The sequence below is a fragment of the Amphibalanus amphitrite genome, unplaced genomic scaffold (genome assembly GCF_019059575.1).
Source record: "Amphibalanus amphitrite isolate SeventyFive unplaced genomic scaffold, NRLGWU_Aamphi_draft 000026F_arrow, whole genome shotgun sequence".
Lineage (NCBI taxonomy): Eukaryota > Metazoa > Arthropoda > Thecostraca > Balanomorpha > Balanidae > Amphibalanus > Amphibalanus amphitrite.
The window spans coordinates 294,648-438,826 of record NW_024881522.1 but is presented as its reverse complement, the minus strand read 5'-3'; the positions used below and the strand labels follow the sequence as shown (position 1 = coordinate 438,826).

The 144,179-nt window shown below is 51.2% G+C and overlaps 2 protein-coding genes and 1 long non-coding RNA gene across 3 annotated transcripts; 1 reads left to right on the top strand and 2 right to left on the bottom strand.

Annotated features, from left to right (window-relative positions):
• Positions 1–25,382: 25,382 nt before the first annotated feature.
• On the bottom strand, positions 25,383–32,648 carry LOC122394656. The gene is made up of 2 exons (XM_043391672.1): positions 30,412–32,648; positions 25,383–25,503 (listed from the first exon to the last, which is right to left on the bottom strand). The coding sequence occupies exons 1-2, from the start codon at positions 32,646–32,648 to the stop codon at positions 25,383–25,385; spliced, it is 2,358 nt and encodes a 785-aa protein (XP_043247607.1).
• A 15,399-nt stretch (positions 32,649–48,047) lies between these two features.
• On the bottom strand, positions 48,048–134,318 carry LOC122363382. Its single transcript, XR_006253356.1, has 3 exons — positions 134,233–134,318; positions 73,765–73,919; positions 48,048–48,556 (listed from the first exon to the last, which is right to left on the bottom strand). It is a non-coding gene; the product is annotated as an uncharacterized LOC122363382 (long non-coding RNA).
• LOC122363377 (cyclin-dependent kinase inhibitor 1C-like) lies at positions 53,084–58,583 on the top strand. Its single transcript, XM_043332582.1, has 2 exons — positions 53,084–55,027; positions 56,737–58,583. Exons 1-2 carry the CDS (start codon positions 54,604–54,606, stop codon positions 56,850–56,852), a joined length of 540 nt encoding a protein of 179 aa, XP_043188517.1. The 5' UTR covers positions 53,084–54,603; the 3' UTR covers positions 56,853–58,583.
• Positions 134,319–144,179: the final 9,861 nt, after the last annotated feature.

The window sequence follows — 144,179 nt, the reverse complement described above, 5'->3', positions numbered from 1 at the left end:
GGACAATGGAACGGCGTTGGTTCAAACGGTGCGCCACTCCCCGTTCGAACGCAGCTGCTCGCTCCCAGCAGCAGGAGGAGCATTGTCTTACATGAATGGCGTCCTTGTGACGCTATTACGTTCTTCTAATCCTTCCGTTTCGGTCTCGCAGCTAGATATAACAAAAAGAAAGACTCGTCGATGTATTACCGCCAGGTTTGATTGTATGTTTTTGATCCATTATTTTGGATGAATAAGAGCATTGTGACTAAGTTGCATATACATCTCATATTAACATAAGAAATGCACGTCCGTCCCATACCTTCCCAACCCCGTTTTGTCCCAGTGCCGTCCTGTCCCAGTCCCGTCCTGTCCCAGTCCCGACCTGTCCCAGTCCCGTCCCGTCCTGTCCCAGTCCTGTCCCAGTCCCGACCTGTCCCAGTCCCGTACTGTCCCAGTCCCGTCCTGTCCCAGTCCCGTCCTGTCCCAGTCCCGTCCCAGTCCCGTCCCAGTCCCGTTCTGTCCCAGTCCCGTCTTGTCTCAGTCCCGTCCTGTCCCAGTCCCGTCTTGTCTCAGTCCCGTCCTGTCCCAGTCCCGTCCTGTCCCAGTCCCGTCCTGTCCCAGTCCCGTCCTGTCCCAGTCCCGTCCTGTCCCAGTCCCGTCCTGTCCCAGTCCGTCCTGTCCCAGTCCGTCCTGTCCTGTCCCGTCCTGTCCCATTCACCCCCCCCCTCCGTTCTGTCCGTCCTGTACATATGTCCTGTCCGTCATGTCCGCCCTATTCATGTCCCAGTCCTGTCTGATCTCTGGCGACATATCCCGCGGTGCCGTTCTGATTAAAGAGTGCTCTGCCACCCTTCATCCATCCCAAACCCTCCAGGTGAACCGGTCACACGGAGGCCAGACCTGCCGGCCGCCACCGGGCCGCTGGACCTCGGCGAATGGTCAGCACGTGCCGGTCGTCAGATTCAGAGGCTCTGACAGCACACAGAATGGCCGATACAGCGAGATAAGAGCCCGGGAGCTGGTCCGGTAAGATAGTGCCGGTGTGTGTGCTCTCCTGGGTGGTGTGGCGATGGAACGTAATGGGCGAATAATGGGACTGAGAATTATTAGGGACAAATTGATTGAGCATGATAAAGGATTGAGTGGCGGTTTTAGAGGAAAATGTCTCACAAGAGGCAACCTATGTTATGACAAAAAAAAAACTAAAGGCTGCCCAAGTGTTACTAGATTTACAATTTCTGATATCCAACACAGAATGCAGTTTGTAGTTCGTAGTCGCGGTTGCAAGCTTCTCTCATGTGGAGACAACAGTTTATGTTTACTTTTAGCATCCGATCAGCAGTCCCATAACCCAGCCGAGTTAAGGCGAGTGATGCCCTACATCCACCGTTGTCCTATATCCTCCGTCCAAACAACCACATCACGCTGTCCCACAGTCATCCACAGCTGCTGTCCCACACCCACCCACGGCACGCTGTCCCACGCCCACAGCCCGTTCACTGACCCATCTCGTCCCGTCCCGGCCCGCACGCTCCGACTGACGGCGACGCTCTTCACGCTTGAATAAGAAAACGGCGTCCGGGTGCCTCCAGCGCCTGCGGTACCACCGCGCGCGCGCTATCCCTTCTGGAATCATAAAACCCCATCTTGTATCGGCGCGATCGTTCCTGTAATGGTTTCCACTTTAATATGGCGATGCGCCGGCGGGCAGACGCCGCCGCGGCTGTCCCCGTTTGACTCGAACGCCAGTGACAGCAGCCTGGGGCGGTGACAAATTCATCATTTATCACGGCGGCGCGGGGTCGGGTCGGGTCGGCCGGCCGCTACCCCTATCAGCCTGTCTGCCCGCGGCGGGGCACGCGGCCGCCACTCAGCTATACCGGCCCAGCCCAGCGTCCCGCCCCGGGCTGTACGCTGGGCGTACCGGACTGACTACCGGAGAACGGACTGGGGCGATGTAAATGCCCGATGTTTCGGACTTACCCGTGACATACCTACCGGGGGGGGGGGGGGCATTCCACGATAGATCGACCAAAGCCGTACACCCTCATCTTTTATTTTTTGCTTAAAATTGGTCTAATGGGTTGTTATGGGCGGGGAAGCCAGCTGTGCCAAGGATTTTTTTTCTTGGAACAACGGTTTCCGAGATATAGCCTCAGGCAATTCCTGGAGGTCACGCTGCAACCCTATGTTTGGCGGCTTATAACTCAGAAACTATTGGTTTTCTATGGTAAGAACTTTATATGGTTCAACTCACAATCAACCAGCAAACGTTTTGGCTATCGCGGATTTTCGATTTTTGAAAATTTTAATCACGTGACATCTTGATCTTTTTTTTCGAAGAGTGACCTTGATATTTTCCCAACTGAAAGTCGCAATTTTGTCTGATGACGATTAAAGCCTTATCAATTGTCATTCATATGCGACAATAAAAAAAGTGGCTTTCGGCCTGCATTGACCTGAGATCAGGTCATTTTTTACCTGTCCGTCAATGGCAGAAATATCGGCTACCACCGAAACGCATCTGACCGGTTCAAATACTTTTGAATCATGTTGAGTTAGGTTATTATTGATGGCACTGGTGCAGCTTTGTATCAGTGACCCGCTGAAAGGTCATCCGAGGTCACGCGTTGAACACACAATAATTTTCCGTTTTTGGCTGTACCTTTTGATCTAATAAAGAAAGAGACGTAGTATAGGCACCAATCCGTTTGCTTTCGCCTAGCGCCAGTTCGTTTTGAATTTCGATACCGATGACCTGAGGTCAGGTCAATTTCTTGACCACCCCATTATAAGTCAATTGGGGAAAATCAGCTCCATTATTTTTACACTAAAACGCGTCGGAATTGCCTAATATACCATGAGTGACTTCATATGCGACTAACTTTGACTACCTTGAGACCTTTTTTGCTCTTGGTCAACTGTGACGTTGCTCTTGGGTTATGTGACGTCATTAAAGGTCACCAAATGTTTTTTGCTAATAACTCCTTACAGGTTTGAGATACAGCCGCGCGGATAGGCTCATTGTGTTCAGCTCGTCAAGGCTCATCGAATGATATATATGATGACCTTAAGGTCACGTGACCTAAGGTCAACTTTTGACCTTGACCTTTCGAGGTCAACATACACATGTTTCGATGCGGATCGACGAGAGGATCACGATGGTGCTATTAGTTTGTTCCTAGCTGGGATACTTCGAAAGTTATTCGAGAAAAACTTCATATATATGTAGTGCCGCCATTTAGACTTTCTTTTTACCCCTGTGACGTCATCTTTGACCTGACCTGAAAATCACCTGAGTAAAAATTGTAGACCTTATCCATGTGTACCCTGGGCCGTTTACCGCTTGTCGCTATCTTGCTTTGTTCTCGAGATCTCGCTGTCGCTCCCGCTCGTAATAATGGGTAGGTCATAAAAATGACCTGACCTGAGGTCAACGCAGGCCGAAAGCCACTTTTTTATTATCGCATATGAATGACAATTGATAAGGCTTTGATCGTCATCAGACAAAGTTGCGACTTTCAGTTGGGAAAATATCTAGGTCACTCTTCGAAAAAAGGTCAAGATGTCACGTGATCAAAATTTTCAAAAATCGAAAATCCGAGATAGCCAAAACGTTTGTTGGTTGGTTGCAAGTTGAACCATACCAAGTTTTTACCATAGAAACCCAATAGTTTCTGAGTTATAAGCCGCCAAACATTGGGTTGCAGCGTGACCTCCAGGAATTGCCCGAGGCTATATCTCGGAAACCGTTGTTCGAAGAAAAAAATCCTTGCCACAGCTGGGTTCCCCGCCCATCACAACCCATTAGACCAATTTTAAGCAAAAAAATAAAATATGCGGGTGTAAATTTTAAGTTTTTTTTGGTCGATCTATCGTGGAATGCCCCCGGGGTGAAAAACATTACCCTAAAGTAACAGGGGTGCAGCGCCTGATAATAGAGCAGAGACGTGGCGGGGCATGGGGATTTATTGGTCTGACCTGAACATGTTCAATTTCATGATACGGTGGGGTGCAGCTCCGATGGGACGAGACGAACAACCGTTTGTTGGCGTTTGTCGTAGGCAAACACTTTTTTGTCCGTCAAAGGCTATTTTCTGTGAACGGTGCTGTCGACTAGGTACCATAGGGTACAAACAACAACATATAACCGAACGGTATAAATAACCCATTTATTCCACATCATTAGCCACTAGTTATGCAAATATTTATAATAAAAATTTCGCATGGATATCAGTTACTAGTTTTTTTGCGTACTTTTTTCCTCGCGTCACCGTTTAGAAAAAAGTACATGCATATACAAAAGGTTTTGTCAGCATTTCAGCTTTTCACTCGTCTGTTATTTGTAAACCTCTTACAAATAATCAACAACAATAACTGCAACTTCTTGAAAACATCAAAATAATCCGAATCGAGGCCCCCACTATAAACGCTAAATGATTAGCTGATTTTCTATAAGGAGTTGCCACAGATGTCCACTCAAAAATATCGCCAAAAATAATGTCAACACCAGCACGTGCCTTGCCTTGGTAAGCCCACCATAAATTACAGTTACCACTACCTTAACAATAAAGCTTATCCTTTTAACTACAAGTGACATCAAGCCATAACATGCAACGAGTATGCAATAACTGCACTGAGAAAGCTCCAGCACACCACCCGTGCCTTGTTTCTGGAGTATTCGACTCGTAGCGGTGCGTGGCACTGTAAAACTCGGAAACTCGTGTCCCTAAATCCATAACGGTGGTTTATATGGGCGCCAAAGCCGTCTGTCTCCGCCTCACAAAGCGGGCACGGGCGAAACGAGCTGTACGACGATTGTTCTCCGATTACGGTGGAGTTTTTTTTTCGTGGTGACGACGTAGGGTGGTGGTTTCATTAGAGGCCGACATACCCGGCACGTGGCACGTGGTCATGATACGGGCGGACGTCGGACGGAGCGGCCCGCAGCGCGCGCGGAGAGCTAGGGGTCGGAATTCTGCTCAGCAGTTTTGATCGTTATTGTAACGTGATTAACCCGCGCACCGACGGGGGGGCGGATATCCGCCCCCCCCCCCGAGGCTTTTCGCGAATACGCGCCGCGAAATTTGGTATGACTATTCCCTCATCAATTTTACACATGGTGTGCAAGTTTGAACCTCCTACCTTTTAAGGTCAGGTCACCAGGTCACTTTGAATGACCCAACCTCAAGTCACTTTTTTGCAACTTTGTCACCGTGCCAGAGCTACTGTAGATGTCGGAGGCCTTTGAAAGTCGCAGGATATTATTAGGTCATTAGTAGCTACAATTTGTATATCTCGGAATTTTGATATCGGTGACCTAAGGTCAGGTCAATTTCGCGACCTCCCCATTATAAGTCAATGGGGGAAAAATCAACTCCCTGTTTTTACCACTAAAACGGGTCGGAATGGCCCCATATACCATACATGACTTCATATACGATCAACCTTCACTACCTTGAGGTCTGTTTTGCTGTTGGGCAGCTGTGAGGTCATGTGACGTCATCAAAGGTCACCAAAGGATTTTGGCCAATAACTCCGTACAGGAACAAGATACAGCCGCGCGGATGGTCTCATTGTGTTCAGCTCGTCAAGACGCATCGAATGATATACATGATGACCTCGAGGTCACGTGACCTGAGGTCAACCTTTGACCTTGACCTTTCGAGGTCAACATATATCATTCGATGTGGATTGACGAGAGGATCACGATGATGCCCTTAGTTTGTTCCTATCTTGACTAATTCGAAAGTTATTCGAGAAAAACTCTCTCCATATCTAGCGCCGCCATTTTGACTTTTTCGACCCCTGTGACGTCATCTTTGATCTGACCTGAAAATGACCTTAGTAAAAATTGTAGATCTTGACCGTGCGTATCCGATGCCGTTTACCGCTTGTCGCTATCTTGCTTCGTTTTCGAGATCTCAGGGGGGGCGGTCATCCGCCCCCCCCGTCGGTGCGAAGTTGGCGCAGACCCCCGTCGGTGCGCGGGTTAAACTTACATGAGTTAGGAATATTTTAAATCTGACTACATAAAAACAACTTGATAAGACAGCTTGAGCCTAGCTATGACATTTTCTTTGAAATTCAAAGCTTGACGGTATCTCTTTATTACGTTATCAAATAATAACGTAACCACAGGTTAAGCCTAAATACACTGACAATCAGCATTTCATGGATGAATGAGCTGTCATCATTTTTTTTTTTACCATCATTTACCAGCATCATTTCCTCAACTACATTTGCATTCACACGCCAATGCGTCATTTCCGTTTGCAGCCCGCAAATTCAAATATCACGCCGTTGCTGTCATTCCCATCCCCGCTGACATTTTGCATGTGGGTCGGTGGGGCCCTGAAGGTCAAATCACAGCGCTTCCCGTTCAAATTCGACGCGGGCCAACCGTCAGTCTGTTACGTCAGTCGCTGTCGTGATTCTGCCTTCCCTCTCCCACTAGCTGAGTGAACACAGGCACACTGGGCTATCCGTCAACGTGTCTCGACCGGCCTGCAGTCGTGGTTCTCCAGTCCTCTTCTCACCACTGTTGCCTGTCTATTTGATCTGAACCGTCGCCGCATCGCAGCCGATGCGACCAACCGTCTCCGTCTCCGCCACTGACGGCTGTTTGACATTGGATGTTCCACACTCTGACAGAACCCTTTCGTCGCGTCCTATCGGTTCCACCGCCACTTCCATACCGCCCGGCAGCGCGGCGAAGGGTTAAGTCGGGACGAAAGCGGCGCCAATGATGACTACACACATTTGGAGAGCGCCGACCTACCTCAAGGTCCAAAATACCATCAGGTCTTGGGCGATTTTCGCCTAATGAGTGAGCGCGGCCGCTTTCTGTTGGGTTTCCTTATGATTAAGTGGACGTATAAGGGATAATACATAATCTGCCTGGCTGTCGCAGGTTTTTGACGGATCACTAGAGGACGAAATGGTTGCGTGCCGGTTTTTTCTACACCCTTTCACGGGGTCATTATGATTTTTTGTTGGCGCGCTGGTCGGTCGCGGCGAGGCCACAGCATGTGCCGAACGAGCCGCTGTGGTGACCCCTCCCCCACCCCAACCCCACCCCACCTGCCAGAACGTGACGTCACTGTTACACAGGTGTGCGAAGAGACGGACTGCAGTCGTTATCTAACCGGTATTTACCAGATCGCAGTTCGCCCCTCAGAACTAAGTTTCTGGAGTTTTAGAGGCAACAGCTGACTGTTGGCGTCATTGCGTTTCAAGATTGCACTAATTTCAAAATAATCGCGGGAATATCATAAATGGAATCTGGCCTCACGTCTTCACAAAGCGGAACTCTATAAAATTGTTGTTGAAAAAAAATATTCATATAAAGAGACCTTGAGATTCAAAATTGTGGTGTTTAGTTTAACGTCTGTTTTACATACTTTCCACAACAAACGTTGGCCGTAAATCGCTCAGCTGGCGACCTCATGGCTTGAAATAGAACACCAAAAACCCGGTGAGGTCCAACCGATTTCGTGACTGATATTAGATGTACTGATAAGATAATGCAGCTTTTTGCTTAATTTGAATCATGACAGTTACTAACGGGACGATAAAAGCCGTCAAACAAGGAGTTGTTTGTTCATTTACTTCTAAGGCGCGTTGCAACACAAAAGTTAAGTTTTTTAACATAGGCTGGATAACGAAATTACACCACCGACCAATAATGATTACATTTTCTATTCGAACTTCACTGGACGCTGCTTCACATCACTCATATAGAAGGCCTAATGCGATATTGTAATATTTCGGATAATTCAGTCGGAAAGGAAACCATATTTATCTATAAAACAGCCCAAACAACGTAATTATCAGAGATGTGACAACCAAAACTAGGTGACTTCAAACGAAGTGCGAAAGGATTACCAAAAAGACGTTACAATCTCGGAACATTAAACAAAACAATGACGATAACATGTGGTAACCGTTACGTTTAGAAAACCGCAACATTGCTTTTAAAACTAACAGAATGAATATATCCATGTGTTTGCTTCTCCACTGGCTTCAAGAAAGGAAGGACACATACATACAGTTGCTGGTAGTTTTGGGTATTTTTTTAGATAGCAAGACTTGATACGAATATGTTCATTGTTATGAACTGAGTCTGAAACTTGAAACTTCCTCTTGTCTGCTTCATATCGTATCCTTCTCTGAGAGATCCAGACTGTGTCGAAACCTAGGACTGCGTGGTCCCGTGGGCCCGGGCCCGGATAACCTCATATATCATCGCGGCGGCCGGACCGGGAGAGATGTTTTATCATTAGCGGTCGGCCTTCGGGGCCGTCCACCGGCGGATTAGGCCGGTCGCCCCACATGAAGAATGGGAGAATGATGAGCGAAAGGGGTAATCTTTACCCGGCTCGTCAGAGCGTGGAATTTCGGCCGCGCCGGCGACGCTCGATATCATTTGTTCGATTCGAAGTGGAGGATGAGTGGCCGCATTCTTAGTTTTTTTTTTCTTCAAAGGGTTGCGCTTCCAGTGTGAAGAAAAATGGCAGCTGGAGTGTGGCTAGAATCGAGCCAATTAGGGTGGCCCGCCACGGCATGGTACTCTTTCAGCCGTGATATCGAGCCGACTTTCACGTAAAATCATAGAAATTCCAGTGTGTCCGGTGATATCGTCACATTTTACATTAAATTCGAGCAGCGTTCTTCTTTTCTTCTTATTTTGTGTTCTGAAGAAGGTAGCGATTTCTGCTGGCATTGGTGGTGTAGCTTACACGAGAATTTCATTCAACGGGCATTGACAACACTCAGTGACAGCCGACGACTTCGTTTGAAAAATCCAGCATCCGCCTAAAGCCACTTCCAACGGCTTTTTGTTCGCTGTGTCGGGTGGAGCCAGCTGAGCTCATCATAATCAGTCACTCGGGATTCCGGATCCATCAGTTATTCATACGTTCCGCGTCTCCCTCCGCCGAAACCCGTTGGGATCTCACCTCTTTTTCCACTTCCTCATTATGCTTTATTTATAAGTCGCCATGTTTAGCGATGTAATTACGGCTCCGTTATCCCGTTCGGTCGGGCGCGCGAGAGCTCTGGTCGGTCGGAGACGGGCCGCGCGGCGCGCCGCCGACCCCGACCTCGGCGGCGCCCTATTACGGGCCGGCAGACGCCGTAAAATTACCGGCGATTCATCATCGGCCGTGCCCCGGGTGCCCCAGGTCGCGTCACCGCCGGTCTCTGGGAAGGGTTGAGAGCTGGGATCGAGGTCAGACGGAGAGAGAAATGCCGGAGAAACGGCCGAGAGGCGACAAAAGCCGACCCGCGAGCAGATCCGCCCCAGAGGCCAGCAGTCACGACCGGCGGCGGCAGCGGCGGCGGCGGCCGGGGCCCGGGCGGTCGGCGCTCCCGGCCAAAAGGTGGCTTTGATCCAGTCTGTCAGATCCAAACTGTCACATCCCAGTGGGAATGAAATCATATAACAGTGCATGACTAATTCCAGTAGTCGCTGTCCTGTCAGATCCTGAGGTATCCACTGTCAACTGGCGGATCTTAGCGAGAACGCTTCATAACCCACTGGAAGTTGTGCTATCATATATGTGTTGTCTATTCCACCTCGAACGTTGACTCCCAGGTTTAACAGAAGTCAGATGCCAGTTATAGCACTGTCTAATCTCGGTCTAATCTCTGTCAGATCGCTGTCACCAGGGCTGTCACCAGAAGTCAAATCTAATCCAGAACGCTGGCAGATTGCTGTTGAAGCTGTAAAGAAACAGACACTGTTAGATTCTACAAAAAATCAGACTCAGCTAAAATATAGAATTTTCAGTCACAACGTTATCGTTATTCAGCCAAAGCATTGTCAAAACCTATGGAGAGGCGTCAGATTTGTCAGAGAAATGTAAGATGAGAGTGAAAAAAATGACGGGCTCAGCCATAGTGGATTGATTGTATAGCGTCAAGCAAGGAGTGATGAGAACGAACAAAAGTATATAAACCAAAGCAGAAAGAAAATCGTATTTCAAAAATCAAACATGACCATATCACAAAATATTACGGACTCCTTTCCAGAGATACGTCCCGTCCCGTATATGCAATTCAGCAGGTGGAACATTGGCCGCACAGTAGTGAGAATGTTATAGGTAGGCCAATGTTTTTTTTTTTTTTTTTTTTTGTATATGCAGTAGCACAAAGACGGTGTCACCCTCAGTGTGGACGGGAGCTCGCTGCTCAGACCCGTATTTCACGACTAACGATTTCTCGGCTAACTGCAGGCTTATAAACAAGCATCGCAAACCAGCATATTGATGAACGAGGCTTCATCTTACAAAAACTCTCAAGAGTAAAGGAAAATGTTAAACACAATTCGTCAGTGACCCAGGAGGTCAATTCGGTTCCGTTAGGTCTAACAGGCCCGATATCGGTAGTCGGCAGACGCGGCCAGGCAGCGCGCAGACCCCGGCCCAGACGGAGGGAGGGGGGGGGGGCGGGAGGGGTCCTCCAGCGGCCGCCGCAGGGCGGGGCTTGTCATCTGCAGGGCGGCCATTGGCCAATGACCGATGAGTGGTTCGCGTCACGCCACCCGAGACCCGCACACACAGCCACACACACATACACACACGGCCGCACATACCGTCGGCGGCAGGCGACTTCCGACGGAAGCCCGCCAGGCGCCGGCCGACCGCCGGGCGCCCCTTCGCCGCCGGAAAACCACCCCCTCCCCCCCCCCCTTCTGACGGACGCGCAATGTTTGCAGCAGTGCATGTTTGGATGTTTTTTTTTTCTTCTAACATTTGCCAACGGTTTGGATGATGGTATACGGGTTGGGAGGTGGGTCGACGGATACAGACTACAGACGCCATGCCATCGCATGAACTGAGAAAGGTCGTCTGGAGGTCGTTTTATGGTGACTGGAAGGAAGCCAATGAAACAATTGCGATGGAAGCATCACAGCATCGCATTAAGGGGTGCCAGGATTGGAATAGCATCGATAACATCGAGAGCATAGGTAGCGATAGCATCCACAATCGGTAAAGACGGCAAAGTTTAGCAGCGTCGGTTGTGTCGGTTGTTCGGAATCGCTTAGATATTTGTGTTAGATGCACACTGCACAACTAACCCTTCATTCTAATAGAAATGTTGCCAACAAAATTAACCCGCGCCCCGTAGGGGGGGGGGGCGAAATGGCCCCCCTGTCCTTTTCCGTCGATATCTCCTAAACGGCTGGAGATATCGGCACCAAACTTTCAGGACCCCTCCGGGCATCAATTTGACACATTGTGACCAAAAAATTGTCCAGAGGCTATGATAAGTTGGCCACAAATGACTTTAGAATGACGTCATGTTCTGCCATTTTCGACCGAAAAAAAGACCTTCGCGAGAAGAGCTGTCAGGCCTACAGCTTTGAAGATACAGAAAAATGATTCGAACATAAAAGATGTAGAATTAACTGGGCTACAAAACTGCTATCCCGGATTTTTGAAATTTTTGAGTTTTGACCCCCAAAAATCAAAAATACATTTTTTATATATTAGCTAAGAAATCCTTTTTTTTTTTAGTTTCGAAAAAAACGGAATATATGTGATAGTACCTACCGTCTTCTATCTACATAATAAATTTCAGATCGATATCTCGTTTTTTGGCCAAGTTATAGCGAAAAAAAAAAACTGTTCAAAAATGATGACGTTAAATTTTCAAACTCAATTTTTGGCAATTCTAGACCACGTAGGGCAAAACAAAGACCACCATTGGACTCCCCGTGACGAGTTGCATCGGATGGATACCCATTTTATGCAAAGATATCAACTTTGAAATTTGACCTAATTTGACCTGACCTTGACCTGACCTTCACCAAAACGTGACCTAAGCTGGCCCCAAAGGCTGCCTGACCCACATAATCGCATTTGTCATGTAAATTGGACCATAAAACATGTATCACACGACACTTTCATATTGTGACCCCCAGTGACCTGACCTCTGTGACCTGACCTGGTGTCAGCGACCTCAGATAGCGAAATATGTGCTTGACGAACAATGTACGGTCGATGGTTTTCAATAACTTACCAATTTACTCGATTTCACAACACATTTCTTGAAATGCCTGTGAACGCTGAAAATCTGACCTTTGACCTGACCTGTGACGTCATCGGTTTGACCTAGGTCAATGAAATTTGGTCACAAGGTAGTTCCCCGGTGGGGCTATTGAACGCCGTTTGAATTTTGAAAATCGGCCGGTAAATTTCCGAGATCTTAGGGGGGCCGAAACGCCCCCCCCCCCTACGGGTGGTAGGGTCCGCCGATAGCCCTACGGGCGCGGGTTAAGCATTTTCCATCTTTCATCAATGCCTTTCGTGCATTTCGTCTAATTCAGGCACGCATTATGAATATTGTAAAGACAGTTTATTGCATAATGCATAGCATGCGAAATTCGCCCTTAATAAGAAAATACCATTGGGCCTAGAGCCTTTTAGCTAGCTCTCCTATAGCCCAATACCGGTTCACCACAGGCGATCCTTCGCACCTAGCATTACGTGCTGCCCTCCCCCACCCCCTAAACACACCACCCCAGTGCACTGACCCCTGCGTCCCCCCCCCCCCAGCGCAGCTTTCCCTCGCTGGAGCCGACCCATTTGTCGCACATATTTGCCAAGGACTTGAGTCCGGCGGCGGGGCGGATTTCGCGGATTTCCGCGGCCGCTGTGTGCCAACACAGCTGCCTTACTGAAATGTGTGGGGTCAAAACGAACCGAAACAATGTTGTGTGCCGGTCGCCTTGACTTACTGTGGAGTCGACACGAACCAAACCACCCGCCGCACTGTGCAGCCAAAACGGGTGCAAGTCTAGGGTCACGGTGAGGGCTAACCGGGGTGAAATCCAGGGGACCGCGCGTGGCGGTGATGGATGAAAATTCACAATGCTATTGTAAGCAGATAGAAAACCGATGCTCCTTTTTAGACGCAAACGTAGTCAACGTAGATCAGTTAAATTTTCTTGTCCGTCTGTCCGTCCGTCCGTCCGTCCGTCTGTCCATCTGTCCGTCCGTCCATCTATCAGTCAGTTTGTCTGTCTGTCTTGTCTGTCCGTCTGTCCGTCTGTCCGTCTGTCCGTCTGTCCGTCTGTCCGTCCGTCCGTCTGTCCGTCTGTCCGTCCGTCCGTCCGTCCGTCCGTCCATCTGTCAGTCTGTTTATCTGTCTGTCTTGTCTGTCCGTCTGTCCGTCTGTCCGTCTGTTCGTCTGTCCGTCTGTACGTCTGTCCGTCTGTCCGTCTGTCCGTCCGTCCGTCCGTCCGTCCATCTGTCAGACTGTTTATCAGTCTGTCTTGTCTGTCCGTCTGTCCGTCTGTCCGTCTGTCCGTCTGTCCGTCTGTCCGTCCGTCTATCTGTCAGTCTGTTTATCAGTCTGTCTTGTCTGTCCGTCCGTCCGTCCTTCCATCTGTCAGTCCGTTTGTCCGTCTGTCTTGTCTGTCCGTCTGTCCGTCTGTCCGTCTATCCGTCTGTCCGTCTTTCCGTCTGTTCGTCTGTCCGCCCAGTCGTCAGCCCTTCCCTGAGGCACGCGTCGGACCGTTCTCCGATCAGGAAAATAAATAGAATCGACAGGCCGGCGAGAGGTCCACAGTCAGGCCACCTTTTAATATAGCTGCCGCCACTCCGTCTCTATTCTGGGGCGTTATTTTATCGAACGCAGACGGGTCGGCACCCAGGTGAAAACGCGAGACAGTGCCTCGGGACAGAACGCCGTTTCGAAAAACCGCGCCTGCCTTTCCACGCCCCATCATTACAATACGATAATAACTATAACAATGGCAAAATCAAACGGTTGGCCCCAGATAAACGGTTATTTGATGAATATAAATGGGCGGCACCGGGCGAAGGCTTAAGACGCCCGTTCGGTTTGGCGATTTATCTTGGCGAGCCATCTGGGGTCGATTATTAGTGCCCGAGGGTGTGATCCATCACATGGCTGTGCGGTGCCGGCGGGGCGGTGGCCGGCGTCCGAGGACCACGCACCACCCACGGCACAGCCCTCAGCGGCGATTCAAATCGCGCTGAATGTATTAGCGGCACGGCACGCATTCAGAGATGGGCCGACAGATGACCGCGCTGAGGACGGGAGAGAGGGTTGGAGGACGGAGGGAGAGGGAGGGTGATGAGAGCAAAATTGAAATGTGGCAACTGGCAACCAAGCTCAAAGGTGACGATGAACAGCCTAATGATTTGATTAGTTTGGGTCGAAAAGGGTTTCAAACCCTATTAACAAATTTTTGAATATTTTATCATGCATTCGCGTATGCAAGTACAAGTAATTAGCCTCAAAACTCAGAAGCCAATGAAGGCTGTATGTATAGCCAGGGACGTGACCATAACACACCCAGGAGACAGACACATTTCGATTCTATCTCACCCCTCCGAAAGAGGTGTCTTTGCTGGCAGGAGCATGGTAATCGGACGAGAAAAAAAAACTCCGAGGTCAGGCCAGACCGATGGAGAAAAAAAAGGCGTGAAGGTGATATGATAATGGAAGTTTTGGGTTGAACGTACTATATCTCCATATTCAGCGGATTCGGTCCCTGTTGAGCATCAGACTTCCGAATAATAATCGGTGGTCGAGCATCCTTGAATAACTAATGAACTATTTTATTTTAGTTTACCATTCTTCTAACATTTTAAAGAGGGGCGATGAACGAAGTTCAGTGGTTATTTCATAAAAAAGATTCAAACATGATGAACAACGTTTCGTATGACCAAGCTTGATCTTGTCAAAAGATTTAATGACTATTAGGTAGCCTAGATGTAATTTATAGACCGCTGTAATTTGTGTCACATCTCACGTTTTGTCCGCTTCATCAGATAAACTTAACGCCACATTAGTGGTGAGACCTTTTCATATTTCAAAGCGTACAGAATACTGAAAAGCAATTTATGAAAAGGGTTCGCCCACGGATGGGCGCAAAATGATCTTAGAGTCCACACGCCCTAAATCCCCAATAAACAAACAAAAGGTTCGCCAACGGACCAAGGGGTTGCATTAATGAAGTGCCCAGTTATATGCGTGAGAGTGCATTGCGTAATGCGTATTACGCATCATACCAGACATTTGTTACAATATTATCGATTAACCAATGTGTTCGTCGCTTTATGAGTTGATATTTGGTGCTTCACTTCAATCAGTGCATCCAAATCAATGGGCGTGCTTTGCTTCGATGAAACTCAGAATTGGTCCACGTGATCTTTTATCACGCTCAACGGCAAGAGTTAAACGGCAACCTGCCTTCACAAACGTTCAACCCAATACATTGTGTCGCTCAGTTCCCATACTGAAAGGCTACTCTAAACCCTCGTCCACCCACTCAGCCCGTCCCTGTCTGGTCCATTCGCTGTGCACCTGCCGCGTGGCGGGAGGACCGGTCCCTCACCTAGCACCGTCGGTAACGAGCATCTGTCGCCGCCGGCCGGGCACGTATGTTTGGCCGCGACGGAGACACGCGTGGAGGTAATTCGAGCCGGCACCGCGCACCGCTCCTCACGTGATGACCGGTCATCTGTCCTCGCCGCCCCGCTCCCGATCTAACGCCACCGCCGCCAAACACTGCGTGTGGTACCGCCCCGGGCGCCGCGGCAGGCTGCACAGGTCACGTGATGGCCCCGAGGGCGAGCGGCGCTCCTGTAGATCCAGTCACGTGATCGCTAATTTGGAGGACTGCCGGCGGCGGCGGGCCACCTGAGAGCAATGATACCGCGGCACCGTGCAAATTGGACCGCGAGGGCGGCGGCCCCGTATCAAGAACACTAATCGGACGCGTACATTCACCGAGAAGAGACGCGCCGCTCGCTCGGAAACGGAGCGGGAAGTCATTGTGCGTGGTGCGTGCACGGATTGAGAACCGGAGACAATGAGAGAGCTCCTCAAGGTGGCCGGTTGAGTAACATTATTAATGAAGTCGAGTTAGCCCGATGAGCCGGCAGTGGGGTGTAAGGTGTAATTAATGACGGACCAAAAGTCGTACGAAGATGTTCCTCGGTCAAGAAGTAGAAAATGAAGAAACGCCCTAATGGTTGTGTGCGCTCCGCCCAACTTTAGATCAGTGAAGGGTTAAGGGTATCCATTGTGTAACTGACAGGGACCGAACCAAGTGATTAATTTAGCAATACAAAACATGCGCATCGCCAATGAGCCACGCCAATCATACGCATGTGATAATGGGCACACATCGGATACGTACACATTGCCCCAAGGCAGAACATGCTTGGAGCTAGGGCTTCTCCGAAAGGCATAACTCAACTGTCCGTGTATCCAAGCCTCTCAACTTTATGGATTGGAAATAGGACATGTTGAACATCGGGCACTACTAATAGCCTTTTAACAGACTACATGCAATAATTTAGGTCATTTCCTTTAGCCTTGCCGTATTTTCCTCTCGCTCAGGTAATTAATCTGCAACATTAGTGACTCATATATGAAGCGTTTTAATTACCACATCGGTACCCATCAAGATTCGCCGGCAATACGTCAAAGGTGATTCCGAAGAAGAGCTTTTCAAAGAACAATTATCCACTTTTGTGTTGTGAGTCAATGTCACACTTGACGCTATAGGAAAAGGCTCTGATGGGTAAAACAGCAATGTCCACGGTGCCAATGCAATTACATGAATACGGTGGATTCATTTCGCAATTATGCCAACATATAGGCCAATTACCACTGCAATGCAGAACACCCATCCTTTATGACCTCTTCAGCTTTCCAAGTAATGAAAAAATCATGTTTTGTGATGTCAAAATTTATGACCATCAGCCTCTTTATTCACACCAGTGTTAGAAGTTGTTTCCCTGAAATCATTTTGGCTGAAATTTTTTCCTCAATCAATTATCTTACACTGCGTGTTTCCCAAAATGCCAACTTTTCCATAGATGAAATGCTAATTAGACTCTTGCTATAAACGCAGAGCTCCGTACTATAACTAACGACATCACGCAAAACGCTCCACATCAGCTGGCTAAAGTTGCATGCTGACCCGCCGGTGGCGATGTGGGGATAACGCCGGACAACCAGGTGTGGCCGGCGACCCCCAGCTGCTGGGTGGGTCACCGGCTCTCTCCCTTAGTTTCATTAGGTGATGTGGAAGCGGCAACCGCTGCAAAGCAGCACGCAACATAAGGGAACGCCTGTCCCCAGTGAGGGACCGTGAAACGTAATCAATACTGGTCATCACACTATTTTTTACCGTTTTGAAGAAAAAGGTCACCGTATCATAATTCAAATTTATTTGAAGTGCAGTAACGAGTGAAATGGATTAATGTTTTGCAGTTATTTGATTATTATTTAGCTTTTATTGAATATCCAGGCCCGGAAATTGTTCTCCATCAAGAGTAAAAGTAGAAAGCTAAGTTCAGTTTTCCTGTCCCAAAAGCTTCAAGCTTGTTCTTCTATATATATTTTTATTGCGTGACGCTGCATAAACCAGAATCACGCTGCGCTGCGCCTGTCCCCTTTCCCATTGTGCAGTGGGCGTCGTTCACATGGCGACACCGCCTCATCGGCACCCTATACGCCCGTCGCCGCGCGCCGCCGCCTCCCTTGAGACCGGAACCGGCACCGTTCCCACCTCCCGGCCGGTGCCGCGCCGCGCCGCTTCCGTCGAATTAAAACGGCGACGCGCCGTAATTGACGCACTCCAACATAAATCATCGTTACGTGTTCGGATGCCGTTCGACGGTGAGACATAGCGAAACGGAAATCACGCCGCCGATAGTTTCGTGAGGGAGGCTCCGAAAAGTATCGTTTTGTCGGTTGTCATGGTAATTAAACAGCGGTTTCCATGACGACGCTGTTTGTAGGTTCCGTGAGAGAGTAACTGGTCACATTCGGGCTATAAACGTTTGTTGGTGAAACTGTCGTCATCGATGTTTGCTTGTGTTTGCGTCTATAATTTACAGTCTGGGTTAGCCCGAACGGCGCGGAAACGGCGTGGGAGGATACACGACGGAAGCGCTATTAGGTAAAAATCGTAATGTATGGGAATCCAAACACCCACAAAGTCACACACGGTTTCCGTTTGCCTGGTTTTAGCATGTGGAAGAGGTCACAAGGGAAAGGCTTCGCCGCAAGGCTGCAGCCGATTGTTTTAAAGATTCTCTCGATTCGGCCCAATCGGGCAGTCATAGATGAATTTGACAGAACTCAGCCACCACTTGTGTTGCGGCATCAGGAGTATACGTTTGGTGATAACTGATGCTGATAGGTTTCACTTATAAAACTTTTCACTTCAAAGCATGCCGCTCCTCTTTTCCGCGTGAATTATCTATCGACGCCCTTGTGTACTGCTTCGTATTCAAATCATGTTGGTAAACATGCTTTCTATTCAAAATCGACAAGGTATTATCTACTCAGAAGGAAAATTGTGAGCCAAGCGTGAGTAAAGACACGGACATGACGGTGATTTGTCAACCCTGTTTGAACGCACGCCTGAACACTAACCGAGAACACTATCGGGGAACGTCAGGTAGCCAAATGATCTCAGAATATCAATCATCACAGGCGGCATTATTAGTATTCTCAGAGGCACCCATGGGCACGGGCAGACGGGCCGAACCTAAAGTCACTTTATGTCTCTTCGGCTCTTCGGGTTGATACAGTCCATTTTCAGCCTTTAGGAAAGGGAGAAACTATAGTTAAGGGTCTTAGCTTCAATTGGCTTCGAAGACCGAAGTATCTGTAAAATCAACAGTTAACATGAAATCAGTGAAAAAGTTTTTTTCCGAATTACATCTTTTTCTTTATCGTCATGAACCCTATGCTAGCGTAATTAGTAACAAACGAGTCGTACCTTACTACAAACACGGGCACGCTTGCGATTATAGTTTCCGACTGCCCGGGGCACCACATCGCCCCGGGCACATGTGACCACGGAAACAGCTCGCCAGCCATCAGCTCTCACGAGGTCAAAATGGGTGTCGGAAACACGCTGACCACACCTGGGTCTCTTTCCGCGTCCGTCACCTCGCGTTTTCCCACACCAATGCACTCTTCCCAACCCCTCACCTTCGCGTCTTCCGACGGCGGCGGCGCGCGGGTCGCACGCGGGCCCGGTCTCGTGGCGGTCACGTGGGCCGTGTCCGGTCACACGCCGGACCGTGTCCGGTCACACCGTGACGTCACGTGACATTTCGTGGCGTCCCGGCACAGTCCCGTGAGAGAGTCTGACCGCAGTCACTTACCGGCGCGGGTGGGAACAGAGGCCCGCTAAAGTGCGCGCTCATCGCGCGGCCGGTACCGCGTCTAACAGCGTCACGGGGCTGGACGGCTGCTCTGTGTTGGACTTGGACTCTGTGCGCAGTCGAGGCCAAAAAAGGCGGCTCTTTTTAACGGCTGCTGGCAGCATTTATATAAAATCACACTTTTTTGTGAGTAGGACGAATTAAGGCGTTGAGCATTATGATTTGTTTAATGATTTGTTCACCCGTCACCGAGTTCTCAACTGGCTTTCCAATGTCCTCGCAATAATGCTGCCAAAGAACAGAATCATTGAAAAGAAAACTGAAAAGCGACTGCCGACTGGCGTCCATCTACACTTCCATCGTCTCACGGCTGACGACACCTTATCACGGCGTCAGTCATTTTACATCCTCACGTCACATGTCACGTCCCAAATCACGTCCTTTCGCATCACGTTGCTCATTCCCTGCACCTACGATAGCCCAACAGTAAACCTCGTTTAAGCGCAGCCTCTGGCATTCACGGTGAGGTCTCGTGTCAGCATTTAAACGCAGCGTGGAAGATGAGCCCCGGAAGTGTTCAATAATTGGGAGACATTTTTGCTCCGGTTTCGATGCTCCGATTTGTTCGATTTGGTCACGTCCGAGGCGTTGCAAATTGGCTGATACCGCTCAATAGCACGCCTGTTTTCCCGGTATGATTGGTCGCTGGCTTATTTTCCGCACAAGGACAGCCAAGTGGCGTAGCGTGCTCGCAATGACGGCTTATGTACGATGACCGAACCGAAGCATGTCTCATTTGGAGACCACTTGAGCTATCTCGCAGATTTGGCGGCTATTGCGGAGCCTGTTAATGAGCAGGGCATCTGCTTCACCTGGCTTATACGGTCACCCAGGAAATAATGTACGAGTAGCACAGATTCCAGAAGTGATAGCCCAAACACAGCTGGCTCACTACTGAGCTCAGCGATTTCCTTAATCGGCCTGAATAGTTTCGCCCCAAGATATATTTTACTACTTGCGCATAAGAAAATATGAAATTTACCTACCCTCTGTACAAATGCTAGCATCCGACAAAAAGTGTTAACTTGGAAAAACAATGCTTCCAGCCGGTCCTATTACAATCCGGTCTGAGCACCAGTAACTATTTAGGTATCTCACATGTAACCTCTCTCCGCCTCAACTTATCCAGGCGCCGTAATTTCAATTCCACGAGCACACCATTTGACAGAATCACGTCCATCTCCAACCACCTGCTACTATACTACCCCTTCCCACTTTCTTCTCTCTTTCTCTCTCCTTTCCCCTCCCATCTCTCCTCCCCCTCTCTCTCTCTCTCTCTCTCTCTCTCTTCTATCTCTCTCCTCTCTCTCTCTCTTTCTCTCTCTCTCTCTCTCTCTCTCTCTCTCTCTCTCTCTCTCCCATCTCTCCATCTCTACATCTCTCCATCTCTATCGCCCCCGCACTCCACTCTTCCCTCTCAGATTGGACAGTCGCCGACTGTGACCCGTCACAACACGCTCTCCTGTCGCTGTTTCTGACCTCCTCTCATCGGCAGGTGTCTTAGCCGTCACACCAGACACGCAATAAATCACACGAGATTCACCATATCGCATCACAAAAAAACGAACAGGTTCACCGCTCTCCGCGCGCCACTCGCGCGGTGTCGGCGCGAGCGTTTTTTGTGACGATTTTTTCTCTAACCGGCTGGGTCGTGCTTTCTCTATCAATATTGGTACAGGGGCGGTACGGTCGACGGTTTGATAAGGTCTAGTGGTGGCGTAAAAAATCTGAGTGACGGCATGAAAATGAACGGAGAGACCAGGTGCGGCATCGGACGTCAGGCTGCTAAAGCGAGCGATCTTTCACAGGCAATTACAGGTGTTTTGTAGATAAGTTGTCGTATCGAGATCGGTGCGTTTGTACATGTAAGACCTCCGAAGATACAAGAGTGAAAAACGTTACATGCTGAAAGGGGTGTAATGTTTGTAGAAAAAGTGTGCGCTTGGTAAAAATCGAGTAGCCATTTAGCGCAAAGCAAAGTTATGCTATGCAAATTGACAAAAAAAAGATGAAATCAACTTCGGAATCAAAAGCTAAAGAGATTTCATTTAAATACGTCCGCCTTGATATATTAGTTGGTTTCTAGCGGCGAAGTCGTACACCTGAACTAGAAACATAACATAAAGCCGCAACATACGCGATGCTAGGTCGCTCATCTTACCGACCTAACTTCCAAACCATTCACATCATTTGTCTGAATTCCTCCACGTCCCCCACCGCATCCATTCTCTGGCATGTGCCCTTCCCTCGTCGCTCCGTGTATCTAGTTACCTGTGTCACCCCGTCCTGTCGGGGTCAGCGGCGGTCACAGAGCAGAGCGTGTGTGCGTGTTCCGCCCCAACCCGCCCGTCGGCTTACTGTGGGAACCGGGGCCACCGCCCGCACCGCCCGGCCCGCTCTCACTGCGCACAAAAACCGGGGCGGTGCCGGCCGGTGGCCGTTGCATGCTATCATGCCTCCCTGAACTGGCTGCAGGACACTGACCTGGCCGGCCGCCCCCGCCCCCGCCCGGCCGCCGCTCCGCCGCCGCCTCCGCCCACAGGTGTTTTTGCCCGTCTATGGGTAGCCAAGAAGTGCCTCGACGCGCCCCTCCGCCTGTTAGACGCAGAGGCCCGGCACGCCTCATCGGGCTGCTATAGACGTAATTAGGTTTTTCGGCGAATGTTCAGCATCGGAGAGAGGTTTTTGTAGACGGCGGTGACATTGGATACGCTCACAAGACGATCGAAGAATGGTCGTTAGCCCCGCTGGAACGGGGGGACGGTATAGTCTATGGATAAAGTATTGTTCTTCCCTCCATTTGCTATATGTTTCGCTCAAGAGTCAAGTGCCATTGTTATTCATTGGGAGATTCAGGTACACAAACGTTGTCCAGCAAGTTCAATTGATACCTTATATTCAGACTTGGTTTAGTGTTTAAAAGGAACCTAGCAATAACCATAGGTGGCGGCTAGAAACATCATTTAGTCAGAAAGCGACAAAACTGGGCGAAGAGGCCGTTTCCGCTGGCCCGCCGGAGGTCCATGGGCGGCACATGTTGATCATTAGTTCCCTCCGCATCCACCTTCTGCGTTTCCGCCGCGCCTTCCGTTCGGACTCGAGAGGCGAGGTTACACCGCAAACGCGACCAAAATACCCTCATTACGGCGTTATGGGGCGCCGACAGCGGGCAGTGGGCCGGCGCAGACGGCATCACCGCTCGTAGTTACTGGGCGCCGCGCCGGCCAGGGAGGGAGTGGGCCGGCAGCAACAGATGGGAATCACATGGGAACGCGACCGCCCCAGGCAGGAGGCAGGCGGCAGCCGATCGGTGGGCCTCCTTTCACGCCGGGGGAAAACAAAAGCCACGTAGAGGTGGAGTTCTGTTTGTGAGCTAATGGACTTTTGAGGCTGTGCACGAAATATTTAAGGCTTAGACGCCATAGATAAACCGCAAACGCGGCATTCTGCTTGCTATAGCCATCAGGCACAGTGTTTCCATGCGAATTGGTTTTGCAGAAGTCAGTGGACTTAAGCAACTATTAAAAAAATCAACGATCAACTGAGAACGCTTCTTAACTTCAATTATCTCAACTGAAGCTCATTCAGCGCTGAAAGGCTTCAGGCATGAGCCACTGCCACAATTTGCAATGTAAAGCACCACCATGTCACAGTCTGTGTTCCCCATGCTCGCCCGCATCTAGAGCACCCTGCATGCCCCCTCCCCGCTGCCTCATTAGCCCCCCCCCCCCACCAGTCCCGCAGGTGGAGCCTACCACAAACGAGCAGCTCGGATTTCTCCGAGGGGTCAATCCCCTGCAACCGGTAGCCGCAAAGGGGAGTCCTGGCGTCTCACCCCTATCCTGGCGTCGACCCCTGTTTACGTCGGCACCGCAGACGTCACCGGCCCGGATCGGCCCAGCTCGGGTGTCTTTCGGAGGGAGAGCAGGAGGGGTGTAACCAAGGAGAATAGTGGAGAACTTACACACAACCGACTAGCTCACGGGGTGAGCCGGTGAGACGGAGGCAACAGTGGCCGACAGGTAGTGAGTAGCTTTGGCAGCCGAAAGCTGTCAATATTTCTTGGGATGGATGATAATTGAAAGGATATTTCGCGCAATATTCATGAATTTCACTCTACCCGATGATTCACGGAGCCTTTCTTCATCAGATTAACTGCAAAATGGCATAATATTCATAAAAAGAAAGCAATTCGCACCTACCTCCAGCCGCATCATCCACTCCGCTTGACAAATATGAAAATACATGCTTCTTCGGTTCTTCCACTTCGATTTTCTCCACTGCCTTATGATCACGTGACAGTCTGATACGCATAATATAAAGTTAACACTTCTCCCGAAAGTGAACACACACTGGTCAGAGACGGACGATCGCCACCGGACATGCTTCGCGACACTCACAGCAAGGCACAGACAGAGCTGCCCTCTGTCGGTGTCCTTGACCGGTCACCGGAGGCTCAGGTGTCCTTGACCGGTGTCACCGGGGGCCCAGCTAGCAGCCCACATTGCCCCAAAAGACGGTAAATAACTTTTGAAAATACCCATATGAAAACTGTTATTTTGGCGCCGGAAATGATCTAAAACTATCCCAAGCACATGGAATCGTGGTTTCATGATCGGAACTTACAAGGAGTGCATAAAACCTCGATTTCATGTGCACGGGACAGTTTTAGATCATTTCCGGCGCCAAAATTACAGTTTTCATATTTCCCCCATTGACTTACAATGGTGAGGTCATGTGACCGAACTGACCTCATGTGACCTTTGGGAAGGATCCGAGATATACAGGTTGTGAGACCTCTGGAGGATACTACGCCCTGTAAGTTTCATCTTACTGTGAAAGTTCCTCTGGCACTGAGGGCGTTGCAAAGTTGCAACATCTGAGGACTGTGCAGAGTTTCATTTATGACGTCATAGGTCAGTGACCTGACCTGACCTGAAAAGGCGGTTGGTGTCAAAAGATCCAGCTTGAATAAAAGATTAGGTATGCCAAGTTTCAGCTGTCTACCCTCAGCGTGTTTTGAGCTATCCGAAAAACCCTATGGGGCGGCACCCGCCCAACTCCTTCTTGGCCGGCGAGGGTTAATGTACTACACATGTACATGTATGCGCAGATATAGTATCATCTCAGCTAAAATATGTCAATTATTCATGTTTGACACATTCTAGTGTTGTTTCAAATATTCACTCATTATATTTTCAATTTATTTGACTTTTATGCATGACAAATATTTACTTTTCCAAAAATAGGTGCTATCTCCAAAATGGAAATTTTTCAGATTTAGGGGACCACGCTATCGGATTCCTCGCAAAATTTTGGTTCAGAAAACACTAAAATTGGAGATGGGTATTTTCCAAAGTTATTTACCGTCTGTTGGGGCAATGTGAGCCAATAGGATGACGACTGAGGGAATGGAGACTGAGGACTCATGGGACTGAGGGAATCCATTCTGAGAGAATGGAGACAGCAAAAAGATGATGGTAGTTCATCAGCGTATTCCTGAAACATTTCTGTTCGTGTAAATGATCATCACCGTTGCCTTTCAAGGGCAAATAAGTGGTAAAACACTTATAAATTATTCGTGCTTATACGACAATGCATTTTTTCAATAACTAGGACTATAATGAATATTCAACGTTTAATGGCATGTTATAACAGCGCAAAACATACAATCAGTAAAATAAAAGAAATGAAAGGCGAAAGAACAAATAGAGGCGGTGTTTCATGGCCGCTGCCAGCACACTGCCAGCGCATTTCGCGAGCTGACGTCACAGATTGTGGTAATGTTGGAGATACGAGTTTGCTGATGTCTCCATGCAAACCCAATTTGACACGTATGCTGGCAGCGTGCTGGCAGCGGCCGTGAAACAGGGCCAGAGAAGAGAGCCTTCCAGCGAGTGGCAAACAGCATCAATCCCCAAATGGAACGATAACGTATATTCCTCAATTACGCCACTGCACATATTGAACAACTGCTCAGCGGTCACGGGTGCGATCATCACACCCCTGCACCATTTTCCTGTCACCCTCACCCTCTCCCTACCCCTCGACGGCCGTCTAATCCCCCGAAATTCACGACAGATGGCACCGACCGCCTTTAAAGGCCCGGCCGGATTACCGGATCAGAGTGGCGATTACGGCGCGCCGGTCACCTGTGTGCGGCGTTTATGGCGGCACGTGCGCCGTGCAGCTGCGCACGTGCAGCACGCGCCGCGCCAGACCGTCGACAAAGGCGCGGGGGAGGACGGTCAGCGGTTTAGCGCCGCGGACGGTCAGCGGTTTAGGGCTGGACGGTCAGCGGCCGTGGACGCCGATCGGATTAGGCGTTGTGCTGTTTGTGTGCGCTGATGACCCGTAGGATTAGTGGTGGGAATGGATGAATGACGGGCGAGAGACAGTTGAAAGGGTTATGTGAATACATTTTGCACGAAAATGAAAAATTTTCGGGCGCTGTTATGCTTAATAAAATGAAATTGAATTAACTAATAATTAAATTGTGTTAAACAAAATAGAGCATGGTTTCTGCCTGCCTGGTAATCCATCTTTTGCATCCATTCCAAACAGATCCAGAGCTAAAACGACGCTCCAATCAGCCAAGTCGGCATTAACCCTGGCCATGACATTCCGGTACAGATAGGATTCAAGCTTATTACCCCACCGACATCACCAAAAGTATCTTCACGCTTTCACAGCGGATAAATAATTATCTATGATGAATGAACTCTTCCACACAATCGGTTCCGACCCCGTTCTGTTCGACCCCGCCCAGAACGGCTGGTCGGCTGGGACCGGGAGGCGGCGTGATAACCCATACCGTTCGCGGCTGTCCCCGACCCGCACCGGCACCGTTTCTCCGCTATAATGGCCGCATTGTTTTCTGAGTGCCACCGGCGGTGGCCGCCTTTTTTTGTCCGTCGGGCTAATGACCAAATTATTGGAATCTGGCATGAGCCGGGTTCGATCTGAGGAGAATCCATTAACTCTACTTACCTCTTCATCAATTTTAATCCCGCAACTCTTTCCCATCTGGCCCGCGACGCGTCGTCCGTTTCTCAGCCGGCGGCGTCCCCGATTGAGATTTCGCCCATCTGGTGCGGCGTGTGCGGCGCAACAGGGGACAACATGGCGCATTCGGCATAGGTTGTTGACAATAGCACCGAGTTTGAAATAATTCAAAGACCAATCTTCGTTAGGTTTATTCCCATTTTCAATAGGTAATACATGCATAGAACCAGTGCAAATTCCGCCCACTAGCCGCATTCTGTGAAGCTTTCCACGAAAAACACTATGAGCTGACTTCGGTTCGCTATGACATAGCTTCCAAATCTCCACCGAGAAACCGATTTGAATTGATCGCGCTGGTAGTGCGTGCTACTGACTACTTCGTCGGCCCGCTCTTCTGATCATCCGATAATTTGAGTCCTGTTACGGCGGTCGAATTTCGGGACCATCATTTCATAGACGACTGCTCCCGTCCCTTATGCCCGATCTTGACGCCTGGGATGGGTCATAATCTGAGTTTTTATCCGGTAGTATACTGCCAGCGAGCCGGTAAAAACTACGATAACCGAGCCTTGACCTAGCGTAAAAAGCAGTCTGTGGAAGTGGAGCAAACACCCCTATCTTACTGGCCCGACCGAAAGCGCACCTTTTTGCCCGCCTTAGATGTCAAAGAGCACGTCGTGCGCAAAAAGGACCACCTCCGTCGGAGCAGGACACTATATCAGCACTATCTGCCCGCCATAAACGACTTCATGTAAGAGCACGCACTTTGGCCCAATCTCCCTCCTTCGAGCATTGCTTCAGTCTCTCGTAAAGTAAAAAATATAAGCAGAAAATAGTCATTAGTTTAGAGTGTTGGCCAAGACAAAAAGCAGCCTTAACCCGCGCCCTGGTGGGGTCTGTTTATAACGCGACCTGGTGGGGGGGGGGCTATTTTTTGCCCCCCCCTCTTATCTCCGAAACTACTGGACGGATCCGCAAAATTCAAACGGCGTTCGAAAGGCCTGCCAAATTAGTCGAAGAAAACCAAATCTCATTGACCTCGGGGTCACCGATGACGTCACAGGTCAGGTCAAAGATGAAATGTTTCACCGTTCACGGGTCTTCTAGGGAATGCGCTATAACACCGAAGAAAGCGCATTTTGTCGAGAATCAGCGATAGGGCGTCAGTTGCCTAGTACATATGTTGCTATAAGAGGTCAATGACAATATCAGGTCAGGTCACAGGTCAGGTCACCAAGGGTCACAGGTCAGGTCACATGAATCTAACTTTAGATACTAAGGTTGTGCGATGCATGTTTTATGGCCAATTTTTTAGTTCCAACTCAATGGTGTTGGTTATAAGACTATCAGGTACGGCTTAGATCACTTTCTGGTGAAGGTCAGGTCAAGGTCAGGTCAAAGAGGTCAAATTTTTAAGTTGATAGTTTTGCATTAAATGGGTATTGATTCGATGCAGCTCGTCACGGGGAGTCTAATGGTGGTCTTTGTTTTGCGCTACGGGGTCTAGAATTGCTAAAAGTTGAGTTTGAAAATTTGACGTCATCAATTTTGAACAGTTTTTTTTCGCTATAGCTTCGCCAAAAAAAGAGGTATCAATCTCTAATTTGGTATGTGGATAGAAGGCGGTAAGGACTATCACATATTTTCCGGTTTTTGCGAAATTCAATTTTTTTATTTTATGGCTATTATATTCAAAAAATCTATTTTTTTATTTTTGGGGGTCAAAACCAAAAAAATTCCAAGAATCCCAGATCGCAGTTTTGAAGCCCTGTCCATTTTACAGCTTTTATGTCCTTATTGTTTTTCTGTATTTGCAAAGCTATAGGCCTGACAGCTCTTCCCGCGAAACCCTTTTTTGGGTCGAAAACGGCAGAACATGACGTCACTCTGACGTCATTTCCGGCCAACCTATCATAGCCTTTGGAAAAATTTTTGGTCACAATGTGTAAAATTGATGTCCGGGAAGGTACTGAAAGTTTGGTGACGATCGGCGCAGCGGTTCTGGAGATATATCGAAAAGTCTGGAAAGGGGGGGGGGCAAAAATAGCCCCCCCCCCACCAGGGCGCGGGTTAAAAACTAAAGCTGGTATTCTTAAGTTCCAGTGTCATTCTGGCTACAATCTGGCAAACTCTTGGACGTAGCAATGGAATTTTGCATTATTCATATTTAGCTATAAAGGGTTGCGTTATCCCAGCGTCACTGAAGGTGGTCCCATTATACCCACCACTCGATTTGTCGTTGGGACCTCATCGACAGTGGCCCTCTCGGTCTGAAGTAATTCAATTAGTTCCCAGTCAGTGGGTACAGACCCGGGCCCATAAACGTCACTCCAATTACTGTCTGGGCCGTGGCGGTCCTCCCTCCCTCCCCGGGCAGATAATCCCCCAGTAGCGGGCGGGGCACGTGTAGGGTCGGGCGGGGGGGGACGGGATCGGGCAGGGGGCGGGGGACGGGGTCGGACAGGCGCCCCGCTGTCCGACCAGCTGGGTGGTCAGTAAAGGGGGGATTACATGACGTCGGCCACGCACACTACCACTAATGTCGGTTTGACGTGTGGGGAACAGAGGGTCTGAAGGGCTGGTTCACAACTGACCAGGTGGGCGGTCGGGTCTGATCTGGTCTGGCCTGACCTCTGGTCTGGTCTGGTCTGGTCTAGCCATGCCTAGTCTAATCTCGGTTTCACGGTTCACGGTTTCAGTCAGGGTCTAGGTTGACATACTCTACTGTCGGATTGAAAGCTATCTGCTAATGCTGTCTTCGGAGAGATGGCTATCAAACCATGATGAGATATAGTTTCGTCCTGGGAGTCCTGGGTAAAGATTAGAAAGTGACATGCGCATTGTGCAATTGGTATGTGTAATGTGCAATGTGCATTCATTTGTGTTTGCCTCTAAATTCGTAGCCATGTCACATGTGTCACGAGTAAAAGCAAATTTATTCATTGACAGTGCTCTGGACTATCATAGCGCCTCAGTGACCACAAGAATGCGTCTCTAGGAAAGTGATCTGTATCTCGTCAGCCTGAGCCGTCCTGTATTCAGTAAAGCCAGCAGGCCAAAAAATGCATCAGCATCACCAGAATAGCTCAGGAAGCCATCGATCATGGTGGGAAAGTACTTGCTTGGATGATAATCCGATGTCGTATGTTCGCTAAACATGTCACCTTAGGTAAGCCAATGCAGTAATGCTGATTACGAGCGAGCGAGCGCAGCGAGCGAAGCGAAGTCTTTTCAATACAACGGAAAAAATATCAGTATGAGCGGCCCGGCCCGGCCCAGCCCGGCCCGGCCCGGCCCGGCCTGTAACGCTTTTGAGAGGCTTATATCTCAGCAACCGCTGGACCGATTGGCCTGCGGTCTTTTTTGCTGGGTAGCCCCATCCCTTCTACCCCGTAATTGACTACTTTTGATACATCTCAGTGACCGCCGTGGCACGTGCCACGTGAAAAGTCAAGGGTGTTCAAGCAGTTTTGCAAAAGTAATGATTTTGAGAGGCCCATATCTCAGCAACGGCTTGAGCGATTGTCTTGCGGTCATTTTTATAGGGTAGCTGCATCCCCTCTACCAAAGGTCGGATACTCTTCATCTATGTGAGTGTGGCATTCAAACTTTGCGTCTATCGTAGACTGTATTTCTTCACCCTTCAGACATCTCAACGCGCACACTGACCCGTCCTCTCTCTCTCCCGCCCTGCTCTCCACTGCCCGCCCGTCTCCAATTGTCCACCCGGGCCGCCCGATATACGGGCCGGCGTGTCCCTGCTGCCGCGCACATGTGTGGCACATGGACCTCCATTTATGACCACTTATGACCCGACGCCGACCCTACGCGACAAGGCTAGAATACAAACTATGTGAACAAACAGAGAGACACATTCCCCCCTGTTCCTAAAGAACACATCTAACTACAATTTAACTAATGGGGGATGGGAGCGCCGAAGAGTTGCGGCGCACGCCTGCAGCGCAAACCCCTTCTTAGCACGTCACTATAACTATCGATATTATCTACACTTTCCGCTGGCGCTCTACCTTCGTTCACACGGTCGTTTGACGATCCCTCAGTTTCTGTTTTTACAACTTTCACTGTATGGATCCGCTCCTCTGTTCCTGCACCGCCATCCGTCTCAGCTGCTGCTCGAGGGACCGGCTCGGTCTGCTCGGTCGGCGCGACAGCTGGGGTCAGCTCTGACGGCTCCACCGCCGCCGGCGCCTCAATGGCCAGCTGTCCAGGCACATGGGCGGTCGGAACCGGACAGGCGATCTCCTCTTCCTGCTCATCATCCGTCGAAGCAGCCATTGCGTCGTCATCGTTGTTGGCAAGACGATGACGAATGTTCCGCACGTGCCATGGGACTCCATCCACTTCAATCGTCTGAGCGGATACGACTTTGGTGACAGTGCCCTCCTTTGACACGGTGGTGCACCGATCGCCCCGTTTTCGGACCCACACCGCATCACCGGGCTGATACACACCAGGCTGGCCGGCCGTCTGAGGAGGAGCAGCTGTGTTTCCCTGTGACTGCACGCACAAGTCTCTGCCAGCCTGACGGTAGGCACCATGTATCGGGGCCGTGGTAATATCACGCCCGTCCTTGGGTGTGACATTATAGCGGTGCACGGCTTCTGGTACGGTGCATCCCTGACGGGCGGCCATCACTTTGATGGTGCGGTGGTGGCGCTCGATGATGCCATTCCCACCAGGTTCATAGGCCGCGCGATACCTCAGCTCGACGTCCCACCGCACCGCGAACGCCTTCAGCTCGCGACCCTTGAATTCGGTCGCATTATCCATTAGAAGCTCGGCCGGTGCTCCTCGCTCCAAAAACAGAGCCTCGAGTTGTCTGACGATCTCGCTCCCGTCAGAGCGGCGGATCTCACGCCACATGGCGTATCGCGACGGCCCACAGTCAATCACGGTGAGATAGTGTTTTCCGCGGAAATGGGTTACGTCCATTGCCAGCCGCTCCCAGTTGCGCTCGACTGCCAGGGCACCATGCTTCCAGCGCGACGGGGCTGGGTCGATCGACGCGCACACCTGGCACGATCTAACGATCTGACGAACGGCCGACTTCGTCACGGTCTTTCCCAGCTCTCGGCGCGCATACCACCACGTCCGCCGCACTCCCTGGTGTCCCACACTTTCATGCACCGCCATTATGTCCTCCGGTCGAGCTGTCCTGACGGCCGCCACCACACCTGTCGCCTGCTCGCTTCCGGTTCTGATCCACTCTTTTGGTACTCTCGTGAGTTCGTCTGCACGGTTGGCAGCCGACGGCACGAGCTCCACTGTCACGACGAGGTCGTACTCGCTGGAGAGCTGCTTGAAAACGGCCACCCGCCGCCGAACCAGCATTTCCGACTGTGCTTTCGTTCTCAGTCGGGCACGGCCTGTCAGAGCGTCGGTCAGCCAGCGCTGAACAGTGACAGAGTCTGTGCGGAGGATCACACGCTTGAATCCCCACGCCACCGCCATATTCATACCGTTCAGCGCGGCATCCAGCTCCGATAGGTTTATGTGCATGTCTGAGTCACTGTCAGATCGGAGCCACGCGGCGTCTTCGATAACCTCACCCGTGGTGGGGTCACTTAGCACTACGCCGCGGGCGATGGAGCTGGCATCAGTCCACACCGTCACCGAGTCTCCTGAGACGCACCACTGTCCTCGTGCCGGGTCACACTCTGCCAGCCGCCGGGCCACATCACTGACTTGTTTGCGCAGGTCATCGTCATTGATCAGTGAGTCCCAATCTTTGGTGACCTTGTTCGCCGCCCTTTTCAGCCAGGCGGCGGCCGGCCGCAGCCACCCGGCGACGGGCACATGTGAGGTTAGCTGACCCGCCCAGGCGAAGATTGACCGCCTGGTCAGCACCCCGGGTGGCTCAGCTGGTGTCACACCGTCCCGAGACCATCTCAGTGTGCCGTCACCGCCAGACTGCCGTCTCACTCGGAGCCCCAGCATCCGGGCTCCGGCCTCATCCGCTACCCGTTCCGGTGGCTTACACGAGAGCCCGTATGCGGCAAAATGTTCGGCCACTCGCTCAGCAGAGATGAGCGTCTCGTTAACGAGCAGGTCGTCGGCGTACGGGAGCACTGCTTTTGCGATCTCTGGACTTTGATCCAAAACTTCCCGCACTACCGCTCGCATGATGCCGCTTGCAACGCTGAGACCAAATCCGACCCTCGTCAGACAATGTCGCTGGCCGTCCACGATTACCGTCTGAAACGGCCACAGCTCCTGGGCCACGTGCAGCTGCAGAAACGCCTTCTTCAGGTCGATGACGGCCACATCGTCGCCGTGTTGCCGCCACTTGCGGAGCTGGTCGCGGCACACATCAGCTTCAGCCGTATGAGCCACCAGGTGCTCATTCAGTTCACGGTAGTCGAGCACTGGCCTGACCTTGTCCTTGGCTTCCTGGGTGACCGCCATGAGCGGAATTAGGCCACGCACCGGCCCGTGTTCCTGCTCATTATATGGCTGCAGCCACCCTTCCTCAATCCACAGCCGTAACTCTGCGTCGAACCGCTCCTGCGACTCTGCCGGCACGCGATATTGCGGCACAGTATTCTTGAGTTGTTTTGGCTCCTTTCCGTCGGCCCACTTCCACCAAACTGTCCACTTTCCGTCGCTGAACTTAGCCACAAAATCAGCCGTCTCGATTTGTCTGTCCACTGGACCACGCCCCTGAGACACCGCTGCCGACATGCCGCTCGATTCTGCCTTAACACCGGCGCACCCCGAACGCTCCCCCGTCACCACTTTACCACCAAAACGCACCTCTCCACCACTAACAAACACACCACCCAGCGCCTCTAACCCGGTCATGCCCAACAGCACGTCAACACCCAACAACCTTTCCGCCACTACCACAGCACGGACCACCACCCGCCGGCCTTGTGCCTCCAGCAGCACCTCTGCACTCCCGCAGCATCGCACGGCACTCCCATTCACCGCGGTCAAGTTTGTCTCACATTCGGTATTAGGGCACCCCTAATTAAGGTTAGTGGCTCCGCTGGCGTACGGAGGACCGTCCGGCCAGCTGGGCCGAAGGCAGGGTGGGGGGGGGGCGAGGGGCCGCGTGGGGAGGGGCGGGGGCAGGGAGGGAGAGGAGGAGACGGGAGGGAGAGGACAGGCGTCAGTCAGTGAGAGGGGACGACGGTGGACAGAGGCGGGCCGCGAGTGGCGCGTCTGGTGGCGTGATTGCGCGTGTGTGGTAGGATAGCGTGCGTGTGCTGGCATCACGCAGCCTCTATCGTGCACGGTACGGTGGTGAGAGCCAGAGCGGGACGCGGCCCATGGACACCGCGCAACACTACGGACCCGGCAACGTTGGAATGGCAGGTGGGTCCGGTCCGCCGGTATCTGCATCGTAACCACGTGCTGTGTGCAGTGTCGTTGGCTGTCTGTATCGTGGGAATGCGTTCGGTGCGAGGCCTGGCGTAAGCGGGTCTCGGAGACTGACCTGGGAATGTAAGGTCCGTTCGGTACGAGGCCTGGGAGAGGCCGGGGCGGACAGAGGCCGGTTCGGTGAGGCCGGTGCGGACAGAGGCCGGTTCGTGAGGCCGGTGCGGACAGAGGCCGGTTCGTGAGGCCGGTGCGGACAGAGGCCGGTTCGTGAGGCCGGTGCGGACAGAGGCCGGTTCGTGAGGCCGGTGCGGACAGAGGCGGGTTCGGCGACTGACCTGGGAATGTTAGGTCAGTTTGGTACGAGGGCTGGCAGAGGCCGGTTCGGACCGAGGCCGGTTTGGTGAGGCCGGTTCGGCGACTGACCTGGGAATGTTAGGTCAGTTCGGTACGCGGCCTGGCAGAGGCCGGTGCGGGCAGAGGCCGGTTCGGTGAGGCCGGTACGGGCAGAGGCCGGTTCGGTGAGGCCGGTGCAGACAGAGGCCGGTTCGGCGAGGCCGGTTCGGTGACTGACCTGGGAATGTTAGGTCAGTTCGGTACGAGGCCTGGCAGAGGCCGGTTCGGGCTGTGGCCGGTTCGGTGAGGTCGGTGCGGACAGAGGCCGGTTCGGCGACTGACCTGGTAATGTTAGGTCAGTGCGGTACAGGCCTGGCAGAGGCCGGATCGGTGACGGACCTGGGAATGCGAGGTTCGCACGGCGGGCGACATGACGGGGTCTGAATGACATGGCTTGGGTACGTTAGGTCAGTTCGGTGCGTGACCGGGCAGCGGAGGCCGGTTCGGTGAGGCCGGTTCGGTGAGGCCGGTGCGGACAGAGGCCGGTTCGGTGAGGCCGGTTCGGTGAGGCCGGTTCGGTGAGGCCGGTTCGGTGAGGCCGGTGCGGACAGAGGCCGGTTCGGTGAGGCCGGTGCGGACAGAGGCCGGTTTGGTGAGGCCGGTTCGGCGACTGACCTGGGAATGTTAGGTCAGTTGTTATTGGCCGTTCTCACCCATTTGTGGTTGCGCTCCTCACCACCGCCACCTGGGTGAGACGACGATGTAGGGGACGAGAGAAGGAGAGAAGTAGAAAAAAAACGAAAAAAAAGAGACGGAGGAGACAGTAGTTGAGGACAGTGGCGCCGTGGGGATGGGGGGTGGGAGACGCGCCACTCGCGGCCCGCCTCTGTCCACCGTCGTCCCCTCTCACTGACTGACGCCTGTCCTCTCCCTCCCGTCTCCTCCTCTCCCTCCCTGCCCCCGCCCCTCCCCACGCGGCCCCTCGCCCCCCCCCCCCCACCCTGCCTTCGGCCCAGCTGGCCGGACGGTCCTCCGTACGCCAGCGGAGCCACTAACCTTAATTAGGGGTGCCCTAATACCGATTAGTGTTTCCTCTCTGTCGCTACTGTGTCCCGCGATTCAGTCCATCCCAGTTTGGCTGTTATTGGCCGTTCTCACCCATTTGTGGTTGCGCTCCTCACCACCGCCAAAAGCCCCGGCGGTGGTGAGGAGCGCAACCACAAATGGGTGAGAACGGCCAATAACAGCCAAACTGGGATGGACTGAATCGCGGGACACAGTAGCGACAGAGAGGAAACACTAACGATCCCATTTATCGACACAACCCGCGAACACCACGGTCTCCTCGCAGCCCGTGTCCACCAGCGCGTGACACGGTCGCCCGTCGAGCAGCATCTGGATTACCGGCGCTCTGCTGCCGGCTCGGTGGACGGCGGAGGAGGTGCTGGCGCTGATGCAGCTCCCCCGCCGCAGCCGTTTGGGCACATCCGGGCGATATGACCTGGGCGACCACATATCCAGCATCTGATCGGAGCCGGCCGGCGACTTGACCTTGAAATGTCACGTGATGGCCCACTCGCCGCCGCCGCCGCCGCCGCCGCCCCCGCCGCCGCCGCTGCCGCCGCCGGTGGCGCTGCCGTGACTGCTGTCCTGGACAGTACGGCTCTCGCTCGGTCCAGGACGTACTCGAGAGTGAACTCGTCTCCGAGCCCGTCCCGAACCGCAGCTTGCGCAGCCTCCGGCAGCCCATTGACGAAGGTGATGGCGATAGCTCTCTCCGGCAGACCTCCCATCAACTCAGCGAGCTGCTGCAGCGCCGCTAAGTACACATCCGCCGTCTCTCCGGGATGAAGGCGACGCCGAGCCATTTCCGCCTGCGCGGTGAACGGGTCCATGGCGAAGGCCCTCAGCAGCTTAGCCTTCACGCTGGGCAGCTGATGACGAGTCGCTGCGGGCATTCGGGACCACACCGCGAAAGCACCACCGCGCAGGCGAGTCGGCAACACAGCCATCAAGGACACTGATCGCAGCTCGCACAGGAGAGCAGCCTGCTCTAGCCACTCCACTACGTTTCCAGTTCCGTCGAACTCCGGAATGGTCCTGGCGTCGAACGCCGGAGTCACCTCCATCACCGCTCTTCCCGCGGCGTCACTGGTCTCCTCCTCGACACTCGGCATCTTCTCACCACTTGTCAGAAAATGCCGAAATAGCTTGTGGCATTCAAACTTTGCGTCTATCGTAGACTGTATTTCTTCACCCTTCAGACATCTCAACGCGCACACTGACCCGTCCTCTCTCTCTCCCGCCCTGCTCTCCACTGCCCGCCCGTCTCCAATTGTCCACCCGGGCCGCCCGGTATACGGGCCGGCGTGTCCCTGCTGCCGCGCACATGTGTGGCACATGGACCTCCATTTATGACCACTTATGACCCGACGCCGACCCTACGCGACAAGGCTAGAATACAAACTATGTGAACAAACAGAGAGACACAGTGAGTGAACCCCACTGCACGTGCAAAATACAACAATAAGAGGTGCCAAATTTGTTCTCATTTCATTAACTCGGTAATAACTGGGGCGATTTCGCTGAAACTTGGCATACAGGTAGGCACCCACCAGGCAATGCATTCCCATGTGTTGCGGTTAAGGTGCTACTGCACGTGCGCACGTGCAGGGGGCGTTTCCAGATCTCGAGAACGGCTGGGCCGATTGCGCTCAAATTTGGTACACGGTTGGGGACCGGTTAGTAGGGTGCCGTGCAAAAGTCATTTTGGACCCCGTTTGCACGTGCGCACGTGCAGAATGCCGCTTCCAGATCTCAGGAACGGCTGGGCCGATTGCGTTCAAATTTGGTACACCGCTATAGCGACCGGTTAGAAGGGTGCTTTGCACAAGCCCGTTGGAAGTACCCTCTCGCCCTTCTGCACGTGCAGGGCTCACTATCTCGCTCGCTCGTTCTTCGCCCAAAAGGCGTTTTACTGGTTTAATCAATTATATAGTCATTTCCGGTCTGCCAGAGCGTTAAGTACGAGTCTAAAGGCATTGGTTAATACGCCGATTACTACCTGAGATAACAGAATGCTGTTGTGCACGAATATAGAAGAGGCCGCAAAATATTTTAGCATATAAGATGATGGTCCATATTTTGCCCCTGACTTTCTGATGGCTTTCTGTTACTGTGCTGCATTATGTTTGCTTGCTGACTGCATTTCCGGCCATCAACAAGTCATTTTTTGCCTTCAGTTTGATGTCGAACACTCCCAACTCGACAAGTGTCAGCTCAATTTCGTGATCATTACTCTGGGCGTCGGGTGGGTAGACTCTGCGATTCCAGCGGGGCGGGATCGCCCTGCACTCCTGAACCCCGCCCAGGGCGGGGTTCAGGAGTGCAGGGCGATCTAGACAGGGCCTTGTCTAGACAGGGCCTTGTCTAGACGGGGCCTGTCTACCGGCGATTAACTCGCCGAAAGAGTGCTGCAGCCGATCCATCAGCGGGCCGCGCTGCGCCGGATTGTGCCGTCAGTGCGCCAGATCGAGCGCCGCTTAATTACGCCGCGACTGATTGGCGCGGCAATGCCGGCGCACAACAGAGCTCCTGATGGATCAGACGGTCGGCTATTGTGACGCGCTGGCGGCGATACCGACGCAGCGTGCCACCGCGCGCCGCTTTGGCCGCCTTTCTCCGCGGCGTTCCCACCCTTTGGCTGGCGGCGCGGCGCTCGTGACGCGGAATGCGGCGGCACGCCCATCCGTCAGCGTCGCGCCGCGCGCCACAATGGCCGCGCCGCGTCACGAGCGTCACACCGCGCTCTGTTTGCCTTCCGCGCGCGGGTTTGACGGCGGGCCGGTTGGCAGTTGACGGTTTGACATCCGGTGCGGCGCGGCCGGAACCGGTGCAGGGGTCGGCAGTCGACCCGACCCGGCACCGGCACCGACCCGGCCCTGGCCCCGACCCGGCTCCGGCCCCGGCCCCGACCCGGCTCCGGCTCCGGCTCCGGTCCCGGCTCCGGTCCCGTTCCGATCCCGGTCCCACGGCCACGCCCCGTGGTGTCGGGCCGGCACATGACACCGAGTCACCCATCTGTGGCTGCGGGAACCGCTGGAATGATAACGGAATGTGCCTCAGAAAGGGTTCACAGAAAGGAATCGCATTCTGACTCCAACAGCGCCGTAGGTTGACTGTGCCATAGGTGAGACTTACGAGCAGGGCTGCGGAGTCGATGGATTTTCGGCGACTCCGACTCCGACTCCGACTCCGGCTTTCAAAAACCAGCTCCGACTCCGACTCCGACTCCGGGCAGAATTGTCGACTCCGACCGACTCCAACTCCCGACTCCGACTCCGCAGACCTAGCAGGGCTGCCGAGTCGACAGATTTTCGGTGACTCCGACTCCGACTCCGGCTCGGGTTTCTAAAATCGACTCCGACTCCGACTCCGACTCCGGTCACAACTGTCGACTCCGACCGACTCCGACTCCGACTCCGACTCCGACTCCGCAGCCCTGCTTACGAGTATATCAGTAATGCTTCGTTATATAAAGGCTCACCATTGTCTAGCACAGACATTTGGAGCTCATAATTGTAATTGGAATCGGATGACGCATGGGCAATGGATATTTGATGAATCGCAATGATTTATAAACACCTGAAGCAAAACCAACAACTCTACGCCTCGCCGCAGTGATATCTTTTCTGCCTTTTCTTTTTCTGTCCTTTCCGGATCGCCACTGACTGCAGTCTAACCAGATCCACCGAGTGGCTTCCTGTATGCAGCTCACCGCGACTGTTTATGATCATGTAAGCCAGCGGCGCCGTTTTTTACCATAGCGGCCGGCAAAACATGAACTTGGCCAGCTGTTCTGCCGCAGCGCGGCGATTGGCGGCACCTCGACTCTGACCTCGACCATGAGCACGGGCACGACTCTGACTCTGACCTCGACTCTGACTCCAGCTCCGGCTCTGACTACGAACAGACGCCGCCGGAAACAGACCCTTCTGACGAGACGGGAAGCTACAGGAAGCCCCGACCTGCAAATACATGGTGCGTGGCGCCGCGGCGGCGACTGGCATTCAGCTGATATCTGCTGCAGAGTCGTCACCACCGGGCCCTGGACATTTGAACTCTGGCAGAGCGACTGACAGGCGGCAAACTGCATGCGAAAAACAGGATGCAGAAATTCAAAACCGTACTGGGAGGCTTGGCGTGGGTGAAGCGTTACGGCGCGGCGGTGGCGGTGGAGCGGCGACGGGCACAGGGGGCGGGCGAACTCTCTCGTCCGCTACACAAACTGCGCCGTTGCGCCGTCCCGTCGCCGTCGGTCGCTGACTCGCCAACTCGCCAGCCGCCAGAACCTCACCGGTACCAGGCGTTTCCGGCTGCCGTTTCCGGTCTATTGCAGCAGTCCCGGGCGGCTAATGCGACCTCCGCCCCGTCGAATGTCAACTGAATGGAAACAGCTGGACGATGGAATTTCATTCATCCAGTTGTTATTGTAATGCATAATGCACCGCCGGGCTTTTGTATGGAAATCGCGATGTTGTTTAAATTGGTGAGTGTTTATTGTGTTCAGCCTCACTTCAGGATGGCAGAAATGGTAGAGCTAAATATGATGTTTAAGGGGCTTAACAATACTTTTATGTAATATGCTCACTGCACAGTCGCTCAAGACAGTAGGGCAAAGTCGGGTAGAAAACGAGCAACTCGTACAGGTGCCCACACAGGTGAACACAGAGGTCTCTCTCAACGGACCTGTGCGTTTGCATAGCCGCTGCACATACAATGGCTCTCAGTGCGTATTGTGCAGGTATACCACCTGTGGAGTTAAGTGGCTCGAATCCGGTTTAAATTCAAACATAATTGCTAACGAAGCGACGGCTGGACGATTAGCCATTGAGGAAACGCACGGCCGCCGGCGCCGCGCGGCTTTTAATTTCAAATCACGGCGGCCGGCGGGAAGGGGAGGGGAGGTATGACCGGGGGAGGGGCGGGCGGGAAGGGGAGGTATGACCGGGGGAGGGCGGGGGAGGGGAGGATGATGGAGAGATAGAACTGTCACAGGGACTCGGCTGTCGGTGCCGGCGCAGGCCGGGGCGGCATCCACACCATAGAACTGAGTTGTTAGGGGTTAGTATGTAGTTTGGGGATTTAGATTTTCGTCGGAGTAACTAATGAATTAAGTATACAGCTTGACGGAACTCAAGACTCGGGAATGCGTGATATTAGCTGAAAATTATGCTTTGTTTGCAAAATAGTGCATTCTAGGAAGCACATAAGCACACAAAACTACACAAGCAAGCGAATAACGTTAACCAGTTCATCTTTAATACAAGACAACACAAGCTGTTGTCGATCATAAAAGTGAGCAGCATCAGCTCTCACAAACCACGCTGCCTTATCAGCAGTTGACAGACGTCTTCTAAACACCCCGACAACGGCACACCAAGCATCTCAAAATGACGCAGGTGCGCCGGAAACAGCCGCCACGCCCGGCTGCCGTCTCTCCATTCAAAGCTCCAGAATGAAGTGTGATCGTCACGGCCCCTGCGCCGACCTCGGGGCCCCCGGCCCCTCACCCTCCCTGTCACACTCCCCTCAAGACAGGACGGGCCTGTGCACAGTGCAGTGCTCAGCAGCGTGTAGTGCACGTGCAGGACAGGTGGCCCAGGCGGCCGGGACAGGATGCCGGCAAACGGAAACGTGGTAATGAATGAAGCGTGGGCCACTAATGCATGTGGTGATACCTGGTAAATGGTAATTCATGCACACGTCTCGACGCTTGGGGTGGAGCTAAAAGCATCACGTCGGCAAGTAGGTTGTGAATGCTTTATAAAAGTGATTTGAACTCTTCTTTCATAACATGCAAAGAAGCATTCGGTTTCGTTTTATGGATGTCGCGTATAATCCAATCTTTTCATTGTTTGAATTTTAGCCTCTCACTTTCTTTTCGAGTTTCAAGTAAAGACGACACTGCGATAGCACACATGGACGAGCTGGAAGTTCTTCTCGACAGAGCAGCACTGAATGTTAACATCTATTCACATCGCTTTTGGGACAGTCAAACTTCCCACCCGTCCGGGCAACCCTTTCGGCCATCATATTCGACCGTGCCATGACGGCCGAGATTCAAGCATGACGACAGATATTCAAACCCCTTCGGACGACCCTTTCACCGTGCCGTCACGGTCACTCGGAGCGACCGTTGAACTGGACGTGACGCGTCACGGCCGCTGGACGGGACGCGGACGTCCGCTGTGACGTCCGCTGTGACGTCCGCTGTGACGGGGCAGCGTCGGACCGCGTCGGGAGAGACGCGCTTCGCTGCGCTGGCCATCGCTGCCGTTGACACAGGAACTGTGCTCGGCTGATGACGGCGGGCGATGGCATAGAGGTTCGGCGACTGTCAACCCTACAGCGGCCCGACAACAGTCCGACAACATTGTGACAAACGCGAGAGAAACGCCGACGACCGCCCGACGGAAAATCGCCCGACAACAGCCCGAGAAAGGCACAGCAAACGCCCGATGACCGTCTGACATTATCCCCAACAACCGTCCGACAACCACCCGCCAACCACTTGACAAACATCTGACAATGAGACAATGGCAGGACGATTGCGAGCCCGACAACGCAGCGGTAACGAGCCCGAGGGTGATTTCACGCTCCGCGCACGGGGGCTGTGATTTGGACAGCGGAACGAACGGTCTCCGGCCGTGCCGGCTCGTCAGGCATCGTGAGACACAGGCCGTGAGATATCGTGAGGCAAAGCCCGTGAGACATCGTGAGGCAATGGCTCCACTGGTCTCCAAAGCTTCCCATTGTGCGGTGGAGTGTCTATATCGGGAGGTTATCGAACATGGTGAAAAAGTATGATGCCGTGTATCAAAGTGATCAGATTGAAGTGTTGTAACTAGGTGTGTGTTGGTTCAGAAATCTGCGATGTCACTGTTCCATCAAACGTGTATGAAGTCCCCACTCCCTCCCCCCCTCCCAACAAAATAAAAGCAACTTCTTATCCTGCAGATGGTTCAAAGACCGCTGTTGAGAATCACATCACGATATCACTCTGCCACTTTTACATGTGCATATGTGATATGGACTGTTCCTTGTCAATACATGACAGAGTTTAACTTGTTATCGACGCTAACACCATTGCATGAATGCATTTACATAAACTCTGTTTAATTCCTCTGTGTAAAGATAACTGATGACTAGTTTAACAATACTATAGGAGTGAAAACATCCGATTCCTCTTCAGACTTGTCATACATATTTGCAAAGGCACTTGGTGACACTGATGAATAAATGTATCAAAAATTAATGGGTCCCCATAAGTGTCTGGATCACTTCTGCGATAAGTGCGCTCTTGAAATGATGAGAGTGATTAGTGACAGCTGACAGGGTATGTATATGTATGCTTTATTCAAGACGGTGATGACCCATCACAAATTGCCAAGGAGTTGTAGATGTAAATTAATCGCCGTCAAGTAAGAAGTGATAAATGAGCTGCATAATTTTCTGGGTGCAGTCGTATGCTAACTACCCGATTTCCAATCAAACCCCATCATCCAGCTGCCACTTCATCTTTTTTCGCCTCCTGAAATAATAAAAACTTAATCACGAGGGGCAATAATGATTATCAGACGTTGAGGAGCGCATTTAGATGTTTTTCTTGCCGCTATCATCCACCGCAGGACGGAAAGAGCACAGCTGCGGCAGAAGTCAGATCCCATCTCTTGCCACAACACACCGAAAAACACCGAAAAACGCCAGCTTCCCCTTCCGCACGCGGTGTTGAGCATCCCAGCACCTCTGACATCATCGCCGGCACCAAGGTCAGCACCGTGAGAGGATCCGACGTGTCCTTCCAGCCGTGTGTCCCCGCTCCGTTTTTTCACAGGCCAGGCCCGAATTCCGCATCCGGGGCGCTCGTGGGAACTTGCAACCTCGACACCGGAAGCAGCTCGCTTTTTACCATCGGCGCCCGGGGAGAGCTGTGTAAATCAATTCAGCCGCGTTTAGGCGCCCCGGGCGAGTGTGGGCCGCGCGCTGCGCACAGGAAGCCGAATCCGGCGCTGGCGAGGTCGTAATTTACACGTTTTCGGCTTTTTAGCGGGCCTCTTGTCGATTAGAGCGGTGTTTTGCGGCAGTATTTGGAGAGGAGCAGTGACGGTAATGAGTAGCCGACGGCGGAGAGCGAGCCAGGCCTCGAGCGAGCCTGCGAGGTGCGCTACCTGACTCGCCTCGCGCAGCTCTGCACGCGAGGCGCCAGAGACGGGTGGTCACAAGGATGAGTGACATGGGCTGTGGTTCCATTTGGAGTGGGTGTTTGAAGATATAAATGACAACCAGTTCAGCTATGCTCTTATAAGTGAAAGATCTTATCTCGTAATAAGTGTTATTTAAACCCACTATCGGAAAGTGCTTGCTCGCTACTAATATTGAGCACGATTGAAGGATAAGCTTTCTAAACATTCAATGCACACGTGGCAAAAGAAAAGATATCGTTTGGTGCTATGATGTGCTTACACCACAATTAAATATTTGAGCACTTGTCCCGCCGGCATATTTTCCTCTGTCATCAAGCCAGTTGCATTGCATTGCCAGTGTTTCACGACTCGTCAGCTTTTCATAAACTGAATAGCAGCTTTCACCTACCAGCAAGTACTTTATGACTGAATTCGCACAATAGCCAGTGGACTCATACTAGGGGAGAGTGGGGCAAAGCGGCCACCCTAACGCTTCTCACGATGCCAACGCTTGATTTTTAAACTTGGAAAGATTCTTTCTATACCAATGTGATCCCTATTAAGTTGCCTTTTATTTCAACTGCGTTTTATTTCCAAAGGCGTTCACATATGAAAGATATTGACAAAACTTTAAACCTATGCATATTGGCCACTTTGCCCCATACCCTGGGGCAAAGCGGCCACCGGCGTCTTCTCAAGTCCCGATATGAGAAACAAAATAGTTGCCTCGTGTACGACTAGGGTATTTGATGGTGACAAGGTTAAGCGAGGATGGATGTTTACTTTATCATATTCCACCTGTAGGTAAGCAAAGAAAGGATTTTCATGAAAATAAACATTTAATTGCATTATTTGGTAACTCATGCAACTGAAAAGTGGCCAAGATGAATGCATGACGACACATTTGAATATAAATAATGTTTTTTATCCAGATGGAAGCAACTTATGGCCAATTGGGGGGTGGCCACTTTGCCCCGGCCACTTTGCCCCGCGCATAACGTCCGAGACAAAAATATTCCAGCTTAGCTATTAGTGGGGTAAAAAACATTAAAATTGGTAGAATACATGTACGATAACCATGCAATGCATGAACAAGAACGCTTATAAAAATTCCAAACGGTTATGGAATAACATAACATTTAAAAATTGTAAACATAGTTGGTAACCTGGCAAGAAATGCTTTTCCGTGTTTCACAGAACAATGGTGATGGGCCTGAAACCCCGGTCTGGCTCATTCGAACGACCGTGAAGAGAAGTATAATTGGAAACCATAAATTGGAACTGACGCCAGCTATGAAGGGCTAAAACGATGGGTGGCCGCTTTGCCCCGGGTGGCCGCTTTGCCCCACTCTCCCCTACATATGCCCGACCAGGTGGTCTGCACAGCTGCTCAGGGTGCGCTCAGCGCCCGCACACACGGCTCTAATCGGCAATTACGCATCACCTGTGCTCTGCAATATCAGGGGGCGTGATTTAACGTTATCAGGGCTGTCAGGCAGGTTAGCAGTGCAGTGATGGTTTGGGGAGGGGATTTGTTAGCGAGCTACGCCTGACAGAGTTCCCGGAAATGGTAAAATAATACCAAAGGGTAATATGCTGGCCACTGAAGGGCTGTTACCGTTGCAACTATCATTTTGTGAATAGTAGGTACATCCCGATATTAACAGAAATAAATTTCGGAGCTGGCATGCTCTATAAATATAACTGATGCATTTTAAAATGATTTATAATGCATTTTATTAAATAAATCGTTTTATTTGGACAAATTGGGCAGGATTTAAGCAGAGGTGATCCAGATTTTGAAGAGCAATGTCATTAAGATAAGGCTCATCGTCCGTCAATGCTATGTATTCATTTGAAGCACCTTATAATTGGACCTGCACCTCCTCCCCATTAACCCTCGCCGGCACACGGGGGGTTGATGCAACCCCCCCCCCCTTAAGATTTTTCGCGAATAACTATTGTTAAAAGCGGCCGATCGCGACGAAACTTTCAGTACCCTCGCATTGATCAATTTTACACCTACCCTGAAAATTTCATGACCCTGACCCAAATGACCTTTGACCTGTGACCTCTTTTCCGAGACCATGTTTGGCCGGAATCGCGATTCGGCGTATGTCGGCTCGCATTAGCCGCGCGTTTGCAAGCTTTTCGTGGTTTCAAACGTTCAAACATGTGATTTGATGTTGCTCCCATACATCAGGGTGGGTGTCAAGGTCACCTGAAGGTCAGGTCAGGTCATTGACCTTTGGTGACCTCGGGTGACCTCGGTTCACTTTTTCGAGTTTTACATGTTTCTAGGCTAGTTTTTGGAGCTGAACTCGAATTTAGCAACCATTTGAACATTTACGAAGTAGTTTTGGTGCCTTCGTAACATGTTACGAAGCTGTCAGAGGCGGTTGACACGTATTACGAATACCCGTCACAACCCCTACCGGTTGACCTGACCTGACCTGACCCGACCTGGTCTAAATGCTTCAAGACATCATCTCTGATCAAAACTAACACGATATTCGTGATCAGCACCCCGGAAAACCACATAACAGCCACACTTTACGACTTCCTAACAGGTCCCGATTTTCCCGGTTTTCGGGTCATTGACCTGACCTGGAAGGTCACCCGATGACCTAGGACCTTAAAATTGGGTATCATCGGCTTCCTCTCGTGACTGGCAACACGCTCGTTTTTTCTGCGATGCTCTAGCTCGATCAGGGGCCAAGCGCGAGGGGGGTCGTACCAACCCCCCCCCCCCCCTTGTGCCGTCGAAGGACGCAAAATGGCCTGTGCCGGCGAGGGTTAAACACAGGGAGCAGTAGCTCCCAGGTGCCCTATGTGCCTTACATGCGGGTGGCCGGGTGCCGCGTGGGTCCAGGTCCCTGTGTGTGTACGCGTCCTGTGACACTTTCTGTGGGTCATTGCATATTCCCTGTCAGCTGTCTGCATATCTAATCGATTAATCTTGACTGTTCCAGCGGCCAGCTGCCGCCCTCCGGTGAAAAGACCCGGGTTTTTTAACTAGAACACGGCGTCAATGGCTCAGAAACTAATAAAAAGACTTGGAATCTTTTACTATGGGAAGATGGCCAATGGCCATAGATGATTTGCTCACAGAGCGCATACTTTACTTCATTGCGTGATTGTCTCATTATGACAATTTTTCGAAAGCATAGGAATGATAGCGGTGTTGCGCCCTGCGAGCTTGAAACAAAGGCAGAAATGCACATACTACCTAGCTTACCTGCGCAGCAGCCCCCTCCACAAAAACCGCCTCAGGTATGTTCCCATGATACCGCAGCGGTCCACATTAAAACAGCGCCGGGTGTTGATGCTTTATAGATCCTGTGGGATGCAGGGTGCTGCGGGGTGCATTTACACCACAGTGACAGCTGCAGCGCCCAGTATGTGGGAAACCATGACGATTCGGCGTCTGTTTGAAATTCTTCTCAATTTACCGCAGCTAATGGCGTCAGGTTTAAATGGCTTAAACTACCAGGGCGCTGTTCAGTTCCGGCTGGGGGCGAGACTCTGCACGTTTTTATGCTAAAAAGACCGACGTCTGTCACTTACGTAAATCAATAATCCGCGCACCTTGGAGGCGCGCCGTTTTTGTCGTTCCCGCGCCATTTCCGGCGGTTGGTTTTGGCGCGCCCATCGCGTCGAGGTTCGCGGTGAGGGAAGGGAAGGGGTGCGGGGGGACGGGGGCAGCGGGGCACGTCACCTGCCTCGAGCAGGCGGGGAGACGCCCAGGTGGGATGACTCAGACCGCTGGGCACGCCGGGGAGGGGAGAGATGGGTCAACTGGAGTTCAGAGTGGGAAGGTGGCGCCGTGCAGCGTGTCCTTGCACCCAGAAGATCTAGTTCCTGAGGTGTTGCTATTAATTGGTAAGGTCATTTAGGGACTATCATTTCAACAAGATCAGCAAAGACTTACCTACCCCAAATAGTTCATGTAGATGCAAGGTAAATCTGCATTGTGCATTGCCAAAATGGGAGCACAATTCATTCCGTACAGCTGAATAGCTAACTTGAAATTTATTTGGTTGACGAACGGGATTTTTAAAAATCAACATGTAGTGATATCTGAGCTACTGCCACAGATGACACAGCAGAGATTGTTTCTACCAAGCGAGGTCACCCGACGCCGACGCACAGCTCAAAAACATATTGAGAAATAACCGTCAGCGCCTAAGCACCTACTCACCCATCACGAATGACCCCATACATGGCCTCTGGATGGCCATAGCGGGCTGCGTTACTGCCCATAAAATGCATTAAAAGACATCGAGCGACGCTTTAGAATGTATGAAATGCTGCGCCGGCCGTCTGATGGGGTGTCGCCGCCGGCGGTCACGTCACTCCCGAACAGTCGCTGACAGGTCTCACTGCCGCGTCTCACTGCCGCTGTTGGTCTTTCACCCTGGCACGGGCAGTGTTTTGACTCACGCGCCCTCCAGGGGCTAATGGCCCCTAAAGTTACTCTGCAATGCCCAGATAAAGACAAAGTAAGACCACCAGAGTATTGGCAATTGCCACCAGAGTAGACAGAGACAAAGTAAGAAAATGTACATAATTACATTTTATCTGGTGCTGGTTGCTACCAGTGACGTAAGTCGTAGGCGTCGCTTGTGGCAATCCCTCCAATCATGCAAGCGTTCATTTAGACTTTCGGGTGCAGGGTTGGGAGGGGCACATTTTCGCGTCCCTCCTAATTACCGGCGACATGGATCGGGCTCCCCGGTCGAGAAGCGAACACTGTTTTTCTTGAGTCGACATGTGCGTCTTGTCGGCGTTGTGGGGTTGACGGTCGCGTGTGCCCGGCGTGTGACGCCCCTCGGGCTCCGTCCCCACCATCCCCGACCGCCGCCGGGGCTTCCGGACACCTCCCCCTGGGAACCCAAGGGTTAACCACCGCCGACGAGGTTTAAATTTCGCCGCCGGAAAGATGCCACTCGGCGGCGACGATGCGTGGCTCGTGGGGTTTAAAGGTAAAAAGCCGTCGGCGACGCGCGTGACGCCGGCGACGACCGGCGCAGCGCAGCCGGACCGGGGCGGCCTGAGAAAGGCCACGGAACCGCCTCGTAAGCGTGGCGGCGGATAGTGTCAGCTCCGGCCAAACGCCACGCTCTCGTGCGCGACGCTCGTCCTGCGTGATGTGGCAAAATATTGGAACAGGGAAATTCGTGTCACATGTAAATACGAACTTGGACGCTCGGTGTTGGTCGAGCCGCGCAAAAAGGCGGACTGTTTGGGCGCCGTGGCGCTGTCACAATACGACAGAGAGACAACAGTTTGGTTTGTCCAGACGGCTTTTTGCTGACAGTCCGGCCTGCGTTTTGCTGGCTCATGACGGCTGCCCTGGAGCTGAGGGTCAATCGGTGCCAATTCGCTGTCTGTCTGGCCCGTCCGACGAGTCTGGAAGAAAAAAAAGCTAAACAGTGGTCATGGTCTTCTAGTCTTCACTACAGAAACTCACTGCATTGCCACACGGTTTTCTGAATCATGAATACCTAAGTGATATCGGCTACTGTGTAATTGGGTGAATGTAAAATGTATATGAAATTAGATAACGTTAACTTTTTTGAACAATTATCGATCCTTTTCTGGCGATATAATCGCGTTTACTTTGGTTAGGTTAGAGATATTACCAGGCCAGTCCAAAAATGTTCGACAATGCAGATATACGTCCAGATATACGTCGCATGCTGCACCAAGAATCAAGATGGCTGCTGCCTGAGTCACCGCTTGGATGTACCATGCATTCCGTCTGACGCAAATGGCTGCCAGTCGCTCCTGCATCGGAGGGTCTGGAGGTTGGCGCCTCCTGTGACGGCATGCGCTTTTTCAGACATTCCGGAGGTGCTCTCTCATATCTGGCGTGACTTTGGCCATTACCCTCTCGTTCCGAAACCTCCCCGAATCCGCTCAGGTAACCAAGAAAGTGGTGTGCGCCATGATTAAAGTCGCATTACGGAAAGGCGGCAGTGATTTTGCCAACAGACGCCGGCGCCATCCGTCTGCTCGAAGGAGGTCTCATTAGGGCTGCTGTTTTTGTGACACCTGCTAATTTGGCGGCGGCCTGCCACTCTGGCGACGGCCGGTTATCCGCCTGGGAGCGAGCACGGCGCGCCCACCCCACGCTGCCTGGCTGGGTGCTGTAGAGTTAGCGGTCTCTCGGGCGGAAGTGCCTCCCAGGGCTCAGACCTTTAGAGTGAAATAGCTGTAAAAGGTTAATTTGCTTAGGCTGATCAATCACTGACGCATGCACTCTGGTGACGCGGGAAAGTCATGTGAGCATCTTCGTAGCTGTTCATGCAAGTACACACACTTAATGGCTGATCGAGTTGTAATCGATCGTAGCTGTATTCATGGAGCGAAAAGGGTAATAAAATTTCATATATGGGCTGCTTCCGCGGCTTTTGCTACCGACTTATACGGTAGACCCATGCGGCAAATGCATAAACTGTTGCACAGGCTCGGACACACATGTATATTGAACAGCACTTCTACTGAGCGACTCCAGCCCTGCTAAAGGCTGTGGTTTGTGGGAGAAGAATGCAGTCAGTGACCATAACTGTCTCCCTCTTCGACCACCTGATGGGGTCGTAAGCAGAACCGTGCGTGTATAACGTATTCATGGGCCGTTCGTATTGAACCGTCTCACTCCAAGTGGCTCTTCGAGCGACGTTTTAGCTTTTATGGCCACTGAAATGGGATTGGAGGAGTGTGGTAGTCTTTCGTCTTCATGACTGCATTACCGAGATGAAGCGTGTAAAGTGAACGGCTTCACAGATCCTGAAACGAAACAGATTTTATTATCATCGTCAATGGCTATGCCTGAAAGGAGAAATATTTTATTGCTTTCAGCTTTTACCTAACAAGCAATTAGTTCTTTTTAATCCCCGATGAGGTTAGTTCCCGTTAAGTTTCTTGTAAGTGGAAGGTATTATTAGTCCTTTGAGGAATGCAAATTACGTTAATAAACGTTTTACCTATGAAGTCCATACTTGGGGACAAGGATTTGGATAGTAACAATGTAGCTTTGCTTACTGTGAGGCAGGGGTCCAGCACATGTCTACTCCGAAATCATTAGCAAATTCCATTTGAGCAACAACTTGGTTGCTTCTCACCGCGGATTTCGTAAAATAAGGCCAGTTTAAAGTCCTTGAAGATTTGACTTGGACAGTGACTATTAGTTAACGTGCTTTCTACATATTTCATTTATGAATTACATCGTCAATAAAATGATCGTTGTAAACCTCTAAAACAGTCAAAATGAACAACCTTGAAAATGAATATAAGCACAACTACGATTCCATACCTATATTAATTTGAATTCACTGGAAAGTGTAGGTATTCATTGCAAAGGTTGATACCACTCGCTATTTTACTGTTTCAGCCAGCTGCAAACAGTGTTCCATTTCGTTACCAGGCTTGCGACCGAGCCCGAGCACCATTGCATCAGCCTGGTGTTTCTCTTCGTGGCGCGTCAGTTTAGTCCCGCCCTCCGGGAGATGGCGGCGCCATAACCAGCTCAAGGTGGCGGGAAGGTCGCCCTGGGGCGGGGGCGGGGGTGGAGCGGACACATCCGCTGTCTGTCCCGTGGCACTTCCGTCCCCCCACCCCCACCCCCCACCCCCACCACCACCACCACCTCCTCCCCAGTTTGCAGCAAATGTTGAGGGATGCAATGCAACTACATAGTACATATATAGCACAGGCTCGGCACGGGCTAATACGTATTAGCCGTTTTCACGACGGGCTATCCGGCGAGTGAACCTAATTTGACCAAATTTGCACCTAATCTGCACCAAATGTGCACCAAATGTGTACCAGATGGCCGTCGTGAAAACGGCTATTGTTGAGCTGAACGGGATCCAGATGTGGCATTTTTTTTGGTATGTCTCCATCTAAAGTTTTCGCCTGAAAACTGCTGTTGGTGACCTATATGATCTAGCATGGCTTTTCAAATCACTGCTGGCCATCAACTGCTTGCCCTGTCCGTTGCATATGGGTAAAGTAAGGGCAAGGGCTCCGTCACGACCCGATGGTTGGAGGGGGGGGGGGACGAAGGCCGTTTGAAGTCGATTCTTTCCATGCAACACCCATAGGCATAATGTTAAAAATGTAAAATATTGGGGGGACGGGGGGACTTGTCCCCCCGGGGGGGACAAGTCCCCCCGTCCCCCCGATGACGGAGCCCATGAGTAAGAGATTTTATGATTCTGAAACTGATCGTGGTTATTGGTATACCTACTTTTTCCACTATTGCTACAAAATGCTAAAATCACGAAACTGGTCTAACCCCAGGTCACCGATATTACTATAACCCGCACCCTGATGGGTTCCGTTTATAACGCCACCTGGCGTTATAATCGCGTGGGGAGAGGGGGCTATTTTTTTGCTCCCCCCTCGTATCTCCGAAACTACTGGACGGATCCGCAAAATCCAAACGGGGTTCGAAAGCCCTATCAAATTTGTCGAAGGAAATCCAATTTCATTGACATCGGGGTCACCGATGATGTCACAGGCCAGGTCAATGATAAAATGTTTTGCCGGTCACGGGTCTTCTAGGGAATGCACCATAACATCGACTAAAACGCATTTAATCGAAAATCGGCGATAGAACGTCAGTTGCCTAGTACATATGTTGCTATTAGAGGTCACCGATAATGTCAGGTCAGGTGTCAGGTCACAGGTCAGGTCACCAAGGGTCAGCACATGAACCCAATTTTACTAGGGCTGTGTGATGCATGTTTTATGGCCAATTTTTCATTTCAACCTCAGTGGTGATGGTTATAAAAGTTAAAACCATCAGGAACGGTTTAGGTCACTCCCTGGTGGAGCTGGGGTCAAGGTCAGGTTAAAAAGGTCAAATGTTGAAGTTGATATTTTTGCGTAAAATGGGTATTGATTCGATGCAGCTTGTCACGGCGAGTCAAATGGTGGTCTTTGTTTTACGCTACGTGGTCTAGAATTGCTGAATATTGAGTTTGAAAATTTTACGTCATCAATTTTGAATAGTTTTTTTTTTTCGCTATATATTGGCCAACAAAAGAGGTATCGATCTAAAAGTTAGTATGTAAATAGGAGTTGGTAAGGACTATCAGATATATACGATCAGTTTTTTTTCGAAAATCGAAAAACTTTTGGACTTTTTGGCAATTATATTTTTTTTTAATATTTATTTTTTTATTTTTGGGGGGTCAAAATCCAAAAAATCAAATTTCCTAGATCGCAGTTTGGTAGCCCTACGCCTTATATGTCCAAACGTTTTTTTTTCTGTATTTTCAAAGCTATAGGCCTGATGGCTCTTCCCGCAAAACCTTTTTTTTGGGTCAAAAACGGCAGAACATGATTTCACTTTGACGTCATTTGCAGCCAACCTATCATAACCTTTGGAAACATTTTCGGTCACAATGTTTAAAATTGAGTGTAGGGTACTGAAAGTTTGGGGACGATCGGCGCGCAGCGGCTCTGGAGATGTATCGAAAAGTCTGGAGGGGGGAGGCAAAAAATACCCCCCACCAGAGTGCGGTTTACCCTGCGTCTCACTGGGGGGGGGAGGGGAGCAATTAAGAGCACCCTCCCAGTTTTCTGCAATATCTTCTTAAAGGGACCCTCCCACCTTCAAAAAAGTTAATGAATTGGCATGAAAATGCACCCAGTGGGGCGCAGGTTAAAAAAGAAAATCTTACGTAAGGTACTGTTACCCTCACACAAAACACCGAACTTTAAACGTCTACGAGGTAAGCTGTAGCAATGACAAAATCGCGTCTTTTATCACACAAACTGCTTACTATTGACCTGACCCTAGCTTGACCTGGTGAATAGGTGTCCTCTCTCATTTTCTAGCATCACAATGTGTGACTAATTACGAGCGAGCGAGCGCAGCGAGCGAAGTGAGTCTTTTCAATATAACGGAAAAATCTCAGTATGAGCGGCCCGGCCCGGCCCGGCCCGGCCCGGCCCGGCCTGTAACGCTTTTGAGAGGCTTATATCTCAGCAACCGCTGGACCGATTGGCCTACGGTCTTTTTTGTTGGGTAGCCCCATCCCTTCTACCCCGTAATTGACTACTTTTGATACATCTCAGTGACCGTCGTGGCACGTGCCACGTGAAAAGTCAGGGGTGTTCAAGCTGTTTTGCAAAAGTAGTGATTTTGAGAGGCTCATATCTCAGCAGCCGCTTGGGCGATTGACTTGCGGTAATTTTTTGTAGGGTAGCAGCATCCCTTCTACCCAAAATAGGATACTCTCGATGTATGTGGGTCACCCCCAGTGCACGTGCAAAATACAACAATAAGAGGCGCCAAATTTGCTCCCATTTCAGTAACTCGGTAATTACTGGGGCGATTTCGCTGAAACTTGGCATGCAGGTAGGCACCCACCAGGCATTGCATTCCCATGTGTTGCGGTTAGGGTGCTACTGCACGTGCGCACGTGCAGGGGGCGTTTCCAGATCTCGAGAACGGCTGGGCCAATTGCGCTCAAATTTGGTACACGGTTGGGGACCAGTTAGTAGGGTGCCGTGCAAAAGTTATTTTGGACCCCGTTTGCACGTGCGCACGTGCAGAATGCCGCTTCCAGATCTCAGGAACGGCTGGGCCGATTGCGTTCAAATTTGGCACACCGCTAGTAACTATAATATTTGTGATGAGATCATTATATAACTTTTCCAACAGCATCGCTCTCAGATATATTTTTTATTCCAAATTTTCCACTTCGATCAATAACTTCCCAATCGTCCACATTTAGTGGCATCACAAAGTTTATCCTTATTTTTGTACCAGCCTAGCAGCGTACCTACCTTGTACTCAATATTAGTTATAATATACCAATGTGATTTTACCTACATGCTGGATTAACTTTATCGAAACGTTCAAATTTTCATGAAACCTGCAATGCAATCATGTGGCCTGTTGTTGCTTAGACATGAGCTGTTAATCGAATGGGAACGGTTCCCCGAAGCTTACTTCTGATCAGTCCTGTTTCTCATCAGTCTCATGTTTCCCTTGTGAACCGTTTCTTGGTTCTTGATCATTCTTACTTACGGGCCGCCACAAATTCTTGCATTTGGGTCCGGTAAGAACCGTTTCCAAATCAGAGCTTGGTACTTGGTTTTTGCTGCTTACGAGCCGCCACAAATCTTTGCATTTGGGCCCGGTCAAATCAGAGCACATATGTGCAATTTTTATTCCTATAGGTAACTCATTGAACCCACGCAGTCGTCCCACGGCCTTCAACCAATCAGAGACCATACTCTACCCTACGTCATTGTAGCGCCGGCCGTTGATTGGCTGTTGGTGCGCAGTGTCCCCGCGCAGGCGGCCCGCCGCGGCCCACCCCAGTCGGCCCCAGGAGTCGGCCGGTCGCTCCGCTCCCTGCCCGTCAGTTGGCGTTCGGCAGCCCTCCGCAGTGGTCGTGCGCGCTCCGATCCGCCCGTGCTGTGTGCCGCCGACGATGATGATAATGGACAATCAGAACGCGCCCGACCTCAGGCTCTTCTACCTGGGCCACGCGCAGGTCAGGCGCGCTGCCGGTTCCCCGCGACGACGCCTGTTCGGCCCCGTTGACCCGGCCGAGACTAGGCGCGTCCTCGAGGAGGAGATGAGGCACATCTACGAGAGCCAGAAGAAGAAGTGGAACTTTGACTTCGAGAAGGAGGAGCCGGTGCCGGGCGGTCGGTACCTGTGGGAGCGCGTGCAGCCGCCGCCGCCGGAGCAGTCCCGCACCGAGGGCGAGGCCGCCTACGGCCCGGAGCCCTCGGAGCGGGTTCAGGAGCCGGCTGCTCCGGCTCCCGCTCCGGCTCCCGCCGCCGCCCCCGCCGCCGCCCCATCCGACCGGGCGTCGAACCGGCCCGCCAGGAGTCAGGCGGCAATCACAGGTGAGCATGCCCGCTCCTTCCTTCTCGTATACGTGCACTTTAAAGGCGGCGCAAAAAGCACGCCGGAGCCGGCCCGAAACCGTTGACCCCCGGCCGGCCGGCGGCGCGAGCAAAAACCGGTCCTGTGCCGCGGTAATGGCAGGCCGGTCCGTGCACGGGACCGGCCAGTCGCTGCACGTCAGTGCACGCCAGACCAGTCCGGGCCCCGGCCGCACCCCGGCACTGGCCGCTGCAGCCGCTGGACGGACCGGCCGCGGCCGCAGATATACCGGTCTGACCGCCAACAGCTCTGAAAACACTCTAGGCAGATGCTGTCATTTTTTTTAACTTATGGTCGAAGGACTCCTTTGAACTAATTTCAAATTCCACAAACAAAACATTATTGCTAGTACTGCTACACAATTCAGAAAAAAAAAACTATAAATCACAAACTTCGAATTTACTGCACTTTCGTAGCTTGTGCAGCTGCGAACCTTGAAATTAAGTTTTCATTTGATTTTCCGTTCTGGTATCTTTTTATCGTTCATCATTCAATGTGCTAAAGAGATTTCCCTTGAAGGATTGTGTTCCCCTGATGCGTGGAGATCACAAATTTATATTTTTACCCACGAACTGTTTCAGATAGTGAGTCATCTGAAAATTCAGACGTGTTTAAAAGTAACTTCCAGAATGCTGGAATTTGCCCCGGCTAATATTTTTTATAGCAAGCAATGCTTCGAGCCGTTAAAACGAAAAAAAGTTGGGTGAAACAACAGATCCTTGTACGACACTCCCCACGAAGCTAATATGGCCAGCTTTCAACATCACATTCTCGCTGTGTGTATAAGTGCCGTGATTGTTCCAGCCGAGGGCTGTGTGGACCGAGCCGGGCTGCTTGTAGGCCCTCGGCTAAGGGCGTGTTGATGGCCAGAATATTGAAATAATGCGTATGCCGGCGACGTTAACAACGCTAACGGCGACCAGTAACGACGCTCGGCGCTGTGTCGCTCCGTGTTTTCCTCGGCTGCTAGCTTCCATCCATCTCCGTAACAACACACTGAAATGTAATGAGCCGCTATAAATAACGACAACGGTCCGACAACAACCGTTTTCATTAGATCGCGTAATTATTGCTAGCCACGAAGAATACGGAGCACGAAGTTTTTTAGGGCGATGATTTAGTGTTCGGAAATCGGATGCTGAAATGACCTGGAAAATGCTTGAGAAACTGGCCCGACTCAGTGCAGGTTCCCAGGGGAAGCGTTTGGTTTGACACATAGGGCTAGGTGCCGCTGTGTTTTTGGGAAAAAGCAACTCAACTCGTGAAAAGTTTGTGAGGACGAGCAATGTTGTGAATGTCACAACTAGTTTTACGTAGTTTGAATTCAGTCTGCCAAACATGCCCAAATTTAAAGCCAGGCGTATACTGGCTGCAAAATTTACGTAACAACATTGAAGTCTTAACTCTAAAATCTACTATAAAACCGGCCAGGTGTGTTTTGCACCACTCTAGCTAACCGGTCTCTTCCACGCATCTCTCGCTCGTAGTAGGGACCACGGCGGCAAAAAACCGCCCCGGCCGGGTCTCTCCGCAGTGCCTTCCGCAGTCGTCTCCACCGGCCAAACCAGCCGGCCGTGCAAGCAGCTCAGCGGCGCTCCGACCAGAGATCCGCGCCGCACTGTCACCGGCTCGCAACCCGCCCTGACCGGTTTCTGTTCTGTCTTTGCAGACATGCTTCGTACGCGGAAGCGGCAGCGCGTTTCGGAGCCCGCCTCCAAGGCCTCGGACGAGGGCCCGGCACCGAAGCGGGGCCCCAGCCCGGGACCCGACGCTGCGTCCTCGTGATAACCCTTCGGACGTATGTAACGACAGCGAAGCGGCTGGCTCCTCCGGTTTGGCTCCTCCGGGCTGGCTCCTCCGGCTGGCTCCGGACGGGAGCCGAGCGTCTCTCCGGGCTGGTCCCGGGAGTCGCGGTCATCGGAGGTCATCTGCGCCATTGCGGTCATAGCGAGGTCATCGAGGTCGACCGTGGATCAGACAGACCCCCAGTGGCTGCATATCACCGTCTGTGAACTAAAGTGACCACCGGCTGGTGCAATGTGGACCAATTCTGCAGTGGTTCTAATGAGACTAATCAGATACCTAGACCGAGCTCAAGATGCTCCTCGCAGACATCCCGGCATTAGAAGACCAACTTATCAAACATCGTTCAGGAACCCGATCTCCGATCGCCAGTAGCCAACTCAATGATGGTGTTCAACCACCTCAGAGACGCCCGAAGGCAGTGCGCGGCCTGACCGGGCCTGACCTGGTCACGTGACAGTGACGTGGTGACGGTCAGGTGACCTCCGGTGACCCGGGCCGCGGCAGGGACGGACGGTTGTTAACTAGTGTGATGAGTGTCTTGTTGCTATGTCGCTGTTGATGCCATTCGGGGCCGCTCGGCTCCGGCTTTCTCTTTGTAATGGTTCAGTGTTTTTGCTTTTGTATCATACCGTAAAAATTAGCTGAATCTAGGGTGTATTCTGTTTACAATAGAGTTGCAAAGTTTTCCCAATGGGCTGCTACCGGCACCGCCCCGCCCCACAAACATTTTCTGGGATACCGGCATGGTACCACGCCCCAAGCAAAAAAAACCGCCAAATTACCGGCATACTAAAAAACCTGCATTCTTGATTTTGGCTTACCCCTACATGAGATGCCACATTTTGGCAATTTCAGTAACCGCCCCACCCAACAGCCACCCATTGTCCAACTTATTACAATTCAATAGCCTCTTAGTGTCCAAAGTTTGAATCATATGCTGATAATTTTTTGTGCAAAATCAAAAATACCGGCATGCTACCGGCAAGACATTCCAGATACCACGAAAAAACCTGCGGTAGTGAAAAATTACCGGCATGCCGGTAGTGCGGTAGGGAAATTTTGCAACTCTATTACAGAACAAAGCGCGGTAAATAGCTTTAAACGCCTTTGGTTGTCCCTGACGGGACGTCTAATTCTTCGGATTTAACGTTGACTGCCGGTCGTCTTGTTGTGGCCGGCAGTGGAAGCTTGTTTAGTGGTGCGCTGTCTGTCTGTAGAATTTGAAAAACCAGTGTACACCGCCTCGGGCGGTTTGTGCCCGGCTGACAAGGTAACACCATGGCGACAAGGCTTGTTGTATGTGTATTGCGTATAGACATAGTGGGTCACGGAATGCTTGTTTGTCGAGGCGTGAGTGAATTTGTGAGTGTGAGTTGTTTTGTTGCGCGTCTCGCGATTATAATAATCACCGATGCAGTGCTCCTGGCGCATCCAAAGAGCGGTCCGCAGCGACGCGCAATTATGTGGCGCAGACGCGCTACAAATGTGACGCAGCTGTGACAGCCGCAGTGCTCTGAGATCCCGAGCCAGTTTCGAGGCGTGCTTCTTCGCTTTGCTCTCGGAGCATTCTAGTCCGGTGATCTCAAAAGAGGTCAATATTTATTATATATCCTAATCTATTCTGATAAATTCTGTACATATCGTATCAGCCTGGATTGTTTGAACGAGATGTTCCGTATGATATGAATATATGCATATTCAGTCTTTGAACCTCTTCGTCTTGTAGTATACCACTATGGCTTTTTACATAATTGACAACTAACCAATGGACTTTGCTTTGGTCAAGCACTTAGCCACTACCTATAGCTTTCGCGTACCTTTGTGTCCTCAGTTTGCTTCAATTATTACACGTTTTCGTATTCCACACGAAATACACAACACACGATGACTGTTGACACTATCATCATTCTTATTCCTAAACCTCGACTGTCACAAACACCCAGAACTCCCAGCGAAGGACATGCGTATCCATGAGCCCCTCATGACACCCTCGGATACCACCGGTCACCGTGGGGGTCACTGTGCCCGGTCACGTGATTTAAATACTGGCCCTCTGGCCCGTGTAAAAAGCCCGACCCACCGGCAGCCCGGCCGTCCCGCTATCCAAGGTATGGCGTCCGGCCTGCCGTCCGGGAGGCTCTGCAGGGGGCCGGGCGGCGGTGGGAATTCTGGCTCACCTGTGCGCCCTGCACATGCCTCAGTGTTCCGCTGGGGCGCCACGATCGCCTAAGTTGGCAGTGGGACGTGTCCCAGGGTTTACTCAGAGAGGACGATGCATATTGCATGTTAGATAAAGGTAGGTCATGAGAGACGGTTCAAGCTCAATGTTTTATGGAGAACCGCGAATAAAGCCAGACGATGACGCGCTGGTACTTTCACAACACTGGTGTAGTTAGTATTTTGAGCTTGGGATCACTTGGAGCTTGGGATCACACAAAACTCATTTAGCGGTACCAGTGAGTCAACTTTAGTGCAACAAGGATTATACATAAATGATCATCATATGTAGAACCACATTGATGTTAACGCCGAACACTGACCGATCACGAAACACTGAAAAAGACCGAGGAAGGCTGGGAAGGCTGGGGTTGAGACGGCCGAGAAAGGGTTGGCGGCGGCGTCTGCTGTGATTTAGTAGCATCGATTTGCGCCAGATCTGACGCCGCCGCGCCACAAACAGACCGCCCTGATCTTCGCACTGATCTCTGACCAGACCGGCGATCTTATCTGCGGCTAGGGGTATAGCTCAGTATGTTTCGCGTGTTCACAGCGGGAAAGGGCACCCCAAGAAAGTGAAAGCTGCACGAATAAAATAACTTTGAGTAAGAGCACACATCCTCCCCACCCTTATGAACACAAGTAGCTCCTATCAGATTGAACCCCACAGCGCGCAGGGACACTCGGAATGTGACGCGACGTTCCAACATTATCACCGGAATGTAAGTCGACAGTGTCCTCTCCCTTTACCCTCTCCCCAGCTCAGGTGAACAGACAGAGCGGCGCCTGAGCTCCCGAATCGGCCACACCAGAATCGGCAGTGAATGGCCCACCGCCGCCACAGAAGAGAGCCCGAGAAATGATGAAGTGCGGGAAGGGTGCGCCAGTGTCGGTCCGCCGCCGGAGAGTTGATGAATTCGGCGTCGGCCGGGCCCGATAAAGGCACAAATGGCTGAGAATGTGGTGCACCGCGTTATCGCTGCTGTATGGGGTGAAATCGGCAGCCGAGTAAGTGGCTGGGCGCTGGGAACCGTGGCGGAGAATGGCCCCGGGCAATCAACAGGAACATTTTGCTTGATTTGCTCACATTCTGTTCGTTTTATTGGCGTTTTTGTGAGAAAACAGATTGATCGGTACGAAAACCAATGTTGAACTGAAGTAATGTTTATTGTGCAGGTGCACTGAAAGAAAAAATGACACCAAATGGGGGGTAGGGTGACTCTGCCAAAAAGTCCGCCCCACGGGGGTGTCAAACAAACTCTCTTTTGGGGCATCATAACACCGTAATATGGTGTCCGTGAACGCCGTTTATTGGCGTACTTGGACTCTTGATTTCGGAGTTTGGATGCCCCAAAAGCGAAGCGAAGATAGATAGAAGTGAAACCTACACACAAACGATAAGTAATGCAATATTGTAGGTGTTGTGTACATCGCACAATATCCTGTCAACAGCGTCACTAACAACAACAGCAGCAACAATGACAATAAATCAATTTTTCACTGCTTACAAAAATGGTTCATCCTCCATGTCATAACTAGAAATGACCAGAACCTTCTCCGCAGCAAACAGTCAATTCACTGACCACTTCCGTTTCTCTCTTGCATCATTCCCTTTCGACTCCACGATACCCCGCCACACCCTGACGTGTCGCCCTCGCCCTCTACGTCATCTGCGTGGTGACGGTGGGCGAGCCGGCGTGGCGCCACCCGTCACATTCCGTGACGCGTGACAGTCCGTCACTCAGCCGGCGGCGTGACACCGCCACAGCCTTTCGCAGCCCGCTGTCACACGGAATGTGGCGATCGGAATACCGTCGGGTCATGGGGCAGGCTGGGGTAGACGAGCGTGGGGTGGAGCGGGGAGGGCAGGGGAGGGGTGGGGCGGTGACCGGGAGCTGGCAGCTCGTCCAGTTTCGGTGTCACCAGAGCTCCAATTTCCTGATCGGCACCACACGGTGGTATGGTTTTCATTTATGAAAACGTAAAGCGTATTTGGTATCACCATTACTCCTATTCCACAAAGAGACACACAACACACAAAGCACATGTATATTGTATAACCTATAGCCAATAGATCATTTCGATATGGTGATCTCATCACTAAGAGATTAAATGTGGGTGTAAACAATTTTGAATAAATATCCCGGTGATCTAAGGGGCACTTTACGGCCACTCAGACGGTGTTTCTTGACCAGTAAGTGTTTAGTGGAGCTCACCAACCACGCGCTGAGGGCATTGTTCTCGCCTTTCGCTTCTATCATCCTCAGTGTCTTCCTGCCCCACTGATGATTAGGACTGCTGTCTGTGGAGACAGTCACGGCCCTCACAGCAGAGGCGTCAACTGCGGTCCATCCTCCCTGTCCCCAGTCGTCCCTTTGTTCTCAGCGTCCCGCTGTGGGGCAGCACCTTTCTCCGGGTAGGGGATGCTGCCCCTGATCGGCCCTCCCGACCCCGTCGTAACCACTGTCCTCGGCGACCGGCGCCGTCAACCTGTCTGCCGCCCTGGCCCAGGGGCGGCGCCGCGCCGCGTGGCACTCCACCTTAAAATTGGCCCTCCTCCCACTTTAAATGTCCAAATTACACGTGTGTCCACCTGGACATTACACACATTAGGAGACACAGAAAGCGTCCGTCCGTGGCCGATGGAACCGATACTAATTAGACCCACGGCTCGGTAATTTATGGTAATATATGCACAATAATCGGAGAGTTCGATTTGGTCGGGGATTCGCGGCCGGCGCCCTCCTAAAACAGGGCACTGTGGTCGCGCCGCCGGCGGCCTCCTCGATAAGGACCCCGAATGCTGTCAATAAGAGCCGTGCGTCTATCGCGGCACGGTAATTTATGCAGGCGAATTACCATTGTGGAGCCGCGGGCGGCGGCTGGGCCGTGTGTTTAGATGCCCGGCCACGGCCCGGCGGTCGGGCGCAGGCCGGGCGGCACGCGTGCCCGGCGCCGGCTCCAATTTCGGGGCGCCGCCACAAGTGCGGCCTGTTTCGGGACAGGACCTATCTCCGGGCGAGGCGGAGGACAACACAGAGGTCACATAGCCGGCGGCCAAACGATTCGGCGCGCTGCCTCTAAATAATCCGGCGCTCTTGTCCAGACAAACACGTGCTGGTAAGTGGCTCACCGTATTCCATAACAATATACACAGATGGCAACAGACTTCTTTGAGCCGTACATGGAGAGAGATCTCCTCGAGTGCATTCACTGCAATAAAAGTGCTGGTTCGAACCCAATCGATGCTTATCAAGTGAAACGGTGCAATGACACGTATTCGTGCAGAGGCAACATTCGATGCCTTCAATTCGGCATCGTAATGGGCGCCTTCGGTCATAGTACAACCATCTCACGCTATGGACTTCCCTTCATACAGATCTAACAGCCTTTTTCGATTTCAGAAGAAACCAGTTTAAACCTCAGTCCGTGACTAGTCCGCGGCGGTCCGATGGCGTGAAGGCCGTATACCCGCTGAAGCTGTTTTGACGTCATGCTATGCCGCACCCTCAGGATGCAGGCAGACCTAATAGGTCATACATCTTCACAACGGCCTGCACTGCAAACCATGCAGCCAAATGGGACGGTGAGTGATACGAAAAGACATGCAACGGCTTGTCCCGAAGGCAATCACTTTATTAGAAATGCGCCTTATGGGAGCTTTGGTAAATATCGTCGATTGAAATCGATCTAACGTAGAAAGATGTGACTCCAAAAAGCGGTAGTGAAAATGATTGAATGAATAATGCCGCATTATGACACGAGCTAGATGGAACAAGCTATGCATAGTCATATACATTACAACCTGCATTCAGCATCCAATTACATGGATTGTTTCTCTATAAACCACATAGTACGGCGCCGTAGTCCCGTGTCCTGTCCACCTAACTATGACACACTGCAGGTCAATGTGCCAGGTCATCGAGCTGACGCCGTTCCCGGGGTCGCTGACTCGGCGTCAACTCGCGACCTGCGGGGATGGGGTAGGGATTGTGGTTGTGGGGGGAGGGGTGCTGTTTATGACCAACGGTCTGGAACTGTGGCGTGCCACAACATCCACCCTGTGTGACCAACAAAAACAGAACAGCGCCGGGCAGCGCCCTCGGCCGCGGCGCGCCCTACAAAACATTTCTGACCCATCATTGGGAATTTAAGGTCAGGGGACATGGTTTATGCGGTAGCCGCGGGGCGGGACTGGCCGGCGGCTCCCGCCGCGGTCCCGCTGGGCTCGGCACGCCTCCCCCGCCCCTCCGAATTGTTAACATCCCCCTGGAAAATATCTCATCGTAGTGCGACTCGGCCCGTCGCCGCAGGCGGGGAACGGCAGCGGGGACGCCTGAGGACGGGACGGCGGGGGAGGACCCGGACCGCGGGGAGGACCGCAGGAGGACCGCGGGAGGGACCACGGGAGGACCAGAGGCTGGTTCACAGCCCCCGGACCGCCGCTGTCGCCCGGCCCAGACAGCGCGGCTGGCCCGGCCCGGGCCGGGGTAAACAGGTCCGACTCCGAAGGCGGACGGGCTGACAGGTGCCGCCCCACCTGTTGCCCCCCAGGACGTGCACAGGTGTGCTCGTTACCCGCCATTATTCGCATTACATTGCTGCCGGGAGCGGAGTCGAGAGTCGTAGAGCAGGAGCGCCACTTTCGGAAGAAACTAACGGCTCTATAAGGAAATGTTTGGTTTACTTAGGAGCTAGCCATGCTCATTAATTGACTGGATACGGGTTGCATGCTGCATGCAGGTGCACAAGTATGATGCAACCGGAGTAAACACAAAAGGTCAACTGTGATGCTTTTTTTAGGTTTTTTTATGTATATGAAATACAAGCCTCAACTGACGTAATGTTTCGACTAGGACCTATAGCACTTGAACGCGTCGATGTTTCGAAGAAGCTTCACTGTTAACGAATTACAGCATCTCCAAGGCAAAAAAGACGAAATAACGATAGAATAGGCAGCACGTCGAAGTACGTAAGGGATAGCGACAAGCAGATTATGTAAGCATAAGAATTCAGTCTTAATGTTTTACCATGCGATGTTTTCTGAATTAGTAAAAAAAAATATTATAAATAAAAGGACTCAAACAAAGTCGTACATTATACTTTCCTGCAGCAACAACAATTAACTAACACTCTTTTCTCACCTGATTAAGGTGAAAAGGCCGCTGCTTAGAATAAAAAAAAAGTTTTTTGATACGCAGCGTAGATATCCATCGCAGTACAATGTGTCTCCGAACATCGAAACCGAGCCGGCACACCAGAACTCACGGCCAGACAGGCACATTCGATCATGGGAGCGCCCCCCCCCCCCCTCCCCTGAGAGCGCCCCCCCCCCCTCGCCGGCACCGATGCGAGCAGTTCGTGGGAGTGTGACGAACCGAGCAGAACGAGGTTTCCACGATAGTCGAGCGACCGAGACTGCACGACCCGGATCGCCGAGCACGACGGAACGATAGTCGAGGACGTCTTATAGGACACGGTAAGGCGGGGGAGGAATGTGGAGGCACATCAGGACACCAATAGATAGTAGCTGACATTAACAGTACACATATACCCAGAATGAGAGGAGCAGAAGAGATAACAGACGAGATAGAGGAAATGTTGCGGTGAGGAAAGGTGACGAGTTGAAGAGCATGAGACTCTGCAAAAACAAGCGACCAAGAACCGGCAGTCGGCACAGTGTCGGTGACATAGGACAAAGTAGGAGTTTGAAGCTATAAGAGTCAGGACGAGACGATAAGAGAAGAGACGGGAGATTTGAGTGGCTAAAAAGGTAGCGCGCCAAATAACTTGGCCAAAAAATGACCATAAATAAATGCGTCTAATAGAGTGATTTAGGGTAATTTAGATAAAGCCAGCCAAGAGTGCATTGCTTTGGTAAACATATGTTTTTTTCAAATTTGCAATAAGATAGATGACACGGAAAATTGGAAAACTGTTATGTGGGGTCGTTAAACAGCATTCCTGCATGTAATACTGTGCAGTATACTCACAAATCACATTCAGCCACACTCTCCGTTCCACAACATACTTTCTCGGCAAAGCGCTTTGAACAAACAAAGGCACTCACATTCCAAATATCACCGAACCGCGCACAATCAGTTCGAAGGACGTGAGCGCAGCGTTCCGCCCACCGACAATTACATCCAGAGTTTGTGGTCTCGGCGGGTCATTCCGTCTAACTGCTCTCAACAAAGTGTCCGCCCCCACCTCCACACTCAACACACACGCCGAAATGGCACCATCGGCCCAGCTTGCACAAACAACAATAAAACTCGCTAATGGCCCGCCTGCAAGCATTGAAACACACCAATTAACGGCCAGGTAAGCGCCACGCCGGTGGGACTGCCTCGGGTGGAGGTCTGTTTACAGTAGAGAGAAGGGACGGGAGAGCGAATGAGATCAGCATGTGCCGGTTGACGAGGATCAGGTGCGCACTGGACAGTGGAACTCAGGATAGTTGGCCGGTGAGACAGGATCCAGAGCCACGGAAGTCGAGGAGCGCTCGGCATCACTAAATGTCCTCAAGTTTCGTAGAAAGACAGGCGCTTTCACATGAACCTCGCTCCATAACATCGCTAGAACACTGTGCCGGTGCTCTCATACAAGAAAGCAAAGACAACGACTATAGAGGCACACACCCAGGTGCACCTGGTCCTCGGGTGATAACGATTAACCCTAAAGGCTGACGCGCTGGACGCTGTGGACAGCTCGCTGCGTCGGCACCTATCCTGAGGAACTCCAACCTCACCCCTTTCCACACCTGCGGCATCCGGTGAGTGGAGGCACCGTTAATGTGAAAGTCACGATGCCTGATTGCCTCTGACGAATGGGCGCTGCCCGGGAAGGGTGAAATTCTGACTATCTAACGATCCGAGAGTCATGGAACCTCACCAGCAGCTGGGAGCGTTGGATGACGAACCCAGGACCGGCCGGGACGCCTGTATAGTGTATATCCTTTGAAAAGAGGACTGTCGTAGTTAGGCAACGGTCGAAGGTATCGTAGAATTCATCTAAGCAGCTGCCGGCACCTTGTCGTACATGACATACGTGTCATGTATGCCGGGTTGTCAAATCATGTTTGTCCAGCTATTTGGTGTTTATAAGATGGGTTGATATAAGCCAGCACTACTTGGCCAGGATCAAAAACTAATTGAAGGGATTCGAAGTTTCGCGATTAATACGTTCCTTTGTTTACAGGAGCGCGCTGAGTTTGTTGATATGATTGGACTCCCTGAAGGCTTGACCAAGTATCAGAGACGGCCAGAACCTTGGCACATAGCCGAGTCAGCAGCGTTAAAACACGAGAATATCAACAAAGTAGCACCCTTTCAGCATTGTCTACAAAAAAAGAGCCGATACAGACAAGGTGATGACACCAGCGGCGATATGAAAGGTCACACAGGTCATTAAAAAACGCAGACATTTTTTGCGTCACTAGCACGCTGGGAGGCTCACACAATCAATCGTCCGTTTACAGAAGCAGTTCGTCGGGACCGACCGTCCATTTATACAAATGGACTTGAGCACGTCGAATGCTGCCGATATTGTTGTTGGCCTCAATAACGTATATGAATTGCAGTGTTGTATGTGTTTCATACTTATTATGCGATGTTGGTGCATGGCTGTTGTTTCCATCTGACTCAACCTTTTCAACTTTTCAGCCTTTCTTGCAAGCTGCACATATTTCCTCATCATACGCAGACCCACACATTCAGTGCAGTTTCCTCAGTACACATCTCACAGTTGCTGGCGACAGCGTCGGCCCGCCAGCTCTCTGTCCGCCCGACCTCGGGAGGCGCGTTGTTGTGCTCCCTCCAGTCGCGACCTCCTGCTGGCGGACTGAGGACACTGCCGCACGCACCCGCCGCATCCCCCGCCGGCGACCGCCCACCGGCGCCGCCGCCTTTATGAAGCAATTTTCTGCAACCTTGGCGCGGCAACAATAACAGCGGCAATAAAACGGACGCCACAGAGGCGCTCAGCGAAAACAGTCCAGTCGGCGACTGCGGAGGTAGCTCCAGCGTCCTGATTTACCGGCTAGGAGACATCTCTTGGAATGTGCAAGGTCGGCGTAAAGCTCGCCTACTGGGGACGTCCTAGCTTCAGAAGCTTAGCTTCGAGTTGGGCTAACTGGCATTGAGACAGGCCGCAGTTGGCTGGAGGTGGAACTGTGTTGCAGTGTGTACTGTAGATACGAGTATTTTACATGACAGGCTTCTGCACCGCGATGATCTGGGTTGAGATTAGAAGTAGAGGGCCAAATACGGAGGACCGGAACAAACAGTGGCGGATCTAGGATTTAAGTTTAGGGGGGGCAAACATTGCGCCGCCAGGCAAGTCGGCGAGAATTTCAAACATCCAGTCTTAGGGACAAAAAAACGAGCTACCCCTATTTTTCTCCTCGGATTTCGGGAATTACTTTTTTTTTGATTTTTTACATTTTTGTCAGTCCGGCCAAGCCAGGGCAGCGCAAAAAAAATTGCAGCCACCCTGACTCCGGGAGATAGTTAGCCCGCGCCGGGCCGGGGGTGTTTGAACACCCCCTTGCGGTTTTTCGCAGATATCTCAAAAACGGCGGCGCGGAGCGCCGCCGTTTTTGGCACACCTGTTTGTGCATCTTTTCCGCACATGTTGTGAAAATTTCAGACCCAGGTCACCTTAGGTCAGGTCACCAGGTCACGCCAAGTGACCTCACCTCGGAAAAAATAAGAATGCTCGTCATAGCTACACCGACTGAACGATTGCCTTGAAACTTTCAGCGATTGATTAGAGCAACACTATCTATAAAAATGTATATCTCGGAATTTTGATATCGGTGACCTAAGGTCAGGTCAATTTTGCGGCCTCTCCATTATACCTAAGTCAATGGGAGAAAATTGAAAAGCGTCTGTTTTGCACGGACGCTACTCTAGACACTCTCAAACATCGAGATGTAGGTAAAATAGACACACTGAACCAGAAAATGGCAACTGTGACCCCTCGTTATGTCCCCGAGGTCATCTCAGGTCACGAACAGAATCTAACAGTTTTTCGATGCTAACTTCTGATAGAGGAGCGCTAGAGCGCTGAAAACGCCTTAGATGTGTTCGGCTCGACGTTGCGGATCAGCTGATATGCAACATGACCTTTTCCGGTCAGGTCATGACCTTGACCTGAGGTCAAATTTTCAAGTTGACCTTTCAAGGTCAAATTATAGTTCATTCGACGCGTCTTGACGAGAGGAACACGATGCTGGCAAAAGTAATGTCATAGCTCTTTTGAGTCAAAAGTTATTGCCGAAAAACCGTTTTTCGTAAAAACGGCTATTTTTGGAGTTTTTGCCCTCTGGAGGCTAAACTGTTGACCTGAGGTCAAATCTGAGAACATTATTCAGAAAGGTCTGTAAAAGGGCTATCGAATGCGCTTTTTTGCGGCGCTGTAGCTCTATCGGTTCCCGAGATAGCCGTTGGCAGTTTCCAAAATGTTGAAATAGTCAACATTTTACCTTTGGTGACCTCTGGTGACCTGACCTTTGACCTGACCCAAAAAATGACCGAAGTGTTTTCGTCCTTATTTTTGACGTTCTTTCGATTGCCGCTTACCGCGTGTCGTTACGTGGCCCAGGAGCCGAGTTAAAAGGGGGGTGTTCAAACACCCCCCGCGGCCCGGCGCGGAATCTCAGAGCACCGGCCCGGCGCGGGTTAGAGAATAGCTCACCGGCGCTATGGACGGTCCGTCCTCTACCTCCCGCATCACCTCGGCAAGACCTCGTCCGAAAGGTTCGCCCGCGCCGGTTCTCAAGGGCTTCTGTATCCGGAGACCGATAAGGGTCGCAGCAGCAGGTTCATGTGTAAATGCCCACGACCAAAGGCCACATCAGCGTACCTGCGATACTATACGCAGTCAGGGTTGCCACGTAGTTAAACGTATTAACAGTTGTTTCCGGTAATAGAAAATGAGATCAGTCGATTAAGAATCCCAACAAGAAATAGACGAAGAACAGCGCATTTGTTTTCGGTCCTGCATTTATTGATGCAATTACAATGAACATTCCTTAACTTTGGGACTAAACTTCGCGAGCTAGCAAAATTATACAGTGTTACTTTCGAGAGGAGATAAACGATGCTTCTACAGACTAATCTCAGGCAGCTTTTGCCAAATTGTCAGGGAACTCAGATTTGTTTTTCAATAGAAAAACACAATTCTAAAGAATAGTGTTTTAACTATTGACAACAAACCTTCGGTTACATAGGACCACAGCGCAACAGCCAACGGAATCACACTGAACAGCGTTAAGTTCCCACAACATACTGAGCTTCTCCAACACCTCGCAAACCAAAAGCTCTGACTGAGCCTTTCTGTGTTTGTCCCCGTTAGATAACGGTATGGCTCATGAAAAAGCCGCGATTGGTAATCTTCTTTACGTTATTCCTCTCAGAAACCTATCTCGCACTTCATGCATACACATATGCAGCTCTTGTAGAGACTCTCGGACTTTGGCACCCTTTTGGCACCCCCTTTGGAAATGGCTGTATCCGCCTCTGGACATAACTAATGTAGCCACAGTGGAAATGCTAGGTACTAATGGATATTTAGACCCACCAATATTTTTTTCAGCTCCTACACCCATGCTATCTAGCAATAAAATATTATGCACAGGGTTGGCAAATTTATGCCAGCAGCCGGTTTAAACCGGTTTAATCCATGGATTAAACCGGCTGGCATAAACTAATTTAAGCCACCCCGGTTTAAACCAGTGTGCACCAACATAATAAATGTCACTTCCGTTAACTTGTCGTAACATCACTTGGGTTAAACTGCTTCTTCTCTTCACATTTTCTATACACACCTTTCACTTATACATGCTAACTTGTAATGTTTTTTCCCCTGGGGGTTAACTTGATGTCATTCATTATTGATCTGTATCACCCTGTATCAAATCTTTATTTTGATTTGCAGTGTTTTACACAACTAGTTGTTTACATGGGTGGTTCATGGAATGAAAAGTCTTGGAGACAGGTTCAATAAAGAAACCAATTTTAATTTTATGAGAAACTGTAGCAAACATGACCTAATGCCAAATGCATGGTGCAAGGATCAGTGAATGGTAAGGCCTAAAAACTATCATATAGAACATTGCCTATTTACTAGGGAACTGTCTATTGCTTAAAGGAAATAGTTCACTTTCACGAAATTATTTTTTTTGCAACGATTTATTATTTTTTATGTTCAAAATAATCAGCAAAGAAAATAAAACCTTTTTATAACAAAAGATTTTTTTTTCTATATTTTGATATAGGAAGAACTTTTCAGTTTCTGTAAGGCACACGCGATCCAGTATGAAAAGAGCATGGGTCCCGAAAATTCTTCAGAAACAGAGAAATTATCGCAGCCACCGGCATTTGGGCGATCTGCTCGATCTGATAATGTTCCCCTGAATGTCCTAATTGATCAGTACGAGAATTTCTCTAGTGTTCTCGTAGATAATTTCTCTAGTTTCTGAAGAATTTTCGGGACCCATGCTCTTTTCATACTGGATGGAAATATATACTAGGCACACATCCTCAACGCAAGACACCTTTTTCGGGACGACAAATGGAATATCTTTGCCTAGGGTGATCGTTGGGCTGTAAAAGCTCCTGATTTATGCTCGTCTCAGCCCAAGCTACGGAACTGCTATTCCAGTTCAAAACCCATGTTAAAAAGTGAACTATTTCCTTTAAGCAGTCAGTGACACTAAACAAAGGAATTGACAGCACGGCAACCATTAGAGGCTCCAAAGTTCATGTAAAAACAACAATAAGTGTGATTAGTTAGGGACACTGCTATACCAAGAAAACAACATGCACTACCTGAAAAACCATAGGAAGATTTATAAATGATGAGTTGTTACAATTATTTCCTGTGCAATTAAAAAAATCACAGGAAGGGTGATACCATGAAAAATATTTAAGTTACTGGCCCAGTCCCCAGACGATTGGTCAGAATACATTTTACATGTAAAATAAAGTGAGACTTTCAACTGGTAAACCGAATGTTAACACGCGCACTGCAGGGGGGGTTGTTTTCAACCCCCCCCCCCCCTGTGGTTTTTCGCAAATCGCGAAAAAACGGCGGCGCGCAGCGCCGCCAAATTTTGCATACCTGTTCTCCCAACTTTTGCACACCTTGAGTAAAAATTTTGACCCCAGGTGACCTATAGTCAGGTCACCAGGTCAGGTCAAGTGACCCTACCTCGAAACGTAAATTTCGAAGTTTGCAATCCCACCAAGCCCACAGTTGTTGAGATATGATCTTGAAACCCACAGGAAATAGTAAAGTCATCACGAGCTACAACTTATATATCTCGGAATTTTTATATCGATGACATAAGGTCAGGTCATTTTTGCGACCGGCCCATTATAAGTCAATGGGAGAAATTTCAACTTACTCTGAATGCCATCCTATGACTTCAATACGCTCAGAATCATAGTATTACAGGTCCCTGTTGGTGATTTCACCGAAACATATCACTTGTGACCTTTGGAAGGTGATCTCCAGGTCATCTTAGGTCACCTGAGGTCACCAGCGGTTTTTCTTCAATAACTTGAGATTGAATAGAGATAGAGACTCCGTTCGACGTTTATCGTGATTTCTCGTCAATGGGGATCGAATGATATGCAACATGACCTATTTCGGGCAGGTCATGACCTTCACCTGAGGTCAAATTTTCAATTTGACCTTTCGAGGTCATATTATATATCATTCGATGCGCCTTGACGAGCTAACGATGGCGTTCGAATCGATCCTCTATCTTGTGTGCAAGACAAGTTATTCAAGAAAAACTACCGCGAAATTCCTGTTGTGAAAATCGTAACATTTTGTCTTCGGTGACCTCTGGTGACCTCGTTTTTGACCTGAGACATAAATGACCTAGTATTTCCTCTAAATAACATCTCGACCTATCTAACGCCGTTTACCGTTTGTCGCTACGTTGCGCCGTTTTCGAGATCTCAGGGGGGGGGGTTGTTTTCAACCCCCCCCCCCTGCAGTTCGTGTTCGGCTCAGACCCGCTGCAGTGCGCGTGTTAAGATTAGAATGTGCTTATGCCTTATACCTACTTTGCTTTTTAGCTTAGTTACCTACTGACCAGATTGTCAACATAATCACATGCCAACATGTTGACATAATACAAAATGACACGGTATTGGCTTCCTGCACTCTGCACAGTCACCAACGAGTACACTGACCCACAAGATAAGTTATAGTAGATGTTTTGACTGAAGGTGGTTTTTATTAATTTAAGCCGGTTTAAGCCGGTTTAAACCGGTTTAAACCACTGGCTGGCATAAATTCAATTTAAGCCGGCTTTTATCCAACCCTGATTATGCAAACACTTCTTATATACCCATGCAAACCCACCACTGTCCAACCGCTCCAGTGTGGTGACCCCTGACCCCACTGGAGTGACAGGCGTCTGGCGGTCTGCTGTTGACGGTTTGTTTACTTGGTTCAAGGTTTCAATAAATCGCGTTATTTTTTTTCTTTTTGGTAGCAGTAGCAGTAGTAGCACTGCTGATGGATGATGGACTGACATTCATGGGGTGGAGGACTTTTTATCAGCTCACAACTTAATATCACGAATATGACAACCTTCTATAGTCCTCCATTTATTTCACATTTTCTTTTCAAACACCATATTTTTAGCATTCAAGTTGTAGTTTTTTAGGGGGGGGGGCAAAAAGATATGTTTGCCCAGAGGTTTTCCGTTTAGGGGGGGGGGGGCAATTGCCCATTTTGCCCCAACGTAGATCCGCCACTGGGAACAAATAAGAGCCTTGCGGGGTGACAAAGAGTTGAGCTGCGGTGAGACGGTGTTAAGTCAAGGTAACCTGGAGTTGAACCGAGGCGAGACGGCCAAGATGGCAATGGAAAGGGCAGGGGCGCTGGTGCGGAAAGGAAGGTCGGCCACCGCAACTATGCAAAGCCTGGGAACGCGCCGCCACAGCCTCTTATACGGCCTTGGCCACAGCCAAGGTAAGCCGGCACAGACAAAACAAGGTCAGAGGTCATCCCGCTTGAAAGCTATCCTGGTGGCTGGCGGTTGTTATTTGAAGCTGTCCTCACTGTCATTCTGAGGAACAAAGGTCACATCTTCAATGTGTTGTAACCGTCATCAGCTTTGTTTTTATTGCAGCTGTTCAGTTTTATTGCCGGGCTGAATGACACATTACCTTAAGTGGTTGCCATCTCTTACTTCTAATAGTTGCGCTCACATTGCCTAATCGGCAAATTCGTAGATCCTCAATCCTCATTGAAAGTGTGTGTCAATTATGATTGAAGATTAATAAGTGAGTGCATTTTCATTTAGCAAGCTGAATGAATAGTTGGCTGTAATTCCTTGAGGAAATCCAAGGAACACCCTGACTTCTAACACGCGGTCCGCTTCCAAACACTGATGCGAAAAGTTGCGTCTTCATGTGTTTGGCCAACGAACCTGCTTATGCTGGGTAGGTTGTTTGAGGCCTAGTTCATTGGGGGAAATGTCCGACTCGGACCCTTCCCGGATTTTATCCTGGCACCCCCGATTGTTCAAAAATCTGCTACTGTCTAGATATCGCACAGGTCATGTTATCCGGCTACCCAGCGGACTCCGGGACACCCACCGGACTCCGGGACACACACTGGTCCCGTCCTTTCCCCGCGTACCCACCTCTGATTGATAAGCCACACGAAGGCCGCGAAGGCAGTCGTGATCAGCGCATTGCCGGCGCTGCTGACAGCGCTGACGGCACAGTCAGCGTTCAGTGTCAGCGCGTCGGTCGCAGTCAGCACTTCGGCTGCAGGATCCGACGCTATCCAAATGATCTGCAACACGATCCGCTGCTGTGACACGACCATCGAGGTCGGTCACGGAGCAACAGCAGGTGCATCAGGACACACGTGTTTGCATTGGAGGAAAACTCGGGAAGGCTCAGACAGAGGGACGGTCAGTGAAGAAGAGTGTTGGTCTTGACGAGGAGGCATGGAATTGAGGGGTGGAGATGAGATGAGAGAAAGGCTATGGAAGAGAATTGAAGATGGGGAGAAATAAAGAGGGAAAGACCGAGATGATAATCATCTGTACTGGACTGTCAGTGAAGAAGAGAGTCAGGCTTTGGAGAAGGCGGCATGGAAGGGAAGTGCGAGATGTCAGATGAGATAAGCCATGGAGAGAGGGCCATGGAAGGCCATGGAGAGGATTGACGATGGGGGAATGAAGAGGAACATACCAATTGACATCTGTACAGAGGCTGGGAGGGAGGGATGAAGGTACCCCACGGGTCAGTGGCTCTGGATGGTGGCATAAGCTCACTAACCTGTTCAGTATTCAGCTGTCACAGCTCACAAAGACAAGACATCTGCGGTCGCCGCGGCAAACGGCCAATCATGAACGGGGGATTAGTGGCTAGCACACGGGGCGCCTCAATGAACAAGGAACTCAGGTCTGGTGACAATACAAACAATAGCATGACGACGATCCTCATTACGTGTGGGCGTTTGTCAACAGATTAGGCTGAGTTTGTTGGGGTATATTTGCAATTGCACGGGCTTAACTGGTACTCTGATACGGTTAATCGGCTGCTAAAGGTGAAGGGTTTGTCATCTTACAGCACAGCAAATGTTTATACATTAAACATTTTGCCAGAGCTTGGTTACATTGGTCTCCACTTCGATACAGGAAAACAACGCAAATAAACTTCCGTTATGACTCATGACGGAAGAAAAACAAAACTGTGTAATGTGTTCATTTAGAAATTGAAAACGATACACCAAAGCTCAATTCACAAATCACAGCAGCAGTATTTGTCACCCTCACCCTCCAGCTGATCGCTGCTCCCATGACAGAGTCCAGACCGCTTTTGATCCGACCAAACTGGCCGACCAGCCTGTCATCGACCAGGGCAGAGCGATTAGGCACCACTGGCGCCGACATCGTAATGACCGGACAGATCGGCCGCCCGGCCGCTGCACCATTGACAGGGCGCCGGACAAAAGTGATCGTGACCGCACCCTCGGAGCCACCGCGGCGCGCCAGAATCGCCATCAGCGCACCGCAGTCGTCATCACAGGCACACGGCCGCCACACAATGGTCAGCCGCTTCCTTTATGCGCCGCCAACAAGGAGCTAAGTGCAGGAGGCATGCAGCAAATCAGAGGACGGCAGGCCGCTGAGCGGCATGAAAGCGCGTGGAATCGACAGCAGCCGATCCAGCACGACTGGTGACGTCATCGAATGATGTCATCAACATCAGAGTCATCATAGATTGATGCTATTAAATCCAGTGACGTCACCAAGTCAGTGACCGCGCTGTCGGCAGCTGTCTCATGTCGGAACAGGTCTCGGTAGCCGAGGGAACAGTGGCGGTGACATCAGGCCACTCGAGGCTCGTTCAGTCCAATTGTGGCGCCCTGTACTACCCCTCCCCCCGCAGCCCCGCCACTCCACCCCCGCTCGAGGTCAAAACAATCGGCGAGTGCTCTGTCGGCGGTGGTGTGCTCTGTTGGCGGCGATGACGGCAGCCGAGATTCAGTCGGCTCGGCGCCTCCCTCCCCTCCCTCCGCCGCTGTGTGACTCACGGCAGCACCAGCGGCGGGTGGAAGGGTGTTCCGGCGGGGCCAGTGGCCGTGCCAAGTGACCTCAGCTGCACTGGCCAGAGGTGGGGAATGACTGGGGAGTGCCCCTGCTGCCTGAACGTCGAACGATCGGTCAGTGAGGTCAACAAAGAGTTGAAGGGGCCTCTTTGGGGCATTTTAAGGAAAACGATATTGTTGAGATATTTGATTTCGTGCCGATTTTCGTGCAGATTTTACATCGCATTGTCAGCACAGAAAGCACGGTGGTTTTTTGTGTGTGTGAAAAAAAAATGTGAAGTGAACTATGAAATAAAGGAGAAATGGAGAGCGATAAGTTAGGGATGAACTGTATCTCTATAGACACCGTCTAAAGCTATGCGCTCTTATTATACCCGCATGACGTAAGCTACATGTCGCTTCTGAGCTATCAACCACACGGTGGCCATTGGGCTATATACTATCGGTAAGCGAAGAGCAACACCCGTGAGCTATGAGCTGCGACCCTGAAGCACGCAGCTGGCTTCGGTGAGCGAAGTGCATTGTGCACCAAACCATAGCTCGTGAGCGGCTGCCCGTGGGCTGCGAAGCTTTAATCACGTGAACCGGCGGCTATGATTTCCCGGCGGCCGTCCCACTCTCCCAAACCATATATTCCCGTAGCATGTGAGCCTGGAGTTGGCTATCGTGCATAGTCATGCCCCCGGCTGAGCGTGGACACGGCACCGTCAGCGTGCCGACCACAGCGCGAGATGCACAGCGCGGGCACGTGAGCACGTCACCGAGACCCAGACAGGGGAGGACGAGTGGCTGCCCAAAATGCAACGGAATCTGCTGTAACTCTGGTTTGTTCCTTTGAATGCAGCCCAATCGCTGTTGAGAAATGAGATGCTTTAGTTCTTAGCGCAAGTGAAGCGCCGCGAATACCTCTCACTCTCAGTGCTGTGAACCACAAAGTTTCTAGCGGCTGTGACCGCCAGCCCTTCCACTTGCTCTCCGCCTTAGGCATTCACTGCACGAGCCTGGGACCCACCACTCTCCCAGCCGCGATTGTTGAAAGTTTGGCCTCGACAGGCGCTGGCCGCCCAAATCTACACCAAGATCTAAAGCATAATTTGTTTACGCGCACCAACAAAACGCCCATTATGTGCGTGTCAAATTGTGAGCGAAGGAGACGAGTGCGTGACTGGGGCCGTCTGGATGTGCGTGACACGCAATAGAGGCGTTGATAATGCGCAGATAATGGCCAAGGGCTGGCTGGTCTGCCGTTAGATATTATCACAAAAACGGCCGACTTTATGCGTGGAGCGTGAGTGGCTGGAGGCGCGTACTGTGCTGGCTGCCAGGGTCGTGCGAGGGTCGCTGGGGCACGCAGCGTTCCCAGGGCCTCCCAGAAGTGGTGCAGGGCTGTGAGAGGCTCAGCATAACAGCCTGAGCAGCCATCATTATGGACGATCTTTTCACCTATGGTCGCCATACGGCCCAGACGGTGGCGATTTGTCTAGCGCATCGTAATAAGACAGGGCTAGGGCTATCAATTTCAATCGTCTTAGATGAGGTACTCAAATTATCATCCATGAGCTGTTATGCCATCACTGTGATTCCCGCAATATAAGATCGCTTCAGACTTGCTAACATCACATTGGATGAAAGTTAAAGCTCCACGGATCGTCACACCACGGAGCTTTGATCTGCAATTTGTGAAATCCCTAAGTATATAAAGCCTCGCGTCAAGAACACGAAAACTTACTTTGAGTCACCGGCACCGGACATGGCTGAGCACTTACGACAAACGCACGACACACCTACAGCGTCGATTAAGTATCAGCGGTCATCTACGTAGGCACGCACTGCTCATGAAACATTCCCGAAATCCGCGAAATACTAGGGACGAGGTAAGCGCACCATCCGGCTGAAATTGCATGACTTGCATGATGAGGAGCCCTGCGGGTGGGCGAAAGAGAGCAGCATACAGGCTGTTGTGGGCGCCACGAAATCCTACCGAGGTGGCATATTGCTCCAATCACGCATGCGATCCAGGGAGCACCACCAGAAACGCTTGTAGCTGCCGTAAACTGTGATATCGCTCTGCCCATACGGTGACTCATCTGAGGCGAGTTTGGTGACGGCGTTCCTCCAGGGCTGCACCCAGGGGTGTAAGCGCCGCACACTCCACCTCCGTCGCGCACTCAGACAGGACGCACCCGGGTAGGAGCCGGGGTGCGGTCGGCTATCTGAAGTGGTCCATGAGAGGTGTCAGAGCGCTATCGCGCTTCTGCGAGCTGCAACTGCGCCCTTCCGGCGGGCTGGACTCGCATGGGCCGACTCAGCACTCAGCTAGATAACACTCACTATCTCAACAGTCAGCACAGTGATGCAGCGTGGGAGTTTGACATCCGAATCCTGCATGGTGTCCCATCGCTCGACCCGGCTTCCATAACGCTGAGGACTGCCACATTTGGCGGAAAGGTAAGAGCATTTTACATCGGCATTGTGTTTCGAATTCCTTGTGCTGACTCCCAGCATCATTCACATCAATAATTGCAAATTATGAATATAGTTAATTGGAACACAAATGCAATTCAGGTGGCAGAAGGTGTCGCGCCTTCGATCATGCACCCTCTTCCCATTTGGCTTTCTGTGCCTCCATAACTTTTTAACTTGTGTCAATGGCATGCAAAGCGAGGACGCAGGTAGCGAGCAGGCAAGGAAACCCTCTGCTAAGGGCAATTAACTGGGAGTTGCGCATAGCCCATAAGTTTGTCATTTGATCACATTTAGTTGCATGTGCCAACAAATAGAGTGGACCTATTATTATGTTTTGAGTATTTTACCCCATTAGTGTTGTATATTATGTAGAGCCTCTATGCGCCATTGCAAAGCCGTTGTAAGTTCAACCCCTGCCCTTTGTACACGTTTAAGGTATCAGAAGCTAGTCGTACTCCTCTTGTAGCACGATGCTGGCACTCTACTGCACGGACGCCGTCCCAGCTGTTTAGCATTCCGTGTGCGGGCGGTGACACTCCCTCCCTGTCGGTGTCCGTTGCCGTGGCCGTCTGTGTCCTCTCAGCGGGCTGCACGTGCACCGTGCCGTGCGTGGTGCACGCCTCACGGCACCGTGCACGCAGGGGTCACGCACGGATGGCGCGACAGGTCGTCGAGGTCAGACACGGGACAGCGCCACGGCGCGACACTCAACGGAGCGACACTTGGGCAAGGGTGGACTGTGTGATAGGGCAGCACTGTGACAGTCAACGGTGAGACGGCGGACAGAATTTGACAGTGTGACTTTGTGATAGGGGAACGGCATTGCGAGAGTTAATAGCAGGACGCTTGGGCAAGGCTGGACAGTAAGACACTGAAAGGGCAGCACTGCGACAACTGTGGCGCGGAGAGATCACATTGTGATGGTTGGATGGTAATTTACCATATGTTGTCTAGTTTATCATTGGTAAACAGCTCGACGACATGTTGACAAGCGTTTTGCAATGCATGACAGCTTCGATTCTGAGACGTCTCGTAGGTGTCCTGGTTCATGACACACTTATCATCAACCAGCGCAGTTGTGTTGATGTAACAGCATATCAGTTAGTACTGACGGGAAATCCCTTTGAGAGGGGAAGGGTGTTTCCTGAAGTTTTCTTTTGGTAAACAACAGCTATCTCAGAGTAATTCCTAAACTGCGTCAGCTGGGTGGGCGAGTCAGTAAACTGACGTAATTGCCAGATACAGCCAATCAATATGCACACAAGACTGACCACACTTTTGCTCTACATATTGGGGGTATATCATTCTCAGTTAAGTAAGCCATGATGTCTTTAGGGAGTCCCGGATGACACGCTTTGCGTCAACAAAGGAGGCGAGCGCTGGATACTTGGGCGTTGTTGTGCCGCCTAGTGACGGTGCTCCTCAAGCACGTTGTTCGTTAGGCTCTTGACATTTTCAAATAAGTACTTCAAATTCATGCTTGGTAAACAACTCACTTTATATCCTTACCAGCACTTTGTATTCGGCCAACTGAATCCTACAGCTGATACGCTCCAACCAGACGGCGTGTGCCTTAAACATTCTGATTCATCTGACCAAACCACTCGAGACTTTGAACCCCAATCGCGTGGGTCCACACATGACTACGTGTCACCTGTAGGCTTTCAGCCACTCAACACATATCATGTTTAACTGCCGCCCGACCAACGGACGATTTAATTTCGAATTGGCTGCAACCAATGTCTTATAAGAGGCTGCAACTTATCTGAAACGCCTATAAGTTGGCCGATATCTGAAGCACAACTAAGAAGCGCAGAGGCTGCTCGTTATCCGTTATCTGCATCAGTAGCTTGGTCCTGTGCGCCGTTTGGAGATAGATCCCTGTGCGTCCAGTCAGGCCGCTGTGATGTGAGCCAGTTTTTGCCGTCACCAGTCAGCACCAGCGCCTGCTCTGCCGGCACCACTGCGAGGCACAACTAGACCGGTGATAAATCGCCATCGGCCACTCGGCAAATGTTTTGGCGCATTTGCATAGTGGCTCTATTATTCACATGGGGCGGCACAAAGAGGAGGCTCGCGGCGCGCCGGCGGCGAGCACCGGCGCAGCAGCGGCCCGTGCGCCAAAAACAAGGCATTAATCGGGCCGGAGATGGCCGGCCGATAAGAGGCTGACGCGTGCGGAGCGTGTCGCCATCGCCGGCCGATCGTATCGGTGCGCAGGTTTTGTCGCGTGCGTAATGTCACTCCACAATGCGGGCGCCAGATGCGTACCGAACGTCGTGGTGAGGACGGGGTGCAGGGGTTTTCGGGGCACTGGGGACAGCTGAGGATAGAGACTGTTTTGGCAGGGAATTGAAGATCGGGGTGATTGTGGAGACTAATGTTTTGTCACAGGTTCGGGGGGAGTGACAGGGTGAGTGGTTTTGAATTTTGATCCAACCCAGCGTAGCGATGCAGCAGCCGACTATTTATACCTATGAGCTACAATTCCCAGAGGCCAGATGCGCCCTTCGACTTGGCGTACTTGAATGACGAAGGGCTATGTAAGAAGGAAAACGAATACCAGCAAAGCAAGCCAAGTGAATTCAGCATTTCCGCTCCTTTGTCTACTACCTACTGTGGCACTTCGTGAACGAGTTGACACCACTACCAGGGTGCAGTCTTGCAGTGACACAGCTGTCATCGTTGACCAAAACCGCATCCGGGGCTGGGTGTGTCCCAGCTATATTCCCGCTATCTCTCCGGATTTAGTCCCACTGCAGGGGCCCCGATAGCATCACCGCTGAGCCCTCTAGCTGACAGCGGTGTTTGCCACCTAGTTCTATCTCGCACATAATCGCATACAGCCGGGCAAACAAAGCACTCGAGTGCGCACAATCTCTATGCAAGCTGTGCAGTCGCGTCGTGAAGGCAGAGGCCGGGTGATGTAGACGGTTCTCGACGGTGCCAGAGCGGCACCAGACGGTCGGCACACATTGGTCTGTGGCTCCAGACAGCCCGGCGCCCGGCCCGCCGACTGCCACTGTGGACTGGCGGTGATTCAGAGCGGACTGGGAGGGGAGGGGGGTTGTGCTGCCAGCTGCGGGGCTGCCGGTTCACCGAGGTCACGTCTGCTCAATGCGCTCGGCGATCCGAGCGGTCCGTGTTGGATGGTGATGAGCTGGTGCATCGTGAGGTCCGTCATCCATGTCCCGGCCATGATCTACATGGATGTATAAAGAATCATCACATTGGAACTGAGATGGTCGAAAAAGCTCCAGCTTATTTCTTATTTCTAAGATTATAAGCTAACGCATAAACCCAGCATGACACATCAACCGCGCTGCCGTCCAGCCACCTTCCGGAGTCCGGATATACCAGGCCATGTTCCGCCTACTCTATGCACGTTCAAACACGCAGTCAGTACTGTGGCGTCCAGTGCACCCGACGAACCGGTCTGCGCTGACCGGCCCGCGGCTGTGACGGGGTCGTCGGCAGCGGGGCCAGTCGCTCCTTTATAAAAACACGGCCGTGCTCGGTACGCCCAAACCGGTCGCTGGGTGTCTGGCCGCGCCGTGCCGCGCCTGGAGTACCGCCGGCACAGGTTCGGACGTGCTCCCAGCACGCCGAACACGCCACGGAGCCATGCGTCATCGATGAAGCAGTCTGACGTAATCGGACGGATTTTTCAGCATTGATGCGGAAACTGCCAAGGAGCCTGCCATTAACAGCCGCAAACTGCTGCACACATAATACCATGACGTTTTCAATAGGCAACATAAATTTTATATCATGACGCTAGAAGTTATTTCATACGGCCTGGAAGCCATGCGAATAACAAAGACCATAGAGACTTCTTGCCTGCGGTCAAATAATTATACGTTAGCCAAAAGTTGCCCCCGCCCCCTCCCAAAATGAAAAAAAAAATCGCACAAAAAAGGCAAAAGTTTGCAACTAATGCCCATCTTTTTTTTTACATTTGAACACTCTAAGTTGTTTTAAAAGGACATATAAGTAATATTGCCGTAAGGTATGCGCCTGCAACTATCATGATGGGCTGGGGCTATAGCCACTATCGCTACTTTGACACAGATTAAAGCGAAAAATGATTTATCGACGAGGCTTTGCCTACGACACTCTTGTTTACATTGCAATACTTGAATGCTCGCGATAACTGCACTCACCCCCACCCCTACCCCCAACCCCACTCCCGTGCACTTCACTCTCAAGCCATTTGAAACGTTGGCACTATCAGCACCGGCCTAGTCTTGCATTGTCATATTTACTGTCGAAAGCTTTAGGTATTTGATACGCCGCGCTTGGCATTGCTATTGCGAAATAGTGAAGACTTCTTACGCCGTTTTTAATGTCCTGAGTGACCTTAGATGAAGTTCACTCGTCATAAATGTGCACATTCATTGTCATTGTCACAATTTTCTCACAATTATAGGTCACACACACATATGCATCGTGTACTACGTTCTTTATCGTCCTCATTCTAAACCTCCAAACATCCCATATGTCCACCCCAGACTTTTCACGGTAGTGCACAAAAACAGCTCCAGCTTGCACCTGTCGGAACGTGCAACGCCAGCAACAGGTCCGGTCTCGTCTCGAACTCCAGTCGGACCCTATCGGACTCCCCTCCCCCCACCCCCACCCGACCACGGTAAGGGGGGGGGGGCGGCGTAGCCCGGTGACCTCCATACATGTATACAACGGACATGCCTCACCCTCTCACCTGAAACGGCTCGGCTGTCTCTCTACCACACTGAAAGAAAAAATGACACCCTGTACGGGGTATTGACGGTCATGTCAAAAATAACACCCGAGTGGGGTGTTTTGAGGGGAGTCGCTGAGCTATTATAAATGGGGTGTTTGGCGTACACCCCAGGAGGGTTTCGACGCATAGTGGGGAGTCGCAGCCGCTAAAGGGGGGTCAGCGCCGGCCCACATGGGGTTCCGTTAGACTGCAGGTGACACCCCTCAAATATCAGCCGAGCACCCCTTTTTGGTCCCTAAGCACCCGACAGGGTGTCAAACTCCCAAATTAGGGTGTAAAATATAGCAGCTCAACTCCCCTATTTTTTTATATAACTCCCCATATTGTTCCTGACCCCCACGCGGGGAACCGCGCGCCTTCAGCAGGGAATCTCTCAGAGAAGTTTCACTCTCCTATACTTCCGAAAAACTCCCGGCGAGGATTAAATGTCCTTCGGAACGTTTGTTTTGTTGTTGGGTTAGGCCCTTTCGGTCGACAAGACCATTGCAGAGCCGGAAGGATGATAGGAATTAGGGGGAAACACTGAGAAAAATCCTGACTCCGCATGACACCCCCAGGGGGAGTTCACCAAAACGACACCCTAAAACTCCCAGGTGGTACCCCTCATTACACCCCCTCCAAAACTCTCCATTACACCCCAAAACTTCCCTCGAGAAACTCTCCGCAACTCTCCCTACCGTTCTAGAAAACTCTTCATTTCTCTCCTTTACCCTATCAAAACAAACAACATACTCCCTGAAACTCCCTTCCATTACTCTCAATGACTCTCTTACTGCCTCATAATTACTCCCAATTACTCCATTCCATTATTCCCCAAAACTCCGTTTACAGCTTCATGGTATACCTCTATAGTTACTCCCCATCAAACTCACCCAAACTTCCCATCACTCCACTCCAGCCCTCCCCCTCGAAAATAAATATTGGACGAATAGCGTAACCACCCAAAGCTCGTGTAACGAAGCACAGATAAAAATATATATTTCAAGAAATGTGTATTCATAGTCCGGGGCGGTGGGAGGCTTCAAAAATTGACAAACGTTTTCGACATCTCGCCGCGGCACGCTCTCCGGGGATCTCACTCCATACCTACCTATGCTACACGGTCGCGAGTTAAAATCCAAAAGGCGGCCTACCACAGCAGGAATGCTTGGTCTGGTGGTGCCGCTACCACCTCCTGGGCCTCGACGAATACTGCGTCTTCTTCGTCCGGCTCTCCTTTCACGATGGTGGAATGGATATTTTGCGGGCCTCCGTTGGCTTCCGACGTGTCTTGCGGGATGCGCTGCAGGCTCTCCAGCTCATCCCCTGCAAAATGTTAATCACCATGAAATTATAGGTACACTTAACATTGCGTGGGAGGAAATAGAGGAGAAAGAAAAAAGAGAAGGAGGGAAATAATGAAGGAGGGAAGGAAGGAAGGAAGGAAGGAAGGAAGGAAGGAAGGAAGGAAGGAAGGAAGGAAGGAAGGAAGGAAGGAAGGAAGGAAGGAAGGGAGGGAGGGAGGGAGGGAGGGAGAGAGGGAGAAAGAAAGGGAGAGAGAGGGGAGGGGAAGGAGGGAGTTAGGAAGGAAGCGAGGAAAGATGGAAGGAAGAAATGAGGGAGGAGACTGAGAGGTAGGCAGATGAGCCAAGATGGACGAGACGAGACACACGCGACCTGACATGTTGGCACTGATACTGCATTTCCGCACATGATGTCAAAATAATGAAAGCAAGAGATTGCAAAGTTAGCATACTTTTTATGCACTATATTATTGATAAAGTTAAGTTTCAGTGAAAGTCTAAAGGGCAAGTTAACAGCCTCCATCTTAGTTGCAGACACATTAGGGAAATGCTATAAAACGTACTTGAGCGCTCAAAAAGTTGAGCAGGTCGCTAAAAATAAGCTAAGGACGTTACACGCTGCATACGTACCCATGTTAACGTTAAAGAACGAACTTCATTTATGGATACTTTCTAAAAAAAAATACAACAATTTAGACAAAATGTATGCTGGTTTGTCGATGGTATTCCCCATTGGGCAGTGGCAGTGGTAGGTAACTGATTTTTTATATATATAGGGGCTAGGAAAATCAAGGCTTTTATGCCAAGATAGTTTAATTTTCTGACTCTGCTTTGAAAGCCCTTCAAATTTGATATTTGTCATTGACATGGGTATTAAAACAATTGGGCAATAACAATAGGATCCATGACGTGTAAAGCTTGTATAACCCTAACTTTCCAATTTATTCGAGGGAAAAAAATGTATGATATTTGCCAATATGTAGAAACTCAGAGCATGCTGTTTGATGTTTCCGATCTTTATCTCACTCAGGAACGAAACAACTCGATTACCCTTACACAGACCATTCCAGCCCATCAAGAACATGGGGTTACCATATGTTCTCATCACAGCATTATAACACTTTGCACTATAAAAGCATGATGAGAAATACAGCTAAGCTTACCTTTAAATCCAAAGTAAGGTCCAATTATCCGTCACTGTATAGGTCAGGTCCGTCTAAGTCAACACGCTCTTCACTAACACCTCGCCCGCCGCCCGGCACAACGTGCTGTATACTACGCGCAAAAGATGGCGGCCACGGCAGCCTCGCCGCGACGTATGCTAAAACCCCTTCGTAACTCCCCTTTTACTCCTGTGGGAACGTTCGGGAAAGGTTTTTCGGGAGTAATGGAGAGTTGCGTCACAGAGTTATGGGGTGTCACACATGGAGTCATTTCGCCATCCATTGAGAACTCTTGAAAACTCTTTCGCAAAATGAGGAAGGCTCAAAGTTACCCTAGAACACACTCAATAGCTCTGCTTGAAAGGGTGTTATCGATGGTTTTCAGGAGTTTTCAGGGGAGCATTTTCAAGAGTTTTGACCCATATGGAGTCAATTTTTTTCTCAGTGAACATTGGTCTGGGCAGGCACCTTAGTGAGTCGCCGGGGCTGAGCCCATCCAGAGGACAGGCCACTCACTCAGCCCCAAGGCACTCACTGCACCCGGCTACGCGGTGCCGCTCCAAGGGAGCAGCCCGCATGAGATAAAGTTGACTGTCCAGCCTGGAGGGGGTTTTTCGTTCCTTCGGAATGAGAATCTCAGACTATATTTATAACCGGGTGAGGAGTTACTCTTTCCGTTCGCGGCCTTGCGGCGCCCTGTAGTGTGCACGACCAACGTATGACACGGTAATCAGTCTAGATATCATCATGATATAGTTGGCCACTCTACGCTATGCACCCTTTTGCCTTAGCTCCAAACATGCACCAGCCATTCGTGAAAAACAGGTCCCGATTTTACCAACTTTAGTTTGCGCCATCTATCGGTAGGATTTGAAGCTGAAAACACGGGGTGTCACTCCAGGATAATGACACCCCAGAGGGGTTTCAACGGGGGTGTCTCAGCGACACTCCAATTTTTTGGCCTGCAATTTTTGGGGAGTTCGCTAGCCGAACCTCTCCCAAGGGGGTCATGTACATTTTTGCGGCGTCAAAAGGTAATGGGGCTCCCGTGTCGGGTGTCACAACACCCATGACATCCTAAAATCATGAAAACGGAGCCTAATTTAGGAGTATTTTGGAGTATGTGGTGTCAGATTGTAAGAAATGGGGTTCCCCGATTTTTTTCAGTGCAGGGGATGTACTTGACATTGGGCAATGGGCAATGAGCAAGGAACAAGGAGCAAGGAGCATGCATCTATGTAAATTGTAAGCACTAAGTTGTCTTTTTAGACGCTGACAGGTCCCTCACCCTCGCATTCCATGAGTGTATCTACACTGATATCGTTTTCTGCACATCGTTTCGCAATGTGGACCCCGCCCACTTGTTATCACATGATGTGATGCTATGCAGGTGAATGTGGATGACTCAGACAAGCGTCAAACGGTTGCACCGGTGTGGCACGGGCGTGATCCGGAAATTCCTGTGCAAAACAAATAACATTGACAGATAAGGACCTGTCGGTAGCTCAGAGACACCTTTCCAATGAAAGCTCAGCTTTATTATACGATTATGCAAAACTGCCCTAAACCGTTATCAAAGTTTATGCATGATTTTAACTATGGTTCTATTTTACAGCAAGCACTATTATAATCACAAACAAATACCCCTCAGATCCTACGGGTAAGTGGGGATTATCCTATACCCAGCAGTAGGTTATACCCTCCCTTACATATCCCCAGTCCGCCCCCCCCCCCCCCGTATCGACTGCCCCTCCTCCCCCTCCCGCGTATCGGCCCAGCCGACCGGCCCAGTCCGCCCGGGCCGAGCTCGAGTCTTCGATTTCCTGGCCAGATAGCGGGCACGTGTCGGCATGAGTTATTGGGCACCGTTGACAACGGCCCTATTGGCGATTCGTCGATAGCCGGCGCTGTTATGACTCGGCTGGTAATTGCGGAATGCAGTCGGTACACCGGTGTAACGCCAGCCACGAGCGCCGGCGAGCGGCGGAGATTTGCGAGAGGAGTCGAGACGCGTGCCTGGGTAATGTCTGCAGGAGACGAGGTGCTGTCTGTAGAAGAATGCAAATAAAAGGAGCTACTGTTCGTGCGGAAAGAAGGTGTAAAGAAGGTGTAAGAAAAACGTTTGACTACGTCAGCGTGGAGATATAGGTCGGAAGATGTCCAAGCTAATTACAGCGAGACAATGAGTTTCCGTGGAAGGTAGGTTAGGTAAGGTAAAGCTTCTCAGTGCTTTCGACATGGAGCAAAAACAAGTACAGTCGTTACGTTTTGTTGTGAGAATAATTTACCTCAAACCTACTGCTGTTCAGAAGAAATAAAGTTTCTTCGTTTTGGGTTAACAGCCTAGCAACTGGCGTTGACTTTGGCAGTAAAATGAGAGCGTGTCTCTTATTGGTCCACGACCGAGCACATAAAATTTACAACCCATTTTAGTCCAATAACTCAAAGTTTAGTAACAAAGCAGCTATATCTTTCAGTTCAAAGTAAAATTTCCGACTGGTGTATTACGAACCAGTCCCTAATTAGCCACAATCGAACATCTGTTTACACCTTTTTGAACAGATACTTTACAGATAAGCGCCACTTATTTTCTAAACTCTCGAGGCGCTGACATGCCTCGGTAGTACCGTGAGGTCGATCTGGAATTACCTTCCTGTTGTTGATGCAATTACGCCTCTCCCATCGGCGCACCTTATTGGGTGAGCTTGATTACAAACGGGTGCTGGGATCGGGTGACGGGAACGATAATCACAACAGGATGTCATTGTTCCGACCCCGCCCACCGAGCCGGACTGGCACGGTGATATGGAACATCATCGATCGACTCGCCAGACAGCCGAGCAGCTCCGGTTCTCACGACAGGTGCTTACTGCGCCGCGGTGAAGGCATCCGAGTCCTTACATCAGAGGGTAGGTACTAATACGTCAGAGATCTGGTTTAGAGTTGGTGGTTCCCATGAATGAGTGTTTTGCTTCACAGACAAATGTTTTTCGTGCATACGAAGTGGGGAATATGGATGAATCAAACATCCACGGGGCATGACGTGGTGTTACACATATGAAATAGCATTACGCCATTGCAAGAATGCTGCTAAAGAATGATGAAATCCATAACTGAGCTCAGATCATCGTCATAACACAGGCATTCTGACATTCGCCTGAATCCATTTCCATGCACCAGACTCATCCCAAAAGCCCAACCCAATCCCATTTCCCCGGCACGCCTCTCTCCCAGGTTTCGGCTCTGCAGCGCCCAGGTCTCCGGTTCCTGTACCCGCCAGGTCACGGGGTCAGCTGGCGCCCAGGTCAGCGGGTCAGCCACCTCGGCTGTTTACGTCGCGGCGGAGCGCGGGCGGGGCGGCGGAGCTCCAACCCTTTCCCGCCCGGGGTGTGGGACTGAGTGACAGCTGAGGTGAGGTGGACCGGTGCCGCCCGCCGGGCGTGTAATCACATTTCACACGCGCTCGGCCCGAGTCGGACAGACGTCCATCAGGTGATCACCGGCTCCGGGCCGATCCGCCCCTCCACCCAGAGATGTGGGCGCCGTGCCGAACGGGGTAATGGGTGGAGGTCAGGAGGGCAGACTTGGTATCACTTCAGTTGTTCCAGTTCACGCTGTCTATCCGCGAGCATGTAGTTTGCGATAACGTTTGCATGCGCATCATAAACGATTCCTAAGCACAGATACACATTATGTACACAGAGTAAGTAAATTCCGTACTTAGTGGCTCCCGAATGAAGTCAAGTGAAGTGCAAGTGCAAGAAGTGTCGCCCTCACCATACGTTGGCTGCGGGATTAACATGCAGTTTTGGGTTAACCGACATAAACTCAAAGGTATAATGTAGTTCAGATGGAACCGTTAAGAAGCTTGACTGTTGTTTGATGCTTGTAATCCGTTGCTTTGGGAGGCAACCTTCGTGAAGGACACTTTTGTACCGTAATGTCTCAAAAATGACAGTTTAGTGCTTTGCACAACTATGATGTGCTTTGTCAGTGAGTCATTATCCCTCAAAGAACGCCTTCATACACTGTAAAAAAATGTCACGAGCCAATTCTATGACAAGGAGTGGGTTACACGGTCGTCCATTGTACCTTGCTGTTATATATAGGGACATTATCAGCCTGAGGGTTGTTAGTTAAAGAGTGGCCTCGTGAAACAATTGGTTACAAATGGTAACCTAATAACTTAAATGCTTCCCTAACACCCCTTCCTGCTGATCAACAGATTTCGCGCTGTGTCGGAAAACTACGCATAGTCTCATAATTAAATCCGCCAGAAGCTTGTTGCATGCTAGTTACATGCGTGTTTCATTATCGTGTCATATTATTATTATGTCGGCTAATGAGGCACCGCCCTGCACGTGCTTTAAATATAATCCTGCGCACACGCCACCTAGTCGGATACTCATCATCGGACTAGTCCTGGTAGGGTTTTCGTGTTGCCGAATGAGGCGAAACGACTTTGATTCGGTAGTGCCTCATAAATCCCTGCTACGGTGACCAGCGACGAGTCTGAGACTGCTTCTAAAACGCGTCCTTCACTTCCGGCGCGGGGCCGTCATTTCCGGCCGCCATTGTTCAGTTCTGCGGCTGCCGGCGGTTGGTGCGGTTGTGTTGTGGCACGGTGCGTTGTGAAGTTCTCGGGCTGGGATATTTCGAAGGTACGTTATATTGTATGATATTTACGTAGCAATGGGGGACATTTTATTTATTTTGTAATATTCTGAACACATGTTGCGTCATAGAATTCACCCCTTGACCGTTGTGGGCCACTGTTTTGTTTGAATTCCGACTGTTGGAAGACGGACTTTCTTTCAGTTGCTGTCTAGCCTTTTTTTCCAAATGTGTAAGCTACACATATTGCCTCACATTGATTTATCTTATACAAAAGTCAGTTGATGTAGATAATAAAGCCATCCTCACTGATCTTTTAAAATCAGCAGTTAATTTTCTTTTCTGTTTGCAGAGTTGCTTAAAGTTGTGGGAGACTGAGGCATGAAGGTATACCGGAAGCCAGCGATATTTCTGTTGGTAAGCCTCGCCCAGAAAAAAAAACTTGCTTGAATCTGCAAAGTATGGCAAATATTTGATGGACTGCACAGTGAACAATGTACGTGACATGGCAGGATCAACTTGCTCACTCGCCTGTTGTAAGTGCCGTTGCGTCAAAGCCCGTGGAAGTGCTCGATCGTGTCTCATGCAACCGTATTATTTTGTGAATGTTATTGGTGTTGACTCAAATCAGCTTTTGCACCACTCCGCTATGATATTGTAATATGTATATATTTAGATATTTTGTATCGTATGCTAATAAGTAATAAACGTTATTTTTGTGTATGTTTTTTTTGTAACGTGGCTGGCACGCTGTCGTGGCTGTCGTTGGCCGGGTCGTCCACCAGTCGGAGGGGCGGCTGGGGAGAAGGAGGGGGGGGGGGGGTGACGCAATTGAGCTAGTATTACTACTGGGCAGCAATAGCAGGCGCTAGCTGGTTGGGTTACCAGGCGAGTCCTGCTAAGGAGCCTAATCGGCGTACCGATCTGCTGGTTTTGCCCTCGTTTTCAAACGAGGTACCGAATAACGAAACGAGGGGCTGACACGGGGGTGCTCGGTTTATGAGGCGTGGGCTTGTCATTTACTAACGAAACAAGCTTGTACCCTCTTACTAGCTAAATATGAGGCGATTTTTACACGTCGCTGCATGCTCATTTTTGCGCCAGCGGTTTTCCTACAAGGGGCTTGTAAGATTTTTTTACAGTGTAGGAAGTGAACAAGAACGGCAAACATAGCGATTGTGGAACGCGGAATTGTCGCAAACACTGCACTCATCAAAGCACATCACTGTACGATCCAGTACGTTCCCAAGCAAACTGCTGGCACCGAGGGACCCTTCGGCATTCCTCTTTATGAAGAAAAGCGGCGCTCAGTCTTCTTCCTCCCCAGAAGGCCGCGCCACACGCACAAAGAAGACATTCATCCTCCGTGCGGGAGCGGGCCGGGTGAGCGACACCCTTTGACAGACGCGCCGCCGTCTGTCACAGCTGTCATAGCCACCGAACCTCAGTCTGCTGTCAATGAACCGCTGTCACCCCGGCGGAGCGTCGCTTACCGCTGCGGCGTGGTGCCATATGGCGTGCGCGAGGATCGGGTTGAGCAGCGTTTGTCAACCGTCGATGGCCGCCACTAATGCCGGTTCGGTTTCACCGAGGCGACACGCGATCGGCCTATTCCTGTCGGCGTAGGGTTTCTGACACACCTGGCCCAATTGAAATACGCCCGGATCGTGTTGCCGGGGGCGTCCGAGCGTTCGGCTGCCGGGGAGCGCGCTCGGGCGATGCGACTCGGCTGCGGCTCGCCCCGTTTCTGGGATCCAGCTGTGCAGGACAGTTCAAACGATTTGACCCACCCTCACCCTTGTGCAGAACAGTCCGGTCCAATTAATCGCCTCTCATTCGACGATCATTTCGTCGAGCTTTGTGCACTGCGGCTGCTGACGCATTGTGCACTGCGGCCGCCCATTCACCGTCACCATTCACCGGTAGTGTTCAGCGAAGCCTGGCGTCGAACGGGGCAGCCGTCACCACCTGATCACCGGATCACCTTCTCGGCGCGGCGTGTAGCCGGTGAAAGGTGCACGGCTCGCCGTCGGCAGATGGCCTGACGTGATCTTGTTAGATCGCTTCAACGCCTTCCCACCTGCTCACGCGGCAGCGGCACCGGCGCCGGCCGGGCCCACGCGTCTGTGGAGACCGGCTGTAGAGCCATATGCCACCGGACCGAGTCCTTTCGCCCGCAGGGGACGGAAGACAACAGCAGGAGGGACGGTGGCGACAGGCGTAATCAGGCGACAGACGGTGAGGAAATGACGGGTGACAACTGAAATCTGTCGTCTGAGTAATCAATGATCACGTCGGATTTATGAACTTCCACAAATTTCGTCAATAAACACCTTCTGTACTTTTGTCTCTCCCATTGTTGCAAAGCTTTTCACTGAGCCGTGCAATAAACGTCTCATCCTATGTACCCAGCCAAATTGATTCGGCAAGTTAACCCTCGCCCGTAAACGGCGATCTGCCACCTTCGCCCATGCAGGGGGGGGGGGGTTGGTGCGACCCCCCCCCTTGGCGTTTGAAAACGGAGCGTCGTAGAGCTTAGCGGAAAAGACCAACGGATTGCTCTCGCCGAGATCTCGCGATTGGTGGTATATTTTTGGTCCTAGGTCAACATTTGACCTACTTTTGACCGGTCAAAGGTCAAATTTTCGGAAAAATAACCTTTTTTCAATTTTCCGCGGCGATTGCGGCAAAACGGTGGGAGATATCGACTTGAAACCTTCACTATCGTGTTCCTTGATCAATTCTCTATCGTTTGGTATGTATTTCGTTTCCCTAGCTCTAAAAATGGCGCGTTGGGAGCGCCGGAAGTCGGCAAGGTCACAGTCGGCGGCAGAAATTCGAAAAATCAAAATTTAAATTTTTGAAATCTGATTGTACCTATTTTTTGATTTGGGAGGTCCATTTGCTCCCTATAGAAGCTAATATTGCTGCATACTCCCATTGAGGTGACAAGAATTAGCAAAATAGTGGTTCGGGCGCTTTTCAAAAATAGTACCGGACGCTGTTCCTCTTATGACGTCATAACTCCGTGACCTGACCTGACCCGGTCAATTTTCTTGCACCACACGATAGCCAATGCTTGCCCCAACATGCATGGGAAGTTTCATCATGATCCATCAAACAATGTGGGTATCACCGGCAGAAAACCTAGGGATTCGGCGCACACGTTTGGTAACTGTCGGCCGGAGGCTGTTCCCTTTGTGACGTCATAACTCCGTGACCTGACATGACCCGGTCAAATTTTTTTTTTATCAAAAGATGCGCAAGGTTTGCCCCATAAGGTACCCAAAATTTGGCGGCGCTGCGCGCCGCCGTTTTTGCACTATTTCCGAAAAACCTCAGGGGGGGGGTTGCACCAACCCCCCCCTACATGGGCGAGGGTTAATAGCCACAGCACGCCTGTGCGTCTGGTTCATGGGGTCATGACCCCACTCAGAACCGGTGCAAACCCTGCGGGGATGGACGGCCGGTGGCGTGCCACTTGGGTTTCGATTCCACATCGTTGCGTGAAGACTAATGAACCACGCAGCGGCCGGCCCCCAAGACCCCTAACGAGCCTCCCTCGAGTTTTAATGAGCGCCCTACGCCATGGGCCGTTGGCGTGCACAGGGCCGGTGCACCAGGTGCATAGTGCACGCGCCGCCGGCGCGGGTGGCGTCGTACAGGGTGGGTGCGCGGTGCACTATGGGCCGGTCAGTGTCCGGACCAGGTGACCCCCGGATTACTGGGAGTAGTTGGAGATCGGGGAAGCGGAATCAGGTGATGCATGTTGATTGTTGATGTTATGGGATCTAATGACGTCGTTGGGGTACATGCAGGACATGAGAGTAAGGGATATTGCATTGTGAAGCATTATTAATTGGATTTTGTAGCGTAACGGGGCATTGTCAGTGTTTTTACATGCAATAGCACCTTTTTTAAATTAAAAATGGAAGTGAATATGCACCTGGAATATGATACAAACTAGACTCCTTTTTCCTTTTTTGACGATCTAGCTCGCTTATTCTGCATGCATGGTCGCACCGGCGAAGGATATGGAAATGTGGAAGAAAAGAGAGAAAGAAAGAGGAGGAAGAGAGAGAGGGATAGAGAGTGAGAGTAAGAGAGAGAGAGGGGGAGAGGGAGAGGGAGAAGGAGAGGGAGAGAGAAAGAGTGAGAGAGAGAGAGAGAGAGAGAGAGAGAGAGAGAGAGAGAGAGAGAGAGAGAGAGAGAGAGAGAGTGGGAGAGTGAGAGAGAGAACGGAATCGACGAAAGCAGCTTAACTCTGTAATCTGCATAGCCTAACAGAGGATAAGCATGTCCTCAAGCTGGAAAGTCATAATCCACTCTTCTCCATTTTTGCTGGTCAAAGCTGGCTTAGCTGCCACATAAACACACAATATTGTCAATCTAACGGACAGAGAACATGGCGTGAACATGACTGCATTCATCACAGTTATGTTTTACCATCACAACGTGTTGTTGAAGAGCAAAATACATGGGCAGCGGAGCTGAAACCAGAACAAACCAGATCGAATGGTGGGCGCACCCACGGCACAACTCATCATTATCGTACCGCATGAGCAGCGGCAATAAAACGCTCCAGAGCGCTGGCGCAGAACGAATCACCGGTCTTTGGGCCATTCGGCTGGTAATTGAATCACTCCGCCGGACTAAATCGAAACATGTTGGCACATTAGCTGTGTGCAAGTGATTGAATGTTGTTAAGCTACACCACTGCCGGTTCAGTTCAAGGTCTCGGAAAAAGTCGCAGCTGCTGTTAGCTTTCACGGATCAAAAGTTATCATCATCAATACAGGAAACTGTTACACAACAGAGTGACTCCGGTAGCCTTTAGATTTCCGATAAGCTTGTCATCCAGCTATAACAGAAGTCCGGACAAGCAGCGCCTACACGGTCCTTCCGGTTGTTGATGCGGAAAACCTGCCTCCTGCGCCGACGGTGGCAACTGAGCACACGCTCAGGCTCAGATGGCTCTCACCCGCAGCTACAGCTAAAACGAGACAGGAGAGGCTGGTGTGGGGGACGAGCGTGTGACAGTGCGCACCGCGTACCCGTCCAACGCAGTGACAGTGTGTGACACCCACGTGACACTGTGACGCCCACGCCTCCCTGGGACACAGCGAGTGTCGTGCAGGCATGCAGCCGCCCCGGATCGCAGCTGTTTTTCTCGGGGACTGACCTCAATCACACCAGACAGCCGTTGGTGCCCGGACGGGTGATGTGCGTGTCAGACACGGCTGGAGTCTGCACGTGCCTCGGTCAGCGCGGCCTGGCTCACAGTCATGTGAAAGGTTGAGCGCATGTTGTTTGACAGCCTTCGCGTTGCTTCGTTCCGATGTGAAGCAACGATCCCAATGCTTTCGCTCTCATACGTCCGAACAAACCGCTGAACTACGAAATGGTCACACGATCATACGCGCCGAATGCAGCGTTCCTTTGCTTCACTCCGGCTCTACCAATCTTTGGCCGGGTGCATTTCGACACGCAGACTCCTTTTGAGTGGCATGCGTGCCGTGTGTGATAATTATTGGCAGCGGCCAGGCTGTGGAGCAAAAACTCCGCACCAATATCTCTCTGCACGCACAGCCGAGCGCACGGTACTGCACTTCCATCCCGAGAGACATTGCCGCTCATTTATAAGCACGTGCAACGAATGGCTGCAGTGATGAAGCGTGTTTTAAACATTCTTTGTCTTGTCGGCATCTTTGTTTCTAGACCAGATCACTACCATAAGTGGCATGCATGCATTCGACGCTAATTTGCAACGCCAACGGCCTCAGATAAGACCGGCTGTCAAACATAGGGGCGCACATTGCATATGCATCGACCCGTATGCGTCGCCACGGCACCCTGAAAGGCCGCGGATGGTTGATGTATGGAGAGAGCTCACAGTCATTAATCAGGTAGTGCAATTTATACTGCTAAGTGCTGACAATACGCACAGCTACCTGCTTGCTCGTGCGTTCCTTTACATTCCATTCCTGAGAAGCAAATGAACGATTTTTTAGTTTGAATGAGAGCCTTGGGAATGTTTGTCTACTCAAACCACTCACTTTGAGACAATTCCAAAAGGCAAAGAAAAAGAGGATCCGGTAAAGCAGGGAGATGTAAAGATACGCTCTCTGGGATATTTCCATTGCACAGATAAATGGACTGTTTCCTCGTAATGAACACTTAATGTCGACTTCGAATTAGCAGTCTGCAGGTTCCATTGCACTTCCTGTTCCCCGTGGTACGCTATGGCGACCCATACCACCGGCGACCGCCCTGCCGGCTTCATTTGTCCGGGTAATTGCACCATTAGGTATACGCTGCCATCAAACCTGCTGTCACGAGACGACGCGCGTCTGCAGACTGAGAAGATTCGACGTTCCCTTCTGACTGAGGCAGGCCGATAACATATGGCAACCTATGCAGAATCGCTCTTCACGCCTGCGCTAGAGCGCTAGAGGAGTGGGTGCCCGGGGCGCGCATTTGAATATGGTGGAATAATTTCCCCGAATTTGAATGACATCGATCTTCGCCCACTGATTTTAATTAAGAATGGAAATGGAGGGCAGGACTGGACGCGTGCCACATAAAGGCGAGATCAGAGAAGGAACAGTGACAGAGGGAGAGAGAGCGATAGAGCAACAGAGAGAGAAAAAAATATATAGCGCAGAAACAGGGAGGAATATGATGGGAAATCACAGGGAAAACGGCAACAGGACATAAACGTGCAAATTAAATAATGTCTGTTCATTAAATCTTTCGTACGTCTGTAAAACTGCACAAGGAAAGACAGAACTATAACAGCGTGTACTTGACAGCGCCAGTGCCTCGTTCAGCCCTTTATACCCCTCCAGTGACTGGGCTGCACGGCCCGGCACCAAGACGACTCGCGCTTTAGCACTGTGCCGCAGCGGCGGCGACCTCGGCCTGCCGAGCCACCCGCAAAGACCTCTAATTAGAATACATTCTCATCGCAGCCCGGCTCGTAATCAGTTGTTTACATGATGGTGCAACATTTGCACGCCATAAAAACGCCCGATCAAGGTTTATTGGAACAAAAGACCACTCAAGCCACGCGCAGGGCTGATTTGTTAATGTGTTTTGTTTCTTGTTTGTAAGGTCCCTTATAGAGCGTGAAATCGCAGGGAATTAAACAATTTGTTTGTATGAAATGCACAATTCTAGTATACAGTATAGTGTATAGTGTATATTCTAGTATAGTGTATGTTGGCACTTGGCAGCATAGCAGATGGTAAACTAAAATAAAACCCATGCCTGCAAAGCAAGATATAGGTAAGCATTAAAGTTTTAAGGTCAAGACAAATGAAACCAAAATAACATCAAGTTAAGTTATTCAAACCATTAACTCTTCACAAAAGTAAGATTTTATGTAGGTGTTACAACGCTCTGTGCTTATTTGGATAATAAGTTTTTGGATAACATTGACGCACATCTCAACCGTTTGAAAATGTTTCGCGAAACAACTGTTGTATGCATGTAAATGTCATGCGCGAAGAATTCATATATGCACAGCATAATTGCCTTTGACATCTAGCAGTTTTTTAGTTTGTCATTTGCATGCGTATGTTTTTACTATATGTCGCTTACGTTCCTTGTTTTACCGAGCTTCTTCATGCCTTCATGGTTATTCAGATCCATTTGGCGCTCTATTTATCTTCTTTTTTCATATGCTTTTTATGCGGAAACCAACAGGAACTATCGCTGGAATCCGGGCCTAGGAAGCATCGCAACCTGTACCCGTCTGTGGCCTAAAAGGCTCCTGTGCTTTACTGGTGTGGCCACGCCCGCTAAAACGATAAAGGGTCCGTTTCGTACATACCTATAGGCTTTGACGTCAGATCATCACCAATCATCGAAGCTCATGGATTACACGTGAGATAAAGGTCTGTAATGGCACTGAGCATTCACTTTCTACAGCAACACCAGCATTAGACACCAGCATCAGCGGCACCAACAACCAACGCAAACACCAGTAGGCAGCACTGGGGCAAAAACAACAACAGCAGCCCCACTAGCACCAGCAGCGCCGGCACCAGCACCAGTAGCACCAGCACCAGCAACGGTAGCACCGGCGTCAGCGGCACGGTTGGCGGTGGCAGAACGGGATCACCCCCGCCGCGCTATCTCGAAGCCGAGCTGCTCGCGGGCGGCGGACGATACAGCGCACGAGAACAGACGCGGCAAAAACGCCACTTGATAGTGAGCTCGTGAATCGCTCATCTGTTCACTGTCCGCCCGGCGACCGGCCGCTCCCGCCAGTGCAGCGCGCGCAAAAAGCCCGCCATTCGCCGGCGAGACAATCCATTGCGCGCGCGGTGCGGCGCTCTTGCCGCCGCCGCGCCGCCGGACGTCTTTCTCCGGCGGCGCCGCGCTCTGCAGCCTGTTTATGTCTGGCACCGCGCGACACTTCACGATCGGATTGTGGCCATTTGGCGGGCGCGCCAAACACGGTTTTTGCGCGCTGACGTGGCGCGTAGGCCGACGACCGGCGCAGGGGCGTCACAAATGGCGCCAAACTGCACCAATCCGACCCGAGATAGTGCCGATGTGATGCTGTGGATGAGTCCAATTGCAATGGCTTTTATAAGCAAGCAGTGTGGGCATTGTGTTTAAAATAAAACCACTCACCAATCACCATGCTACAAAAAAAAAAAATGATTACAGCTCAGCAGCTCCTGACACTTTTACTACACGGAAGATGAATTGACTCGAAGAAACATATCATGAAAAAAATCAGAAGTGCCAGACTTCTAAAAATGTGAATGCTCATGTCACTATTTAGTCTGTACAGTGCGGAAGAGTTCCACCTTCCCATCAGCCATGCCAATCACACTGAGTGTTCTCGCTTCCCGTCCCTGCTCACATTCCCGTCCACTTTTGATAGCCTTCCATCATCTGTGTCGGACCAGTGTAACCCCCGTGACCCGTGTGGCCGCCACAACCCTTCACCTCCCCGGCCGTCAGAGCGATCCGACAGGATAATGTGGGTCTCTCCGCGCCCCTTTAATTGACACAATTACGTCCTCCTGACACGCCGCTTACATGGGTCGTAACAAATTGGGAGTAGTTTTTTGTGCAAGTGGGGAGTCTTCGTCCTGGGGTGTGGTAGTATTAAAGCGGTAGGATATACCCCGTGGATGATCCTGGATTAGGTTACCTCTTAAACCAACCGTTGGGTTGCGGTTGGGGTTCCGTCTTCACGGGTTGACGGGCCGTACTTCGGTAAGTTTCCAATGGCGGCGAATAAGTTGCTAGTGACAGAAGTGTTTGGATGAGCTCTGGAGGGCAAATTAAGTAATTATTGCAAGGTTTGCCAAGAAGCGAGTCATCCTTTGACGTCAATCATTCAAATGAAATCATTAGGGATGTGTAGGATGCCGGTGTTCGTTGTGTCATTATGAAAACGTGTTATCTCTTGTCTTTTGGTGGATCGATCACATGTCAACAGTTACATGTCTGGTAATCCTCAATCATCAGAGGTCCACTTCGTTGCTACAAGCATGTCACTCATTGAATAATATACACAAACAGCCTCATGTCCAAGTCTGGAATCTCCTCCGAATCAAGTCACATCATGCTGGTGCAGTGCCTCAATCACCACCAGGTGAACCGTTATGAAAGCCGCAGCGAATCATTTCCAGAAACACCTCCGCACTCCGCAGCCGCCCCTCCAGCAAGCCGTTTGTAGCGTTCACCAGCCAGTTCCAGCTACTCGGCCGCGCTGTGCCGAGCGAGCTGGGGAGCGGTGCGGACGGGACGCCGGAATCGGAGGCCCGGCCCGCAGCTTGCTTGCTGGGTGCGCCGGCGGCGGCGGCGGGCAGAGGAGCGCGCACGATGACATCAGAGGTGCGTGGTCGGTGGGTGCGGCCGGTGCCGGAGGCGGATGACGGCGGTGAGCACGGCGCCGCACCGCGCTGACGGACCGTGTCCGGCGTGAGCCGACAACCCGTCACCGCCGCCGCCCCCGCACCCGCCCCCGCCCTCGCTCGAGCTCAATCCGTGTCAGCCGTGCGTGGATGGAACACGGGGTGCGGAGAGTTGCCAGATTGTATCACCCTAATAAGCCTTCTCGTCTCAGACCCGGCTGAAGCTGCCACACAGATCAAAACGTCCCCAAAGAACATTCTGACGCCTCAGAGACCCCCGTTCGATCTCCCAAACCCCGAACACAGGACCTCGTAGCTGTGTGGGCGGGGCACCATCGGCATCCACCCGAAGCGAGAGGCGGAGGGCCTGGTCCGCCGCCCAGCGCCCCAGCGCACATGTCCGACGGCCGTGTGTAGGTTTTATTACGTCGCTGACGCCCAAAGATAACGTTATTAATGCATTCAGCTCATCTAATGGGCCATTATTCATTCGTCGCGGGGAGCTCGGATGCAAATGGCTTGCTCCGGCGCCGTATCCGGAAAGGAGCGCGCTAGGGTCGCCACCTCGGCTAATTCTGCGCCGAACATGCTGATTTTTCTCTCAGTATGCGGACGGGTGAGGCATGGAGAGACGGCTCTCCCAGTGAGCTGACCACAGGTGATGTGACGGATTCGTGCGCAGCATTCTCTGCCTCCAATAACGCTGCGTGGGTCAGAGGGCGTCGGCAGATTCCGTCGACGCAGCCTCCCAGAACAGGTTCCTGGGCAGACGGTGTGGGCAGCGCCGGCAAGTTATGGATCTGTGCAGAATAGCTGATTAGTCGGGCGTGGGAGACTCGATCAGGCAACAAATGAGCCGGCAGGGAGTTTTATCTGTAGGCGGGGCGCGCCCGAGTCGGACCGCCATCTGACGTCTGCTGGGGTTAGTATCTGGTGGATGGAAATTGGAACTGATGGGAAACGCAGCTTCTGTTCGGGAGCGTTGGCATGTGACTCAATCTGGCGTGATTCCAAGTGATACCGTGTGGCTGCATTAGATATTTAGCAACTGTCATTTCTGTTGCGGATCCGATGTTTCATTAAATTTACCATAGTGAAAGATTGGCAAGCAGAATGAGCGATTGCACCTCATCTTTTCCGGCGATTCCTTGTATTCATTGCGCAAAATGTCATTGCTCATTCATCCTACCGGAATATGACAAGCACAATGCAGTTGCCATTATTCCGAGTCACAGGCGGCAGAGGGCGTGTCTGTGTTTCCCACGCCGTTCCCATCAGACAGGTACGCCCACAGCGGCCGCAGGTACGGCCCGACCTCGCCCAGCCGCCGCCGCCGACACCGGCACCGCGTCCTCGCCGTTCCGCCTTTGGTCACGGCCCGTTTTTGCCCCGGGGCGACACCCGGTCACGCGCTCAGCGAGCTCTTCTCTCCGCGCCCATTCCCGGCGCCGTATCAATCCGGCGCGCCGTTTTTGTCACACGCGCCATTTCCGTCGCTCGGCGACACAACCTTGGCGGGAAAGTGGCGAGCGGCAAAACGCACCAAAACGGCTGAAAATCGCAAAAAGCGCGTGCAAAAAGGTGGTTTGGAGGCAGACAAGCCGCCGTATCACCGCGCCGGTGCGCAGCGAGCGGCGACGTTAATGACTTGTGAAGTGCGCCGGCGCCAGAGCCGTCCTTCGCGAATACACGACTGAACGGCACAGAGCTCTCTCTCTCTCTCTCTCTCTCTCTCTCTCTCTCTCTCTCTCTCTCTCTCTCTCTCTCTCTCTCTCTCTCTCTCTCTCTCTCTCTCTCTCTCTCTCTCTCTCTCTCTCTCTCTCTCTCTCTCTCTCTCTCTCTCTCTCTCTCTCTCTCTCTCTCTCTCTCTATCTCTCTCTCTCTCTCTCCCTCTCTCTATCTCCCTCTCTCTCTCTCTCTCTCTCTCTCTCTCTCTCTCTCTCCCTTCCCCTCTCCTATCTCTTCAAGTATTCTCACTCAGTCGACAGTCCATCTCTTTATCTTATCCTCCTTCATCTCTTTCTCCCTTTTGAGTTCAGAACGGTAAGTCCATTGCGATGAGTCCAGGGCGTTGAGTTCAATACTGTGAGTCCAGGGCGGCAAGCCCAGGGTGGCGAGTCGAGGGCGGAGCTGGGCGGACCGATCCGACCGAGAGGGGCGGGTCGCTCGGTCCCGGAGAGTTTCTCCGGAGCAGCGGCTGTGCCCGGTCGGCCACGCACGTTCCCACGCACAAATCAGCCCCAGGCCTTTTCGCCGTGGTCAGAGCCGAGCCTCTGCACCTCAATTGGGCCCTGGTCGCAGCGTGCGGTCGACCAAACTTGTTAGGTGATGGGCCGCCAAATTGATGCTCTCCAGACACACACAGAGTGATTGGCTACGCGAAACTGGCAATTATTCAACAATCGTCCAAATCGTGAACAGCAGCAATTAGTCAAAATGTTGCCTGGTTTAAACGAGGCCATCTGTTTTTCAGTGGATCTGTGCAGATGCCTGCAACAGCTCATTACATCGTCTGGAAGCTGATTGTGGTCAGTTTCACCGGTCGATTTGTGACCGGTTTCAGATGTGTGAAGTTCATAAAGCAGACGATAAGATTTCGGTGTTAAAGGAAATAGTTCACTTTTTAACATGGGTTTTGAACTGGAATAGCAGTTCCGTAGCTTGGGCTGAGACGAGCATAAATCAGGAGCTTTTACAGCCCAACGATCACCCTAGGCAAAGATATTCTATTTCTCGTCCCGAAAAAGGTGTCTTGCGTTGAGGATGTGTGCCTTGCATATATTTCCATCCAGTATGAAAAGAGCATGGGTCCCGAAAATTCTTCAGAAACTAGAGCAATTATCTACGAGAACTCTAGAGAAATTCTCGTACTGATCAATTAGGATATTCAGGGGAACATTATCAGATCGAGCAGATCGCCCAAATGCCGGTGGCTGCGATAATTTCTCTGTTTCTGAAGAATTTTCGGGACCCATGCTCTTTTCATACTGGATCGCGTGTGCCTTACAGAAACTGAAAAGTTCTTCCTATATCAAAATATAGAAAATAATATTTTGTTATAAAAAGGTTTTATTTTCTTTGCTGATTATTTTGAACATAAAAGATCATAAATCCGTTGCAAAAAAAAATAATTTCGTGAAAGTGAACTATTTCCTTTAAGTGGGCGGTTCGCTGTTCTGTTGGCCGTTAGTTATGCCTGGCAGCATCTCCGGCTATCCCACGCGAGAATAATGCGTGTAACGGACGCGCAGGTTGCGTGTCTGTCATCATGGACGCGTAATTGACGCGATGGTGATTATGCGTACTACAGGGCAATTTTCGAGGCAATTTTCAGGCACTGCGTCATGTCTAATTACACGGTCAATGGCTCTCACCTAACGCATCGCGCCGGCCTGAGTCCTGCCATTCATAGCTTATGTGTTACCTCGGGCTTCATCACCGCGGCATGAGAAGGTGTGTTGTCTTCGGGTTTCATTGTCTTCAAATTTCCCAACAAATGTGACAGCGCCTTCATTTCATATAGGTGTCCGTTCATTTCGTCTGCGTGTTATATAATATTTTATCATTAGTTGCAGCTTTTAGTTTTTTGTTTGTTTTTTATTTGAAGACTTTTCAATCATCGCATGATCGCTGATTCATCCATCAATGCAGTATATGCGGTTGCCAGGCATGAGATCAGCGGCATATGCACCATGCAGTCCTGTGGCGTGACTGACCAGTGTTAGCGTGATGAGGCCGGCGACCAAATCAGTACAAACGACTGGTGTCCGGTCGGCGAGTGGTCATGGTAGGGAGGTGCCTTCGGTCCGGGTCGCCGGTCAACGTGCCGGGAACCAATCAACGCTCAGCGCTCGGTTTGTGACGCCAAAGTGACGTCATTCATGCTGCGGATACCTGGAGGTCGGGTATATGAGCTATTGCAAATCTGCAAGAAGCAAAATAACAAAAATAAAAACGAAGCTAATGCAGATTGACTGATTAATTTGATAATGTTATCAAATTGTAGTACCTATTTAGGCACTACAAAGCAAAGGCTTTCCCAAAATGGATTACGCTGAATGAGCCTTGGAAACTGCCATCTATTGCTATTACCCGAGGTATGTTAATTAAGGGAAAACGCCTAAAAGTTTGATGTAAAAAAAGCTTAGGAAAGAAACTTCCGCTTCATTATTATAATGAATGCCTTCGCCGCTGGTACTCGAAAGTAAAATTGTTGATATTTCCTCTCTCTGAATTATCAGAATGGATCACCAGCAATCAGATTATCGTCATTTTCTTCGTGCGAACCACTGCTCGCCACTTCAAGTCCAAATATGGCGCGCCCCGTGCATCCTGCGGAGACTTAAATAGTTAGGTCATTGGGTTTATATCGATAGAGGCGCCAGTTGCACTCCATAATAGTAAGCGATTTCTACAAAACCCCAGCCGTCTTCTAGGAAGAATGCCTTCTAGAACGTTCTACAATACACAACAGCACGTCCAGGAATTTTATCAACGCGTCCTTATGCGTCCAAGGAACGTCTAAATACGTCCCAGTATACGTCTTAGAACATCCCTCAGTTACCGGGAAACTGTTGCGGCTCGCCATATCGGGCAAAGCCGCACAGCTCAAAGCCGTTAGCCGATCAGTCTCTGTTTACGGTTAAAGGGAGCAGCATAGTTAATAGTCATAGTCGAGAACTTCGTCGAACAGCGAGGCACCTACAACAGCATCCACAACAGCATCCACAACAGCAGAAGCTGCAGCGGCAGTATCAGCAGCGACGTCCAAAATCTCCCGCAACTGATTGGTGAATCATAGCGCTCATTCCCGGGAAGGCGCCTGCTCTGCACTGCCGCTCCGCGCCGCACTGGCGCCGTCGCGTAAGGAGCCCTGGCATGTCGCACTGAAAGCTCGACAGACCCAGCAGAAGCAGTACGAGAACAAGCGCCATATTAGGACAGGACTGAGTGTGCCCGGCCTCAGAACATACGGCTGTGGTGTATTGTGGCACTCCTGTCAGGGTGGTATCGCCTCTTTCGGGGGCGACGGTGTCTCGGCGATGCCCCGTTTGTCGTCGTCTGTGCCCGACGGTGCCCCGTCTGTGCCAATGCTGTCGCTTCCGTTGGTGTCTGGCTGTGCCTGTTTGTGTGGTGGTGCCATGCCTGTGCCCGTCTGTGCCCGGTGGTGCCAGTGACCGCGGCTGTGCCCGGAGGGGTCTGAGTCACCAGTCGGTAATCGGGGACGAGCAGCGGTCCGCCGATACGGGCCCAACACACCCTTTGCGGTTGCCGCCGGCGCTGCCCCGACCGGCCAAATATGCCGCCTCAGTCCCAACGGAGAGGTGGCGTGACATGTTCCGAGCCGAATAAAGACGAATAGCTGTAACAGTCATAGTCGAGCACAAAGTCGGGTTTGGCCCGCGTACATAGATCGCAGGGAAGGGACAACATTATGAGCGCTGACAGTTTGTTTTGTGATATAATCAATGTTAACTTACCGTTTGCCGTTGACGTGTATGCGGCTAGGAGGTCAGTCTCCATTTTTGCAGTTTGCCATAAAGGAAAAAAGACAGGAAGTACATAATCCAATTGATAAGCAAATTATGACTATACTTCAGCGTTCTTGTGCGAGCTAAGTGAAAAAGGAAAACGAAAGAAAAACAGGGGCGACAGTTTTGGCAACTATTCCCAGTGTTTCCCTTCATGAACCGCTGACGTGTGTCGCTGTAGCAGAAGTGGCGTGATAAACCGGCTCCAAATTGTGACAAACACTGAATGCCCCAGTGGCTCCACAGATGACAGCTCATGCAGATCTTGTTAAGCCCATCTTCCGCCCTACTGCACATCAAAAGCGTGTGTAGTTGTGCGGACTTTCGCTCCATTGGTCATGAATGAGGTAAATGGATTACTGAGGGAGAGACAGCGGATGTGGAGGCGACTGCAGTCCGAGCCAGACGTTCAGCATACTATCCTGGAACAGGTTCACAAAAAGGAACCATTCCTCTGAGCTTTGCATGGGAAGGGTAAACGCTCATCAGCTGTTTTCCCCCAGCAACACGGTGCAATTAAACCGTTCGGCTTGACCAGGAAAGGAAAGCTTCATTGCTGCAAGTTGTTCTCAGTTGTCAAGCTCGTAAGCTTCGCAGAAACAGTGTTCGTCCGTTGCAAATCGTCCAGATATGACTCAGGCCTAGTGTTATCCGCCTATCAGTGGATTCGAAGGATGACGTGGTCGAATCATGCTCGCTTAGGTACCAGACATTTCAGGGGCAATGCTAGCAACCGTTGACCCACGTGAATCAGCCAGCCTTGGGAAATGCCCCATGCCCTATCAGAAGCCTTGCATTCAATATATCGGCTATCGCACATGTCACATGTTTGGCATATGCTCCTATCCTGGACTGCCAGCGTAACGGACGCCCCCGTCCCATGTGGACCTCTGTCAGAGGGACCGGCAGCCGCCGCGTCCGAGCGAGGCGTCCCCGGCGCAGCTCTCTGTAATAATCAGCTAATAATTAGGTGTGGTCCATAATGCGGCGCGTCTGCCGGCCAGCTGGGCACGCGGCGCGCCAGGTGAGACCGTGTCACGGGCCACGTGACCTTTGACAGATCCGCCGCACGGCCGATTAGTGGATGACACGGGCACGTGGCGGCCCGCCGGCCGGACCCCTGTGACCGGGCCCCGCGGACCCTCCCACCGGACAGCCCTGACGGATCCCCGTGTAATCCCCCGGCACCAGATATCGATCGGTGATGGCGTGCCGCAGGGTGGTCCACTGGGGCCGCCGTTTTAGCTGCGGTCACGTGATTGGACCGTTTTAGCGCGGACCAGGTGCTAACTGCGGTCAGCAGGGTACCATCAATTAGACAGGGGTGCTCTAAAAGAGTCAGGGGTACAAACGAGCGCTTCCTCTGAATCCGTGGAAACTTTTTATCGCTGGCCTGCCTCTAAAAGACCCGATTGCTCATATACCGAGGCAGCCGATCAGCATTTTGCAAAGCCATTGTTGTAAGAAGAAAAAAAAGGATCTGCTTATCCAATTTCCAAATTTGCTTTCTTTGTTATTTTGTCTCACATGGTTTCTCATTGTCTCATATTGTATCACATTGTCTCACATTGTCTCACATGTCTTACAAGTTACATGGCTGATTAACTGTAATTTCCATTTTCCAATGGATTTTCAGGATTTCAGTCAAAAACCGACTGATATATCTTCATGAGCTTTGCAAAAAAAAAAGAATATGAATTAATCAATCTATTCTCGAAATACGCAGGCGTGAATATAGCAAAGGGACAGGAATATTATTTCATTAACTGCGATTCTTATGAAGTAGATTCATCGTTTGACTATCATGCAAAAAATCTTCAATCATGTTTTTCGGTCAACATAATGAGTTAGGTAACAAACGGCTCGATCACAAGCACTGGCGGATCCAGGGGGGGGGGGGCCACGGGGGCCATGGCCCCCCCCCCCCCCAAAGGCCTAAAGTGGCCTGTTTGGCCCCCCCCCCCAAAAAAAAAAACACCAGAAAAATTGCTAAGAAAATATACCTTGATGGAGGTTTTTAGCCACTTGGTGAAGTAAAGCTTTCCACAGCATAATATGGAAGCAATATAGTAGCAGTGAGGGTCAGTCAAAAGTTGCGCGAGCGGAGTCGACCTTAAAAAAAGACTGTTGTTGGCACGTGTTTATGGCGCGGCAGCTGGTAGTTGGCGGTGTTTCGCGTGGTGTGGCATCACTGGCGGATCTGGGGGGGAGGGGGGCACAGGAGCCTGAGGTGCCCCTGACAGGCCCGTGGTGCCCTTGCTAGGCCTGTGGTGCCCCTGGACCCTGGCAGGCCTGTGGTACATACCTCTGGTGGGCCTAGGGTGCCCCTGCATAGGCTGCTGATGCCCCTGGGACCTGACAGGACTGTGGTGCCCCTGACAAGCCTAAAGTGCCCCCAACAGGCCCGTGATGCCCCCGACAGGCCCAAGGTGCCCCTGCGTGATGCCGTGATGCCTGCGAGGCCGGTGGTGCCCCCTGCGAGGCCGGTGGGGCCCCTGACAGGCCCATGGTGCCCCTGCTAGACCGGTGGTGCCCCTGGCAGGCCTGTGGTGCCCCTGCTAGGCCGCTGGTGCCCCTGGGCCCTGACAGGACTGTGGTGCCCCTGACAGGCCCAAGGTGCCCCTGCAAGGCCGGTGGTGCCCCTGTAAGGCCTGTGGTACCCCTGCTAGACCTCTGGTGTCCCTGACAGGCCCATGGTGCCCCTGCGAGGCCGGCGGCGCCCCTGGCAGGTCTCTGGTGTCCCTGACAGACCTGGGGTGCCCCTGACAAGCCTGTGGGGCCCCTCACAGGCCCGTGGTGCCCTTGCTAGGCCTGTGGTGCCCCTGGCGGGCTGGTGGTGCCCCTACTAGGCCGGTGGTGCCCCTGACAGGCCTGTGGTGCCCCCGGGCACCAAGGGGGTCATGACCCATGTGGCCCCCCCTTGGATCTGCCACTGATGCATAATATATTGATTTGTAAAGGAGTTATGGCTTATGCAATATGCAATTGCAGGCACTTGGTATCCCTCACTTATCCCTCATTGGGGCTCTGGCGGGCTCCTGAGGGCCCACGTCTATCTCCGGGAGCCCATATAGACAGGCTCCTTTGGGTCCTTTCAGTACACTATAGCATAAGAGGTCTCCATGCGAGTCCTATACATACATCTGAGGGCGTACCCTGATGTCTGAGGTACCCAACTGCAGCTCCAATGGTCTCTTCTTACACTGGCGGATCCAGGGAGGGGCATTTAGGGCCATGCCCCCTTCCCAGAGGCCTAAAGTGGCCCGTTTTCCCCCTCCCCCAAACGATAATGAAACATAGTTCAATCACGGCGTGGCCCAGGAGCCGAGTTAGACAGGGCTGTTTCACCACCTCCCGGCCCGCAAAGGGACCCAAGCACTGACTCGAAGCGGGTTAAAGAGACCCTCCCACCTTCAAAAAAGTTAATGAATTGGCATGAAAGTGATGTCGCTAGGTTCAGAAAGGGCGAAAACGAATATCTACCAAATTTTATCGAAAAATATTCACCGGTTTTCAAGAGATTAGACTTTTATTTTTGTTTACTTTTTGGGATATCCGCTGCTGTTCCTAGCGACTTTATTTGAAAGTGCGGCATTTGTTGCGCGCAAAGCAGCCTATACCACCGCATGCTACCAAACGTTTTAGTAAAATATTAAAAAATCATTAGATCTCCGCTGACGTCACACATTCAGAGGGGTATCCAAAAGCATTAGCCCCTCTGAATCAAAATGCTGCAATTTTAAAATTCAATATTTCCGATTTAAGGCATTTCTCGATGTTGTGAGTGTGTGCCGAAACCGGTAATTGTGAGCCAGGGACCCCATTTTGGCTATCTCAGCTCAAATATAATGGTAAGGTGGGAGGGTCCCTTTAACTGGTCGATAAAAACAATGGTAAGTGTTTACAAAGTAATATAAAGGCATGGGTCGGGTGGGCTACCATTTATATATTTTTCTTTTTAGTTAAAAAAAAATTCATAGTGTCAGGGCTGTGACGAAAAATAAGTGGCCTAAATCCGATGAGAAAACAGGATTTGGGGGTACCCTAGGTTTGGCTCCTGCATGAGTTGGCCCCCCCCCCCCAAAAAAAAAAACGCAAGCCTGGATCCGCCAGTGATCACAAGCCTACACGGATCAAAAGGGATTCATTGTTACCTAAAACAACTGCATTGTAACATATCGTAAACGCTTATCTTTCTTGTGCCATGAGTGCATGGCATAAACCATTAAGGCGGTTAAACAAGCAAACACTACACTGCTCTGCACGTACAAAAAGCATGTAGCGCCGACATCTGCCTCGGGCAGGAGGGGAACCGTACTCATCAGCGACGCACAGAGGATGGCGTCATCACAGCGATAAACCAGTATCAAATTCAAATTTATTTCCATTCCCCAACGCTTTTTCTACGTTTTCACTTCCCTACCCGCGCTCATTAAGGCGAGTTTTCCATCATTAAAATCCATTAAATCCATTAACGTCCGGCCACAAATAATTGCAACAATTAATTAGAGTGCATTTTGCAGCGCTTCCACTGACCACGGGGCCTCATTATCGCCATTAGGCGGTGTTGTTGTTTCACAGTGGCTCACTGTGCCCTGATGGATGCCCGGGGGGAGCCTTGGGGGGGAACCATGGGGGGACACCTGGGGGGGGGGGTTGATCCCCGGAAAGAACTGGCGGGGGACGGGGAGGGGCGAGGGCAGGTGGGTGCCGCGCGCACGAGGTCAGCTCAGCCCGAGTGTGTCGACATTTAATGAAGTAATCACTCTTGGCCAGGTGGTATGTCGGTGGAAGCGTGCGGCCGCCTTTGTATAAACGGTGCGCAGCTACCGGTGGTCACCCGGTGGTCGGGAAGGTGCAGGGAAGAGAGAGAGAGAGAGAGAGAAGGAGAGAGAGAGAGAGGGGGGAGTTAGATAGGAGTGAAGGTGAGAGAAGCAAAATGCCTTGAAAGTTTGAGAAATATGAGCCTACGTCTAAACGCTGAGGTTAGAGATGGCCTTAGTCGGGAGCATCGGAGCTGAACTTGGACCTTATCGATGAAATAATGCAGGATGCAAAGTAACCTATCAATGCACTTCCACCAGAGAGCTGCCCAGCATTTCCCGTCGGTTGGCAAGCTCTAGCCTTGGATACGGGCTTCGCCATCATGAAACCGCGACCGTGACCGTAGGCATATCCCCAGATAATGATTATTATCCCGCCAATTACAATCACTTTCTATCTAGAAAAGTACACCATTGAATACGTCCTTCGTCTTAATTTCTCACTTCATAATAATGCTAATCAAAGTGAACTTGTGAGCCGATTTGTATGGAACGCCACAAAAAAAGTGATGGATTACCGGTGAATTAATGCGCATAATGGTTATCGGGCGGCATAATCAGTTACATTTCTTGCTGGCTGTCCTCGAATTAAAATTTTGAAGAAAACGAGCGGAACGGGCAGTATTGTTTCCTCGGCTATAGGGGGTCCTCAAAAGCCGGAAACGTTTGCCTTTCATTGCCTCACTGCATCATGCGACCGAAGGCCAATGTTCTAAAGATGAATCGACATCAATACCGCACGATTGTCAGGAAAAATATCTGAGTGGATGTTCTCCCTAATTCAATTTTGAAATCTTGCTCATACACAAAAATATCACACCAATCGCCAGTTCGTAGGAAATTTCTGCAATTCAAACCTTAAGGTCACCAGTACGCGTGGACCCCTTTCTCCTCCCAACCCTGCCCACCATTGACCACCCCCCACCTGTTGCACACTGCACGTGCAATGTCCACCAGGCAGGGACACCTGTTCGACGCGTACCGCACAGCCCACCTGCGGCACTATGCACGCGTGCACGGCCGTTCGCCGTCGGATGCACGCCCTAATGAGCCACAGATGGATGTCTCGGACCCTCGGTGGGCGAACGCACCGATGACCGTGCACGCGGTGCACGTGTGCTGCATGTGCACGGCTCGCCATGAATTGTCTGAATGGACCGGTGCAGAGCGGCTGCCCGGTAGCCATGAGAGGCAGCCGGTCAGTAATTTACGCGCCACGACTGTCGAGACGGCCGGCTGGACGGTGAAAGATTACATATGTGCGATAGGTTGAGAACAGGCGCAAGGTGTATTGTGTCGCTAAGTAGTTTTTTTAACGGTTGAAATAAATGAGTAATCTGAAGCATTTCTGTTTTCTTATTACTCATTATTGGAGTATGCATTTCCTAGCAATAAACTTGCGTAGTGTGTTAGATCTGATATGTCAGTAAGTAATTCGATAATTATGTAAAAATATCTACATGCACCTTCTTCTTCCACGCATTCTCCAGCAGAGCAGCAATGAGGCAATGACCTTCTGTGACGTCACCGCTGCGGTCACCAGTGACGCCGCCCGTCCACCGGTGGTCTGAATAGGGCGCTCTCCGGCGGCCAATTATGGATGGGTCTGCGCGGCTATTGAGATGTTCGATACGCGCCACACGGCTATCAGATGACGCGTGCCAAGTGCAGCCGACTGCAAACGGGCCTTTAATGTGATACGGAGCGACCAGTGTCGGCACGTGCTGGACGGGATGGCACACCGGCCGCCGGAGGACCACTCAGAAGGGATAATGGTGAAGTGGCACCGGCACCGGGCTGAAGGGCTGCGCTGAATGTTGATGTAAGGCTTGCAGCGTGCGCCATACAGTGGTGACCAAGTGAAGGTGTTTGCTTTAGTGATCAATGTGTTATGGGTTGTCACCTCTCTTTGATTAATAGAGAGGGTCTAGAAGCGATGATCGCATTCGAGAATCGATAATGTTGCGGATGATAGTTTTAGAACGAATTATCATTGTAACGTTATATCGAACGACGTCAAGTTTGAGGCTGAACTCAACTGTATAACACGTCAAACATTAGGCCAACTTTATGCATCAATAAATCCCATCAATAAATCCTTTTGACTGGTTGATTCGATACTAAAAGCGATCGTTTTTCACTGTGCAGTTCTGTAGATTTAAACACATCGAATGCGCCATGTCACTGCATGACCTCATCTGTTATTTTTCTATAACGTCCTTTGATGACGGACCAATAAACAGAACAGGATTAACTAAACCCAAACTTTACCCATATCACTCGCCAAAGTTGTAATTCAGCAGTGTTTGGACATTTTGGGGAGGCACGTCCACACGTAGGTGCAGGGTGCGCTGAGAGAGATGCCCTCCTGTTTGTCAAAAGCCGTATTTATTATCAACGGGTGTATCGCTTGACATTTATGGGCCTCCTGACAGGTATGGTTGCGGTTGGTGGCAGGCCGTAGCCAGGCGAAGTCAGTGAGGGGACCGGCCGTGCGCGGCTATGTGCGCACGTTAAACTTTGGACTCTAAATTCTGCCATAGAACTGGAATTGCGCGATCGGGGGGTAGAGGGCAGGGTCACCGCAACAAGCTTCGCTTAGCGGTGGCTCTGTCCTTGTGAATCCTTCCTATCAAAACGTTCGGACAAAATTTATAAAAAAAAAAAATTAAAAAAAAAACGGAGGGTACTAGTGGCCTGTCCATAAATATGAAGTAGAGCACTTCATGAGCCGGATAAATCCGTTATCCACGGATAAATCCGCGGACCGGATAGGATTGGATTCTAAATTTGTTAAAAAAGAACGGATATGGGCGGGCCGGATTTGGGAATTGAAGGTTGAACCCGGATCAAAACGGATCAAAATTTTAACATTCAACATTGAAGTTCAAAATTAACCTAATGTGTTAAGCGGCAGCAGAGGTTTGATTAAAGTAATAGGCATCATTTTATGACACTCACTTGTCACAAGACTTGTCTTCAAGTGGATAATGTATGCAATGTATGCATGGTTTTTGGAACCATGATGGTCTATGAGATGTATGGCTGTCTGGTCCCTTAGATTGAATTTGTTAGTCCAGTTTTGGGTGAAACCAGTTATTGGTGAAACGGATCATTACGGATATTTTTTGGAAGTTTGGCTGCAATACGGGCCATGGGTGGGCCGGATTCTGATATTCAAAGAAAGGCGGATAATGGGCGGATCTGGATATGACTTGCCGGATATGGGCCGGGCCGGATCCTAAAAAGCCTATCCGTGAAGTGCTCTAATATGAAGGACGTCGGACAGCATAAGGCCTCGATATATATATCGGCGCTGTTTCTGCTATACTGAAAGCTTCTTATAAGGCCACTGTTCGACACCTTCACCAAATAAGGCATCGCACATCTCACAGCCCCTTCCCTATTTCGGACAAACCAATCCACCAAACCCAGTAGCCAAAACCCCTGCCCAATTACAAGCTTTGTTGGAGCTGTGCGCTCACTGTATGTAATTACAATAAATAAAACCGCCACCCGGGCTACCTGATTTTTAATCTTGACACCCCAATCAGAAATGAATCCCGACTTTTCCCGTTCCCGTTCGGCCCTTTGTTATCTGTTTAATTTTGTTCGGTCGCTCGGGGACGATGTGGTGGCGATAACGTCCACTGTGCGCCAGTAATGGCGACCGACTCTCACCTCTGCTTCTGTGGGCCGGCCTATCTAACCCATCAAGGCCCAGACGCCATAATTTATACACGCCTTTTATGTATTTTGTCTGGTTTCTCTGATTTATCTGGTCAAATGCGGCGGTGCTGTGTGGGCGCTCGAGCTCGGTAAAAAAGCAGAGAGGAGCAAGAACTGGGTGTGAAGGGAGACGGCCGGCCCGGGGTAGCTGAGGTGTTATGGAGTAGCGTGTACTGGTGATTTGTGGCGGCTTCATGCCACCCACCGCTCGCCGTCACATGCGAGAGAATGTGCTCGGTACGGCCCGCGGTATGCAGACGGGGAACAGAGTGGGTTGTACGATCTTCTGTCACCGGACAGAGTAGTTGCTGGATGTTGTAGTTGGAAAGTGATGATAGTGGTTGGGTTGGGAGTAGAATGGACGTTTGCATGGGCAGAAACACTTACATCGGTGGTATAATTAGGTACCTGAACTGATGATCATGGAGGCATGATATTGACTATATATGAGATTTGGATTGACGCTTTTGTTTATTTTCTGTCATGTTGTTTCGGGGCCACGCTAACATGGCCGATAACCGCGTCTCCAAGACAGCCTGTCGTGGCTCCAGAGCCTGCAGCATGCACTGTAAAGTCTTCAGTGCGAGTCCAGTACATCAATGGATTTGACAGATGACCAACATCCCCACGCTCCTCCCACCCTACACGCAGTGACACATCATCTGACTCGCAGTGATGACAGGTCACCTGTCAGTATACGTCCCCCGCTCCTGCCCGGGGTCCGCGGCCCTGGCCCCGGCACCCTTCCGCTCCATTTCGGCAGCCGTGTGGGCGTCGCACCCGGCGTACCAGCCTCGTCCCGACACCAGTCTCAGAGGTGTGGGTGGCAGAATCGCCCCAGGACACTCCGAGCCGCCGCGCGGGCGTGGGTAGCCTGCGCACGACCTGGCGTGTGGAAGGGTTGGTGTTCTTACACCCCTGTGACGTCAAAAACTCCTCCCTCAGGGGCTGTTTGACACCCAACAGCAGTAACCCCGTCCGCGTGGGCGACCCAGCCAGACCCGCCCTGCCCTCTCCCGACCCAGCCGAACCCGGCGAACTCTGCCCACACCGGCTCACCGCAGACATCTGAGCGTTTTTGCGGCGTAATATCTGGTCTGGTTTTTGTGCCGGGGTTTATCTGAATACACCAAATTGGACGGTATTACGCTATCGGTACATGTCCCGACCGGTACAGCTACCTGTCTGCGGATGGTCGCCGCGATAGAGGCAAAATCGCCACTAAATGACACTTAGTAGCCCACGTAATAGAGGATGGCGGTTAGAAACCGTCTTCGCATCTGGTGGATTGTGTCTGAGGACCAACGTACAGAGGCGATAAAGAATATATCAAATCGGAGCCCGATTATATCGGCTGTCAGCAGTAGCCGAGGTTAGGGGCTGTGACATAGATGTGACACCCACATGACGGCAGAGGTTTATATCGGCTGTCAGCAGTAGCCGAGGTTATAGTCCGTTTTTCTTATCTTTAGACTTCACTCCAAGATGTGCAGATAACTTAGCACGTGACGTCACACAATTTGATAATAAAAATCAAGCGTCACGCTCATTGCCACTGGCTCTAAAAGCGAACACACCATATGTCTGCTGTGTATCAAGGAAATCTGAGACTTTTATATATCTTTTGAAATTTATATCCATTCGTATACAATAATATGCAATGCTCTCAAAACTTCGGCAAGGAAAACCGATCGGTGCACAAGCGAGACAAGTGGTTTATAATGTTTACCAATATTTTATTCGAAAGAAAGATGAATACCTCAAGCAAGGTGATGAGAGTGCAGCGGCTAGCATTAACGTAGCGAAGGAGACCAGCTCTGCTACTGGAGTGTCGATTGCCTCTGTTAATGCATTCAAGAGTGGAATAGAGACACATGGATGCCAGTCTCCAGCCCGCCAGCGCCCTAACAGGGGGCCACGCGAGTACTTCGACGAGTTTGACCAGTGCGCGTTCAGAAGAATGGTGCATGCCATGTACCTGGAAGGGAAAAAGGTCACTTTGGACACCATTAGAGCGGCAGTTCAGGACAAGTTCGAGCAGACTATCTCGCGCTCAACCATACGAAAGCAGCTGTTCCAAATAGGATTCAAGTTCCGACAAGTGAACAACCGAAAGCTGCTGGTTGAAAAACCTCAGGTGGTGGCAGCCCGGAACGCGTTCCTGAGACGCATTCGGAAGATTAGAAGCTCCGACCCAGAGCGCACTATAGTGTACTTGGACGAGACCTGGTATAACCAGTTTGATATGCGAACGGTCGCGTGGTTGGACAGTGACGACGTGGCCGGCCATAAGCCAGTGACAGGGAAGGGCAAGCGCCTAATCATAGTCGATGCTGGCTCGGACAGCGGCTTCACCCCAGGAGCATTCATGTGTATGAGGACGGACGGCAAGTCTGCCGACTATCACACGTCTATGAACGCGAGCTGTTTCGAAGACTGGTTTCGACTCCAACTTCTGCCGAACCTGCCAGCGAATAGCGTGATCATTATGGATAACGCCTCGTATCATTCAAGATGTGCTAACAAGGCACCTACAGCTAGCTGGAGGAAGGAAGCGATCCAAGAATGGCTGCGGGTACATGATGTCAATCCTGATCCGGACTTGCGGAAGGTCGAGCTTCTTGAGCTGGTTCGCCCTCTGAAACAGACACGCGAGTATGTGTTGGACAAGGTGGCACAGGAGGCCGGTCATGAAGTACTGAGGTTGCCCCCATATCATTGCGACCTCAATCCGATTGAAATGGTTTGGGCAAACATGAAGACGCACGTCCGCCAGTTCAACAACACTGGGCATCTGAATGACGTGGAAAGGCTGCTGCTGGATAGCCGAGACGCCGCGCCACCGGACTTGTGGCGAAACTGCTGCCGCCACGTGCGAGAACTGGAAGAGGTGTACTGGCGAGCAGATGGTATGATGGAGGACATCGAGCCAGTGATCGTGTCACTTCAGGATTCGAGCAGTGACGACAGTGACAGTGAAAGTGATTGAGGGCGCATGGGACCTACGATGGCTTCGGTGAACCAAACATACCCAATATACGAGTACGACTCCTGTGTTTCCTGTCTTTTGTAATTTGTATTACGAGTTACTGGTGGTAGATTTGTAGACACTAGCGGGTAATACGAGCAAAACATGTCATCACATTGAAATAGTATGTATATTTGTTAATTTCGATCAATGCTGCATTCATCGCTAAACACACGCTCATATAGCCAACTCGTGTTGGTAGCCTGCGCCGCTGAACACGCATGTCCTGCGGGTTGCCTACCTCCACAGGCATAATTCATCTCCGCCTCTCGTCACGCAGTCTAACCCGTCCATGTGATACTTCGTGAGGATTACAACGTCACAGTCAATACTATCGAAAACGCGTTCACTCGAATGTCTGCGATAGCGAACCACAAACCAAGTGCTTCACGACAGTCGCCAGAACTTGTTACGAGCCACACGCCGAGCTCCTTCAAGAATTTCCTTGCATTGGGTCCGCACTCGCAGTCGCACGCACCTGCGGTTTCAAAAAACTTCGGCTGGAACCAAGCCCTATAGGTCTTGAACTAAAGTCACTGATGATGACTTGTGTCCATTTGCAGAATAGTTCATTTCCAAGTGATATTCGCTTTTATAGGTACCCTTTAATTCATCGGATCGATAGTTCGGTTAGCATACCAAACTTTATCCAACTTAATTTTTGTAGCAGGTAGGTATACGTACCTACCTATTTATGTAATACACATTTGTGAGACTACAAATCTGCACTTGCCGCACCCAAGAGCGCCACTCTCCAGGCTTCAAGGCAATATTTTCTGTTTCCGAAGGGCTTGATTTTTTCTAAGCCATGCTTTGTCTCGTGCATATCTTGCGAAACATCTTGGAGTGAAGTCTAAAGATAAGAAAAACGGACTACGATAGGCGTTATCACAAGTGTATTCGCGGTCATTGGGGCGACGTAAGAAAAGAAGAAAACAACTGGCCCCAAGAACTTTAAATTATCAGTTAGCATGCATCTTTTCCTTGATCTGTAGATAATTTACCATTAATTGCTAGAGAAAATTGCATTTAAAATCTTCCATCTATGTTTTTTTCATCGTTTGCACAATATGTTCTTTTTTAAAATAGAAACACTAATTAGAAATAGTTCCCGCATCATCAAGAACAATAGGGAAGGCTTGAAGTGAATACAATAATCTTAACGGTGTTGTAATCTATGTGAAGACACTTCTAAAATTGCCTGTAGAAATATTGAAGGCAAAAGTTCAACTTTTTCACAAGACGGATGTCTATAAACCTTTTCAACGTGTGACAACTCAGCCGGTATTTCGTCGCCTACAGCCCAGCTTTCCCTAGTGACCGATAGAGGCGCTGCTATCGATGTCCGCCCGTGCCGCCTAACGATAGAGGCTGTGACATAGAAGTGACACCCACACACTCAAAACTTTTTTACTACCTCCTGGAGGGTTCATTTTCATCAAACCAGCAAGATAAGAGTATATTGAAAGGGTAACTCTTTGTTACCATTATGTACATAGTAACGGTACGTGGTTAATATGACCTTATTCGCCAGCGAAGAGTATTATTACCATGTAAATATCAATATTACTCTCGCGATCCAGAACATCACGAAAACTCTTTCCTTCTGGGTATCGTGACTCGTGTACAGATAGTCGTTTCATGCGTGGATCTTGTTTACCCTCGTGAAGATGATATTTGAAATGGAATCACTCAGCCAATCAGAAACGAGATCGGCCGTTTGCGGTTTGAAGGCCGCGCGCATCTGTCAGTTTTCGGCCGTTGGTCTCCGAGAGAGGATGTGAGCAGTGTCGGTGCCGCGCGGCGTGGCCGTTGGTGATTGTGCTTGCGTGTAGTTCATCGCCTATAGAGCCTCTGTGGACATTTTATTGTAAGTACCGATGTGCTAGAGCATTGCATGCCGTTGAGTGGTGCTAATTTGACCTGGTTAACAGGACCCCGTGCACGGCCACGTGGCCTAGGTTGTGAGTACGTACATTAATTTTGTTGTGATGCTACAAGTTTATGCATTTTGTTGGTGACTTTGAAAAAGCCTTGCACTGTAGTGATCCAGTCTCATTATCTCACGCAGACGGGCGACCACCCAGGAACGCCGTCGCTCTCTTCAAATATTGTGCGCTGAGCCTTATCCAATATGAGGGCGCTGAATGTCTTGTATTCACATTCAAAGTGCATTCAAGTTGTATCGTGGTGTTTATTTACCGTTTGTGCATTGCTGAACGCTTCGTATAAATTCGTATGCATAAGTGAAGAGTCTCACAATGTTCATGGCTGGTGTGCCCCTCGTATTGTTTGTAGGGAAGCCAAATATACATTGTTGCTCTTGAAGCATGTTTTTTTTTGTTGGTGAGCTCCGGTTAACAGAAGCTTCGTGAAGCTTCTGAAGCAAGCGTCTGTGAGTCTGTTACCATCCTCTGGGGGGTTTACACTAAAGGAAAGAGTAAACATTACCATGTGACAAAGGGTAGGCCAGAAGAATATACTCTCTGTAGGAGGGTAAAGCACAGAGTAGATGATGCGTTACTCCCTAGAAAAGGGTTCCGTTTAAGATTTACCCTTTCAAAGAGTGTAACCCAAAAAATGTTACACTCTAGACAAGAGTAAATCAAAAGAGTTTACCATTCAGAAGATGGTAAAAAACGTCTGTGTGTCATGTTACCCCTCCCTGGCGAGTTTACTCTTCATGAAAGAGTAAAATTTACCATCTGGAAGGTGGTAAAAAACGTCTGTGTGTCAAGCTACCATGCTATGGCGGGTTTACCCTTCAGGAAATGGTAAAAAAGTTTTCAGTGCATGACGGCAGAGGTGGCGGCTGTGGTAGTGACAACGGAATCCCGATCTGGCAAAACTAGTAGCAGCAGCAACAACAACAGCAGCAGTGCAGCAGCAGCAGGCCCAGGGGCGGAGCTTCCTATAGAGTTGGTGGGGCGGCTGCCACTTGCCATTTTGCCCCACCAATAAGAGTTTTGCACCACCAACTTTAGCTAATTTGTAGGACTTTGTTGCTTTCGAAATCCTTTTTTTGCCTTGAAGAGGTTTGGAATGTCTGTGTATTGCAATATATTTCATCTGTCTTGATAGGGATTGATTCAGTGTAGCATTTTATTCAACTTGACAATAGGACATTGTATGTTTGACAATTTTTGTCCCATCAACTTCCCCGGAAAAGCTCCACCCATCTGCCAGCAGCAGCAGCAGCAGCAGCAGAAGCGGCGGCGGCGGCAGTGACGGTGGATACGTTAGCGGTAGCGGCGGCGGTAGCGAACGCGGATAGGTGGCCGACAGCGAAAGCTGCTTACACAAAAACTGCTGCTGAGTTTGCTGAACGGACCGTGCGTCAGCAGTGCAGATGTGACAGGAACCAGACGACTTGGCGGCGGCTGACGGCACGGACTAACGGACGGACGAGTTGGGGCGAGGGGGGCGGAGAGACGGTCGGCCGAATGGACGGATTAATGGGGGGGGAACGGACTACTGGCCAGTCAGACAGGCAGATGGACTTAAATGCTTATAGACTTCAAAAGATCCTGTCAGAGGAAAGATCATCGCAGCTCACGGATTCACGGAACAACCAAACAACCAAGGAAACTTCGTCAATGACGCTATATGCATTTGACACGTTAACCCGCCGACCCCAAAGTGATGCAACTCAGTAACCTTAATGGAGCATCGAACAGTCCTCACATTACACAGATGACAAAGCACTTGTCGAGATCTACCTGACACGAGCCCGTCTCAGATGTCGAGCCCGATTTAGACGTACCCGGGTCTTGATTTTCGGGGAGCCGGCTCACTCATGGATCCGGGAGTTTTTTATTAGAAGCACTAATCCGTCTCAAGCGCCTGTTGAGCGCCGAGTGTTAGGAGGTAGCTGTATGTGTAGACCAATAATCATTTTATAGAAATATATCGGCCAGCGTAGTGCCTGGAGTTTTTTTTTCTGAACGAGTAAAGCAGACTGAATTTTCTGGCTGAGGAAATGAGCCTCATGCCGACATTCATTCCGCCCGGCGTGTGCCCCACATCCCATGGCGGCCTTAGATGTGGGGCGCGATAAAGTTTTGTCACAGTCTTGCACAGCGTTACTCACTGTGTGTTCAGTGTAGTTTAGCTGAGGCCGATAAAGTGAGCCGGCTCAAAGTTGATCCAGCCGGGCGGGAGTTCTCGCCCAGTTGACCACGACTGTAAACATTTACTCAGCGCGCGTCCGCGCTTTATGCCCAGATTCCTTGGTGTGAAGATTGCCGTTTCTCTTGGGAGCAAAAAATTTCAGGCAAACTGCTGTATGTTTATTGAACGTATCTTTGTTCACCGCCACGGGAGCTGAAAACTCGCAACTACAGCGTTTTTACATGAAGTCATACTAGCCAGTGATTTATCGCGCTTGACGTGCTAGGAATTTCTAACAGAATACTTAACGCATCTTACAAGCCCGGCATTTTCAGCAGCCAAATATTGCGATCAATGTTTTTTTATAATATCTCAACCCACGAACAGATCATCCCTCGACTTTCAATGTCCGGCCACGTAGAAGAAAGTATTCAGGGTTGCCATGTTGGCGGTCTATGGCGCTTCTGTGCGGCGGTTGGGCAGTTGCATCAGTCACAAAGTCACCTGATACGGCCAGCTCCCAGCGGGGCTGGGAAGGGAAGCGACGCCAGGTTATCAGGTACCCCCCCCCCCCCTCCCTTCCCATCCGGTTTCGATACCGCCAGGCTGGCTGGTGACGGCGACTTGTGAGTCACCAGGCATACAGACGTTTGACTGCTGCGACACACAGTCTGGTGTGAAATGCAGCCTACATACCGGAGCATGACGGGCATATCGAATGAAGACAATGGGTGGCGCAAGGCTGTGGCCACGAACCCACCTGTTCGTGCGATCCTATGAACTTCGCTCAGTCTCCCGGGTGAAAAATCAGAGACGCTGAACGAATGAGATGACAGCGAGAGCTCGCTAAATGTCTAGACTGATGACTCATGCGACTCGGGAAAGACACCACACACACACATGCGCGGGGCTTGAGACAATCGGTCAGGTAGCGACAGACGTCTAGACGGCGCGGCGGCTGACCGCGACCAGGTGTCGATAGACGGCAGACTGTCTAGACGGAACTTGGTGAATAAATCCGGTCAGATGGCAGGGCGACCAGTTTCATAAACCGTGTCCGTAACTTACGCCGGTTTTTGGTCTTGTATTGCAAGTACATGTGAAGCGATGACGATAGTTTGAATCGTTGAATTTATTTATCTTGCAAGCAAGAACGGAAGGGAGAAGGGGAAATAAATTTATCGCTTCACATGCGCTTGCAATACAAGCCCAAAAACCGGCGTAAGTTACGGACTCGCTTTATGAAACGAGGCCCAGGGCCAGGACACGAAAACGAGAGCCTGTCTAGACGACGGCTGACCGGGTGTCTAGACAGCAGACTGTCTAGACGAGACTAGGACCTGGGGAAATAAATCTGACCAGACGGTAGGACGCGAAAACCCGAGGTTCAGAGAGTACATCGACATCAGTTGGCCGAATTAAACAGAAAAGGGGGCTTACTGCTCACGCTGTGGATAAATAAAGCATGCATTGCCGATTGCGACTACTAAACGGCATTAGTTAGGACCGTTTGTGTTATTTTAAAGGCCCTGTAATCAGAGGATACTGTTGATGTTGGCCTGTCTGAATCCTAATGACCCCCGTCGGCAGATGAGCGGACGTTAGCATGCAGCTTAAGCAGGCACGCGCATTTTTCTCCGCGTTTATTACCCCTTTTTCTGCGGCGCCGCGATAGACATAATGGGGCAAACATGCTTTATGGGCTGTGATTCTGTTTGTTTTGCAACGGCCGGCGCGCGATCCGCTGCAATGTTTGCGCAAGTAATCAGCGCCGGCGGCCGGCGACCAGCTGCGCGCGCCGCGATGAAAGCGGTGCGCGTCGTTTTTGTCTCAGCGCGGCGGACGCGGCGCGCCGTGTCTGAAAGGTGACCGGAGGAGATAGGGCACGGTCTGCGCGGCCTGCGGCGGCGTCAGGCCGGCCCACCTGCCACAGACCTTCGAACTCGACACGGCGGGGAAAGGGTGAACGGGGAAGGACACCGATGTCAACAGATAGGTCAGACTTCACTCGGAGCGGCGATGAAAGCTGGTGGAAAAGCTTGGTGTCATCTGGTGCTATGTGAAAACCACTTGACAAGGTTCTAGTCGCAAGATCAACAAATCAGTGTCCAGGGTTCAACGTAATTGATTGATTGAAATCAATCAATTGATTGATTGAAACTTAATGCAGCTGCTTTCACGGGCTATAGCTAGGAAACTTTAAAATCAAAATGTGCCTTCCTCACGACGCAAATTCAATATATAAGATATAGGCCTTCTAGAGCACTTAAGCTATTTGTGGGTGGTCCCTCCGTGCCACCTTATCTGAACCGACCCTTGCTGTCTATCGAGGTCCATCCTCTCAATACCGATAGCAATCACGAGAGATAAGACGATTCCACTCAGTCCTCTCATCTAATCCAACTCGACCATCCCAATCAGCTCCAGTTACCCTTCTGATCAGCACCCTGGGCGGGTCTGTCCGTCCCATCCGTCCCTCCCGTCCCGTCAGTCGCTCTCATCCCGTCAACCCTTCTCTATCCCATCAAAAAACCTCGTCCCGATCGCAGTGGGCCAGTTTCTGACCGGCGCCCGGTCAGGTTTCGGCACTATCAGAGGCCCGGTTGTGTGCAGCCGGGACCCAGGGCACGTAAAGCAGGTCATCTGTGCGCACGACCGAGCGAGATAAGCAGTGGGGCTGTTTTTCTTCAGTGGGACCACCCGCGGACGCAATGTGATACAGCTCACCTGGTTAGGGAGAGCCGTGGGACCGAGACCGGACGGAGAGAGAGAGAGAGAGAGAGAGAGAGAGAGAGAGAGAGAGAGAGAGAGAGAAGGGAGCGAGAAAGAGAGAGATAGAAGGAGAGAGAGAGAGAGAGAGAGAGAGAGAGAGAGAGAGAGAGAAAGAGGGAGAGGGAGAGAGAGGGAGAAGGAGAGAGAGGGAGAAGGAGAGAGACAAAGGGAGAGAGAAAAGGAGAGGGAGGCAGAGACAGAGACACGCATAGACCGAGAGGGAGAAAGAGACGTTCAGACGACGGTTGACGACAATATTTTACGTGGAAGACGATTGAATGAACAGAAAAGGAAAAGTAAGTGCAGCAAAAACACTTTCAAATATTCATACATTTTAACTGATAATTGGCAAGATTTTCTCAAAACATAAGCATTCCTAGCTTTCCATTACCCATTCTACTCTGCTCTGGCATGCCGCAGTTCCCCGTGTGACGCAATCAACACCGGTGTCTGTATCGTGTCAGTGGTGTGACCCCATACTGCAGGTCACCGGTCAGAGGGGACGGGCTCCGGTCTGACCGGCTCTGTCAGCGGGGTCGACGGGAGCGGTCCGTTGGGATTAGCTGCGCTGCACGACTGGGAACGGAAGGCATCGGGACGAGAGAGGAGAGAGGGAGAGAGAGAGAGAGAGAGAGAGAGAGAGAGAGAGAGAGAGAGAGAGAGAGGGAGGGAGGGAGGGAGGGAGGGAGGGAGGGAGGGAGGGAGAGAGAGAGGGAGAGAGGGAGGGAGACAGACAGACAGAGACAGAGACAGAGACAGAGAGGGGGAAGAGAGTGGATAGAAGGGAGCTAGACGGACGAGAAAGATGCTAAATATACGGAAGTGCATAGTAATTAATATATTCATAACTAACATCCTCACCAAGGAAAAAGAAAACAGAGCACCGGGAAGGGAGCAGGCGAGGATCTCGACGGTGATGGAGAGAGGTAAGCAGGCCGCGACACCTCCGTTATACCATTCAGCGCCGCCGTTAAGCCGGCTTTGCAGACGACGGGCCGGGAGTTCGTCAATGGGTTTAGTGCCCGGTTTCCGACATACGGGACCGGCGAACGGTGGGAACGAGCCTCGACGACGCTGAGCAGAGCGTCGGGGCAAAACAGATTACGACCGGCTTACGGCACCCGGGCTGCACTGTTCCCCGACCGTCTTACCCCGGAGAGGACTGCGGCGGGGCGGGGGGACAGTGACCCCACGAAAATATGGTGCACGGTTGAGACTTTCACACTGTTGCAGTGTTTTTTGTTTGTCTGTTTGAACGATTTTTAATTAAGTTTCAAGAAATTTAGTCATACGCATATAACTGCATAGGCTGCTTATAGACTGTCACGTCTAACAAGTGTTCTGTAAATCATATACCCTTCTCATCCCCGTCGACCCCGACCCTCCCCCCACTCCGCCGGAACACAGAGTAGTCGTGCATCGAATGTCAATAGCAGACGCGATGCGTTTTTTGCTGACAGTGACCAGGCGACAGCGACCAAAGAACACCATCCCTGGACAGCTGATCGGTATCCCAGAGGTGTTGTGTTCGCTCGCTCTGCGCCCACGCGAACGCGAACAACTTCATCAATGCGTTTTGGAAGGCGAGTGACATCTTGATAAATATCGCCGACAGCACTGCGAGTGACAACCTCATCAATATGATGAATACTCCTGCAGTGTGTGTAGAGTGAGGATTTGATGTTCGTAATTCCAAGTTCGAGACGACATTTAGGATATGCCGCTGTCGGTGGCTGCCATTCTCTGTTCAGCAGCCATTTATTATCTCCAGTCCAGTTTCTTCGATTCCACAGCGGGTATGCCACAGGGGCCCCCATCCAGAAGTTCTTACCCAACATACCACAGTGAAAGAAACTCGAGCATTTTGGTCGGAGGGCCACCCATTGGTAAAGGCAGGCACGCGCACGCCATGGCACGCACCGGTATGGCACACTCCGCCTCCTGGGACGGCCACGGGCGGGGCCAATTAAACCCCCAAATACCGGCCTTTTGTCATTCAGACCCAGCCCGCCGCCCTCAGAGACCGTACTTAGCCCAGCCATAGATTCCATTGAGCATCAAAATCACCCTCCGCCCAGCCACAGAACAAGAAACCACCCCACAGTCGCGCAACCCGCACGGTAATTAGCCCCTAAAGACCGATAAAAACAATACTTTGAAAATAATGTCCCTGGCGTCCGTCATTATTCTAAGATATGCACACCCAGAGTTCGAGATAAATCTGAGTAAAAACTACTGGAGCGGTACCCAGCGGCGCCTGGGCCTGACGGAGGGCAGGTAACTAGCCGGGGAGGGACCCGTTCAGGAGGGGAGGGGAGGCGGGAGAGAGAGCCGGGCGGAGCGCCGCCCGCCGACTCCTAATGAAGGGGTACGGGCCGAGGCACGTGCCGGGCCAGTTAGCGCGTCCGAACAAGGCTGGCGGCGTCTATCGGACCATCTGGAGCGCGTCTCCGGCCTCCCCGAGCGGCCCCGATCGGACCGAGCCGACGCAGCCGGCGCGGCCGACACGGCCAGTTTTTCTGCGTCCGTCTCCGGTCACACCTGGGCGCTGTCTCCTGCAGACGGCGGCTCGGGCGGCGGCGGCAGCGGGCCGCCCCCGCCCCCGCCCGACCGCTCACCGCTGCCGCCGCCGGCGGCCGCCGCCACGGGGTCAGACGCGGTCAGAGCGAGGCGCCGCGGGCGGAAAAGTGGCCAGCTGCGGGTCAGACGCGGCGCACTCGCCACTTTTTGCCGCCGTCCTCGCGGCAGTGACGCTGAACGGGCGGTGGGTTAGCCAGCCGCGGCCCACTCGAATCCGGCTGTCGGCTGGTGTCGGACGGCCACGCCCAGACGGTAGAGAGATAGCCGGCCTACGCACACCGCTCGATCGCTGGAGAACGCCCAGGTCAGCGGGGACCGGAGGCCGCCCTCCCCTCCCTCCCCTGTCCGCCCGCTCCTCCCGCCCGCCCGGTGGCCCGCCCGGTGGCCGTCGCCACAGGACCGCCCGTCGCGAGCTACGTGTCACCGAGAGAAAGGCTTCCTTCTGTTCACCTCCCGGAAAGGACATCGGTGGCTGCGTTGGGTCGGCTCGGCGCCAGGCGAGGTAAGACGGGACTGGACCCGTTCCGTTGTGCCTCTGATGTAGTCACGTTCGGAATGGGGCGCGCAGGCGGGCGTCAGGCCAGGGTGGGACGACACAGGCTAATCGGACGTCTCCGCGCCTTTGTCCACAGTGTCTACAGTAGCGCGGCTGGAGGGCTGGCCACACAGCACGGACGCGGCGCACAATGGGCCGCTGTGACCGGCACAGGCCGGCCCACAGACCGTATGAATGGCGACGGGCGTGTCCCGGCGCCGTCACCCACTCAGTGATGAATGGACAAGAAGTGATTACCTGAAACGTGCGCGTGGGCCGCCGCGCCGGGCGGGGGTGATGGAACGCTGACAGGCCCCGAAAGTCATCAGCGAAATGAGAGGCGACGGTGGTCGGGCGGAGAGTGGGCGCTCTTTTTCGGCCAGCTTTGTCCCGGTGATGTTTGAACAAATGGTTATCGTTTCACTTTGTAACGACAGTTGACCAAAAAATGACAGCTTTTTTATAAACAGCTGCCGATGCGCATTGATAAGGAAGATAAATAGGAAGATACCTGGACTTTTGCTCATTACAGACAAAGATGACCTGTTCGTTGGGTTGGTGTGTGATACGAACCATATTTCACGCTCGAATCATTTTTCAAATCAAGCCTTTCGGGTCCGACGCAGGGGGTTATAAATCGCCCGGGAAAACGCAAAAACCAGAGTCGTAAAGACATCTGCCAACGACTTTATTACCGGAAATCTGTCAACTCACGCACCGAGCCGGCATTCAGAGGCGAGCCGATGGCTTGGAAGCCCCTGAGGCAGTCTCCTCGCTCGTCTCAGACCGGCTGACACTGCATAAAAAGTTGGAACTCGGGCCGAGTTTATGGGGAGATCCCAGACATCTCGACGGCCGAGTATTTCCTAAATCATCCTCTAATGGCTCCTGTTTATTCCACTTAAGATAAGACCTGGCCGGAGTGGCGCAGAGATTCCTATCGCAACTCAATCTAATTTAATCCCGGCGCCATAAGTTTGTACACAAAAAGGTCCACTAATTCGGGGACAGCCAGGTGGTTGTGTGTAACGGGAGTCCGGAGCCTCGCCCGCCGCCCTCCGCCTTCTACCCACGCCTTTACGATCAGCTTATCGATAGAAAACCCAATATCAGCGCCCCTGACACGACGAATAAATTAACCAAATAGCCACGCCTTTCCGTGGGCCGTCGAAATCTAGCGAGATAGTGGCGAGATGCCGTCATGTTCAGAGCTGGGGTGTCCATAATAAAGTGTTCTGCTGGTAGCGGGTTTTCGGTACTGTATATTCAGTCGGGAGTTATGACGATGGCTAACTGTGGGTTCCATGGAAGCTACATGGCAATTTACAAATCAGTTGCAGATTAGTTAGCTGCAGCGAGAGGTTGAACAGCGTTATTGATCAGTGATTAGGTTATCTGAACAGAGTAGCTGAACAGAGTCATATCGACGTGCATATTGTTTTTTTTTTTAGGCAGCGTTGACGACTGACGAACCATTGAGAAAATGCGATTCTTCATCCAGTTTCTACATACTAATGATCCGCGGTAGCTAGGGATCCGGTAAATTACCCATCTTCCTTCCTTCCGCTACATATCGCTCTTCTATCCACCTGATGTCATTCAACGGTAACTCACTCCTCTGATGTCATCGATAAGTGATGTGAGCCCCATCCCTCCCAGCTGTGCACAGTATCTGGTGATTCACCCACGCCCCGGCGACCGTGTGCACGTGTTTGTGACAGGATTAGTCCCATGATGACCGACCGGTCCTGAGTCACCGCACTCAAAACTTTTTTACTACCTCCTGGAGAGTTCATTTTCATCAAACCCGCAAGATAATAGTATATTGAAAGGGTAACTCGCTGCTACCATTATGTGCATAGTAACGGTACGTGGTTAATATGAACTTATTCGCCAGCGAAGAGTATTATTACCATGTAAATATCAATATTACTCTCGCGATCCAGAACATCACGAAAACTCTTTCCTCCTGGGTATCGTGACTCGGGTACAGATAGTCGTTTCATGCGTGGATCTTGTTTACCCTCGTGAAGATGATATTTGAAATGGAAACAATCAGCCAATCAGAAACGAGATCGGCCGTTTGCGGTTTGAAGGCCGCGCGCATCTGTCAGTTTTCGGCCGTTGGTCTCCGAGAGCGGATGTGAGCAGTGTCGGTGCCGCGCGGCGTGGCCGTTGGTGATTGTGCTTGTGTGTTGTTCATCGCCTATAGAGCCTCTGTGGACATTTTGTTGTAAGTACCGATGTGCTAGAGCATTGCGTGTCGTTGAGTGGTGCTAATTTGACCTGGTTAACAGGACCCCGTGCACGGCCACGTGGCCTAGTGTTGTGAGTACGTACATTAATTTTGTTGTGATGCTACAAGTTTATGCATTTTGTTGGTGACTTTGAAAAAGCCTTGCACTGTAGTGATCCAGTCTCATTATCTCACGCAGACGGGCGACCACCCAGGAACGCCGTCGCTCACTTCAAATATTGTGCGCTCTGCCTAATCCAATATGAGGGCGCTGAATGTCTTGTATTCATATTCAAATTGCATTCAAGTTGTATCGTGGTGTTTATTTACCGCTTGTGCATTGCTGAACGCTTTGTACAAATTTGTATGAATAAGTTGAAGAGTCTCACAATGTTCATGGTTGGTGTGCCCCTCGTATTGTTTGTACGGAAGCCAAATATACCTACATTGTTGCTCTTGAAACATTTTTTTTTTTAGTTGGTGAGCTCCGGTTAACAGAAGCTTCGTGAAGCTTCTGAAGGAAGCGTCTGTGGGTCTGTTACCATCCTCTGAGGGGTTTACACTAAAGGAAAGAGTAAACATAACCATGTGACAAAGGGTAGGCCATAAGAATATACTCTCTGTAGGAGGGTAAAGCACAGAGTAGATGATGCGTTACTCCCTAAAAAAGGGTTCCGTTAAAGATTTACCCTTTCAAAGAGTGTAACCCAAAAAATGTTACACTCTAGACAAGAGTAAATCAAAAGAGTTTACCATTCAGAAGATGGTAAAAAACGTCTGTGTGTCATGTTACCCCTCCCTGGCGAGTTTACTCTTCATGAAAGAGTAAAATTTACCATCTGGAAGGTGGTAAAAAACGTCTGTGTGTCAAGCTACCATGCTATGGCGGGTTTACCCTTCAGGAAATGGTAAAAAAGTTTTCAGTGCGTCATAGGTTTGTCACCAGAGCGGGCGCCGGGGATCACGGAGTAACGCTGTGTATACGGGCTGGAATACGTCACTGCAGTGTCAACCGCCGTGGCAGGAGGCTCGTCACTCCGTCAGTAGGTCGGGGCGTGAGGGCTAAATATGACCGAAATAATGTAATGCAAGTGCATACGGTCTAAATACCTTTTACTGTTGTTGACGTTTAATAAGTGGGAACGGGTTTTAGGTAACCATCTTTATAATACAAGAGAGCATGGGATTTAATTATGTTTCTCTCCCTTGGTACATCATTTCCCATCAAAAGTATTTCAAAGCTTCAGTCAACATTCAAACCTTCCTCTTCTCACGCCTGAATTTCAGTGCATATCCCCCGCTCCTCCCGTCCCTTCCCTACCCTCTCTCCTGCACAATGTCACTGATCGACCTCTGACCTCGAGCCCTGCCCACCCAATTTATTGCCCCCCCCCCCCCGGACGGCGGCCACCTTTAGTGACCGCTCCGCCGCGCGGCCCGCCCCCTTTACTGCTCGCGGTCGCTCTCAGCCGCGCTCCGCGGAGCATTTATTGAATCAATGCCGGGCAATTATTTCAATCAGTTGCACAATGGTGCAGGGGAGCCACGTCGGACGCCGACCAGCCTGCACCCTGCACTCCGGCGTGCACCAATCGTTCAGCCGCGGTGCCCAACTATAGTGACCGGCTCTGGCGGTCAGCCGCGGCTGATAGGAAGGGCGTTTGATCCCCGGCGCAGCGGGAGGGGCCGCCCCACTAACAATAGCGGGACGGACGGTGACGACAGGGATGTTCGCAAGGCCGAACAGAGAACAGGGGAAGGGGATGCTGGCGAGTCGCCGGTCCTGTAAGGGGCTCTGGGGCACTGCGTGTGGGTAATTGCAATCAAGCCATTAAAATACATTTTGAGCAGAGGACGTTTCAGCTTCTACTCTACGGAAGGTTTTTCGACATCGAATGTGTTGCTACGGTCTTTTGCTTGGTGGTGAACTTGGGGAAATTTTCATCCTGTTGTATCTGCAAATAAAAAAGTTAGGGGAAAACAATACCAAACGAACAGTCTCAAGTACGAGTATAGACGATTCTAAAGAGTGAGTAATCGAATTTTTTTTTTTTTTATCTTCAATCAATTTCCAAGGTAAGAGGTCAAAGCCAAAGCACAGGCCTAGCAACAAAGGTCTACTAGCCACAGGTCTAGCAAAGCCAATAAGGAGTGCTTGCAGCGGACGACGCATTACGCATATTGATGAGAAAATGAATGACACCATTTAAAACACGATTGGAAGTCTCTTATCTTTATGCTTAATGGTGACTGTCAAATTAGACCTGCTATCTGAAACGATCTTAAACTGCTCTCTGACACTGCGAAGTTGGCCGGTTGCGAAATCGCCCCCTCACGCACGTGCGTTATATTTCAGCGCGTCTGGCGTGCGCCGCGGACGGTCCGTGCGAATGTTTCTATTGTTCCGCTGTCGGGTCCCCGGGTGGGCCGATGCCAGCCCGCAGCGGTGTGTTATACACGGTGATTAATGTCACAGTGTCTGGGTGTATTACCCAGCAGAACGGTTTATCGGTGTCCTTCTGTGATTTAAGCACCGCTCGAATGTCAGTAAAGTGCCGGCGGCAAATTGGAAATTTGTTCTACAAATCATTGCGCGGATTTGCTAGCACGTACGACAAAGAGAGAAGTCAAGAGGTGCTGTGAGTTCATTCAGTCCCTCTCTCCCCGTTCCATCTTCCCTCCGAAGGAGAAAGACGATACAGGCAAGCCTGAAGCTGCGTGCAGGTTTATGGCAAAATGGCGTGCAGTATGCAGGAGGCAACGTGCCTTCGTAAATGCTTTATGGTTGTAGCAAAGTTTACAGTATTTAAGGGGATTAGTTTATGAGTATATCACGGCAAATGAGATGATAATTCAGGAATTACTGGCCAATTACCATCTATGCTCAAGTGTCTGTGTCCTGTGCAGTAGGTAGTCGTCCAAAACCGCACTGAACTGGCCTGAAACGATCATTCATAATATTTATCCATTGTACTGATCATAAACTACTTGATAATTTTGGTGATCACATAATCGTGACCAACATGCCTTTGAGATGTTTTACGTTGAGCTATTCAGTCCTTCTTTCGTAGTTTCTGAAAAAGCCGTCCCATATGTGTCAATTCAGGACCTGGGAATGTGCTGAACAAAACAGTCCCTGGAAATGACTTGTTCTGAAAACTAAATCGCATAATGTTGCGTGATTTTCTCAGGAATCGAAACCAAACAACCGTGCACAGTTCAATCGTGGAACATCTATATTCGTCAACACACGCTCTGACGTCACAAATTCCCGGTGTCGGGCTGGCTTTTGCCCCGGTCCTCCATATAGGCCGTCGGACCGGGGCCGGGTGGCCCAGCGCCTCCGTCACTGATACACATCCAGCGTGCCACTGTTTTGTACCGGCGCCCACTATCTCGGCGCCCATCGAAGTCTGGGCGTCTTTTTGCACAGCGCCACAAGCCTAATGGTGCTGCGACCATAAAACACTGGCCACGGGGCCGGCCGGTCTGATGTTGTAATAAGATTACCGCTGGCAATTACCCGAGCCAATTTGGCGCGGAGGCCGCGGGGTGTCGGTAGTGCCCAGTAGCCAGGCGACGCCGATTTGGGACGCCGCTAATCAAAATAGAACCCTTCTCAGCGGGCGGCGAAAAACGCACGATATTTTATTGCCGTCTGACCCTTGGCGACAGGATAATTTGTGTATTTCGAGCCATTGTGCCTAGCCTGCGATGCTATCAAAATTGAGAGCTATTGTTAGCCTGGACAAACAGTCGATAAATCACGGGATAATTATGATTTGTTACTTTTTGGTGGCGATAGAGAGCGGTACCATTATGTTGGGTGTCAAGCCTTTATTGTGGACCCGGCGTCGTTCCATTCAGGTCGGCAGGGAAGTGTCCCACGCAGCCTCGGGCGACGAGGTCCGCTGTCGGTCGGAAGGCCCGGACAGACCATTACTACCATGTCCGCTACCGGGCTTTGCTTGCGCTGGAGTGGCCAGATCCGCTACAGAACGATCCGCTTGACGTCCGCAATAAAGCTACCGGATCGGATTTACCATGATCGTAAAATATTATAAAAAAGATAAGGACTTGCCCTCTATAATAAGGATCAGCTAAAGTGCTTTTTTGGCGTCCCTGGTCTTCTGCACTGCTGTTCATCTTTAGATGAAACCGCTGTCATGAAAAACTGGTAGCGAATCCTCATGTGTTCCTTTCCCTTTCCCCTGCCAACCATGAAAGAAACGCCGTTTTCCCGTCATGGCAGGATGTGCTGGCATAAGCTGACACGTTAATTAAACGATCGAAAATGTCAGCTTAAAAATGTCACCCTTAAATAGACGCTGTTTATTTGTGTCAGCCTTTGCTGGAAATTCGACTATGGATGCGACTTTTACTCCGTTTATATTTACAGAAGTACCCGCTCAACAACATCGCCCTCGGAGCGCTGCCCCACTAATTGGCTCACATTCCGCCTAGCGGGCGGATTGTTTCGCTCAGATATTGAGCCCGACCGGCGAATTGTTCTCCCCCCGGCACTTCCGGGCGCGGGGCGAGCACCGGCCCAATTATTGGACCACCGGCGCTCTGCCTGATGCCGTTTCCGCGCTCATGGGATGACTGTGAGCCGAGTCATCGCCAGCCACCGCCTACACCAGACAAAGCCAATTGTTCGGAAAATAGTTCATTGTTTTAGCTGTGCTGATGCTGCGGGAAACGTAACTCATAATAGGATTTATGTGGGAGGAAAGCACATGGCTTTTAATTCAACGACCATTTCATGATACCGCATTTAAGTTGCGGTGAAAGAACATAGTTCCAAATTAAGATGTCCGACCATTGTTCATGTTCAAATATGGATGCTTCTGTGCTCTTTCACGATCAGTCTTTTAGAAAATCCGAACGGCCAACGACGGCTAAACTAATTTTGCCATACAGCTGATGCCATGGTACTTTAAACGGCATATGACAGGTCACTCATTTCAGTGGCATGCTTCTTTCATACTCCACTAAACAAAAGAATAGGTAGGTACAGTTTTTGTACTCACCAATTGCAATGCAGACCAGTGCCGAAATCCAATCCAGCCTCCACGCGTTGACGTCCTTGCGGCCTGCTGCTCAGCGCCCCCAGCTGTTGCTAGGCCGGGTCGGGCCGGCGACAGCGAGCCGTGCTGTCTTCTGATTGGCTCATGGCTGACCGGCCGGTCGGTCAGGCGGCACGGCTGACCTTGCCTTGACCCCAGCCCTTGGCAACAACATCTGAACTGAGGTCGGTTGTGGTCTCAGAGGGAGCGCGTTTGACAACTAGGTAGCTGTGAGGACAGAAACAGAACTAGGAAGAGGACAGGAAACAACGATTATTGACAGGTCAGTCAGCTTTGGTGCGGCTTTGGTTTTGAATGTATCGCGCTTTTTTTGTCGTGAGTCTCTCTTCTTTTTCATTAATGTGATTATTTTTGCGTCCTTTACCTATAAATTCTTCGTAAGCAACCTTCTCATATGACTACAATTTCAAGTTTATTTGCTAGCAAAAACAATTGTCGTAACTTAGTGACAAAACAGCTCCTCTTTTTCCGTCCCGGTCACACAGAAGCACCTTCACTTTCCCATTCCCACAGTAGCTACCCCCACATCCTCCGGCATTGTCCTCTCGTCCCCTGCTGTCTCACGAGGCTACAGTTGGCGCGACGGCGCACCCCTGGCCATTAGCGTCATTAAAAGTAAATAAAAAGAGTTCCACTTGATTCACCCACCGGAAGATAAACAAAAATAAATTCATTAGGCGGGAGTGGATGCGACAGCGGTGGGGGCAGCCCGCTGCGCCTGACGGAACGGTGTGCCGTCGAGCGCGTCCTGTTAATTCAGTTCCTCGGCGGGGGAGCGAGCCCCCTTTTATCTTTTTCCCATTTGGAGGTACGATTCGTGTGCGTTTGTGGGCCAGGTGAGAGTCTAAGGTGAGTGGGAGAGAGAGAGAGAGAGAGAGAGAGAGAGAGAGAGAGAGAGAGAGAGAGAGAGAGAGAGAGAGAGAGAGAGAGAGAGAGAGAGAGAGAAGGGGAGAGAGGACTATATAGCAGACATAGTGTGCGTAGGAATGAGAGAGAGGAGGGTGGCAGAGGCGGCGATGGAAATTGGTCGCTGGTTAGAGCTTCAGAAAGACTGCGAAAGGGTAAGCATGATTATAGGAACATAAGCAAAGCAACTAAGAAATGTAACATGATCTAAGGTCTGGCATATGAAGAGGGAAAACAAGACAAGAAGCTCTTAACTAAAGAGTAGTTGTCAAATGTCAACTTTAGGACGAACGAATTAAGAACGTTAGCGTGAAAAACGAAAATTGTAACATACATTTAGCTGAAACTTTACGTGATCATTCCAGGATGACACTATCCCATCCCAACTGACAAACTTTTTAGTAGCTAGACATCGACTACCACAGCAGGTGCTACAATGGAACTGGAGCAGACTCTGAACATGACACACAAAATCTAACGGCCGGTTCGCGATGTCCATTGTGACACTTCAAAACCGTTCTATTGTGACAGCCGTGTTCCTGAGTTTGGCCACAGTGTCACGTCGGTCGTCAGACTGCCAAGAGAAGTGCCGGGTCATCTGTGGCGTGCGTGGTCATCTGTGGTCATCCCCTAATGTTACTGGGTGACAGGGGTGGTATAACGCGACAGGATGACCTCTTGGCGTTACGTGGCTCTTATGCTCTGGTTGAATCTTCTCGCTTCCCCTCTATACTGCAGCTCGGATATTTTACTTGTCAGATCAAACCCTCGTCATCGTTCGGTGGCGCTTCTCTGAGGCGCCCGTTGGTGTTGCTGTCCGAGTCATCCGTTAACATCTTTCGGAGGACGCCTCTCGGAGTCACCCATTGGCATCGATTGGAGACTGGATTCGCCCACTGGCGCCTCACGGAGCTGGCCATCAGACAGCCCAACGCCGACCTGTCCTGTTTAACCTGTCAGGAGCCGTGACTAACAAATTTGTCAGCCGGGCACCACCACCGGGACAGGAGTGGCCATTGAGGAGATGTCTGGGAGCACGCGACAGGCTGTGTCAGTGTGTCACAGACGGCTGAGAGTAAATCAAACGGTGACACGTGTGGGGACACGTCCAAACATTGTCCGACACACTTGCGAAACGTGCCGAGACCGAGCGCCGATTCACGGAGTGACAGCGGCAAATTTACGGGGACCATAAACATGTCAAGAGTCTGCTAACTATGCAAAAATCTGTTTTGTGCTAATCAAACGCATTTCAAGCGCTTGACGCTTGCGCTGAGCTCAAACATATGCAAATGAGATAATACATTTTGCAGTCGGTTAGAATCAACAGATGCAGCTTTGCTGTCCTGCGGCCGGCTAAGCTGGTCCGTTTTTGTTGTACTCACTCCCTAAATGGCTGGCTCATGATTCATAACACCTGGTAGCTACTCACTAATGATGCCGCAAGCCGGGCCCGGCATGCAATTTCACAGTGAATGATAACCTACTTATCGCCTACATCTCTATCTTTTGAAAGTCATCTCGCGGCATTATGCCTCTCAAAACGAATATGATAGACCAGTTAGCGTTAAATATCACGACATGATATCCATGGGTAGTTTTACAGTCCACTTTGTCTGCTTATAAACCTAATCCTCGCCTTCCACCAGCGCTGTCGCTGACCAATGACCACCCCAACAGCCCGGGGGCTGCATGCGGCCGGTCCAGGACCCTACTAACATCCGGCCGGACCCGAACCCTTCTCTGCGCCCGTTCAGCTCCAATCACCCGTATCTAATGTCCGCATCATCCGACATCACAGCCAGCATCATCTGGCATCCGCAGCGCGTCCCGCCGGAAGCGTCGCAGTCCGCTCCGTCCGCGCCACGACCGCCGCAGGCGCCTGGAGCGCCGCGCAGTCGCACCGAGCCGAAGGACCGTTCGACTACCGGCGTGGCGACCGGCAGTGCGCCCGCTTCCGCGAATATTGTTTTCTCAGCGGGTGCGACGGTGCGCCGCCGTGGGCCCTCGGCCGATCCGCGCGGCTGGTTACCGATTTTCCGCTGTGTCCAGAGAGCCGGGATTGCGCCCTGATTACAGCGCGCGGGCAATCACCGCGTGAACGTGCGCTCGTCTGTCGGGGAACCCTCGGGCCAGACCGCTGCACTGGCTCGTGACCGCCGAGCGTTGGACGCCCATGGTCGGCGATGATGGTAATCAGGCTATATTTTACGGGACAGAACGGGCTACCGGTTTTGAGAGGCCCGCAGCGCGGCTAGTCGACGGACTTGTCCGCGAGGCTGGGCCCGACAGGTCGCCGACACAAATGTAGATGGAGTGCCTGCAGTTGTACGCAAGCAAATGCATGCTGAAAGCGAAATACATGCTGATCAACTTATCAAAATTCCAAACAATTAAAAAAGGCCCCGGTCTGGCGAAGTTTAAGTACTTTTTGATCATGTCATCGAGAATGTATATCATTATCGACAGAAAGTTTTGCAAAGCTCCAAGCGTCAATAGTTCACAAACGATCCTACAGCCAGTTTGCGTAGCACGTTATAGGTTTCCATTTTTATATCATTCGCAAAAAAAAAATCGTGAATAATTTCACTCCCTCGCATTCAGACAGGAGGCAGACATTTCAAATTCGTGTTATCATTTATTATGTGGCGTGACAGCGACGACATTTGGTGGCAACAGCAACAGACACACGACAGCCCGTCCACTATTCCACTTTCCAGCGCTGGCTCAATCAATAGCACTTTTGACTTGATCTACTTTTGGCCCCTGAGCGTTCCATTCATCTTCCCAACACCTCTCGCAGGTGTCATTCAAGAAATGGAGCATAATAGCCGACATTATGGCGTCAGCCTTTGGACCTAACGCCCCCTTACATGACAGCAGGTGTTCGCCCAAGGCCGCTGGGGCTCAGGTGACCTCGAAAAGACGCTGGCCACACTGACCGTGCATTCAGTTCGGTCCGCCCACCCCGTCCTCCGAGGGCGTTCGTGTCACAGCCCGGTGATGTTTACTGTTTACGGTCTGAGCGTCCGGGGTTGGGTTTCTTTTGGCTGCTCCAACCCGTCAGTCAAGCCGTTCTTTGATGCAGTGGCTGAGGGTTAATCCCTGACAGGTTTCCCCACAGGAAGTTGACGAACAGAGCTCGTCCTGATTCAGTTGTGAAATTCCAGGTAGTCAATTACCGGAAAACATTTTTGCTGATACAACTTGCTGACACATGAACAACATAAGCTGACGGCTCAGAAATGCAAGGTGACTTGGGGTTGAATGTTATCCGAATCGGAGCGTCTGACGACGGACCCAGATGAAAAAAATGTTATTTTTAATAGTGTCAGCGGAACAGTCAGATACCGTGAGCCAACGAAACCTTATTCCCCAATCCGTAGGTATTATTTGTAAAAGTAAACTCTCCGATACTCAAATGCCCCTGGCCAAGCTGGCCAACGTTCTCAGTTTTCCGCCATCCCTCTTTACCCCACCCTCCCTCCATCTCACCCAGGGCTCCTCTCTCTGACGGTCCCCGTGACAGCCGGCTCGTCTCAGTTCGCTCTGGTGGCGCCGGACTCCGTCTCAGCGGCGCCAGACAGGTGCTGAAAGGTTCACCGCCCCTTCACCGCCCGCCGCCGCCGCCGCCGCCGCCGCCGCCGCCGCCCGGCGTCGGCCCGAGCCGGCCGCCTTTGGTTATGCCTGGCTGCTGCCGCCGTGCCCCTTGGCTGCCTTCTGGAAATCCGCCCGAGAGCGATCCATTGTTGCTGGCGACGCGGCGTGCGGCGTCGTGCTGCATCAATCTCGACATCGGGAGACGGGCCGGTGGGCAGCGCGTGGGGCGGCGCCAGAGGTCACCTGTGGAGAGGGGAGAGAGAGTCAGAGTGCTCAGTTGACCCGTGCGGTGAAATGTCGTTCCATCAGTTCAAGTGGTGCTTCGCACCAGCAACAAACAGCGCTTGTTTCGTGATCAATAAAATGCAAATATCAGACTATAACTTCAACTACCAGCCTAACCGAAATCATCATCAAAACAAAACCCAAATATGAAACCCACGAGAAACATAAGAAAAAGAACCAGTCCCAAAACCAGCTTTGCCACGATCCATTCCTTCATCACTTCCACCCATAAGTTCGGAACCGGGGCTCGCGCCCAAACATTTCCCGCCATAATCAACCAGCCACGGCGCCGGCCGTCAGCCTCAGCGGCAAATCTCGGCTCGCGGACGGTCACGCGCCGGTTCCCCAGGGAACAGACGGACATAATGGCAGGAAGCGGCCGCATTTTGGCCCAATCGGCGCGCCGTTTTGCCGGCAAGGTCGTTCTGCCGCCTGCGCTCGGCGGGTGAACGTCTCGCCAGACGCCCGTAAAAACCGTCCCGCAACGCTCCAGTGCAAGTGAAAACCACCAGAGCCGACATCCGGCGCTGTTCTGGTCGACGATGAATGGCGCACCTGCGACGGATGACCTCGTGCACGGCGTCAGGCGATGAGTGAGTGACCCGTCGGCCGTTTGACCTTTGGGTGACCGAGAGAACTTGTTGATTGAGCTTGGTATCATTGAAGATGAGCTGGAGTAAGGAGTTGTTGGCAAACTTGATGACTAAGAACGCTTCGAAGTCATCCTTGATCGCGGAAGGAGGTATGACCTGACCTGTCTGTTTCGAGGACATCACAGACAGGCGCCAGACAGCCTGACCTCTCCTCCCACATGAGTCCGACCTCCAAAGTCACGCTCCTGCCACCTGTCTGCCCACAGCTCTCAGAGAGCAATGAGACTGCCTCCCACCTCCCTTCAATCCCACTCGGGTGTGGTGGGTGAGCTCCGGCCACCGCCTCTGCCACATCACAGCGCCGACAACGGTTCACATACACTCTGTCATCTGCCAGCACCATTCCGTAATGTCATAGACATCGAGCGGCTACTAGTGACAAAACTGCCGGCAAACGACATCGCTATATCAAACGACTTCCAACTTCCCATGGTTTTCCAGCGACCACCTGTCTCCTCAGTCGCAGCGACCAGTAGCCGCCAACTAATGGAAGGAGCGACAAACAGGAATTGAACATATCTGATGATTGTTTGACAAATCACCGGAGGCGCAGTGCTGATCGTGCGAACGCCTCCTATCACGTCATTTATCAGCTGTTTATTGGCGTGACGTCATCAGGGGCCTGCGCGGCCGCCACGCCGGGCTGAGGGGCGGGCTGGGTTGCGGATAAAGCTGATGGCCATCACAGGACAAATGGGGAGGGGAGGTCACTGGTCATCGGACACCGGCGCGGCCGGGCGGTGTCGATACGGGAAAGCTGCTATCGCCTGGGAAATCTCAGCCGAACCCTGAGGGACGGAGATTGTCGCCGTCTGCGACTCTGCGTCGCCGGCGGATCGTCTGGATCGATTGATTGTGGAGAATTAGGACGGATCGCTGGATCGCGGGCGGTTGGTGATGGGGCTGATTGAAGGGTAGGGCGGGAGCAGAGGAGCAAGGGGATGTCACACGGTGTCAGTATCACCACGAGGAGTTACTGTGTCGTGTAGTGACACATTGTAGAGCGCGACACTACCTATACGTCATCCCGCGGGCCCTCGTATTTCCCTAGATGCTACACTAATTTACAGTCTAATGTAGCAGGTTCGTGAGTCCAAGATATCGTGGCAAAAGTGGCTTCATTGTGAAGATATGATGAGCAGCTTTCTTGGTCCATGCTTGTAACATTCCCGACAGCATGCATGAATGAGGAAACGAGAAGAGATCATCATGCGTCTACAAACAGCCCGGATTATCGATTGTATTCACACATTCATTGCTCGTTGTTACGATATTGATATAAACTCAAGTCTCAAGTAGTATGAAACTGTGTAACAAATTACATATCTGGTGAAAAATAGCCTTGAAAAGCACAGCTCAGAACCGCCTTCAAAAGGTGATTGATGAAGACGAGAAACTCTGAGGTTTAGGCAGTGTGGGAGGATATATCTTCAACCACCGTGATTATATATACATATATATATCCACCCGGTGAGATCACGCACAATTGAGTGCAATGGATATGATAGAGGATGTTTGTAGGACAATGCAAATGTAAATATCAATGTCGCCGACAAACTGTCGTTCGGAGTTCTTTTCTGGTTGGATGTGGACTGTATTTTATTCGGTGAGTTTGTGCGACATTCGTAGCCCGCCCGCCTGCTATGTGAGCTCCTGGGTTTTTGATATTCGGCGATTTTCAGTAGTAGATAGACGTGAAGATTTCCCGTAGAGGATTTATTGAAGTATACGCGAAGCAAGAAGCGGAAGCAGTTGTGAAGAAAACCGGTAGATGAAACACGCAGACACGGAGCACAATTCACATTCACTGTACAAATCTGAAGCACTGACACTGCCCCGCCGGGCGCGGCTGCGCGCAGGAGAGTCGGTCTGCGCGCGTGCTTCTGTACTCTGTCCCCGCTCAGCCGGGCGAGGCGTCGAGCGGGGCAGATCAGTCCGTGCGCACAGCGCGACGGTCGAAGTGAGACTCTGCCGGGGTCGTACGTGACCCACATTTTATACGCAATGCTTAAGACGTGTGCAAAACGAGTGCGAACTTGCACTGCAGCGGGGAGGTGGCTGAAGGCGCCAGCTTGGCGGCCTACGTGCCTTAAAACGACGTGTCTTTAATTTATATCTCGGTCTCGGTGGCGGCCGCGGCGCTGCTGCGGCTCGGCAGCGTCGGCGGCACGCGTACCGACCGCCGGCCGCGTCTGCTCGCGGCCCCGCCCTGCACAATGCCTCACAACTCATCCTGAGTCTGGACGGGGTGACGGCGGTGCGGCGGCGGGACGGCTGCAGCGAGCGGCGGCGCCGCCGCGGTGTCACGGCGGCCGGCCGGCTATCACGGCGGCACAGCGGTAGCGCGGGTTGGTCCGAACACTTTCGTCGGTGACATCACTCCACCCCCGTGTTTGACCACAGGGAGAACACAAAATGACACGATCACCGACAAAGACGTTCAAACAAGCACGATTTACACGCCTAAATCGAATAAACTACAAAGCACAAACGGCCACATGCGCGAGTTATGAAGTTCAGGTTCAGGCAATGCAAAATACAGATGAAGAGTGAGTGCGTCGTAGGCACGTACGCGCACAACAGTCTTTCTTACTTCAGCTCGTTCGGGGGCGTGGGCTCGACAGTCCACAGCCAGCCAGCATCATTTCTTGTTTGCGTTCGGTCGGCTAATGAGATGGCTGAGGAGGCGACGGGGCAAGTTCCAGAAGCGCCACCTTCGTGGCAGGCCGGGTATACGTACCACCTGCTGCCTTCTTGAGCTGTACGGCGCGGACTCGGCCGTCAGGCCCCGGGAACACTTGCAGCACGCGCGCCAGCGGCCAGTGACCTCGGGGCGTGTCAGATTCTGCTAGCAGCACCACGTCGCCGACTGCTAGGTTCCGTTGGTCAGCTTGCCATTTTCTCCTGTGGATCAGGGTATGGAGGTACTCCCTTTTCCATCTTCGCCAGAGATGGTCCGTCAGTGCTTGAACGTACGGTTCTCCAGGGTATTAGTCGTTGGTCGCTCGGCGAGCGGGAGGGCAACCAGTTCCGCCCCTGTATCGCGTGCCCCCTTGCTCCGCCCAGTTACGCACGAGCGTACTCCAGGCCGCGTAGTAGCGTGGGGAGGGGAGCGTTAGAATGGTGGCATGTGTAGAGGCTAGAACCGGTTTCCAGCGCCATGCCACCGCCCAGCGACATGGAGCGGGGTCAGTGACCAGGGCGCAGGGAAAGGTCAGAGGTCAGCTATAACGTAGAGCTTTGTGTCTCCCTCCCCTCCGCGTGTAACGGCCGCACGACAGCGGCCGGCGGCCGATCAGGCTTGACATGTCAAGGTCACCCGCAGTCAACGGGCTCGGAGGGTTGGTCGAGTGCGAGTCCGTGGCTGACGACAGTCTCGATCATGTGCTATGGTGCCGATTAGTGATGTCAATTACGGAAAATCGGAATACCGATACCAAACCAAATACCAACCAAAACCGTGGAGAAATACCGAAACCAAACCAACTTGGGAACATGAGGAAAATACCAACTTTTTACCGATTTCTTAGCCTCCTAAACATTAGCAAGGGTTCATGATACCAACAAAATGCCAAACACATTAGCATTGAAATACCAAATACCGAGTTGGTATCGGTTTGGCATCGGTATACCAAAAAGTTTGTATCCGATTGACATCTCTAGTGCCGATAGACTAGGGTGGGTAATAAGCTTTTGTTCAGTGCATATGGCTGCTCGGGTGCGTCATCTGATATGATGCTTTGTAATGTGTATGATACGTTTAAAACCTCGCTGGCAGTGGCCGAGAGGAGAAGAGGGGGCGGGGAGACGGGTGCCGCCTCCACATGTCTATTTGCTGCGAGAGCTGAAATTTTGCAAACCTGACCTTTGATTCCAGCCGAATTTGTATGACAGCAGCTGTATTTTAACCCTCGCCCTGGCAGGGGGGGGGGGTCGATGCGACCCCCCCCCCCCCCCTAAGGTTTTTCGAAGATAGCGTAAAAACGGCGGCGCGCAGCGCCGCCAAATTTGGCATAGCCTATGGGGCAACCTTTTTACATATGACCTGAAAATTTCAGGTCCGGGTGACCTTGGGTCAGGTCACCAGGTCAGAAAAACCGGTACAAGGTCATGGTCAAATTTCAATTTTCTTTTTGCACCTGTCCAACTCACAGTTTTGCACTGATTTCCTTCAAACTTTCAGGATGTGCTAAGGTCACCGAGTTGTATAACATATAGTTCGGGTTTTTTGAGGTCACTGACCTGAGGTCAGTTAGAGGTCATTACGTCGTAATGTTAAGCCTATGGGAAAATACTAAATTCGGAAAATACTGGAGATATCCGCTTCGTTCTATCACTTTTGTGCTTTGAAACCACAGTACTTAACAGCAGGTCACTTGGTGCTTCTTTGTTTGGAGTACTTATCCATGGGTCAGGTCAAATGAGGTCAACTGAGGTCAAATGACG

Excerpts from the sequence above, each read along its gene's own strand:
- LOC122363377 (XM_043332582.1), top strand. The coding sequence starts at position 54,604 with ATGATGATAATGGACAATCAGAACGCGCCCGACCTCAGGCTCTTCTAC. Across the intron at positions 55,028-56,736 it reads GAGTCAGGCGGCAATCACAG|ACATGCTTCGTACGCGGAAG; the intron begins GTGAGCATGCCC and ends CTGTCTTTGCAG.
- LOC122394656 (XM_043391672.1), bottom strand. The coding sequence starts at position 32,648 with ATGGCGGTCACCCAGGAAGCCAAGGACAAGGTCAGGCCAGTGCTCGAC. Across the intron at positions 25,504-30,411 it reads GCGCCGGCGGCGGTGGAGCC|CCCTAAACCGCTGACCGTCC; the intron begins GTCAGAGCTGAC and ends CTGACCGTCCAG.